Source organism: Opisthocomus hoazin, chromosome 4, assembly GCF_030867145.1.
Source record: "Opisthocomus hoazin isolate bOpiHoa1 chromosome 4, bOpiHoa1.hap1, whole genome shotgun sequence".
Lineage (NCBI taxonomy): Eukaryota > Metazoa > Chordata > Aves > Opisthocomiformes > Opisthocomidae > Opisthocomus > Opisthocomus hoazin.
The window spans coordinates 6,002,092-6,137,703 of NC_134417.1; the positions used below are offsets into that span (position 1 = coordinate 6,002,092).

At 47.9% G+C, this 135,612-nt stretch overlaps 2 protein-coding genes and 1 long non-coding RNA gene across 4 annotated transcripts; all 3 read left to right on the plus strand.

Annotated features, from left to right (window-relative positions):
• The first annotated feature begins 410 nt into the window (after positions 1-410).
• Positions 411-8,222, plus strand: AMOTL2 (angiomotin like 2). 2 transcript variants are annotated; one of them, XM_075417712.1, is made up of 10 exons: positions 411-473; positions 1,040-1,869; positions 3,283-3,517; positions 4,057-4,201; positions 4,356-4,448; positions 5,119-5,414; positions 5,505-5,797; positions 5,901-6,112; positions 6,279-6,434; positions 6,873-8,222. In XM_075417712.1, the coding sequence occupies exons 2-10, from the start codon at positions 1,127-1,129 to the stop codon at positions 6,929-6,931; spliced, it is 2,232 nt and encodes a 743-aa protein (XP_075273827.1). In that variant the 5' UTR covers positions 411-473; positions 1,040-1,126; the 3' UTR covers positions 6,932-8,222. The 2 variants fall into 2 exon arrangements, with proteins under 2 accessions (XP_075273827.1, XP_075273826.1); XM_075417711.1 differs by lacking the exon at positions 411-473 and having other exon boundaries at positions 1,045-1,869; positions 6,282-6,434.
• A 22,570-nt stretch (positions 8,223-30,792) lies between these two features.
• On the plus strand, positions 30,793-95,744 carry RYK (receptor like tyrosine kinase). The gene is made up of 15 exons (XM_075417713.1): positions 30,793-31,178; positions 49,122-49,243; positions 51,009-51,108; positions 52,291-52,425; positions 54,864-54,920; positions 56,348-56,492; positions 60,162-60,262; positions 62,787-62,921; positions 66,048-66,134; positions 80,503-80,572; positions 81,648-81,780; positions 83,518-83,627; positions 89,260-89,419; positions 93,729-93,865; positions 94,704-95,744. The coding sequence occupies exons 1-15, from the start codon at positions 30,863-30,865 to the stop codon at positions 94,813-94,815; spliced, it is 1,920 nt and encodes a 639-aa protein (XP_075273828.1). The 5' UTR covers positions 30,793-30,862; the 3' UTR covers positions 94,816-95,744.
• A 29,141-nt stretch (positions 95,745-124,885) lies between these two features.
• Positions 124,886-126,540, plus strand: LOC142361008 (uncharacterized). The gene is made up of 3 exons (XR_012763555.1): positions 124,886-125,345; positions 125,611-125,780; positions 126,329-126,540. It is a non-coding gene; the product is annotated as an uncharacterized LOC142361008 (long non-coding RNA).
• The last annotated feature ends 9,072 nt before the right edge of the window (positions 126,541-135,612 follow it).

Genomic DNA, 135,612 nt, shown 5'->3' on the forward strand with positions numbered 1-135,612 from the left:
GGGCCGGGGGGGCAGAGCAGATGGGGCCGGCGGGGTCTGGTGGGGCCGGGTCGCGTCTCTCCGAGCTGCCACCGAACGCCGAGATTTCCGCGGGCGGGCAGGGCTCGCCGGCCCCCCCACCCCGGCAGCTGCCAGCCCCCCGCACCCCACGGCTGCCTCTCCCACCGCCGGGGCCCCCCGCAGCGTCCGGGCGAGCTGCGGGGTGGTTCTGAGTGAGGGGGACAGCGGGGATTGGGGGTGCGCACCGGGGAGGGGGGGTCTGAAGCTGCCCCACGCCCCCCGTGTCCGTGCCCGCGTCCGTGTCCGTGCTCCCCCTGCCGGCAGCGGCCCCGGCGGGGCGGGGCGGGCGGGTCCGGCCCCCCGCATTCCCCGCATAGCAGCGCCCGGGCCGGCCCCCGCTGCCTGCGGGACGCCCAGAGCCGCCGCCGCGCTCCCCGGGCAGCACCGCCGCCGCCCCGCTCCGCCATGCCCCGGTAAGTGCCGCCCCGGGGGAGCTCCCCCGGGCACCGGGATCCCCCCCGGCACCGGGACACCCCCCACCCCGGCACCGGGACACCCCCCCCCCCGCGGCACCGGAACAACCCCCCCGGCACCGGGACCCCCCCCCTCCGCGGCACCGGGACACCCCGCCCGGCACCGGGACCCCCCCCCCCCCCCACGGCACCGGGACACCCCTCCCTGGCACAGGGATCCCCCCGGCACCGGGACCCTCATCGGGGCAGCGCCGGTCCCCGGAGGAGGTCCCGGGTCCGTAGGGAGCCACCACCGGAGCCAGCCGCCTTCCCCGAAACAGGCCCCGGCCCCCCCGGAGCCGGCCCTGGCCATGGGTGTGATGAGAGCGCCCGTGCTCAGCCACCGCAGCGTCCGCGCTCCCGCCCGCCACGGGCTCCTGCCCGGCCAGCACGGCCCGGCCAGCACGGCCCGGCCAGCGGGCCAGCGCGCCGAGCGGGATTCCTGGAAAACCAGCCCTTGTCGGTCAGGGTCCGTGCTGCGTCCCGCCTGCGCCTGTCCCCAGTTATCCCCTCTTTTCCCCTTGCAGGTGCCTTGGCGCGGCTGGTTGCTGCTAAGGTCCCTGGGGACGCCCTTCTCGGGTGGAAACGTGGCTTTGCCGACGGCGCGGGCGGAGATGAGGACGGCGGAGGACTCGAACGGGACGGTGCTGCACCGGCTGATCCAGGAGCAGCTGCGCTATGGGAACCTCACGGAGAACCGCACGCTGCTGGCCATCCAGCAGCAGGCCCTGCGCGGCGGCGGCGGTGCCGGCGGTGCCGGCAGCCCTCGCTCCTCCCTGGAGAGCCTCAGCCCGGAGGAGAGCCAAATGGTGCAGCAATCCACGCGGCAGGAGCCGCAGGGCCAGGAGCATCACTCCGACCACGTCTACTTGGAGAACAGCGTCTATCGGCTCGGCCAGCCCCAGCACAAGGGCGAGGAGCTCCCGACCTACGAGGAGGCCAAGGCGCATTCCCAGTACTACGCCTTGCAGCGGGGTGGGCAGCAGCCCGGAGCACCCAGCCCGGGGATTCGGGGCGAAAACGGCCTGCGTGGGGCCGAGAGCGGCGCCCGACGCCCGGATGAGGGGCTGAAGGACCTGAAGCACGGCCACGTGCGGTCGCTGAGCGAGCGGCTGATGCGGATGTCGCTGGAGAGGAACGGGGCCAAAGCGCAGAGCCCCATCAGTGCCTCCCACAGCTACCCCCAGCTCTCCCGCCACCACCAGCTCGCTGCCCTCCGAGGGCAGCGCCCCGAGGGGCCGGAGCCGCGGGGAGATCCCCCGGAGTATCCCTGTGTCATCCCATCCCAGGACGCTTACCTGGCCGAACCCCGACCCTGCTCTCGGGAAGGTCCTGGATTTCAGCATCCCGAAATCAGGTAACCCGCAGCCCCATGGCCCCGCTTTTGGGGCGCCCACTGGGTGCCTCCCAGCCGCGGTGCCCCGGGAGCGGCCGGGACGGATGCTCGGAAGACGCGGGATGTGGAGGGGGGGTCCGGGCCAGCCATTGCTGAGCCCCTTCTGCTTGTGGGGCTCAGCCCTCAGGGATCTGCGGGGAACCCTCCGGTCCTCCCCTCTCCCCAGTTTCTCCCAGCACAGTCGGGTTTTTCCAACTGGTGATGAAAATCCTGATGCCTCTGCAGACCCTTCCCCCTCCGCATGTGCTGGGAGGAATTTGGGGTTGATTTAGGAGCTGGAACCAGCTCAGGAAACGCCTAAATTTAGAACAGGCGTGGGGCAGGGTGGAAGGCAAACGCGCTCCCCGCTCCGTGGAAACCCAGCCCGGTTTGCTCCCGGTGCTGCGGGATCGCTGCCGAGCCGAGCCCGGGCTGGTGCAGGGCAGTTAGCGGAGGTGACGGGCGGCTCTGCCCTTCCCTTTGGCAGCTCGACGCCTCCGGCAAAGCCCCAGGTTGTCTCCGAGAGGCCCACGGAGAGGTCTGGGGAGCCTGGAGGTCCAGGCATCGCCTGGCATCTGGGGAAGGCTGGAAACAACTACTTCCAGTGTGGAAAACGATGGGAAGAAGGGACTTGCGGCCTCGATGGGAGGACACGTGCTGCTCCCAGCTGTGCTGACCTATCCAGGCGGAGAGCGATAGCATCTCCGGCAGGAAAACCTTCTCCTTCCAGGGAACAAAGAGGGGAAGGGGAGCCGCGAGGAAGATGCATTTATTCTTCCTCTCTCCTATATCATCCCGCAGGAATGCAGGCCCTTGGCGGGCAGCCCGCGGCGGAGCGGGGCTGGGCCGTGCATGGCCGCCCAGCTCGGGCTATCCGAGGCGGCTGCGGGATGTCGAGGAACTCGGAGCGGCCGCACTGGCCCTGCTCCTCCGCATACAGCGAGGGTGTATGAATAGTTTGGTGGCGAGGAGCCGTGCCAGGAGCCCTCGCTTTGCCCAGAAAACAAGGAAAAGGGGTGGCACTGCCGGCTTCCCAGGAGCATCCTTGGCCGAGCTGCTGTCCGTCTGCAGCACCTCCAGCATCAGGGTGGGCCTGGGGGGCTGGGAGCCCATCCCGACCCGCCGGCCAGGTCCTGGAGCTGTCAGGTCAAGGCATCCCTGCGAGAAGGGGTTGATCTCACGTTCGAGGGCGCTTGGGTGAGCACCTTTCAGAAAGCAAAGGGTTCCCAGCTCTGAAAAGCACGACAGGCACTTCCCACAGCCTCACTCCTCCGTGAGGGTGACCCAGAGGCACCGGCACCCGCTTGGCCCGCGTGTTTGGTGGGACACTGGAGATGCGGTCAGCTCTCCCGCCCGGCCAAGCCCCTTGAGCACCCCTCTCCTCCCTCCCTGCAGGGTGCTGCCCACCCACGTCCCCGCCGCTTTCCTGCCGCCGCCGGGCGCCCTGTGCCCGGGCACCCTGGGTCCCGCCGGCGTGGAGGCTCTGGTGAGCGCCCAGGCAGCCTCGGCCGGCAGCCGCCTGGCCCGGGCAGACGCAGCCCTGCGGGAGAACGAGAGGCTCCAGCGGGAGAGCGAGAAGCTGCGGCGGGAGCTGGAGAGCTGCGCCGAGAAAGCGAGCCGCATCCAGAAGGTGGGCGAGCGGCAGCAGCCCCGCGGCCACGGCATCGGGTCCCACCCGCCCCGGGGGGGGATGCTCAACCAGCTGCTGCGAAAATTCACCCCCTTCAGCGTCCTAATCCCTTCTCCCCCTCCCTCCGGCAGCTTGTTCCCCTCCGAGCAGCTGCGTTTCGGCAGCACGGCAGCCGGGACGGGGGAGAAGGAGCCCATTCTCCGGTGCCCCCCCTCCCTCCGCCTGTCCCCCCCATCCCCGGCCGCCACAGAAAGCCCTTTGTGCGGCCACGTACAAGGGGCGGCTGTTCCCCGCCGGCTGGGCTACGGCAGAGCCAAAACCTGCGGGGGGACTCTTCTGCGAGAAGAAAGGCAGAAAATACTAGTTTTCCCCCCAAAACATGCGCTGGGGGTCAGCCCGGGGGGGTCCCATGGGTGCGCTGAGCTCCTCTGGCAGCTCATGTTGGGCTGAGTGGCTCGGGTGAGCTTTGGGCAGCATCTCCCTCTCCTTTCCTCATTCCACAAATATCTAACCCCAGCCTGTCCCTTCCTCCTCCCCAGCTGGAGAGTGAGATCCAGCGCATCTCGGAGGATTACGAAAACCTCGTCAAGGCGTCTGCCAAGCGGGAAGCCTTGGAGAAAGCCATGAGGAACAAGAGAGACAGCGAGATGCGGCGGCTCCAGGACTTCAACCGGGACCTGAAAGGTGAGGGACCCTCCGTGTACCCATCCCAGCGGGTGCTCTCCGTCCCCTGGCTTTTCCAAACCAAGTGTTTCTGCCAGGAAAAAGGCTGCTACTGCTTTGCGCGGCCAAAGTTTTGTATTTAGATCTTAATTGGGTTTAATTGCCTTTGAACCAGAGCGGCTGGAATCAGCGAACAAGCAGCTGGCCAGCAAGACCCAGGAAAGCCAGGAGAGCAACCAGGGCAGCGTGGCCAAACTCCTGGCGCAGAGTAAGTCCCGGGGGATGCCCATCCTCGCCCGGCTCCCCGTGCCGTCCGAGAGCCAGGCAGCGGGGCTCGGCGCGCTGCCTTTTGGCTGGGGGAGGAGGAGGAGGGTGGCGGGCGGCAGCTCTCGCCCTTCCCCAGGGAGGATGGAGCCGCTCTTGGCGCTGGACTCGAGCCATTAATCCTGGCCGGCCGGCCGGCCGGCGGCGTGACCCGCATTCTCTGCATTCCTGCCGCCGGGCCGGCTCTTCCAGCACCGAGCCTGCTCTCCCGCCCCACGCCAGCCTGGCCCTTCTCTCCCTCCTCCCTCCTACAACTCGCAGCTGCACAGCCCGGGCTTTCCTGGAGGAAAATATACCTAAATCCATGATTTTAGCAGAGACACAGGGTGTTGGTGTTATGTGGGAAGGATCGCATCCCCTTCACTAAGGTGGCTGGATTCACGCCAGGCAGCTTTTACGTTTCACAAGCCAAAATTTGGGCTGGGATGTGGCAAATGGAGGCTTCCGTCCATCTGGCAGAGCGGCTGGGATGCCCCTGGCCCCCATATACCCTGTGTGCGGGAGGGGGGACGGCACGGCCAGGTTTCGGGGAGCAAAGAGCCCTCATCGGGCTTCGTGGCCCATCCTTAGGGCGGCGAAGCCTCCTATGCTGAGACCCGGGGTCTCCCTGGCAGGTTACGAGCACCAGCAGGAGAAGGAGAAGCTGGAGCGGGAGGTCTCGCTGCTGCGCAGCGCCAACGAGGATCAGCGGCGGCGGGCCGAGCTGCTGGAGCAGGCGCTGGGCAGCGCCCAGGCGCGGGCGGCCAAGGCGGAGGCCGAGCTGCGGAAGAAGCGTGCCTACGTGGAGAAGGTGGAGCGGCTGCAGGCAGCCCTGGGCCAGCTCCAGGCCGCCTGCGAGAAGCGGGAGCAGCTCGAGCTGCGGCTCCGCACCCGCCTGGAGCAAGAGCTGAAGATGCTGCGGGCTCAGCAGGTGGGTACCGGCGAGGTGCGGCGGTGGGTGCTGCATCCTCCCAGCATCTCCTCAACTTCTCTTGTGTTGTTATTTTTTTTGCCACCGCAGAGGCAGGCAGGCGCCGCGGGCGGGGGGACGCCGGAGCTGAGTGCCCACACGCTCTCCGAGCAGCTGAGGGAGAAGGAGGAGAAGATCCTGGCCCTGGAGGCTGACATGACCAAGTGGGAGCAGAAGTACCTGGAGGAGTGCACCATGCGGCAGTTCGCCATGGACGCCGCGGCCACGGCGGCTGCCCAGCGGGACACCACCCTCATCAGCCATTCCCCGCGGCACTCCCCCAACAGCAGCTTCAACGAGGACCTCCTCCTGGCCAGCCACAAGCACCAGGAGATGGAGAACAGGTAGGCCCACCTTGCCGACGAGCTTGCACCGTGGTCTGGCTGGGCAGTGCTCGAGTCCTCTCCCACTCCGGCTCCTCTCCCAGCTTCTCCCTCTTCTCTCCAGGTTAAAAGCCCTTCATGCCCAAATCCTGGAGAAGGACGCCGTCATCAAGGTCCTGCAGCAGCGCTCGCGGAGGGACCCCAACAAAGCCCTCCAGGGCTCCCTGCGGCCGGCCAAGTCCGTGCCCTCCATCTTCGCCGCCTCCGCCGCCCCGAGCTGGCCGGGGGCTGGCCAGAGCGACCGGCTGGCCGAGGGCAGCTCCCGGGGCAGCGCAGGTGAGACGGGGCACCTGCCTGCTCCACGCCTTCGCTCCGTGGCAGGGAGTTGCCTCCAATTTCCTCTGCGGTTTTGGAAGCAGAGAGCTTGGGGAGGGGGGATTTCTCCAGTGAGCTGCAGCGACCGGCCGGAGGAGCCGGCAGTTCCTAATGGTGTCTCCTCCAGCAGGCAAAGCCACCGCTGAAGGGGCAGCAGCGCCCACCACCCTTCCCCTGCCCTCCCACTCCAAGCATGGCAGCAAGGACGGCAGCACACAGACGGACGGGATGGCCGAGAGCAGTGGCCAGGGCGAGGGCACCGAGCGCCCGGCCGGTTTGCTGGGTGAGTCCTCCAGGGACAGCACGGGGCAGAGCCGGGGATATCTCTGGAGATATTCAAGACCCGCCTGGACAAGGTCCTGTGCAGCCTGCTCTGGGTGACCCTGCTTGGGCAGGGGGTTGGACTAGATGACCCACAGAGGTCCCTTCCAGCCCCCACCATTCTGTAATTCTGTGATTCTGTGATGCTCTGGCATCTGGGAGATGGGCTTTGCACAAGCGTGGGTGATTTTATAAGGCATTTTAAAGGCCGCAGTTGAGTCTGGTGGGTTTGAATCCCTGCAGTCACTCATTGCTTTTTTATTTTTAAGGTGCAGAGCTTTTTTCTTGAATACCTTCTGGGGAGGTTGGACCAGCGGTCCACTTGCTGCTGGCCCTTCGGTGGGGTGGGCGCTGTGCCAGTGCTCTTCACCTCTCCTCCAGCTCTGACCTTTCTCTGCAGAGAGCTCAGCTGCTGCCAGAGCCCCGGACCTGTCCGACATGGTGGAGATCCTGATTTAAGGCCGCCCAGGGCTGCACACCGGCCCTTCTGCCCTCCCTGCCTGCACCTGCCTGGGGCAGAGGAGCCTGCAGGAAGGAGGATCGAGCCTGGAGCTCTGCAGTGTCCCTGCAGCCAGTCTCGGCGGGTGGCCCTGTGCGTGGGAGGGCCACCGTCCTCGCTCGGCACCCGCACGGGTCCCCAGCTGCGCAGGGTGCGCTGGAGCCCAGGGACCCCGCAGCGGCTGCGGGAGCTTGCGACCCTTTGTAAATACACCCGGGTTTTGAATGACGGGGGCAAACGTATTTATCGTTTCAGCCTCTTCTCCTTCCCCACAGAGGGGGGGGTTTCTTCCCATCCCCTCCCTCAACAGCTCCGTCCCCACCCCGCTTCTGGGTCTTGGCCATCCGCATCCACCCAAGTGCTGGGGCTCCAACTGGAAAATCTCTCTCTGTTCGCCCAAACTGTACCCATGAGCCAGTGTCTCCGTGCGAGGACAGAGCCGGGAGAGATCCCCCGTGGGTCCCATCAGCTGCCTGGAGCCACATGGTCAAGCCGAGTGCTGGGAGCCCCAAAGCTCCATCACCTGCACCCATCACCTGCATCCTGCCTCTCTCTGTGTTTTTGGCATGGCTGCGGGCAGGCAAGGGCTTCGGGATGGGATGGCGATGAAGCAAAAGAGAAAATAACAGTCGAGGGAATGAAAGGTGGAGGAGAAATAGTCTTGAAACCAGAGGTGAAACACTCGGAGTGAACCGAGGACAGCTGATGGAGGCGGTGGGACGCGCCGCCCCTCTCGTGGCTTCATCCCACTGCCACGTCCCCCAGCTACTGGCAGCTGGCTTCTGCCCGTAGCCAGCGCTGACCTCTCGCTCCTCTGAGCTCGGACACTTCCCGTCCTTGCCCTTCGTATGTATATATATATATTTTTTTTTCTTTCCTTCTTCTTTAAATGTGTGCATTTGCTGGACAACTGCATTTTTTATTCTTCTCTCTCAGACACGTAAAAAATGCGTTCGGTTCTCGTGCATTGTTTACAAAGTGGAAAACAAACAAACAAAAATTATGAAAGAGGAACCCCCCCAACTTAATATATTTTATATTAATATTGGTATTTCTTTTTAAGTATATTTTTTTCGTGCTGTGAACTTTTTTTTTCCCCTGCCAAAGACAATGATTTCTTGTTTGTGCATTTTAAGTTATCTTAAGTATTTAAACGTAAACCTGGCTGTTTCGTTATGCCGCCCTATACCGAGATTGCTGTAGCATTCCACTTGGTATAACAATATTTTAATAAAAAAACCCAAATATTGACCCACGGCTACTCTTTTTCTCCCACGCGATGGGGTGAGACGGAGGTGCTGCCATGGGGAAGGGGCCCGGAGGTGGTGACCCACGGGGTGAAACGCTGCCCTTCCCAGCTCCCCGGGGCAGTGATTTGGGGCGCAGCTGCGTGGGAGAGGGGAAACAAATGCTCAAGAGCATCTCTGCGTTCCATGAAATCCCACTGGGATACCATTTACCCCCCAACTCAATGAGGGAAAAGGATGGAGTCACCTAGAAATGCCGGTAAGTTTCCTTCCTGTGTGTGGCACTCCAGTAACTCCATCCTGATGGGATCTTCCTCCTCTTCCTCGCAAGACCGACCCATTTCTTCTGGCCTAAGCCCCCACCACGGGGACTCCTTGATGGTCACGTCTTGAAGCACAGCTGGACCTGATCCCCAAGCTCTCCCCTGGCTTTGCCAGCTGCCTCCAAGCCCTTCCCCCTCTGCTTGCCTCCATGGTCTTCTGCAAGACCAGAAGTTCTCCTGGTGTTTGAGCCAGGGCTGCATTAGGACTTCCACAGACACATCGTGCTGCTCCCCAGCCCTTCCCCTCTGAGCTTTTTGTTTGCTGCTGTCATCTGCCTTTTATTTTTAATAGCTGTTGCATTAATGCTTCCCAGGGAGCATCCCTGAGGACTTGGCTCCGGCTGCTTGGGTGCTGGCAGCCTGGCCGGAGGAGCCATCACCAGCCAGGCTCACACTTTCACTTTTGTGCATCACTTAGCATTTATTGGCAGTGATTTTTATTTTTTTTATCCTGTTGTCCTTGCGGACAAGATCTTGTGCAAGCCTCTGCCATGGGTTTTAGGTCTGAATATGCAGAACAACAGCACAAGAAACCAGCTTTGCTGCCAGCTCCTAACTGGAAAGTGGCTTAGGGCTCCGTTGAGGATCGCCGGTCTTGGTGGGACTGCCATACTGCACACCAGCTCAGGAATATCCTTCCCACCCAGGAGCCTGGAAGGAGCATGGCTGAAAATCTGAGGCTTCCTGTGGCTGTGCGACAGGTCTTCATCCCTGCAAAAGGAGGTTAGAGAGACTCGGAGCGATGGGAAGCTCAGAGCTGGGGTCCTCCTTTCACCCATGACTTCTCCTGGGTTTTGCAAGTGGGGGAACAAGCTCCCCCCATGCACAGGGCACGTCTGAAGGGGACCCTTCTGCCCTCCCCGAAACGGGGCTGGCGATGGGGAGGACTGGCTGGGAAACTCACGGGGTGCTGCTGCTGTTGGGAATATGTTGGGGGGTCCCGGCGGCCCCCCGCCAGCGGCCATACCTGCCCTGCCTCCCCCAGCTCCTGCTGCTCGGGAGCCGCAGGCAGCCGCCCGGGAAGGCTCGCAGCATTCCTGGCATTCCGCAGCTCTCACGCCCCATGCTTTATTTACACGAATCCGGATGCAGAGCGGCCTTGCAGCAGGTCTGGCTGTTTGCAGGCAGCTTTCCGGGTCCAGAGATCAGGGGAATGGGCTCCTGTTGAGATCTTTGCCCACTGCTTGGCCATCCTCCGTCCTGCCCGTTGCCCTGTGGACCCCCGTCCCCACAGTCTCTGGGAGCCAGAAAATGGGAGAGCACAGCCCTGGATGAGTGAGGCAGCACAGAAATGTAAAAAAAGTGGGAAGGGAAAGGAAAACCCCAAGGCCCATCTGCGAATGCAGGAGTTGAGCCATGCGGAGAGGATGCCCGAGCCCGGCAGGTCGGGGCAGGAGGTCCCTGCTCCTCCTGCTACGCCCCTGAGGACGCGGCAGCAGTGCCCGGATTCGTTTGGTTTGGTAGGGTTGCTTTTCAGCCAGAGCAGCATCTTGATGGAGCTCTGTACCTTGGCACAGGGCTGGTGTGGGGATGTGTTATCACCTGCTTTACCGCTCTGTCGTCACAGGCATTTCCCTCTGCCCTTTCCGCAGCGTCTCACTGGGTTTCACCATCAGCATCGCTTGGACCCACAGTCCTTTATCCCCTGTGGTTCCTGCTCAGACCAGGATGTGTCCCTGTCACCACGGCACAGCTGAAATGCCATGTGGGAGCCAAATCTCCTGCTCCTGCTCCCATCTCTCTGTCCATGATCTCTACGTCCTTGATCCTTGTGTCCCAGCATCCCTGCATCCTTGATCCTTGCATCCCTGTGTGCCTGCATCCCTGTGTCTTTGCATCGCTGTGTCTTTGATCTCTGCATCCCTGTGTTCCTGCAACCCTGTGTCCTTGATCTCTGCTTCCCTGTGTTCCTGCATCCCCGTGTCCTCCATCTCTGCATCCCTATGTTCCTGCATCCTTGCATCCCTGTGTCCTCACAACCCTAAAACTGGGTGGTTCGAGATGTCTGCTGGCTGGGCTGGTGCCTGGATGTGGCACCTTCTGTGGGCTGCACATCTGCAGCCCTGGAGAGATGGCAAAGGGACAGCAGGCTCTGCTCCAAATGCCACTACCATCCCCTGGGTGTCTTTGAGTGAGACACCCTGTCCCGGGGCAGCAGCTCTTGCATGGCTGAAAGAGAGATGGCTCGTCTGGCCCGGGGGCTGTTTGGGGAGGGACGGTCCCTCCCATGGTCAGAGAGGGTCAGGGCAAAGCTGAGGATCTCGCTGGGGTCCTGTGGCCATCCACTAAGTCCCAGTTCCAGCCACGAGCACCTCATTCCCCTGGTGCCAAACCGCAGCAGCATCTCTGCAGCTTTGGTTCCTGCTTTTCCGCATTTCTCATTGGAGCCTGGAGGTTGGAGCTTGGTCCTTGCAGCATCCTTGGAGCTTGGCAGGTCCTTCACTGGCCCTGGTCCTTCCTTGTTCTTGTGTGTCTCCTCTCCTTTTCCACTTGTCAAATGTTAGAGCTGCACAGGGAAAGACAAGCTCATCGCAACCTCCTTATGATGGAACACGGCTCTTTGAAAAGCCAAAAAATCCCCATCAGGACTGGGAAGAAAGGGAATTTCGTTCCCCTTACAAATAATCCCTATCTTTGTGGGGGAAGTTTGGCAACGCTGCAGGCCAGCCCTGCAGCCGGCTTCCCAGCAAACCAGTCGGGCAAACCGCGGTGCTTTCTCCCGCCTCAAGCCCCGGCTTGCTCCTTGGGCCAGCAGGAATGAAGCTCTCCCCGCCGGGCCTGCTGAACCTTTCCCTTCCCCCTTCCTCCCTCCCTCACCCCGCTGCCTTCCCCGGGGATCCCCCAGACCCACAGGTGTGCCCAGGGCTTGTTGGGGGGGCTCTCCCCTGGCTTCCTTCTGCTGGGGGCCAACGCTCCCCCCCCAAAGTCCTTGCGTCGGGCTTTGCATCCCGTAGCAGTTACGAGCCACCCCCAAGATGGGATGCTCCATCCACCCAGCCATGGGGCAGCGCGAGCATCCTCCATCACCGGCAGCAACTCCTCCACGGTCCCCAGCGCCAGGTCCCTCCCGCAGCCCTTCCTCCCGGGCGTCGCGGCGGGGACGCGGGGCTCCTGCCCTCGCTGCCGGCGCAGGCAGGCTGGGAGAGCCGCCCCGCGCTTTGCTTTGCTGGGCTAAGCAGAAGCGGTTGGGCCGCGGCGCGAGCGCGGCAAATTCCTCATTCCTCTTCCCTGCGCTGTGCTGCCTGCCTGCCATCTTTGCATGCAAACAGTAAACAAGCTGTTATTATCCTGGATGCTTTGAATAACTGTGGCTATTTTTTCTCTTCCCAGTATTCTAAAAAGGCAAAAAATTCCCTGTGGTTTCTGAGTCAACTTTTTTTTTCTCGCTCTCTTTTCTTTCCTTCCCACCACCTCTGTGACCTTGAAAAACCAGGCGGACGAGCTCGCTGGCTCTCCCTGCTCGCACCCGCTCCCCAGCCATGCTCCGGCTGCCGCTCTCGCTGCTCCCTGCGGCCGGCAGCCGGCAAATTTGGGGCCAAGCCTGGTGGCGGAGCAGCCCCGGGCTGGCGGTGGTGGGCAGGATCCTGCCCATGAGGCACCTTGCCCGTCGCCTCCCCTGGCCCAGGCAGCTGGGGATGCTGAGGAGGCTGGGGATACCCCTGCAGGGAGCTGGGTAGGGCTGCAGGATGCCGCCTGTGCTCCTCGGTTTGCGTCCCCATGGGTTGGAAGACTTATGTCCGGGGACGAAGCAGGCAGCCGGGAGCTCAGGGGAGCACGAAAGCAGCCTGACCATCCCGCCCTCGCAGGCAGCAGGTATTCCCCAGTTCACCCCGCAGGTCCCTTGGCAGGGCTGGGACTCCTGCCTCCCCTTTCCTTCCTCCTCATCCTCCCGCAGGAGTGCCCCGTAGGCAGCCCTCCACCTTTGCTCTGAGGTGTGATCCCCGAAAGCCCTCCCTGGACCCGGTGTGAGGGCCTTTGGGTTGGCACATGGTGGGCAGCGGCCAGGCAGAGGACGGCTGCGGCCAAAAGCCCCTCTCCAGCCTGGCCTTCAGCACCTGCAAGTCTCCAGGAGGTCAGAGCCGGTGGCCAGAGGCACGGGGTGGGTCAGGGCTCCCGCATCCCCACCAGCTCCTCCGGCTCCTCAAACGCAAGGGTTTTCTGGTGTGTGTGGGTTGGGTTCTTCCAGGGCTTCTTTCCCTCTCCTGGCTACATTACTTCACACGAAGAACGAGTCCGAGGCGTGACGCCCGAGCGCTGGTCTGTGGGTCACGGATCCCTGCCGGCACACGGGGACGCAGGCAGCGCAGGCAGGGTGCACAGCAGGGCCAGGGCTGGCCGCAGGCAGGGGACAGCCCCACGCTCAGCTGCATCCCTGCCTGCCGGAGGAGGAGGAGGAGGAGGAGGAGGAGGAGGAGGAGGAGAAGCCTGGCGGGGAGGGCTCCAGGGTGTTTCACCTTGGTAAAATTTTTGGGATGCTTTGGATACTCCGGCAACAGTGAGCCCCACGGATGGCAGCGGGGAGGCGAGGAAGAGGTCGGTGCCAGCTGGGATGCGGAGGACAGGCAGGGTCCACGCTGTGCCTCTTGCCATCGGAGGTTTAATGCCGATACGCGACGGCGCGGCTGGATCTCTGTTCACATTTCCAGCTGGAGCTAGGGCTCGGTTTTGACAGCGGTGGCGATGACCAACGAGCAGCTGATGAATTCATCCTCATGCAGCATCTCTGGGGGAAAACCAGCTCTGGGCATTTTCAAGGGGGTCTGTCTGTGGTGGGAAGGCACCAGGGTGGGAGCTGGGGCGTGGTGGGTCCCCAGGATGGGTGGGCTCCGGACACCAGCTCTGCGATGGAGGAGCACCCACAGGGACATGTCAAGGCGAGCATAGGATAAAAGGCTTCAGGACTGACAGCTCTCTTGGGGTAACAAGAAAGTGCTGGTGAGTGGGACAGGGGCGATTCAAAATCTGGAGAGATCCAGGCGTGAGGCCTCACCTCCAGGACCGAAGGCTTCCCGGGAACACAGGAGTGGCAATAACCAGACAAGAAAGCAGGAGCAAAGGGCTCTCCCCTTGGCAAAGCTGGGTTGCAGGAACTCCCAGCATCGCTGAGGATGGCAGGGACCCCCAGAGACCCCAGACCACCTCCCCTCACCTGGAGCAAAGCCACCGCAGGAGACTCAGGACCTCGTCGAGTGGAGCTGCCATTGCCCGTGGGGATGGGGGTCCCCCAGCATCCCGGCTCACCTCACCGGCTCAGCAGAGGACTCGCAGGATGCTGGCCACAACGGCCACCACTAAATGAAAGCAGTGGGCAAGCTGATCGGAGGCACAAACAGAGACAACAGCTGAGCACACGTTAATTTTAAGCTCCTGCCTTATAGTGGGGGGGCTCGGAAATCAGCCGTGGCTTGGGGACATCTCCTACGTGCCTGTCCTCCCGCAGAGCTCACACGATGCCGTCTCTCACTGCTCATGATGCCCATTATACTACTCGTGTGTGTAAATTAAAGTATTTATGTATCTCTACATTCCCTGACAGCTGTAGGTGGGTTTTGTTATGTAGGGCAGCAATAAGTGTCCCGGACGTCACGCACATCACCTGGGATCAGCGGTTCAGTGTCAGTGAAGGGGAGAGGTGCAAGAACAATTTCTGAGTGAAATACATTTTTTTCTAGCTAAACATTATTCACGTCACCCCCGCCAGTGTTTGAATTGTCCATGGCCCAAGATGCCTTTTTATTTCTCCATTTATTTTGACCAGAAAAAAACATCCCAAAGTGTGTTTCACTGCGACATTCTGGAAGCCCGACTTCCCACCAGGCAGGGGTTGTTTTCTGAAGGTTTTCATTTTCGAATGTGCCACTGAAAATATTCAAGCAGAAATTGGAAAGAAAAGGAACTGAGCATCCTGCTGGAGCTCCTGTGGGTTTTTTTTTTTCTCTTTCCCGTTGGGTTTTGCTGCAGCAGGAAAGCTTCAGAGGTTCGTGGCAGGTCCCAGCACACCATGCCGGCAGGACCGGCACGAGCACATGGGGCTGGATCCGTCACGGAGCGAAGGGCAAGTCCCCAGGGCTGCAGGGCCAAGTCTTGCAAGGCGCTCAGGCCAAATGGCCGAAGGGAGGCAGGGATTAATTAATTGGATGGAGAAAAATTGTGGTGGTTAGAAGCTCTTTTGGAAGCAGAGGAGCTCGGAAGGGGGATGAGGCTCGCGGCCCTTCCTCGGCGGGATGGGCAAAGGACGCTCAGCCGCAGGGGATGGCGATGGTCAGAGCCATCGCTCGGGGCGGCGAAAGCCTTTAAAAACCACTGAACTTCATTTCCCAGGTCTTAACACCAGCACTGAGTCACTGCACAGCAACACTGCTCACGAAATTTCAAGTGAAACATTCTGCCACACAGAAATGGCTTGGTTTCTTTTTTTTTTTCTTTTTAAATAAAAAAAATCTGTCTTCTTCCTTCCAAGAAAAATTGGACATTTGGCCTTCCTACCCACTGGGGGGGAAAGGTTTCATCATAATTTTGCTTCTCTCTCCACTTCAGAGCTAAAACTCCTCTAAAAAGTCAAGAGTGTAAGAATTTGTGTTGGTTAACTGAAGACAAGGTGCCTATTTCTCACTGTTCTCATGCTTCGGAAAATCACAGAAATACTCAAATTTGGGGAAAGCAGTTAGCTTCAGGCCAAGGGCAAGTTTTAACTCCTGATGCTTGAAATTATACACGTACAAATCTTCCTTGAAATTTTTCACTGGGTGTGGGGGGCAGAATCACTTCCCTTGAATTTCCTAATTCTTCAGCCGAGGAAATCACAGCGTGTTTCATCTCAAACTGACCCTTCGAAGCCAAGCGCTGCTCCTTGGCGGTGCTTTTCTCCCTGGGTCACTGCACGCCCGTAGGCTGAAGTGAGGATGGGATGCCTCAGCCACCATCCGAGGGGGATGGGGGAGATGCCCGGTCCCCACGGCGGGCACAGGGTGTGACCCCCTTCCCTGTGTGCCCCCTCCCGGGGAGCCCGGCTGCCCCAGCTGCCTGCCCCGCTCGCTCCCTCCCACCCGCGCGGGCTGGAAGCTGCGGGGAGAGGGGTGAGAAAGGCGTTACAGAATCTTAAATGAAAAAAACCTGAGTTTCAGGGAGAAAAACACAAACAGCGAGAGGCAGAATGTGAATTTTGGCCTCGGTGGAAAATGACACAGGCTGGAAAATATTCCCACCCGCATTTTTACAGCCTTAAAGCGCGATCCTATTTTTTTTTTCCTCTTGCATAGGGTCCAGCATGAAGTAACACTACACTGGCGGAGCCCAGCCTTGCGATCCCATGGCATGCCCCAGGAATTCGTAAGCAACGCCGTATTTGCCAAGTAAACAGGGGTCGGTACAGAGGGTAGGTCAGGGCCACGTGTGCCCAGACCTGCCGGAGAGCAGCGCCTGCCGCTTTCGGGAAGCGAGGGCAAGACTCCGCCACCATGACTGTCCGTCCTGGAACTCCCGGCATGTCTTGGACCCACCAAAGGTTTCGGAGTGTGTTTCCACGGTAACCAAAACATTATTTTTTCCAGCTGTCCAAAAAAAAAAAAAAGTGGAATTAAAAAAAAAAAAAAAGAAACGTAACCAACGGAGGAAATTCTAAGAAAATGAAATCAGACGGAAAATTGGCAGGCGGATCCCTCTCCCCAGCCCTCCCTGACGAACGTTGGCTGGGGACGGGCAGGGAAGACGCTCGTGGTGTGAGCGAGGTCCCCTCCGCACAGGGAAGCACACCAGGGCCACGCTCGCCAGCCAGGGCTATTCCCGAGCTGCCGCCCAGGAGTGGCTCCGTCCCGGAGCACAGGTGCCACGGAGACGTTACCCCATGGCGGCTATTTCATGTTGTGTCCCTGCAGAGTTAAATGTGTCTCTGCAGCACCCGGGAGGCTCCTCTACGGGCCCAAACACAACCAGCTTCTGCCCCAAAGCCCTATATTTTCAGCTTGGTCCTCACTCCTCTTCCACTCATTTTTCTCCCCGTCTTGCTCGGCTTTGTGGCACATGTGTTTAACCAGCAGCGTTGCTTTTTCTTCAACACTTTTGGCTGGCTCCAAGGCTGAGGGGTGTGCAGAGCTGGCCTGGCTCGGGGGGACCACGGGTTGGTGGGGAAAGGCTCAGCATCACCCAGCACCCTGGCTTCCCCATGCAGATCAGCAAGACCAGGTCATGAGTCCCAGCTATTTTATTTTTGCTCTCTGCTTTCTTGTTTATTGCTGGTTGCAGGACATGATCCCTGCTGTCCTCCTCTTCTATGACAGGCATTTGCTGGCAGCGCTGCCGAGCAAGCTCCAAGCTGGCAGTGAGCCCCTGCTCTGCCACAGAGCTGCAGCCAGAAGGGTGTGAGGGAAGCCAGGCAGCTAACGCAGGAGAGCCCACATTGGCTTTGCAAGGTCCGAGAGGGCTGTAAGGGAGAAGACGACCCATGCAAGAGAGGGACTGAGCTCCAGGAGGCAGCTGGTAGCTTTTTGGGCATTGGTGCTGCAGAGGAATGGGAACGAACAATGAACGTCACCCTCAGGAACGCCGCACCATGGGCAGCAGGAGGGCTTGCTCAGGAGGCTGAGGTTGCAGAAAGCATTGCTCTGTGGTAAAGCACGTCAGACATCACATCACCCCCCTTGGCTTCTGCTTGCCTCCAGGCAGGAGAGCCAGCCCTTCCAAACCACACGCTCTTCCTGCTCCAGCAAACATCATCTCCACTCGCATGGACCAAACACCATCTCCATTCCATGGTCCATCTCGAATCCCACTGGTGCTTGGAGGCTGGTGCCCCAGCAGGTGGGACAGTACTGAAAACGACTCTGAACCTGGAGCATCTCCAGCTCCACAACCTGTCCTGGCACCGGCACTGGGGAGCCTTGGTGCTAGTACTAGGGATCCTCGGCACGACCACAGCACAGATACTTCAGAATCATGAGCATACAGCTCCTGTTGTGCTGTGGATCCCTCTTGCTGCCTCCACACACAGCCTCACATTGCACAACCGAAGCGCAGCTGTGCATCTCCCGGACTGTCAGATCTTGCTCGCGCGCCAGGGAACAAAATCCTGGGATGACAAAGCAGCAGCATGCCAGCGTGAGCTCCACCACTGTAAAACAAATACGAGGCTTAACCCTTGAAAGCCAGCATGGGCAGAGCTTTCCCAAGCATCTCCATCTGGGGCCGACTGTTCCCACCATCGGTCCAAAACAAGCTTAGTCCCTTCCTTTGCTGGAAGAAGAGGGGCAGATGGCCATAGTGGCGGGTTTGCTTTCTGGGCTTTGCTGTTCCTTGAAGGTGTCTTTTTGGGACAACGGGTCTCTCTGCCGCTCAGCCCTGCTGTCCTCCTGTGCTAGGTGGCCGGGGACATGGGCCATCTACTTCTGCGTTTCGACAGCAGGCTCTGACAACAGAAAGATGTGGGGTCCAATGTGACTGCGCTACTCATGGACACATCCAGGGCTCAGGGAGAGTCGGTGTCCCCTGCTGCAGACAAGAATTTGCCGGGTAACCCTGGACGCTCCCAAAGCTTGACTTTAAGAGCATGATGAGAAAATGCTGGCCGGCTCCAACGTGCCAAGGCAAGCACTGCCTCTTCCTTCAGGTTCTGCAACAAATCGCTGGTGCTTTTATTTTGTGCAACACCTGGAGACTTTCCAGAAGCTGGGGCAGGTAGGGGAGGTACGGGAGCCTCCTGGGAGCAGCAGGGCAGCCTGCGGTCCCGCACCGGGTGTTCGCTACCGAGCTCCATCCTGGCACAGCGGGTCAGGATGGCGTCGCCATGCTCACCTCCAACCTGGGCGCAGGACCAGGGTGGATTTTGTGATACATCATTTCATTTTATCCTATTCTCAAACCACAGTTACCCAGAGGCTGGGGATAACCCTCCTCTTGTATTCTGGTGTTGTTCAAAAATGACAATTTCACAAATTCTTTCGAAACTCCCCAACTTTCTCTGCTTCCCTGCAATCTTGGGGCTTCATCGTCCTTGAAAACCTGTGGAATGAGCAGCATTTCCCTGGTGTCATAACGCTGACGTAACAGGGTGGTGAATCAGTGGGGATCTTTCTGCCTGAGCCATGTTGTATCATTGTTATTGCTGAAGTTCTGCTATTTTAAGCCACAAAGCCCTGTACAATCCTGTCTAAGTAAATGGCGAGTCACTCTGTCGTATCTGATTTCAAACCTATGAACTGGTGAGAACTGTACTAATGCAAAACTATTCTGGTTCATGAGACCCCACTGCAAGCAAACTGGATGCCATGCAGTAATCCAAGTGGTGTGTAACATTATAAAACGTATAAATAGCCCTTGTGGGCCTTCGCCTGGGTGTGTTGGAGGGGCAGAGGGAATTATAAGCCCGTGTTTGCCTTAGAAAGATGAGCTGAAAGCTAGCAATGCGTTTAGGGCTTGAATTTACATTCAGTTCTCGTTTCTGCCACAACGTAGATGCCAAAGCAGGTCAGCTTTGCTTAGCAGAAACCCCTTGAGACCTTTAGCCTGCACTGCCTTTTCTGGGTCTTTAAGTAACACCCAGAAAACCAGGGTGCTCGGTTCCTAAATGGTGGTCCCCACTTTGCCACCTGGACGCAGCATTCCTGCCGCCAACCTGCCGAGGAGGGGTTTGCCACACGCTCCTGCCTTCTCCAGACCTAGAGCTGCCTGCTGCATTGAAATCAACCCACCCAGCAGCCTCCAGCACGCCTCATGCTCTCCCGACTTTTCCAAGAAAAAGCTGACGTATCTGCAGATTGAGGGGCAGAGGCCACGGAGCCACGGAAACAAGGAGAAGCGGTTCCCCAAATGTCCAAGCAAGATGCGGCCCATACGGGGAGACCCTCCGAGCGCCTGGAGGTGATGGGGGAGTCCATCAGCCCCTGGGGTTACTGCAGCTGAGCCCCGCTCCGATCCCGGCATCCCCCTCACCCAGGGCGAGGGGTGAATGAACTGCAGCGCTGGAGTTTGGAGCGGACACTATGTCCACATTCTTCAGCCCGGGACCGGGAATGTCAGCTCCTGTCCCAACGCCAAGGGCTCGCATTCCTCCCCGATGCTGCTCCCAAAAAATGCCAGCCCCGAACGGTGCTGGGGAGAGGGGTGCTGCTTGGTCCAGGGGGACAGGAGGAGACGTGCTAAGCCTGCAGAAAAGCCTTTATCGTGCTGGCGGACATGTGGCAGAGCCAGGCAGGGGTTAGCATGTGTGTGCTCGCGTGTGTTTACTAAACAGTGCTCCCAGCGAGAGGGAATGGCTGGAATTCACCCCATCGCTCCCCGCCAGACCCCAGGGACACGCAGGCGGACCCAGGGAATTTGCTCCTCCAGCCTGTTGCCATGGCCGCATATTTAGGAGACTCAAGCAGCAAAAAAAAAAAAAAAGAAGAAGAAAACCAAAACATTTTATTGGGAGGGAAGAAAAATAGCAGGCAGAAAAAATGCAGAAGAGTAATGAGAAGGACTAGCAAGTTCAAGAAATGTATTAGATCATCCTTAGAAACTGGTGTCTGAGGAGTTCTCCGTAGCTCAGGCTTTTCTAATATTTATTGTGTGTTATTTAAACCGTGACTCCTGGCACCAGCTGGTGCTCAACGGCACTGCTCAAAAACATCATTAAAAGCTAGTCCTGGGCTCCAGGATCTCTTGCGAGGTCCTGGAAAAAACCCATCCAGGCTGCCTGCAGAAGGCAGTCCGCTCCCAGGCGAGCTGCTGGCAGGGTGGCAGCAGGGGCGTATCTAGCAAGCGTGACGCGGGGCAGAGCTGGCAAGCAGAGTAATGTGGGATATAAACTACGAGCAAGATAAAATCCTTGGCGAGGCTAAGCGAGGACAGGCCGGTGGCTGGCTCCAGCGTGAGAACGCAGCTGAGCAGGGGCAGGACTCGCCTTCCCGTCACCGGCTGAGCGAAGGCGAGGTGCAAACCTGCAGGCAGGCCGGTATCCCTGGTGCCTCTGATCCTGAAGGGACTGGTTTTTATCGGTGCACTGGGTATTTAAAATCACTCCGTGGGCAGCTTTTTACGAGCAGGTTCCGGCACGCGGTTTATGAAGCATCGCTCCCTGTGCTATGTGCCCATGACGTGCCGGCAAAGCATCCCTTCCTTGTGGAGAGGCGATGCCCGGCATCGGGAGCCTGGTGTTCCCACTCCGGCCAAGATGGTGCAATCCTGGCTCATTTGCCTCTGTGGAATCAATGTGGGTTCGTGTGGGAGCGACAGGCGTGCCAAAACCCATCTGGTTTTAAAACCCTGCAGTGTTCCGGCACCCTTGGCTCACTACTCGTACCTCCTGGGAAGAGTCTGGCTGGGCAGCAATGTGGGATTCCCTGTCCCGGGTGTTAATTACGAGACACGGGAGTGGAACGCGGTCTCTGCCCGTCGCCGGCTGACCCACCCCATGCTGCAGACCCCCGGGGCCGGGGGCCCAGCCAGCGTGCTCCCCGGGGATGAAACGGGGGCCAAGAGGACGTCCAGTTACGGGAGAAGCCACCCTAACACAGAGCGCAGGAGGGTTCGGGGGTGTGGGGGGGGGTCCCGTGGGCCACGCCGGCGGGGACGCGCTCAGCCCGGCGGGAAGGGACGCTGCCAGGCCAGGACCCCCGGCGCGGGGGGTCTCGCAGAATGAGCGGCGGGGCCTGGCGGCAGGGCCTGCGCCGGCGCCGACGGCGGGGCCTGGGCCTGACGGTGGGGCCTGGGCCTGGCGGCGGGGCCTGGGCCTAGTGGCGGGGCCTAGGCCTGGTGGCGGGGTCTAGGCCTGGCGGCGGGGCCTAGGCTTGGCGGCGGGGCCTGGGCCGGGCCTGGCGGCGGGGCCTGGGCCTGGGCCTGCGGCGGGCAGTGCCACCTAGCGTCCCCGCTCCGCTCCGCCGCAGCAGCCCGGCTCCGTCGCAGTCCCGGTTCGGCGGCACACGCTCTGCCGAACCTGCTCTCTCTCCGCAGAAGCCCTAGGGGGACGTGGCAGCTCCAGCCGTGGCTCGCACCTGGGGACGGTGCGGAGCGGCCTCGGTGGGGACGGAGCGGCCGGTTACTGCTGAGGGTGGACCCCTCCATCACGTCCATGGGGCTTCTCCACCTGCCTGGGTGCAGCCCCAAAACCAGCTGGCTGCAGGAGACATCTTCCCCCGAGCGCTTACAAACCATTCGCCCATCTCCGGCTCACACCGCCCTCCTTGCTGCAAATATTCACCGGGTGTCGGGAGGGCTCTTACAAAAAACCCGCGTTTTGTCTACGATTTCCCGAGTCTTAGCACGGGGGTGACGGTTTCCAGCTGAGGGCTTTCTTGCACGATCCACGAAGGAGCGTTTCTCCCTGTCTGGCTGCATTCTGCGCGCAGGGACGGGTCTTTAACGCAGGCCTCGCAGCTCCCGCCTGCGCGCGCGGGACAGAGCTTAAAACTTCGGGAATTTTGCCCTCTCCAGGAGGGATTATTAACATGAGCTGCGAGATGCCAATATTACTGAAATAAAAGCAGTCTTGAAACTGAACTGCGTGACTGTAAACATTCTGCATGGCTTTCACCCCGTAAAAACGCCCGTGGACGGTATCCCAAGAACAGCCGTTAGCTTTTGGTGAAGTTCAAGAGCTGTTAAGCACTGCACCCGCAGCAGAAAGCTCGTTTCCCCCAACCCAACCCTCACCCTGACCTGCTGAGGGAAGCGCAAAGACGTCTCCCGTAGGAAACGGGAGGTAGAATTGGTTTCTGTGATCCATCATGGGATGCTGTGTCCAGTCCTCTCACCCGTAGCTCAATAAAGAAGCCAAATAAACAGAAAATGCTGAAATAAGACCTGTGGAAGCGATTCAAGGTCAGGCTTCTGCTTTACAGCGAAGGGCCAAGGAAACCGAGATGATTTCGCTGATGCAAGAGAAATGGCTGATCACAGTGATCACAAAGCAAGAAAGCTCCCCATAGCTGGTGATTTTTAAAGACAACTGAAGCTGGTGGCAGGGGAAGCTGAGGCAAAATGCTTCAGAGTGAGAGGCTGCTCTGCTCTGTCCGGGGATGGGAGAGCCCACAGCTGCCTGTCTGCTCCCTGCAGGGCACAGCCCCTTTGGGTCCCCTGCCTCTTTCTCCCTTTCTCAATATATCCCTACCCGACTATCAAGGGTGAATGCTGGGCAAGGAGTGGAACTAACCTCTGAGCCGTGCCGCTGGGGACGCCTCACAACTGGACTGAAATCCAGCCTGCAGGGAGAACGGAGGCATCCAGCCGAGAAACTGCCCCCATTTCCGCACTCCATCAGGTCGGTGACCTGCTGCTGAATCACTTCGTCTAGAAAATGTCTGGCTTGGGATTTTGGTTGCAACAGTGACAAAGTTTTAACCCTCAGAGGAACCAGATGGTGAAAATGTGTGAGGATCCTGCAGCTGTCATCCAAGACGGGATGAGACCTGGCCCAAGCAAATGCCTGCTTACAGGATCCCTCCTCGCTGACTCCGGGGCCTTAAAAGGTTTTTCAGCACTGACATCTATATGGGAATACTGGATATTTTATGAAAAGCATTTTAAAAATGTTTTGGGCTTTTTTGTTGCTGTTGGAGGAAGGAGTTGTCATTGAATTTTGGGTATACCTGACTTCACGTGGTGTGAGCCACCAGAGAACGAATGGTCTGATGGGGACTCTGAAAGCATGCAGGAGCAGTTGGATGCGAGGAGGCAGGGTTGTCTTTCCACAGACTTTTTCCTGACCCTTACCTCATTTGCAAGATGAGGATCTATGAAAACATAGCAGCCCTGAACAAGCAGAATACAGTCAAAAGCACAAGGCATTTTAATGAGGCAAAACATCCTGCTAAGTCTTTTGGTTTATTGGTGTTGAGTATGTTCCAAGACCAAAGAAAAGGACTCAGAAAGAATCTATTAAAATAGTTGGCTTGTGGGATCTGCAACATAAGCATGATTAAAATTGATCTATTTTTATCTATATGAGAATATATCAGCTATGGGAATCTGTTTTTTAGAAGTAAAATAAATTTGTCTTCAGTAAAAAGTGTCCAGTTGAGCTTGGGGTGTAACAGCATTGCCCGGGGCTGGGAAGAGAAGCAGATACCTTCGTCTGGCCGCGATACAACAGTGACTCGGATCCTGTGTGCAGCTGAGGAAGTCGTACTCTCTCCTTCATCCCCACAGGCAGGTTCTGGTGGCTTTGAACACCCTCTGCTCTGGTACAAAGGCCGCCAGAAGCCACAGGAGGATTCCTGTTGCCCACAATGAGTTCATTAGTATCACCTAGCATTCACCGGCGTCTAGTACATTTGGTTACACCAATAACTTAACCGCTGCCAAATCTGCAGGATCTAATTACAGGCACTCAGCCCGCAGACCAGAGCTGTACCTGAGGTGTCTCTCCAGTGTGTGTGCAGAGGCAAAAACCTCCCAATTATTCCTCCTGCTGAGTAGGAGTCACCTAGGAACTGCTAATTCGTGTGCAGGAGAGTTTAGGCATCTGAACTGGGATTGCAGGCAAGAGATTTCATCCATGCAGGATCCGGAGTCCAAACCACTTCGTAGCAAAAGCGTCTGTTCATCCCCTGCGTGCAAGAAGTGAGCAGGGTTTGCCCTTTCCCAGCCACTTTGTTGGCTGGTGCTGGTGACACTGAAGAATTGTAAATGCCACTTGGCCAGAAAATGGGAGACGAGTTCGCTCTCTGCAGCCTGAAGAAATTCAGGCTCACTGCTCCCCAAAACAATCTAAACCCTGAGAGGAGTGTGAGAGTCATGCTCCCTTCTGCTTCTTCCTCTGATGGGTCCAGGGGTTCCACAACCTCTTCTGTGGGATTCAGTGAACTGGGTGAGTTGGTCAGTACTTCCTTCTGGTTCTCATATGCAGTAACTTTTATCCTACTGAAAAACGGGGATTTTAATACTTTCTCAGAAAAGAAGTCAAATAAATATTTTCCACTCACTGGGCAAATGCTCCAGTTGTGCTTTTGTAAAAGAAGGATGGGATACAGTGACTCCTACAACTAATTATCTCAGTTCCTGTGTCATGTGTGGGCTCTGGAAAACCCTGGTAAACTATAAAACAGCTCAAACTGCCAGAGCGCAGGGAAAAATTTATATCAATGATCTGCAAAACATGACCAGATAAATTTATAACTGCTGTTCAGCTGATTTCCCCAGGGAAAAGAGAAAGCACAGAGAGGAATGAGCTCTCTGAGGACGGGTGTTGCATTTGGAGTCATGTGCTGAACTACAGTGCAAGGTCTGTTGTTTTGGCAAAGACCTCAGAAAGCCCCTGAAGACAAGTTTGAAGGTTCATTTGCACCGAAAGGCCAGCAAAGGCCAAACAGGAGACAGAGGCCCAGGAGCAGCAGGCTGCCCCGGAGGCAGCTCTCTGGGGTGCAGCACTGTTGAGCGGGTCTTGGGTCTCTGCCACCGAGTGATTCTCAGGACGTTTGTGCCAAGGTGATTTGAACACCGGGGGTTGGGGGTGTTCGGTGTTTGGTTTTAACACCAACAGCCCTTTGATGAGCTAGGAAGAAAACAATGTTTTTCAGTCTTGTCCGGAGCATGCTGGGTCTCACAGCTTGCGCTAGCCACAGATCCAAAGCTGTACTGAAGACAAACCCTTTGACCCAAGGTGAGACGGGGTGTTCTGTAAGATGGGAAGTGTTCCCATCAAGCTGGGGATGGCAGTATGCATTGCCAGCTCCTGAGATCCAGTGCCTGAGAGGTAGCCCCCAGTTTCACATGCCTGCCTGCCCCCTCCAGCAGACATCTTTCCAGAATGCCGCAGCTCTGTCTGCGCTGCAGGAATTACCCAGGCCAGTCAGTGCACGTCACCCATGCTCTAGATCCTGTCTGTTGTCGCGGTCCATGAAGTGACATGGGTGTCACTGCCCTTTGGCTGCAGACCTCTGCCTCTGTGAGAGCAGGGGAGCAGGCATAGGACTGGCCAACATGATGGAGGACTTTCTGGAGCAGCAGCTGGAGCCTGGGGGACACCTCAGGGCTCCTTGAGGGATGGGTGTGTGTAGGCAGCTGAATCCAGCCTTTTGGCCTGCCTCACTCCCTTTGGGAACAGCCTTAGACCAACAACAGCAGGATGATAATGCAAGACCCCGAGCACAGGACTTTCCCCTCAATTTTGTCATCAGAATGGTTTTATTCGTCATTTTCTGGCCTGTCCTGATACCAACTCTCCTGAGCATTAAGCTCTGATTCTCTGAGCACAGAACCAAATGTAACAGCGTTAACAAGCCTGACTGTGCAACCCATGCCTTAAAATGGCCCCAAATCCTGGCATCTGTTGGCAAGGAAAATGCTTCAGATGATGCACTCCCCAGCCAGCACCCCCTGGGTGTCCTGGGGAGGGAAGAGGTGAGGCGACCGGCCCCCTGAACACAAACAATTTATTTCATATTTAGCAATATAACCGCGTGCAACACTCCCCTTATAAGGCAAGCAAAGGAATGGCATGTGCCTTAAAAACCACATGCTGAAATCGTATTCTACTACTCCACTTTCCTCCAGCCTCTGCTTGTTTAATGCCATAGTAGCTCTCAGTGTAATGTTGCCAGGATGTTTTTTCCATTAAATGCTTCATTTCCATGAACTTGTATATGGCATTTCCCTCTGCTGCTGTGTGAGCAGCTTTTCCTCTCTTCATATATTCCAGCCCAAATGGTTCGACTCTGCAGTGACTGATCAGCCAGCCCTTCCTTCTCAAGGGCAGCTTTACAGACCTGCGTGCACAATTGGGAATTAAAAAAAGAAAAAGTAGAAATCTGTGGCAAAAGGGAGCAGACTGGAAGTCTGAGGCTTTTTATCTTTGCCTCAGTGCTGGGTCTCTGCTATTCCAGAAACAGCCTTCCCAGCTAGTGCCTCCTGTTTATGGCCGACGAGATGGGGTAAAAAGAGTTTGTGGGGGGCTTTTGAACTTTGAAATTTCAGCTCCTCCCTACCCTGGAACAGTCTATGGGTGACTACTGATGTGAGTGAATCCATCTGTCTATTTCTACGATTTGCTATGTAGTCCATTCCCTCGTTCTCAGTCCTCCTCCTTGGGCTGTGGGAAAAGGGACAGCAAATTTCAAGATGTGGGAGGAAAAAAGCAGTAAGACCCCAGAGGTTCCGTTCCACCCAGGCGAGAGCGGAGAACTGGAACCCCTGGGACACCGTGCTCCCTGGAAGATGGAAGTGGGGCACCCCTTGGGGAACGGCAGCAGGTGAAGCAGAGCACATGAAGGGGTTTTATCCCTACTCAGAAGCGCACGCATCTGTCCTTGCCCATGGAAAGGGATTCTTCCTGCCATTACAGAGCCCTTTAGAAGCTGCCTGAGAAGATAAATGCTAAATAGCTTAGCCTAGTGCTTACACAGGCTCAGCTGTCACATCCTCTCCTAGGTCTCCTGAAATCCCTTTTTCCCATTTCTAAGGACTGCCCATGAGCAAAGCCAAAGCTCCACAGCATTTCTGTGGAGAAGCCTAGCTGGCAGAGGACTTTGTGCAAGCAGTGACATGAAGGCTCCTGGGCCATGTAGCCAATGTGTAGTTTTGTTGGAAGCCATCCAAGCGCTGAGGTCACCTGGAATTGTAAAGAAGAGAAACCGTTTGAAGGCAAAAATGTTGGAAGACTGATTGAAAGAGGCAGAAGGACTTCATTCCTGTGTCCATGTGAAGGAGCCAGTTCTCCTCTACAGAGAGTGTTACACAGCCATTTATAGTCACAAAGGGGAGGTAGGAAAAGCCCCCCTTTATCACAGCAGTGTGTGTAAGCCAGCCTGGACATGGAGCAGTCGTTACCAAAGCCCTGTCTCCCATCTTCCAGCACCCACGTAAATATCCCTATATCGTATGTCTTCCGTGAGGTTCTAATGTATCAAATTCTCATCAGTGCCATTGTCAGCTATTTGCTTTTGCAGATTTGTTTTACATCCAGAAATGAACACCAGCTCTTCCCTGCCTCTCGGGACGCAGTGGTGGTAAACGCTGATACAATCACGCTCAGAGCACGAGCAGTGATGCATCCCACTGCCTCGCCAAGCAAAACTTTTCCGTACGAGTGCTGTGAATTCACAGCTATTGCTAGCAGCTTTCCATGGAGAGACTTTGTGTATCCTCTTGCAATATAATCTTACCCAGAATGGTTTTGAAAGACCGTGAACTCGATCCTGCCAAAAATAGTCCATGGAGCCAAAAAAAATCAACAGAAGATCTTTAGCATTTGAGCTGGCCCGTGAGCTGCATTTTTCACCTTTTTCCAACGATATGTTTCTTGACATCCATGAAACCTTCATTTGACTTCTAATACCCCCGATTATTCTTTTAAGTGTAGCAGACTGCATTTTAATTATAACTTCAGGGCTCAGCAAGCAATCAGCTTCATGGGCATAATGGAACAGACACGGCAGCGGTGACTTTAGCCCTAAAAGCATCTGTGCGCAGGCTGGCAGATGTATCCTAAGAATGTGTTTATTTGCGTTTGGTTTATGTGGTTTTGGTGACCTTTCGTTAAAATCAGCCAGTGACTTCCAGGAGGCAAGTTACACACTCACTAAAAAGAAGTGCAGTAAAATAATCTATCATGGGTCCTTCTGCTGAACATTACATTTCTGCTGACTATCACATCCCTGTGTCCAAGGCAGGGATGGCCGAGGTTAAGGTTAAAGTAACATTACTGCTGGACAAGATGGCTGTATGAATATTGCCCCCTTGTTCCTAATGAAGAATGGCAGCCCAGAAATGGGTCACGGGGACACTGGGCCCCAGTGACCACGTGGGGCTTCCTGTGGGTCCCATCACCATTACAAGCTGTTTTATAGCTGGGGAGTGCCTGCATTTTCCTGTCTCTTCTGCCAAGTCTTCAACAAGGCCACGGTAAAAAAAGAGCTGTTTGTCTCCAGCCTGGTGCCTACACCACGTTCTTCAGTCTCTCCGGGCTCACCCCACCTCCACAGCGCAGCAGCAATTTCTTGCTGTTCCTTCACTGCACCAAAAAGGCTGTGAGTCAAGCAGCGATCTCTCAAAGTGCTAAATCCATCCCTACGCTCAGGTGGCTTTGGCAGCCCCTCAGCATGTCAGCTGCCTGCTGATGCCACCAGAGAAGGCTATCAAAAGTTTTCTTGGTTGCTGGGCAAGCCTCTCCAGGGCCGCATCGTTGAAACTCAGCAGAGAGTGGCTCTGTCCGAGAAAATACCCTACGTGAAAGAGGTGACACCGTGGTAGTGATCTTTGAGTGATACACCGTTTGGATGTTAACAGCCCTCTCTTCTCACAAGTTGAAGCATGGTTAGTTACTGCTAACCTTAACTATGGTGAACAGTGTCTTTAAGAGGATGAACGAGGATTGTTGCTGAAGCAGGCTGATTCTGTATTGTTTGCATTTCTCAAAGAGAGCTTGGTGCAAATTCACGCTCATTTAGTGCATTAGTTTTGCGAATGCCTTTGCGATGATTTTTATCAGGCGGTTCAGGGATCCTAAGCCAAAGATGAGCCTCAGTTTTGGTTTTGGTGACTTCAGACATGCAAGTTGCCTGTCTGTCCACAAGTCCCTAAGTGACGTGGATTAGAAAATACCTGGAGCCTGAAATTTAGACTACGTGAGAATGGCATATGAACACACACGCCCAGACTCTGGGTTTGGAGGCTGAGGAAATGGTCTGTGGAGAACCTGTGGTACGGAGGGCTCTCTCTCGGGAACCAGCGCTGTTCAGACTGGTCTGCATCCACCCAACTAAAGACTTGCGTGTAATTTGCAACTCCATTTTCAGTTCGCCATTTTATTTTTTTACACCCCATACTGCTAAGTAAGTGATGTTTATTGCAGGGAGGCATGTGAGCAATTTCTCTTTCACCACAGTGATTGGAAGAGCAGAAATTCCTCCACACTTTCCACTCTTATGGTTATGAGCTGAAAGACTCGCTGATTAAAACCCCTCCGTGGCCAATTAGCCTGCAGCGTCCTCCTGTCATGGTGTCCTGCGTAGGTATGAAATTCCTCCTGGCAGGTCAGAAGGGAGCGTATAATTCAAAGGTATTAACTGATTTAATGGTCATAAATGAATATTGTGACACATCTGCTGAAATGCTCAATCAAGTGGGCAGCTACCAGCGATGAACTTGCTAAGGCCGAAGCTGTTGCTGCTCTTCGGGGAGTCCGGAGGAGCTGGAAAGCAGCCAGGTAGGAAGGCGGTGACGGGGACGGCTCTTCCATCATCTGCCCGGAGGGGTGAGGGACCAGGCACACGTAGGTTGGATGTCAGTTCAGAAAAACGGGAGTCGCTTGCCGAGCCGATCGCGACAGAGGTTTTGCGTTTCAGGGGAAAGGTGGACGTCTTGAAACGGGGTTTTGCGCCAAACTGCAACAGAAATAATGACCTTCGAAATTCTGCGCAGAAGAGGCTTTCGGGAAAAGGTCGGGAATGTTTGTACAGGGCATTCAAAGTCTCGTGCTGGAATTTAATACTGTTTTCGTCATTTGACTCGATTATTAGTGCATTCTTTCAAAATGTATCAGCTGTCGTGCTGCTGCTGGCATTTCATGCCGTAACAAAGCAGCAGAGACGTTTACAGATTAGATTTTACTTCAGGCTCATTACAGGCAGCAATGGCTTGGCTGGGACTGGAAGAACCCTCCTTTGTTACAGGGAAACCGAACGCTGCTGCTATTTCTTAGCTCTGAAAGGAGCGGAAGCACAAGGTAAAAGCGCAAAGCAGGTGAAAACATCGACACGGGCACATACAGTGTAAAAAAAAATACCAAAAAATGAAATTTTCTTAAAATAAAATGCTGGTGTTCCAGCGGTGGGGCCAGTTTCCGATCAGCGCCAGTTTTTTCACGGTATCTTTTTCCGGGATGTTTTGGCGAAGCCTTCCCAGCCGTGCGGAGAAGATCCTCCCCCCCCCCCCCCCCTCCCACCCCCGGGGTGCCGGCAGACGGCCGGGCCCGGCCGCGGCAGAACACCGGGCCCGGCCGCGGGGCCGGCGGCGGTAACAGCGGCGGTGACAGCGGCGGAGGAGCGCGGCGCAGGGCCGAGCGGGGGGCTGCCCGGACCGCGGTGCTCGCCCCCTCCCCGCCGCCCCTCAGGACGGGCCCGGAGCGGCCCAGGCGCCAGGCTCCGAGGCCGGGCCGCACCGCCGGGCACCTCGCCCCGGGAGGGGACGCCCGCTCGCGCCGGGGCCGGGCCGCGGCCGGGCGGGCGCCTCAGGCGCGCGTGCGCGGGGCGGGGCGGGGCGTGCGGCGCCGCGGAGGAAGCGGCGGCGGCGGGCGCGCGCAGCCATGAGCGGCGGGGCGGGGAGCGGCGGCCGCGGCGTGTGAGGGGTTCGGCGGGGCGGGGGGTCCCCTCCCCTCCCTCCGTTCCTCCGTCCGTCCCTCCCTCCCCGCGGAGCGATGGAGCCGGGGCGCCGGGGCGGGGGCCGCCAGCCCGGCGGGCGGCGGCGGGGCCGGCCCCTTGCGGCGCCGGGGGAGGCGGGCGCGGGGCGGTGGTGGCGGCGGCGGCGGCCGTCGCCGCCGTGCCGGGTGCGGGGTCCGCGCCGCCATCTCCTCCGCCTCCTGCCGCTGTTGCTGCTCCTGCCCGCCGGCGCCGAGGGCCAGGCCGGCCCCAGCTCCGGCCCGCACGCCGCCGGGCCCCCCGACTGGCCCCCCGCCGGCCCCGGGCCCAGCCTCAGCCTTTACCTGAGCGAGGAGGAGGTGCGCCAGCTGATCGGTGAGTGCGGGCCCGGGGGGAGAGCGGGGGGCTGAGGGGGTGTTGGGGGTCCGGGCGCTCAGGGCGGGCTGAGGGGAGTTCTGTGGGGCTGGGGTGGCGGTTTGGGGGTCTGGGAGAGGATGGGGGGGTCGCTGGGACTGGAGGACTGAGGGGGTGGTTGCGGGGGTCCGGACGGTGGATCTGGGGGTGCAGGGGGGGGTGGGGAGGGCTGTGAGCGGGGGTGAAGGGGCTCGGGAGAGGATGGGGGCTGTGGGACAGGGCTGGGCTGAATCTGGGGATCCGTGTGGGGTTCTGTAGGAATGGGGGAGTAGGGGTTGTGGGGAGAACGGAGGAGTCTGAGGACCCAGGGAAGAGTCGCTGTGCTGCTTCGCCTGTGTGTCTGGGGTTTTAAAGCCCAAGACCCCTTTCTTCCCTTACCCTGATGGCAAGGGGTTCCCTAGTGACTGGGGATGGTGCCCCATGGGAGCAGGGTACGCCCTGGAAGAGGTGAGTTCAGGCCCATGGTCTAATTAGCGAGGCAAGTGACATGCAGAGGGCAGAGAGGAGACCTGGTGATAATTGGGTGCGTGTGTGAAAGGAATCGTAATTTCCAGGCAGGCTGACAATTGCTGCGCAAGTACTTGGAGACAGTTCATGAAGTCCCCCATCTGGCCTGCCGCAGAAGGCTTTCGCAGTACTTTTGTGCTTGGAGAGTCTCTGGTTTAAACAAAGATTTGTTTTCTGGAGGCTTTGGCTTGCTTAGGCTCTTGTTTAGAGTTGGTGGCTGGAAACTCAAAAGAAGTATGTTGGTATCCCCAGTGATTTGTGTTTCAGCAAGTGTCCTGTATCTCTGTAAGCTGAAAAACAAGCAGTACAAGACTTTATTTGCCTCAAATGGACAAAATGAAAATATCTCCAGTTAATTTGAACTCTGTAAGCACGTAGCTGACCGAAGTCAAGGGACCTAGGGAGTGAAGAACACTGTAAACATTTTTTCCCTTATGGCTTGCTCTGGCGATTAGTGTTCTGCTGTCATCATTTTTACATTGCATGTGCTTGCTGCCAGATGCTCTGTTACAGATAGAGGATAAAAAAAGTCAGGCGTGCTGTTTAGCTGAGTGTCTAAACAAGTAGTTAATCTTGCAAATACTGAATGGTAAGGTTTGAGCTATCTAGTGCCTGAAATGTGTATTAGTTGGATTTGCTCAGACTTCCATGGTCCACTAGCATAATTACTCATCATTAAGTAGCAACTGAGGAGGGAAGATCTGCTGTTGTTAGTATTACAGAATCACAGAATGTTCGGGGTTGGAAGGGACCTCTGTGGGTCACCCAGTCCAACCCCCCTGCCGAAGCAGGGTCACCTACAGCAGGCTGCACAGGACCTTGTCCAGGCGGGTCTTGAGTATCTCCAGAGAAGGAGACTCCACAACCTCCCTGGGCAGCCTGTTCTAGTGCTCCGTCACCCTCAGAGGGAAGAAGTTCTTCCTCATGTTCAGACGGAAATTTTTATGTTAAATTTCATCCCGTAATCTCCTGGGGGTCTGTTGCTAACGTGGCTAAAGTCACTTATTACTCAAGCTGTCTGTAGCTGTTTTATATCACTCTAAGTATCTGACACTTAATAATCTGTTCTGCTTCTGCGACCCCAAAGGCTTGGATAAGCTGGAGTCTGATGTGGAGATAAACTGGCACTTTTTTCAGTTGGTGGAGTTGAGTTCACTAGAAATCTGTTGTAAACGGAACTTTCAGGATCTACCTTGTGTTTTTGGCATGGGCAGATTTAATTTTAGAGGGTATCCTATATATGTACTAGCTGTTGTAGGTGAGGTGTAGTTTAACGAGGCATCTAGACGCAGGCAGTCAAATCTCCGGTAACTGCATGTATTCCTGTGGCAGAACAAAGTCCGAATGGATGCACAGGTTTGTTCCATTTCTTCACAGTTCTGAAAACAAAACAATCTCTTTTAAAGTGTTCCATTTTGTAGTACCTGAATCGTGTTTACACACAGTCAAGTTTATGGTTTAAGTGCTCGTATTGGTGTGTATGAACTTTCAAAGCGCAGGGAGGTGATTCAGCTTCTGTGACTTCTTGGAGGAAAGCCATGGTTCAGCAGACGCAAGCATAGTCATTCACAGTGGATAGGAAAATGATGTTGCCTGTGAAGTGAGCTGTTAGGTTCTGTGAAGCTGCTAATAAAAACATAGGAGCTAGTTTCTTTCACCTTTTGTTTCTAAACAAGCTCTGTCTCTGCGACTGTCTTGCTGTGGTTGAACAGAAAACTCTTAGACTCTCTGAAGTGCTTGTAAACCCAGATGTTATGCAGAGTTACTACAGCCTGTGATGTGTTTTCATGCTTCTTAATATTGTCCCCATACTTTTTTAGATCACAAATTTGATTTGGACAAAAGCAAGCCTGCAATTGTGAATTGTTGAATTGGCCACAGGCGGTGATACGGTGCGTCCTTGGGATAAAGCTGGAGCATCCTCAGGGTCTGGTGTGAGGTCTGCGGGGCCGTACCCATGCGTGGTCTCTCTCCCAGTGAGGCTGAACCAGTTCAGCAGTGCTTCTGCTCTCCTCAAAACCGGAGTTCAGTGTCTCATGGAACTGTGGCCTGTGTTTTTAATTAGGTTGTGGCTCTTGTAAATGAGATAGTGACTTGCTTAAGATTATTTGTGGCTTCTGTTCTTTCTGTGGCGTGGAGGCAGGGCAGATGCTATGTTTTATAGTGAAAACTGCTGCTACTTTCCTGTATGCTTATGCCAGATTTCCACCATTGAGCTATGTGATTCTGACCATGTGTCTGCCTTAGGAGGAATGATTTTGAGATCTTCAGAACTTTACAGAGAAGAAAACTAGAGAAAACTGGCTTGTCTTGTTGTGTGAGATTTATTTTTATTTTGAAAATCTGCAGAGTTCTCATGGTCTGAAAGCAGGACGTGCTATATGGCGGGCAGATGGTGTCTCTGTCAGAAATACCTCTTGTCATTCCCATGGAAAGTGTTCAGAGCCATACAAACTGTAAGCGTTTGGGGAAAAAAAACCCTGTGGTTTTCACATACGTGGATGTGTCAGACTCGCACCAGGCAGGATTCAGTGGTAGATGGGATAAAGGTAGAAAGAGAGAGAGGGGTTCGTCAAGGGCACTTGGTCGAGAAGACTCCAGCGACAGCAGCATCAGGAGCCAGAGGTGTTTGAGTGAGGGCAGGGGTGAGGTATGGGGTGATGGGTAGGGGAGGAGGAAAAGAAGCATTGCTTGCTGGGGAGAGACATCCAGAGCACCACAGCTCTTTCCAAGGATGTCTGTGAACTCTCTGGGCACCGTGATCTGTCACTTTTTGGAGCTGGTTCGTAAGGATAGTCTTTTTTGGGCCTGTGTATTAACCTGAAGAAAGTTGTGTTGGTCTTGCGGAGTGGCTGACTGTGTAGGCAGGGTAACACCACCTGATCGTCTCACTTTTTAGCGACCGCCCCGTGGTTCTAAATGCGCAGGGCAGATGGTGTTAAACGAGTGATGAGTTATTCAGTGAGGGTCTGTGCTTGAATTAGTGACTTTCATTCAGATTTGCCTGTGAAATCAGAATGGGGTGTTTGCCTAACATTGAAATGTTCTGTTGGTCTGCTTTTCACAGGATCCTGTGATATAAAGGCACATGTATCCCTGCTTGGCAGGTAACAAACTAAGGTTTAGAGAATAAGGTAAAAAATACTCATGAATATTAGGCAGCTAGCTTTAACAATGAAAGATTTGATCTGGTCAATTTATTTACCGTACACAGCATTATTTAGCATTTAATGCGTTCGTAGTAGATCTCTTAGACCTTGAGCTGTGAGTTCTTGACAGTTCTGCAGCTCAGCCTCTCGGGAGACCTCGGGTTGTGCCCTCTGAGTACAAGGACCAGAATCAATAGCTGCCTGTGAGAACGGCTTAAGCTGTTTTTCCTGCATTGCAGGTGGTTATTTTACAGTGTTCATGAGACAGCACCTAATTGTTCACGGCAGCAACAAGATGCTTAAGCAGCGAGGACAATCCTTTCTGTTCTTGCAGGTGGTCTTTTGTGGTTTTTTTTTTTATTTTTTTTGTAGACTACATACCTTTCAGCTGTGGAATTGGTCTTGTGGATAGCCTTCCTCATCACATGGCTCTGGCTCTTTTTAGAGATGGGTCTAGCCTGAATGCTAAATGAAACTTTAGTCCCATGGGGGGAAAAATACCATGTTATCATGTAACTAAGAACTATGATAATACATACATACGGGGGGCAGACGGGACTAAATAAGAATTGCAGAAGAATCTTAAAGTCAGAAGTCCTACAATGTTTGTACTGAGTTTGCAAACTTAGTATTTTTTGGCCTAGTTTCTTCTAAGTAATCATATTGAATGCCGTCTTCTGTTGGTTTTATATTTGTACTTGCTTAATTACAGAGTGAAATTAATTTAACACTTATGTGACTGCTTCTTACGTGTTCTAGAATTTCATTTGAAGCCAGTGTGCAGCTTACTGAAATGAGTTGTCTGATTATAAGATGCAAAATTCATGCAAAAATTATTATAGCAGAGGGTGGGTTGTTTGTTTATTTTTTTTAAATCATACTGCTGACTCACAGAGTGGTTGAGGCTGGCAAGGACCTCTGGAGATCATCTGGTCCAACCTCCTGCTCAAGCAGGGCCACCTCGAGCTGGTTGTCCAGCGCTGTGTCTGGAAGCTTTTGAACGTCTCCAAGGATGGAGACTCCACCACCTCTGTGGGCAGCCTGTGCCAGTGCAAGGTCACCCTCACGGTAGAAGGGTTTTTCCTGATGTTCAGACAGACATGCCCATGTTTCAGTTAGTGCCTGTTGCTTCTGGTCCTGTCACTGGGCTCAAGTGAGAAGAGCCCGACTCCACTCTTTTTGCACCCACCTTCAGATATTTGTATATGTTGAAGAGATTCACCTGACTCCGCTCTTCTCCAGGCTGAACAGCCCCAGCTCTCTCAGCCTCTTCTCATAGGGGAGATGCTCTAGACCCTTTGATCATCTTTGTAGTCCTTTTTTGGACTCCATGTGGTAGCTCCATGTCTCTTGTTCTGGGGAGCCCAGCGCTGGACCCAGTACTCCACGTGTGGCCCCGCCAGGGCTGAGCAGAGCTGTGGTAAGTTATAGGCCAAATGCAGTTTTGTGGATTTTAGATGGAGACTAGACATCTCCTGCTTATTGCAGCAGTTGGTCAAGTGGTGTCTTATACTGTGGAACAGCTTTCTTAATGCCACTATTTTGGGGAGTTAGCAACAGGAGTTCACGTCAAAAGCGCTTTATGGCGCTTGCGCTGTGTTTGTAGTGACTGGAAGTCCTCTTATTCCTTTGTCTGTTGCCTGGCTAGTTGTCCCTGTTGTGTGTAAAGGAGCTGAAAATCAGTGTGCTGGGATGAGCTGGATATTCAGATTATTGAAAGGTGGAAGGATTTCTTGTGATTCTTGAAATGCTTCAGGGCCTTGTTAAAAGTTCACTTTTGCCTGTCTATGACAGCATCACTACCTAGAGCATCACCAGTAAGCTAGTGCTGTGCTCTGAGTTTTGTTAGTAGCACCCAAGGTAAATTTCCATGTGAGTTGGGTAACTTGCAGGTGCTTGTACATGGTGCCTTTTTAGGAGAGAAAATACAGCAAAGAGCCTCTGTGTAGCTGCAGGAGGATGAATGAGAGGTCCACTGAAGAGCACCCTATTTTTTCGAACCCATTTGTGTGAGAAGCCCAAGGTCCTGAAGCAAAGGTCTGTGATATGTGACCTGCAGTTCAGAACTGGTTCTGTTCTAGACATGTTCTTCAGTCTTCGTTTTCTAGCTTTTAAGTGCCTGACTCCGAGGAGCGGAAGCATTTTGCATGTCGTATGCAAAAAAAAGTATTGTGTTGCTATGGTCCACATGCCTGTCCTTGCAGAATTGCAAAAACTTCCATGTTAATGCTTCACTTCACCATTCGAAAGGGACTTAAAGATTACTGTAGGGGCCACTGCTGGATGGAAGGCAAGCTTCTAATCTTGACAGATGCCATGGACTGTAACAAAACTGAGTTGCTGGATATGGCCTGAAAATACTCTGGTACATTCCACTTAATTGGAAGTGCTGGTTTTAGGATAATTATTTTATTACCTTCCCCTGTAAAACCCTTTAGTCTAACGATAGTCCACGATTAGTGCTTATTAGATGGTCTTTTTAGTGTTGCAGGCGAATGTCACTCTGCTCTGGAGAAACGGAGGGATTAAGGCTGGCAGGGCGTTTGGGGGGTGCGTGCAGCAACATCTGGCTGCTTGCAAGCTGCAGCAGGTTGTGACAAGTTACTTGCACTGCAGAGCTGAGCAATCTGTTTTCATTTTGGAGCCTTTCCGTGTGCTTGGATGCTTGTCCGTCTGATTTACCAAGTACCACGGTTCATGTCAATGTTGTCTTGAGGTTTATGAGAACAAGCTGCATTTGGGGATCCTCTGCCCTTTTCCATTCTATTACCTCACTTTTAATTTGCAAAGTTCAAATAGCATGTGGATAGCTGTTTCTCTGGAGATGCGTGTAGTCATATAAACTCTCTGCAACATTTGTAATGCTTGCAAACCAACAGAAGAATACACTTCTGGAAGCTTGAAATCGCCTGTGGAAGGCCTTTGGGAGTGATGCCAGTGGAGGCAGCTTCTAGCCCAGGTTAGGATTGCTTTGAAATAGTTTATTCTATGTGACTGCCCTTAAGAGGGAAGTCTTTGCAATACGTGAGTCCTTGTGTGTATTGGTCTACTCGGCATTGCTGAGATTGGTGGTTGATTTCCGCGGCCTGCTTTATTGCACCAGTTTATGTGTTGGGATTTTAAAAATGCTGGGGGCTCCCGCTGAATCCTACCCTGAGAAAGCAGATTGGCCGTTCAGGGGGACTGCATGGGCAGCGGGCAGCCTGGCTTCCTTGTGTGGCTCTGCGCTCAGCCCTAGGAGGAAGCAGCCATTTCGGCTCCCGAGAGGCCAAGGTCATTCTAGTGATAAATGCTTGTGGCTCTTGTAACGTTTGTATGTCAGGGACTTGGAAGAAATCTGACCTCTGAGACTGAAGGATAGCCTGATGAGGAGGGAAGAAAAAAATCCCAAAGCTGCGTTCCTCACTGCTGTGATTTTACACCTGTGTTCTCTTTGGCAGCATCCTATTTGTCACTGTTGATTGTTTGGCCTCTTTGAATACATGCTCTCTTTCTCCCTCCAGTTCGTGGACAGAATGGGAACAAGAGAGAGGAAATGGAGGCAAAGAGCTCCCTGCATGCATGAGAAAAGACAGCAAGAAGGGTTCACGGTACTGGGAGGAAAGGCGGGGACTGAACCTGGTCCTAAGCACCACCTGGCCAGAAGGAAATACAAGAAATAGGGATCATGCTCACAGGCATGAAAAATCCCAGGGTGGCATTTTCCAGAGAGTGGGAGCTGTGGAGGCCGCTATACTGTACATTCTGCTGTGTGGGCACTTCAAAAGATCAAGTATTTGGGGAAGTCTTGTGTTTTTCTCCTCCCCTTCTGCTATTCAGAATTGTGTTTGGATACTGGGAAAACTGAATTAATGAGACAAATTCCAAATGTTTCTTGGTTCATAGTTGTTCTGAGCTCTAGTGAAACAGGAGTGCTTGATGACTAATTCCTACCTGAAACTATGCAGACTGAAATATCACTGAGGCTTCAACTTTTCGTGCAGCAGAAGGGCCTTGAGTTAGGGCCTATTCCTCTAGTAACTTCATGTGCAGTATTAAAATCGTAGTTCAGGTCTCAGCTGTGCAAGCAAGGAGTGTGTAAAGGCTGAAGTGCATTTAATGAGATGTGTCTGATGAATTGATTTTTTTCTCCCCTTTTTTCCCCCCTGAATGGCAGCAGCACCAGCCGATCCCATGTAAGAATGAATGCTAACACTCTCTGAAAATGCCTTGTGGCGGTACAAAGGGCGCGATGGTAGAGGCTTCAAATGCATTATTTCTCTTCCATCTCTGCTTTTGTCCTTCTTTCAAGCGGATAACTCGCATATTTGCACTGACTGCTTTGGAGATCTGGGAGCAGAAGCAACAGCATGAAACTAATGTGATGCTTTAGAATTTTTCTGCCACTTACTGGGTGTTGAACAGCTGTAATTAAATTAACCAGTATATTGATTTCACCATGCTGCTTGGGAAGGATAAGAGCAGTAACATAAGCTTGAAAAGCTGCAGCCACTTGGAATATGTGATGCCAGCAGTACCAACAGTGAAGCTGAGCAGGTTGATAAACTGAAGATGGTTATCTTCTCCAAACTGTTTTAGCCTTTATGAAGCTAATTGGCCTTGTAGAGTAATTCATAATAAAGGAAAAAAAGACTGAAGCTCTGTGGCTTTCCTGAGTGCTGAGATTGCCACAGAAGCAAATAGACCTGTTTTAGTTTGCAGAGCTTGGTTTTGTGTTAAACAGTGAGTGTCACTGAGATGGAAGCCGTCCAAAGCGTCTCAACAGATGTGAAGGGCGCATTATCCCTTCAGCAGTCCTGTTGGTCACAGCTCTAGAAGCGTGTGTTTTGAGGCTGCGAAGTCCGATGCATTGAAGGAGGGGTGTCCGTGTGGTTTGGTGTCTTTTTTTTTTTGTTTGTTTACACTCTGTTGGGTACTTGTTACTGAAATAGTCGTGGCCACTGGCAGAGGTGCCGCTCTGAAGGTCACTTACAGTGTTGTACCTTATCATCTTGCCTACTGGGATAACTGAATCAATATGTGGTTGCATTACTATAACTGAAAAAAAAATGGCATAACTTCTGTGGGTAGGTGACACTAAAATACTGCAAATGCACATTATTCAGGAGTCCATATGATGTCTGACATACCTTGGTTAGGTGATTGAGTTTTGGCTGGGAAGATTACAGCAGTTCAGTTCAAAAGCTTTGTGATACTATTAAGCGTTTCATCTGAAGTTATTTTATTTCAAGGTATGTGCTCTTGGGCAACTGCGGTTCATGTGGATGGGACCTTTCTTTTTGTTTCCTATTCTCAGTGTTTACTTTTATTCTAATTCAAAAGGAACATCAAGCTTCATGTTACAATAATTGTGAGACATTTGCCATTACTAATAAGCTAAGTTTTTATTTCATAAATATACATAACTACTCCGTGTGCTAAGAATAAAGTTGTTTAATTTGCTCATTAAAGTTGGCTTTATATTTTTATGTTATAGATTTCCCTTTCAGTCACCTCCAACCCTGTACCCGCACCATTTCTACTCCCATCTGTCCCATTTTCCCTTGCCTGCTGGCAGTAGGTCACTGGCACCAATTTTTCTCTGCCTTGAAGTATCCGTCTTGTGTATCTCTACTGCATCTTTCCTTTGGAATCAGCCCTTCAGGTAACTCACCTGTACCGTTCTGGCTGTTAATAGCAAGGTGACTGCTGATTTTGTTGGGACTTCTACTATTTTTTTTCTTTTCTTTTTTTTTTTTAAATGTTTCAAGTGGGCAAATTTAATTTAGAAGGTGTTCTCAGGAACAGAGCTTACTTGTGTTCTGCTCTGAGGTAAGGTATGTGATGTTGGTTTGGTGTCGTGTCCCCCCCCCCCCTCCCCGAAAGTGTCCTCTTCTAACCATTTTCACCACAGTCTTTATACCCTCCCTAACAAAAGAATGAGGATTTTTCTGTAGGTGAGGGAGAGAAGAATAAGCAGCAGGCTGTTGAAATGTAATTGTTGATACTGTTCAGAGTCAAACAAAAGGGTAAGCGGTTGGGTCCTAGGAACAATGGATTGAGTTAAATATTGCAAAGTTCCTGATGCTTTCGCTTCAGCAAGTGCCATCTCCTGGGGGAAGCTTCTTCCTCTAGAAGGAAAGAAGTCTGCTCTCTGTGACTTTCAGAAAGGCCTTTCGGTGAGAAAAATCTTGTTTGCCTGTGGTGCCGAACTTGCAAATTCTATTGAACAACATCAATAAGGTGAATTTTGGGTGATCGTCAGTGAAAATTCATGAGTATTTAATGAGAGCTCTCAGCTAGGAGTTTTGCCTCTTGTTTGCTAGATGTTGGGAAGCTTCCTGCTAGGGCGTCTTGGTTGGTTTTCAAGGATGCAATCATTGCCTTGAAGTTATGCTGAATATTTCTTCAAACTGAGTGCATTGCATATCGTATTCCTTTTCCAGCTCGTGAAAAGTTAACTCTGCCCAGGTAACAAAGCCATTGGTGTGAAGAACCACAGTCTATATGCTCTCTGCTGCCACTGAGTAGTTAGGGTGAGCTTGCAAAACAGCGGTGCTGTTCGCAACAAGGCATCAGTCTCTGGTGAAGATGAGAATGGATTTAATTCTGGTGCCTCACCAATCAGTGTGTGATGTTAACAAGCTAATGTTAGAGCAATTCCACAAAGAGTTTGCATGTTTCAGTATGGTTTGGTGATGTGTCAAGCTGTGATTTTATTTCTAGTCTGTCTTCCACGCACTCAATACTGTGTGGTTTTTTTGTTGGTCCCCACCCCGGTCTATGGCACTGGATTATAAACACTTCTTTCTGGCACAGCATAGATTGAAGATTAGAAAAGCGAGTTGGAGATCTCACCTATCTAGTGAGATAGGTGCGTGTAGGCACTGAAGAACTTCATGTAGAGGTAGGAAGTTGCCACCCAAAATGGGGGATTCTTTTGTCTTGGGTTTTTTTTTTTTTTTTTGTTTGTTTGTTTGTTTCTCTCTCAGTGTCAGGTGGGTGATGAGCAGAAGGACTATTCAACAGTCAGGGAAGAAATGTTTCTAAGCAAAGGGCAGATAGTGTTAGTGAGTATTGATGGATTTGTGCCTGCTGATTTGTCTTTCAAGCTTGACACTGAACAAGATCCTTTGACACTTTCTGGCATCTGTGTTATGAGAGTGAAAAGCTGTTTCTTCATCATCTCCATGTCGCTTAAGATTTAACTTTTTTTTCCTGTGATATTTTTCATCAGTCATCTTTTCCAGAGACTCATGGCCTGTAAGACATTTAAAAGGAAGTATTTCAGCCCAAATTCCTGACCCACAGCTATAACTGGCAGACTGTAGCATTGTGGAAAACTTAAGTAAAAATGCAAGTAGAAGGCTGATAATCTGTTACTTGTTTTATTAAAGGAAAGCTGTCTTTTATTGTTGTAAATAGTGGATATGTACAAATAGGATGTAAGTAGTTTTTTTATATATATGTACGTATATTCAGGTGCTTAGTATTACATTTCCAATAGTTTGCTATTTTCTAAATGAAATTGAGCGACGTGGATCAGTTTGTATTTGATTTCCTCATTTTTTTAACTCCGAGTTGTAGTTTCACCCCTGTGTAAGATGATTTTTAAAGTGAACTAATTAAATACATTCAGACTAAGAAGGCTTGCTCTGGGAAAGTGTTCTCTCTACCCTGGGGAAAAAAAAGATTTCAGCCGTCAAGAGCTGATTTTTAGTTCTTCAGCCATGTTTCCTTGTGCTTAAGACCAATGGTATGAAAACAGCAGATTTTTTTCCAGTCCATGTTTGCAGAACCTGTTGCAAAAGAAGGAAAGCTTAGGCTTTAAAGTCAGTGTTTCAGACTTATGGTGCACGTCTAACGAAAGGAAAATGGAAGGGGGAAAAAAATGGTATCTTTCTTCAACAGGGTAAGTTGTCCAGTGGGAGAATCATTTGTGTTTATGGGGTAGGTTGTGGAGACTTGGGAAGTGGATGGTGGTGCGGGATGTTGAAGCTTGAGACTCGTACTCTTTCATGTGGATGTTCATCGTGGAGTGGAAGCTTCTGGTCTGGCAAGAGGGCTAACCCAGATGAACTACTTAGGATTGGAGGCATCGTTCTCTGGAGCACGTAAACCTGTGAAAAAATAGAAAATTTGTATAAAGATAATGACTTGTTTAACTGTGTAACTCTTCTCAATTAATGAATTTCAGTGGCTGAGAGTCAGGAGCAGGAGTTGCTTGCTGTGTGGGGGCTTTGGTGGTTTGACATCACGCTGCAGGGATTTCTCAGCTGCTTATGAAGAAACTCTTATGAATTACAGACTAGTATATTAAGAAAACAGGCACTAATTTCAGTCATTTCTGTACACAGACAGGAATCTACCAGAGGGCTGGGTGTGCAGCTGGGGCAGCCAATTATGGTCAGCTATTGTTACCAGATTGCTCTTAATGAAATAGTACATTTTGCAATATGAATTACTAGCGCTAGTCTAATAGCAATCTCATTTTACTCTTACATTGCACATTCATTTTCTGTCTCTTGATTTTAGACAAAATCTGCCAGAATTATGTTATGATGGTTTGAAGTAATTGAGTAATGATGTGTGACCCCAGGTAACAGACTCCTAAACACTGTCATAGTCTTTTAAGACGACTGTGTTATTACTAGTGTGTGTTGTAGGATAGATTTGCTCCGTAAGAATAAAAGCTAATTTTTGCCATGCTGATAGAGGCAAGATTCTTTTGTATGTTGTGCTTAAAAAGAGGAACAAAAATCTTGAAGCTAGACTGCATTTTCACAAGGACGTTTTGAAAGAAGTGTTTTGTTAGGCTGCTAGACTGACATGATCCAATTTTGTCATGAACACAAGGGCTGCCCAGCATTGTTTGCATTTGGGAAAGAAAATTGGCCTCTCCCCTTCCTTTCTGAGCTTCTTCAGATGTTTTGTTATGTTAAACAGTGCAAAGAATGACAGACTTTCTTTGTAGTGCTGCTTAAATTTACCTTTTTGTTTGTGTTCAACTTTAATTTATTCTTTCAAGTTCGTGCCCAAAGATGTGGAAGTTAATAATGAGATTTAGGGGTTGCCTGGGTAAGAGGGTGACATTTTTGTCTTGAAATCAAAGCAAATTACTGGTCTTACTGTTTTTACCTGGGTTGGTGTAGGTTAGTCAAGTCCAAATAATGAGAAACTAGATCCTTTAGTGCTGTGCGTTGTCTGCGTATGGACTTGTTTAAGGAGGCTTGCCAAAGCAGAACTGCAGCTGATGTTTTAAAACTGTTCATTGTTGATCACCAATATACTGCTTAAAACAGTAGAAGAATTTCTGAAAACCTTGTTTTCCTCCTCTGCAGTTTATGTAAACAAACAATTTTTTGGTATTTCTTTGTAAGGTTCTCTGCCGCTTTCTTTGTTTTACTCCTTTGCCTGGGAAATGATTATTGAAGAACTGCCCGTTTTCTCTAGCTGTTTGTAAGGTATCTGTGTTTTTCTTCTAGAGCCACCTGTTTTCTCCTCTTATCATTCCATATATGACATAAAATATTACATACCAATTTGGGTTTGTTCCAGGATGATTGTGTACTTGCCCTACTTAGAGTCCAAGGTGGCGAAAGTGTTCAGCGCTTTAGGAGGAACCCGAAATGTTGCAGAGTTACATTTTTCTGTCCCCTTCCCCACCAGTCAGTAGGTTTTAGTGTGGCAGTTTACTAAGCATTGAAGTCTGAAACAACTGGGAAAACAAACCTTGTTTCTATCTTCTTTTCCTCAGCAAGCTGCTACATAGGCTGATTGCATCTTGCACTGCTACTGTGTTTGAAAGAGACTGACACATTTAAAAAAAGTAAAACATTGAGGTAACTGGTTTAGACTGTATGTTGACAGTGACATGCTTAATTTGATACTATTTTTTCAAAGCTATCTATGCCCGAAGCATGCTTTGAAAAAAAGCTTAGGCTATCTGGATAAGGTTAACAGTACTATTTTAGTGTAAGCGCCGTATAGTGCTACTGCAGTCTTGCCCTCCATATCAGGTGTTCCTGAGCATCCTCACTAATTCAGGATGTTTGACTGAGGAGTGTTCCCCCACTTTTTTTTTTTCCTCCCTGCATGTTGTCAACTTGACTCCTTGAACTTGGCTTGCTGAAGGATTAACTAAGGAACATTGCAAGACAGTTGTAAGTATGCATGTCTGAAGAAAAAAGGTGAAATGCAGAATTAAGGCAATTCTGAGTTAGACTTAAACTGTCATGGTAATAGAGCCTAAAGTGTTTTCTGCAAGCTCCTTAATCATTTTTAATGTCTACTCGCGAGAGAGTAATAGCACATAGTCTGGAAATCTAAGCAGTGAGGAAGTACAATTTCATTGTGTTTAAAAACATGTGTAGATAACAAGGAGCAAAGTATCTGATAGAACAGAGGTGCCTCACAGCCAGTACTCGGTGAACATAACCTGTTCACCAAGGCTGATTGTTGTCCTTGTAATCTGAACTTGTGGGAAGAGAGGCATTGGATGTGGTCTGCCCAGCCTGTTTGCTGTGGTATCCTCATCCTCTGACTTTGGCAGTGCAGGGCTGTTGGAGCCTGGCAGGCTATGCCATGGTTTTTCTCGGTGAGAATTCAACCTGTGCAATCCATGTGGCATTGAGAAAAGCATACCGTACCTTGGCTAAACTCTGCAAGGCTGGAGTCCACCTGCTGTGGAGCTTTTCAGCACACACTGTGGTGCAACAATACCCGGGCAGTTTCTGTGGGTATGGGGATATTTTCTCTTCCTCAAAGTGGAAGACGCACGAAGCGGAGGAAGCCTAGGAATGCAGTGAGCAAAGCGATGGCAGCCTGCATTACGAATATCAGATCACGCAACCGATGGGTGAGCTGTGGCCCTGGCTTTCACCATTGCTTGGGGCAGCGCCCTGCGCGCTTGCTTGCCTGGGTGGACCTTCCTAGTGCCCTGGCCTGCGGCTGGGATGTGGTGCAGCTTCTGTCAGCGCTGGGGGTCAGCTCCTGGGCACTTCGGCGTCGGACAGAACACACCTTCCTGCCTGGCTGCCTGCCTGGAGCGCAGCCAAGGTGCTTTCATTTTTTGGCTGGCAGGTTCAACTGCAATTTTTTGTGTGTTTTGCTGACCTGATTGAGGTAAATGATATAGACAGGGTGCTTCAGGAATGCAGGAAAAACTGGGGCTGGAAGGATGGTCTGGAAGCAAAACTGCTGTGGCGGGTTGGAGGTAGGGAGATGGGAGCTTGCTTGTGTGGTGTGTACACAGGTTCTTAGCTGCGTGTGGCAAATTGAATTTTGTCTGTAGTTTACTCATGGGAAAAGATGTGCTATGGAGGAAATGTTTTAATAATTTCCCGACTATATATCTATGGGTTTCCAGGGTGTGAGAAAAGCATTTATCCAGATTCCTAGAAGACAAAAAAAAAAACAAAACACTAGTGAGAAGCTATTGGAAGATGCTGTCTATTAGTTTAGGAAGTTTGTGATCCACAAACAACAGAAGCATAGAGGATCTGGTGGTAAAGTGTCACTGTGTATTCACTTTGGTTCTATATTCTTCCCTAGGCATTTTCTGTAGACCCCCGATAGAAACGGGGTGCTAAGCCAGGTCGTCTTCTGCCTTTTTTATGAGTTATTTTAGAGCTACACTACAAAACCTCTTAAATTATTTTTATATGCCAGTCTTTTAGTCAGAGCATAATTTTTGAAGCAATAAAACTTGACATTGGTTCTCATGCTGCTCTTACATGATGGTGTTGAAAATCATATAATGAGCATCGCCTGTTAGTGTGTGGCTTTTTGCATCAGTACAGGCATTAAAACATTAGTGATCTATATAATCAAATTACTTAGTGTTGTACCACTGTTAAATCTTAAAGATTTGATTGCTCTTCTGTAGGGTAATTTGGTTTTGTACACTGTTAGATATTATGGTGTGTCAAGGTATTTATGCTTGACATCTTCAGTTAGGATTGCCTTTTACATTACTCTTAAAAACTGGCCTTTATATAACAGGCAGTTTTATTGCTGTGTAGCCAGTTGATTTCTATGACTAGTTTCTCCAGAAAGTTTATCTTAGATCAAGGATTATTACCCTGAAGATCTCATGGTGTTACAAGTTCTGAAATGTTTCTTTGAACCTCTGATCACTGTCGTGACCATTTATCAGCAAGTGAAGGTTTCTTTCATTACAAAAGCAGTAGAGTTTCATTGTTCCAATTGTTTCACCTGGTAATCCTTTTGTCCTCCTGGTTTTTTTTAATCATTTGTACTCACTGGGTTTGATTTGAGTACTTTCTTTAATAAGTTTATGCCCACAAAGCTTCCCACCTTCTTGATTGGATCTAATGGCAAGTATCTGGTAGTTGTGAGCTCTTCTTGAGGCTCCTTCCATGTTTTCTAAATCAGAGGTAAATTTCTAGTATAAACATGTACACATGTAAAATTGTCTGGGCAGGCTGTTCTGGAAGTTTGCTGTTGCTTCATGTGTTTTCTAAGTTTTATTTTGTTTCAAGGTCTGTGTGTGTGTTTTTCCCCCTCCTCCATATTTTACTGGTGGATATGCTTTTGCATTTGCCATTTATTATTGAGTGGAAATATGAACAATGTATATATAGTGTCTCAGGCTGATTACATTCAGCACTGAAGGCATCACCTGTACCTTCTTCTGTTCAAGATCTTGTTTGAGAGCATCTCTCCTTGGGAATACTCCATCCCGTTGATTTCTTTCATACATCTAGTCTCTGGGGTTCTCCCACTCGCCACCCCCTAGTATCTGTGATTATATACTCTTGGGTTTTGATCAAGTTTTAGGATGCTAATGAGCCAGCAGGGAGTAGACATGGTGAACAGCAACAAGAATGAAGAGGAATGTCTTGGCTGCATTTCTGTATCTTGTGAAAACAAGGTGGATTAAATCATGTTCTGGAATAAGAGAACGCTTATCACTATGCACTGATCTGTGCCCGGTTTTGGCATTAAATGGGAGCAATTATTTCTCTCAAGCTAATTCTCCCTTTCTTCAAATACAGCTTGACTATGCAGTTCAATAGTTATCTTTTATTTTTTTTTTCTTTCTTAAAAAACCCACAACCTTTCATGATTCCCTAGATTCTTGGAATAACTTCAGGATGCCTTAAATGCTGTTGTCTTGGAGTCACAGCCTCTCCAGTTTTCTCGACTTTCTAGCCATAATAAAAATAGCTCTATTATTTATGTTCCCAATTGTACTGTGAATACTTTAATTGAACTTGATTCCCTCTGCACAGATCATACTTGGAGCATGCACCTGTGTCTGATTTGCCCAGTTATTCTCTTAGCATGTCGATATATGGCTGAGCCTGGGTAGCGTTTAACTGGGAGTAATGGAAGAAAAGCTGTATGAGACAAGATGAAATGGTACTTATTACAAATACCGTATGTTTTTGTCCTGACAATATGGAGCTGGGATTAATTTTATGGCTGGAGGGAAGGGGGTTAACTTGTAATGCTTACTTTACCACTAATTGTTTATGACACTCAGGGCAAGCTGTAGGGTCCTACCCTGTATTCAGTGTGACCTTGGAATGTGTGCTGCAAACGATAATGGCAGCTTCAGTGTTTTTAATATCAGAGCATGCCGCTTATTTAGGAAAATGCACCTTAGTGCTCTGTAATAAATAGTTTTGTGGGTCTTTCAGTTCTCTAGGTTTATTAAAATGTTCAGAAAGCAAAAGTTAGCCATAAAATAGTAGTATTACTTGGTGTACAAATGTCATTCCTCCTCTCACCATGTGCTTTGTGTTATGATCTAATTACCTTGACGTTAATTTTGTAGTGCTAATGTGTCTCAGGCTCGAGCTATTCCAGGAAGAGTTACCTGAAATTGGCAAGCTGATAAACCAAAGCATTTTGTTTGGAGCGTGCACAGTTGTAAAAAGGAGCAAAACTGGAGCCGTGATTCCCAGAAGCAGGCAGGGATATATTCAGGAGAGTCTGTAATGACTCTCTTGGAGGACTGTACAAAATGTGAAGTTTCCTTTAATTACATTCCAACTTTTACCTGTTTATTAGACTGCGACATCTCTCTGAAATTGTTGCTTTGTAAGAATTTGAAGCATTCTTGTGAGTGTTGAGGTGCATGAGCAGTGATCCCCAAACCTGAAACTGTATTTATTGACTCGAGGAAGTATTTGCTTAAACATTCAAATACAAATGGTACTGGTGGTAATGAGTTATTTGTTCTGGCGTGTTGCTGTAGGTCCTGTTCTTCCCTGTCTTACTCTTTTCTTTCTCATTACAGGTCTTGATGCAGAATTGTCTTACGTGAGGAATGATGTGGTTAATCACTATGCATTGTCCTTCAATCTCTTAATACCCAGTGAGACCAACAATCTTCACTTCAGCTGGCATGCTAAATCCAAGGTAAGCAGGCACAACTTCTGTGTTTGAGTACTTGATATGTGATTTGTATTGTTTAGTGAATACGAACTATTATAGTTTAGTGGCTTTTTTTCTTGGCAAAAATTAGCGTATGCTAGGTGTAAAAGAGTGAGTTATATGATTGCAGGCAGTAAATTAAGATGGTATGTGTCCAAACTGTTCCTTTCTTCTTTTAGAAAGGTGAAGCACTCCTTTTGAAGTGTTGTATACTTCCTGCATCTGGCAGGGTACGTGTGTGTATATATATACACACAAGCTAATGCTATGGAATCTTTTTCTGGTGGTGCATTGAACACACAGAAGGGACAGCCATGAACCGAAGCCTCTGGAAATCAAATGTAGAGCAGTTGTGTTTGAGATTTCTAGAAACATATGTTTGGAGACAAGAAGAACCTATAAAGTAGCATCTAGTATGTTATTACTGAGCCCTGATTAAATGGAAAGGGATTTTTATTTCACTTAATCACCATGGCTGGAGCACGCAGCAACAGCTGTCATAAAGATTGTGTATGCTCTTACATTTTGAAACATTTCCAGTTACTTAACAATTTATTCTTGTATATGAAATGATCTGTTCAGTCTCTGCCAGATGTTAATTTTTTTTTTTTAAACTTGAGCGATGGTGGTTCTTCTGTCCTGAAGTAGGAAAGACTGCTGTAGGAACATTAATATTTAACAACTCCTCTGATGCAGCTGCTGAGGATTCCTTCTGCCACTGTTTTTCCCTTTGAGGCATAACTTCTTACAAGATGTGAATTTTGGCCTGCAGCGGTGTTGGGTACAGTGCAAGCCAACTCTTCTACTCGATACCATGTGCCACCTTCACAGGCAGTTCAGTCACTTGCCATTTGAATAGGACCTTTGAAGGAGTTTCCTTGTTACAATTTCAGCTGTGAGCTACCTGTGTCCCTGTCCCTGCCCTGAGTTTCCTTGGGCCTGTCTGAATTTTGAATAGGAATTTTTGAGCTTGTGTAGCCCTTCTTCCATTACTGTGATTGCACCACTCGTCATCTTCTGTGCTAGCTTTGTCGGATGGGTGTAGTGCAGTTTATAGGAGCTCAGACACTGGGTTATGTTTCTACCCCTGGCATCTTGACTGAAAAATAAATTCATAACATAAATGCATCCTGTTATGCTCTAGAAAGGGGAAAAAAAGAAACTAATGGAACAAACGAAGTCAAACCAAATTCATTCAGTCGAGTATGGAGGGATAGGGTGAATTTCGAACAGGAGCTTATGACTTAGTTACAATAGGTCCTGTACTTTTTTGAATGAATATTTACAGAATCAGCTTCTTAAGTGGAAACAAATTCTTGACTGTAGTTGAATAAACTGTAAGCAATTTTGGCTGTGTAGCTTATAAAACTGACTAGAGGAAGGGGAATTTCTTGAATTCCTATGGCTTTAACAAACTGGCTTTTAAACAAGTAAGTTTAAAAGTATCAGGATGTGAGGTTTGTGGTGGGTATTTTTTTCATACAGCACTTCAAATTCTGTCCCAGATTATCAAGAATGATTTCAAGAGTGGCTTCTGTTTTGGCTTTCTTAATTTGAACTGTCAGAAAAGTCTGATATTTAGACTTCATGTAATAAACTGTGAACTTGGGCACCTAAAATCACCAGCCTTCTTTGAAAAGAAGGTACAGTTTTTTGATTTCAAGAAGAATTATGAAAAGGTATATAGCACTTCTTTTTACTACTGTAGAGATTTCTTAATGTGTTTTGCATCTCCCAACTATTGTTACAGGTTGAGTATAAACTGGGATTTCAGGTAGATAATCCCATGGCTATGGCTCTGCCCCAGGCCAACATTTCTTTACAAGGAGAAGTTCCTCGCACCCTTTCAGGTAAACTGCCCACCCTCTGCAAGAGCACAGCTGGTGCTGATACTAAAAATGCTTGCTGGTGGTACTTTGTTTTTTCAAAAATGTGTGTAGTTTTGTGTAAGAGCATAATTTTTCTCTGTTAAACATCATATGTTTATAGGCCTTCTGCAACAGTTATGACATTGCTAAAAGCGTTTTATAGATTGAGACTATTAGTCTGAGAGTAATATTTTTTCCCCTTGTTTAGTGGAGGATAGAGTTTTTCCTGGAAAGAAAACATGACATTTTTTACGTATATGGTCCCACACAAGGTTCCAGTTCCCTTTCAACAATAATCATTAGCAATTGCATGGATTTTAAAATCCATGCCTTTAGATTTCTCTACTCTAGAAAAGACATTTCAAGATGTGTGGGTGTTGTTTATACATTGAAGTGTTTATGGTAAATTTAAATCTGAGAACTGAGAAAACTATTTTGAGTATGTAATAGCTTCTCTCTAGAATTTATACTAGAAATAACTTTATTTGTTCCAGGAAATGTGCAAGTGGTCATCATTCCTTGGTCATTCAGCTATGGTTCCTTGTACTCTGTTCGATATTCAAAGGGCAATAAAAAATACGTTGATGTTTTGGTTTTGTACCAGTCTTTTGCGAAAGCGGATACTAGGGAATTAGGCTTGTTGTGTCTGCTCTGTTGGCATAAATAATACTGGTATATAAGCTAGAATGTAAATAATGTCATATTAGTCTAAGCTTTGATTCCAGTCGGTTGTGCAGAGACCAAAATGTTCAAGCTTAACTGTTGTGAAAAAGGCTAACCCTAATTGTGTTTGCGAAAGAGACAAGAGAAACGAAATTTTCTGGTTCTCTGTGATAACGGAGCTTTCTCTCGTGGCAGCACGTTAACTCCAGAGCTAATGGATGTCTAATGGTGATTTATACACAGATATAATTTGTTTTAGTAATCTGTAAGCTTTTAATATAATACACATAAATACATTTGAAATTTATGCCCTTTAATGCTTTAATAGTTGTCTGAAATTGCAAGGCATGAAGGCTGAAATAGTGTTTCTTAATAGCAAGTTCTTTAAAAATGTACATTAAAAATTTCGTATAGAAAGACCCTTATTTAAATATTCTTTTACCACAGTATGTACAAAATAATAGAACTTAATTGTAAGGCCTGTTTGTTCTCTGTTTGCAGTGTTTCGTGTCGAACTCTCCTGCACTGGCAGACTCGACTCTGAGGTCACAATACTAATGCAACTCAACTTGACAATAAATTCATCAAAAAACATCACAGTTTTAAATTTCAAACGAAGGAAAATGTGCTACAAAAGTAAGACATTAAGTTTCAAATATTAAAAAACTCTTAGTATTAAAGTATGATAGGAAAAAGGAGTGGGAAGGTATATGATCCAGGACGTAACAGTCCCCCAGAGTGAATGCTGAAGACAGGAAGGAACCAGGTAAAATTTTGCCTTTCAGAGATGAATGGAGACTTTTAGTAAAAGCAGAAGCTGATGGATGAACAAATTCCCCAAGTGTTCTGCTGCACTGACTGTCCTTTTTACATATATAGCAAAAAGCATTTTCTCTATTGCCCAGAGAAGTTGTGGATGCCCACTCCCTGCCAGAGTTCAAGGCCAGGTTGGATGGAGCTCTGAGCAACCTGGTCTGGTGGAAGATGTCCCTGCTTATGGCAGGGGGTTTGTAACCAGATGATCTTTAAGGTCCTTTCCAACCCTTCTCATTCTGTGATTCTATGAAATTAGTTTCCTCAGAACTGCAGTACTCTATTCAAATTGTTCTAAGATTGAGCAACTAGATCTACTTAGTTTGTAAAATGAGATAAACTTAAAATTGGCTGTATAATAAATCTAAGCAGGTGTTAGTCTTTCAGACTTACAGTTCAAAATGATCTTGGTAGATAATGCAGATGGCAGAAATCCCAAATAGACTCTGCTGCATTTTGACTTAAGAATTTGCAAACACTATTTATGCTTGGGTAGCAGCAACTGTCTCCTGTTTCTGCTTCCTAGAAGTATTTTCGTAGGCATCAGAAGACAATTATTTTGGAGGATCCCATGAACTGTACCCTCCTTACAAATGGCTGTGGTATCCTGTTCTTGGGCAGTGTTTGAGGATGGCCACCCTCCATTTACATGCGCCTCCTTGCACTGTTCAGTTTACTTGGAGCCTTTGAGGGCAGTAGTTGGCTTTTCAGAGGGAGGTTTGTCACTTCTCTTGAGTATAAATGTCTAAGGATGAACTTCTGGAAGGTGTGGGTGAAAGAGCTAGCGTGGCTTTTCAGCACATCAGGTTGTGACACTTGTGTTCCTTACATTGGTACTATAGGAAGATCATTCTTAATTTGATGTTTATCTCTCTTCCTAGTGAAAATGGAGGTCTTGCTGATAATGTTTTGAAGGAAAGACATTTTTACCTTTATTTCATGTTTTCCTAGGTACTTTTTCAAATGTTCTAAGTGAGGGAAGTCAGCACTGCTTATGCATTCATAGCTTATTGAGCTGCAGCATGTGCAGAGGAGGCTTTCATAGGCACCGCACAGTTATCTGAGCATGTGAAATAGAGCCACTTCCTAAATTACACAGAAGTGATTCTTACAAAGATCATTTTTCTGTGGGTTCATAAAAATGTCAGTGACATTTTTGATGTGTGTTGAGTTGATTGATACAGAGCATCCGGGGATTTCTGATTTAATTTAGTGTGTTAAGTTAAAAATGTGCAGGAACTTGCTAGTGGTTTTGCTCAAGGCATTGATAGTAGTTCCTTCCAAAGCTTAAAAAAAAGGGGGGGGGGAGGGGATGGGGAGAGAAGACAAATTCTCCACCTTGCCCGTATTATGTTTTCACAAGTTTAGCAGGCTGAACTGGCTTGCCAAGGAGTCTGTGATGAGGAGGAAGCAGCTCTTCACAGCTGGGAGCAGGAAGGGGAGTGTGCAAGTGAGACTATGCCTTTGCAGCCACAGAAAGCCATTATAATGCCAGCAGATCCTCAGTGAGGTTCATCTGGAGTCATGTCCCCAGTCTGCATTCCCTTGATTTGCACTGCTCCTCTTAGTGACCAGACTCATAGTAAGCTTAATGAAGATTTATCCCCTTTCTAAAAGGCTGCTTTCACACATGAACCTGACACATGTCCTTGTCACTTTTGTTCTGTATTTATGAGTATTTAAATGGGCATTACCTTTTTCATCCTTCAGATTTAAAACACTCGTGACTGTAGCATCAGCTGAGAAGGCACAGTGCCCGTAGCTGCGTCTCTAACTTTTTACTAGTTTGAGTAGCCTGGAGCCAGAATTTCTTCCAAAAGGTCAGAGTAGCATTCATTGAACATTCAAGAAATTATTTTCTATCCTGTAGTAACTGATTCTGTGAGGTCTTTGTTGTTCAGTGTCTTAGCATACACTCACGTACTCTGCACCTCCTCTTTCTGTTGTCTGCTGCTTTGGACTTTGGCGAACAAGCTGGAGGGTTTTTTGAGGTAGGTAGATTTGGTGGGCTCAAGCATGGCCTCAATGGACATGTGTTATCAGTGGTGAAATATATCTGACCTGTGTGTCTGAAGTGTGATTTTTATTATACAGTGGTTAAGTATTTAAAATGGAAATCTAGAGATAACTGTAGTCATTAAGTCAGCTCACCTGTTTGGAAAATTGGATTTGTTTTTCCATAAGCGGGGGAATTGACTTCCTGTGAAGGGCTGCAATAACAAATGCATACCAAGCTTAAGGCTTTTCTCTCATCTGTTTAGAGCTTGAACCAGAATTAAAATCTCCAACATCTGATAGAAACAGCAGCAAAGCTATCTGTAAGTAATTCTGAGTGTACAACTTCGGGTGTAAAAAATGAAAAACTTGTGATGTTCTTTGTTTCCACAGCTTTCCCTATGAAAACACTCCACAGATAGTCTGTACTACACCCAGTATTTTAAAGGGATTGTTTTGTAATTAAGTATTTTAACTGGGAATATATAGTAGTGAAAAGGAAAAAAAAAAACCCCAGTATTCTGAGTCTCCTAACAACTTTTTTTTTATCGTGTCTGAGGGGCTCTGGTTTCTGTATATGACTGACCTATATTTTGACTTTAGGACCTGTCTGGTTTGGTGCTTTAACTTGTCAGTATTGAATCAATCGAATGAGGTAGTTTCTTTTACTCACTCCTCTTCTAGCTGGAAATATCATCGACTGACTGTGTTCGTCCTCTGGAGTACCCAAAATGTAAACGTTTTTGCCAAAATACTCTTGGAAAGTAGTGGAGTGCGTTGCTCAGTTTTTTTCTTTGCCAAGAGGGCAGTTGTTCTCCATGATGTGTGACTGAAGACTGGGAATGGCGAGGGCTACTGCCTGTTCCTGCCTCCAGTCCAGCTGCCCGTGTTGCTGCTTGGCACCAGTGGCGGGCCAGAGCAGCAGACAGTCCTCTGCTGCCGAGGTCCAACTGCAAAATTTTGCCGTAAAACTCACTGCAGTTCAGATTCTTTTGAGAAAGAGGATTGACTGCCCTGTTAACACTACTGCGTTAAGGTGCAGGTCAGGGGGCCGTAATCCACCCATCATACCCTGAAGTCAGGAGGAGAAGCTGAAGTTGTGTGCTCTGGCACGCTTGGTCAGTGAGTAAGCACCACTATCGCACTGCGCCTAGGTATTGGTCTCATTTTATTTACCGTATTGGCATGTGTCCTGGCGCGCAGGTGACTCCTGTCCTTCCAGCTCCAGCTAGCAAGTCGGTGCTGCTTGCTGCGTTGAAGCTCAGCTGTACTGGAGAGTGGGTTTGTCTGTGCTTCTGCTGTTTGCAGCATGGGAGACATGGAGGTTGTGTGAGGTAGAACCAGCAGGACCAACTAGACTGTTTTGGGAGATTCCTGGCTAGCTTTTATCCTTCAGTAGGAACCCTCCTTTTGCTCCAGTAAATAAATGGAGGCATCGAGTGGCTTTCTGGGCCCTGCGCTGCTTTGCTGCAGCAGGAACTGTGGTCCCCACTCTCGTGGGGGTTACCACGGTCTGCCTCAGCTGGAGCCAGCCTGCACCCTGCTCCTGCCGAACCTGGGTGGCAGGACACTGGGGGCAAGTCTGGGGACAGCATCGCTGCCCTCCTGCCGTGCCAGCCTGCTGGGAACTAAGGAAATGTTGCTTGTTGTGGAGTTGCTTTGTGGGGGTTTTTTGTGGGTTTTTGTTTTTGTGTGGTGTTTTGTTTTTTGTTTTTGAGAAGTTCGGTAACTGTTCGCCTTTCTATTTCAGTTGATCCTGTAAATGCAGCTCCCACCACTTCTACCCGTGTGTTTTATATCAGTGTAGGCGTGTGCTGTGCTGTTATATTCCTGGTGGCAATAATATTAGCTGTCTTGCATCTCCACAGCATGAAGAGGATAGAGTTGGATGACAGGTATGTATTCAAGCTTTTCAGCTGCATTTCTGGGACACGTTTACCCAGATTTGTTGGAGTTCTGGTCTCAGAACGAGCACTCTGTAGTAGCTTGCAATTTCTGTTCTTGATGTAAAGCTGTAACAATTACTACCTGTGTGGAGTATCAGTAAGTGCTATGCTGCAGCAAGGCAGCAGTTACAGGTGCTGTGCGGTTTATGGGGTGGGAGGGTTGTGGCTGTGGGACTTTGCCAGAATAGCTGTGTGGAAGACACACAGTGGGGAAATTTGGTCAGAATCAGCTCTCCAGGGATTGAAGGAAAATTTGATAGCTATCTGGGTGCACTGAAAATACTTATTCTTTACTGACTTCTACAGGCGATTGAATTTCAGTTTTCTCTATTTTGATTGATTTGTCAGTATTCTCTTTGGCCTTAAAGTCTTGGGTTTACAACTGGTTGGTTATAAAGCTGAAAATGTGGCTCTCCAAAATGTATTTTCAATACAGAAAAAACAAATTTGTACATGGATGTGAAAAGGACTTGTAAGGAGAACCCAAGGGCAATATGATCAGCTGAGAGGGGATTAAACACCGAGGCAGAAGGGGGGCTGAAAAAGCAGGTGGACTGAGGCTGTGTGGACAAGCTGCATCAGAGGCAACTGTTCAGAAGCAGGCAGTTTTGGAACTGAATACTTTAGCAAACAGTCGAGCTGGTGGGTGGTCACCCCTGTTGTGAAAGGATTATCTTGAGCATTTCTGTTCCTGCCTGAAGTCTCTTGGAGCAGCTCTGTGTTTTCGTCTCCCTCTGTCCATTCAACTGTTTCTTTCTGTTTTTCTTTCTGGCATTTACTCCTCTGGTGTCCCCAGACCACTTGGTTTTTGGGGGATGTTGGTGTAGTAAGTAGTAATGGTTTCTCAGTGCCTGATTATCTAACCAAATTACTTTTTCCTCAATTCATTTGTGCCTAATTGTCTACTGAGTGTTTTTAATCAATAGAAGGTGTTAAAGCATGTGCAGAAAGGAAAAGCATTGCATTTACAGAGTGTGTGAGTAGTGTCATCTATGAGTTTTTGAGAGACTGTCTAAGCCTAGCAGTGTGATCTTGACTTCTAGGGAGATGCAATCTAAAAATTCATCTAATATTAATATTCTGTGGTTTGCGGGTATTAAAGAATTTCCTCTAAATCGGTGTATGGCCACCTGATAATTTCTGCGAAGTTTGCGCAGGTAGTGCGATTTAGTTCCTCAGAGCCATGTAATGACTGATTTTTTTTGAGCCCAACGGCGCCTGACTTGACAAAACCTTGGTTGGGCTCCTGGATGAGATCTGTGGTCAGCTAGTGTTGTAGCAAAGGTGTAACAGAGGCAAGATATGCCTGAAAATCAGAATCTGTGGAGTTTTGTATTCAGAATGGGCAGTGTGCGCAGGAGCCAGCAAAGAGACCTCCAGGTGCTGTTTCAGTGCTTGGCTGAGAAACTGGTTCAGTGTTACAATTTAGCCTCAATGTTATGCACTAGCGTTACTTGTGATCAGTGACTGCTTGATGTAGCAAGTTGTCAAAGAACTCATGAGAGAAGAAACAACTTTTGATTCTCTTTTGAATAACAAGCTCAAAAATATTGCTGTAAAGGGGTTCGGAATCAAAGATGATAATGCCATTAGGGTTAATGACCTCCCAGGAGCAACAGAGGCTGAAAAACCCACTGCGGTTGCTCTTAATTTCAAAAACCAGAACTAAATAAAAATGAGGAAGGTGGTTACATAGGAACTAAAGCCAGGCAGCTGAGTTTACAGGCCGCATATGGACTATTTAAGAACATTGTATTGAAAGTTCAGAGCAAATGCTTGCATACCTCCTATCAAAGGCACTTGAAATAGTGCCAAAGAAAGTTGGCATGTCTTAACAGTAGGGTAATGGAGGTTATTAAAAGCAAGAAGGCATCGTTCAGAAAGCTGATGTAGTATGCAAGTGAGAAAACTAAGAAAGCTCATAAATGTGAGCAAGTTAAACCTAGGAGGTGATCAAGTTACAAAAGGAGTTTCCAGCCATAGCAGGAAAACAAAATGTGAGTTCCGCATCAGTGTCTAATGTTGTGACCATGCGAGGACACTTCCAGGGAGCTCGCTGGAGAGTGGATCATATTGAAGCAGTTCGGACATGCAGTAGTATGAACAGTTAAAATAAGCAGCAATAAGTTGCCAGCACCAGAGAATATTAATTCAAAAACTCTAAAGGAAGTTAAAGTAGAGTAGCTAGACCACCAACAGTGGCTTTTAACTTCGTGCTAAAAACTAGGCTGGAACCCTATACCTGGAAGACAGTGAATGTGGGAGTAACTTTAAAAAAGGTTTCCAGAGGGAGACTGACGCCAGCTATAAAGCGGTAATCCTGGTGTTTGTATTGTGAGAATTAGTAGATCCTGTTCTAAAGAAAAAAATTCAGTAGGTGCATCTGTGATTATGGTATAATGGGAAAGAGTTGACCTTGCTTGCTTTTTTTTAAAGGAAGTCTTCCTTCAAAGCTGACAGTAGTCCTTGAGGGCATCACCAAGCATGTCTAAAAATCCTACTAGGATGGCTGGCACTGGTTGGTCAGTGCTCAACAGCAGCCCAAGAAGCAAATGGAATGTTGAGTATTTGGCAAGGCAGAGGGTAATACTCAAAAAAATTTCTTCTTTGCTCTCCCGATACAGTCAGAGGAAGTGGAGAAGCTTTAAAGTTTGAAAAACAAGGGGGAAGTTTGTGTGTGGGGAGGGAGGGAGATCAAAAAAAGCTGCTTTTGGCCCTGCCATCTGACCTAGTAACAGGTACTGCCTTTGCCTGCAAGCTTTCTCACCTGTTCTTAGGCTGTTACAGTTGCAACACTTTTTGTAGGATTTTGTCTGTGACAAGAAGACAGAAAACATCCCGCTGTGGTTTAAGGTGTGGTTTGCCCATCTCTTCAATACTATGTGCAGCTATAGTCCTTCTACCCAAAGAAAATATCTCAAAAACATGTTGTAGGTGGCCCTGGAAGGGGCAACAAGTATCCTTAGAGAGAGGAATGACAAAGTAGGCTAGAGCGGTTTTGTCTGGGAGCTGAGACAGGTACACTGGTGTAGGGCAAATAACTGTTTGCAACAGTGAACTAGGGAGTTCATCTTCTCAATATTTGCTCCAGCACAGGAGCTAAAGGGCAGCAGACAGAGCTAACAGGTGGCATGCCCAGAGCAAGCAAGAGATCACTCTGAAAAGCTGGTTAAGCTTTGCAGAGTGTTGTGGGTGCCTCTGTTTGGCTCGGGCTACTGCTTTCAAACTCTTGTAGTTCTTGATTCTCAGTGGGGTGTTGGTAGCATGAAACAAATGCATACAAGTCTTCTCTGGAATGTGATAGTTTTGTTGTTTCTGGTATGACAGCTTGGTTCTTGCAATAAATGTTTTGGCACCTTGGTTTTTTCATAAGTGGGGAAAAAGTACTGGAATATAGAGCAAATTATGTATAGCAAGTAGGAGGAAGTTGTTCACGCTTAAAAGGACAGGAGTGCTAAGATTTTGGAGTCACCCGAAATACATTTTAATGTATGAGAGACTTTAGAAATGCCGTTCTAGCCTAGATAATCTTCTGGTTTTAAGTTTGATACATTGATTTTGAATTTATTAATTACAGTGGCAAGTCATCATGTTCATGTCCGTTTTTTTTTTAAACAGCATTAGTGACAGCAGTAGCTCACAAGGTTTATCCCAACCCTCTACACAGACAACGCAGTACTTGCGAGCTGACACACCAAACAATGCAACGCCAGTAACCAGTAAGTGTTAATCTAATTATAGACCCTTGCAACAGACCCTCTTGGACACAGTCGGAGTATGTGGTGGTAGGGATCTCACTGATTCATCTTGTTGCTTCAACCTGTAAAGGAAATGAATGGGGAAAAATCTTGTATTTGTGATTATACATGTAAAATGTATATGTTTGTGATTTTTTTTTTTTTGTTCACCGCTTTGCTTGAAAGAACATTAAATAGTTAAAAAGAGCAGTGAATGAAAAGGGTGGCAGTGTTTTATATACTCTGTGATAGAATGATGCTAACTATCTTCTGTGTTAATTCTGTAATTACTGGAGGTATTTATTATCTGCAGAATGTTTACTCTTCCAATTATTATTTTCTGTTTTCCCTTGTGGAGGGCTATCGTGTATAGCGTCACTCCAGGGAAGGGACCTTTTAGGCTGTAGGGAAGCTGGGTGGCATGGACACACACTTGGTGTGCGGTTCCTTGGCATTTCAGTCTCATTGGACCAACCATGAGCCTTTCCCTGTGCTGGCACTTATGCTGCTAGGCTGCAAGATGATTCAGGGACCTGAGCCAGCCAAAAAGTGGCATTTTTTTGTAGGGTGATGGGTTTTTGGTTGACTCAGGTCTCTGAGCTGGCTTGCAGTCTAGCTGTGTGAGCACCAAGACTGGTGCTTAGAGGATATGGGTCTACATGACTGAGCATTGGAAGAAGGCAGGGCTTAGCCCGAACTCAGCTGGCTTAAGCTACTGCTGGAGAGTCTGCTTTAAAAGATTGAAAATGAGGTCAGGGTTTATATTACAAAGTGATAAAAATGGGGGAGCCCAGTCAGAGGAACAAACTGTCCCTCTGTCAAACTCAAATTGCTGTTTTTCTCAATAGAGTGGGAACTGCCAAGCTGAAATAGTACCCTGCCACTCCTGACCTTTTCTGAAAGTGTAAATTAAATGGCTCCTGCCACCTGTGGTTTTCTCTTCCGTAATGCTCAATAGTTTTGGGTTAATTGCCTGAAGAGACTTGTTCAACAGTCTAACGAGTAGAAATATGAATGTAGATCAGTGATTTTGAGCTTGGTAAAAATAGTGATTAATGACTTGTGGGTTTGGTGGTTTTTTTTTTTTAAAGCAACCAATAAGACCCAAAAGTCTCTCCCATTTTCTTCTGATTGCCATTAGTAGTGATACAGACCGTCGCAATTCATGAGGGACCACTGCACAAATGTCGTGGTTACTGTTCAGCCCTACTGTGTTTTCTGGTTTCCTGCCCAGATGTGGAAGCAGGTGTTTACCCAACATTGAACTCGTGCAACTTTGGGAAAGTTTTGGCTTTCTTCTGAAATGTACTGTATCTTCCAAAAAAACAAAAAGGATCTTTTTTTGTCATCTGAGTTCATCTGTCTTTTGCAAAAAACTGCCTTTAAAATTTATTTAGTAGAAGAATTAATTTTAAAATAAAAATAAATAAATACATATTAAAATATTAAATAAATTCCTTTCCACAGAGTTTGGAAGAGACCTTAGCATGCAACTGATTCTTGAGCTGGTTTTCCCTCTTGCCACCTGAAGTCCCTCCCCAGCCTTTTTATTTTCCATCTGTTATCCCAGATCACATTCTGCTGTTGTCCTGTCAGCCTCAGGTTTTTAGGTTGGCCCTCTAAGTGACGCTGTTTGGTTAATTTGAATGTGATGCCTGGAAACTCATTACTGAGCCTCTGGCAGAAGGGGAGAGGAGGACTTGTCATGAAGGTGGTCTACAAACCAAGCCCGTAGTGATGATTAAACCCTTCTCACCTTGATGAGTGTGGTAGCCGTGATGCCTAAATGGGACCGGTTTGCCGTGTCCGCTCAGTAGTGTTTCAAAATGTCTCTTACCAGTTTTGGGACACCCCAGTAGCAGAGGGAAAATGAGTATAAGAAGAAAAATGGTTGGATGCACGAGATAAACAGGAAGAGCATTCTTAGTCCTTCCACAATCATATAAACCTTACTTTCCAGTAATGTTTAAATTAAAAAATTATCAAAATAATTCTCAGTATTTTTCTCTAGTGATTCATGAACTTGTACAAAAATATTCAGACCTTTCTGACTATGTTAGAGTATCGAGATGTCTCGAAGTGCCAGAAGAGGGCACTGGTAGTTTTGGTTACACCCTGCTGGGGTAAGGCATCTTCCTCGCTCTAACAAGTCTGCTGACAGTCTCCGACCGTGGTCTTTATTTCTCTGTTATCAGGGAAGTGCAGTGTCGTGTTAATCAGCTTCAGTACGTAAGGAGGAGTTTATTTACTTGGTGTTAATAGAGAGACCTGATTGCATGTGACTATATAGAATTCTTGTGTGATTCCCCCCACCAGCGGATTATTATATTCACATGACTTCTCATTTGTTTGCTGTTTAATACTATAATCTTTTCAAGATTAATATGTAATATTTTTAAGTACATGCTGCTTGCGTGTGTTTATACCTGTAGGTGGTGCTGAGGTGAAGCAATATGCTTCTATTCTCATTATAAGGGTATTTATATTGGTTTGTTTGGCTCTGCTGGCTCCTCAGGTTATCCTACTTTACGGATAGAGAAGAATGATCTTAAAAGTGTCACTCTAATGGAAGCAAAAGCTAAAGTGAAGGACATAGCCATCTCCAGGGAGAGGATAACTCTAAAAGATGTGCTCCAAGAAGGTATTTACAGGCCTCCGACACTTGTTGACTACAACATGGTGTACATATATGTATATTTTTGTAATAGCTAGATTTTTCTGAAACTAATCATGTATGTGTGACGTTTCTGATCTTCGTAACTTTTGTGGTGGTGAAGAATGATGAATGATGTTTGCATTTGGGGTGTGAGGGTATGGGGAAAGTAGCTTCAAGAATTCTTTAGAATGGGGGAGCGACTAATTGTGCTCAGTAAGTCATTCAGCTTGTCTGTCTTAATAATTTGGTCCTTTAAATAAACGTAAGGGTTAGATGGCTAAGGAGTGAGGTAATCAGTTGGGGCTGTAAGTGGCGAAGTAACTCACTTTTGGAAGTAACTGCAGGAGAGCTTCTCTTAACAAAAAAAAAAAACAACCCACCAAACAAAAAACCCAAAGCCCACAAAAGCCTCAGTCATCTAAACTCATCTCAATTTAACAGCTTCTGAGTTGGAAATCTAATCAGCAGCTGCAACATTTGCAGCTCTGGTATGAAAAATGCAGAGATTACCTGATCTTTTGTCTTTTTTAATGTTTACTTTGGAAGTGTTCATGCACAACACTAACTGGTTCTTGTTGACGTTGAATTTGTGAAATAGACTTAAATAGTTAGGGGTTTTTGTCCTTAATCTTTACTGCTGCAACTTCAAGTCTCTGTTCCCTGAGCCTCATGAGAAGTCAAACTTTCCAAAGCTAAAGATCTGAGATACTCATCCTTTGGTGGTAGAACCGCTAAATGCTTTGCGTTACTGTCTGAAAAACAATGGGAGGATGCTAACACTCCCCATTTAATGTATGCTTCTAAATCTGTAAGGAGGTAGCTTTGTGCTTAACTCCCATGTCGGTTCTGCAAAAAGCTTCCTTCGCATGTGGGATGTGCTTTGTGTTCCTTTGTACTGTCTGTTGCCTGTAGCTGGGTGTTAGGAGTCATCCGATGACTAGAAGCGACTCAGTGCTGCAGCTACGCTTCAGATGTTCAGCACCAGAGCTGCCCTGTTCTGTGAGATGCAGCTTAAACAACTGTTAAAGGCAATGTGGACCCAATTAATACTGGGATCTTGCTTCTTGGCCTCCAGTTGATATTTAAGTCTGTCAAAACCTTCAAAAGTTAGTCAGAGGACTAGAAGACAGAGCCTGATGAACGATCATCAATTTTAGTTCACGATTATAGCAGACTTGAGCCTCTGTCATCTAAGAACAAATGAGCTTCAGAGGGGAAGAAACAGATAATAGAAATGTCTGCATAACATTTTCAAGGATTCCTAAGTGCAGCTGTTGGAACTTAAACATATTTTACAGATCTTGGCCAGAGATTCATTTATAAACTTCAAGTAGCTTCCATAACTTAACACTTTAATAATTTGGGTGATTATGGTTCCTCTGTGGTGTAACCAGCTGGAAAATGCAGAGCACCAGATCTGGGAGTGTGCAAAGGAAGAGGGATCTGTAGGGGCCTTTTGTATTGCTGGGCTCGTGCAGCACCTGATTCTGAACCTGCATCAAGCTTGTGTTGTACTAGCTGTAAGACAAATATGTAGGTGTAAGTTTCTAATGGAATAGCTACACTTTTGCAAATGGAACAGAACGTTAAGTGGATCTTTACAATTTTCAGGTGAAGTAGAGGAATGGCTTAGATATCCAGGCTGGAATACAAACAGCATAATCTGCAAAAAGCCCGGGGGAGAGTAAGGCAGAAGTAGCGTATTCACAGTGCTGTCTCTGAGTGGTATAGCATGCCAGTGACACACGATTCCTGCTAAGATACGAATATTTCAGGGTACTGTTAAAAAAAACAAAACCAAAACAACAAAGGCCCAAACAGTGGACTGTACGCGCATGCTGTGTTACAGTCTTACTATGTCTAGTTACTGGATTGCATGAAAATTATTTTCTAGTCATAAGTGCTTTTACACACCTCCCCATTCTCTTCAGCACTTGCAAACAGATAGCTTGATACCATAATGTGTTTCAGTACAAGATGCTGTCTTCCTTTTGACTTTTACATGTATTTGTATACTGGAAGTAGGTATTTAAGGTACTTTGCTGATGTCTTCAAGAACCAAGATAGGAGGGTTTTAGTTTACTGTTAAATAATTCATGCTGTATATTTATGGTTGCCTTGTAGTCTCCTTAATGTTGTTTCTTAAGGGTTTGCTTGCGGTCCCATGACAGATGATAAAAATGTTGCACTACCCTTGTTAAGTATTTAGAATAACCAGTGAGACCCACACTTCATGCTGGAAGTTGTACAATCAGACTAAGGCAATACCTATCAAAGGTCTTTCAACCTAATTGTACAGGACAAATCAGTGGGAAAGGGAGGTGACAGACGAACAGACTGCATGAAGGTGGTGCACGTGTTGGTGTCGCAGTGATAGAATGACAGAAAAGCATCGCCGACCAGAGTTGTATAAAAAGTTAATTCTGTGTTTTACCACGCTGTAGTTGTTCTTACTCCAGGTGTATCTCCTCTCCCTGCAATAGCTTTGTTAAATTTTTGTGAGTGGAAAAATGTTCAAGAGACTGAAAAAAAAAGCCCCAAACAAATGCAACACCTTCCAGCTGAGGTGAAACACTTTAAAAAACAGAATCACGTTATTCAAACTGTTATATGTGTACTGATTGGTTGAAACCAGTATTTCCCTATGAACATTTCCAAAAATATTTCATCTTTGTGAAAAATGTTTTGACTGGAGAATTCCAGAACTGCTGGATGAGAAAAGGATGGAGCTGGAGGTATTCGTGCAGACAGCTGACAAAGACTGAACTGCCATAAATAAACTTATCAGTATCGATACTTAATTTAACTGGATTCTGTTGCTATCATTAGTTCACTCGTATGCTTGTCCTCCTAAGTTTTAGTTACCTAAACTTTCAGCGTTACTGTATCTATTTCTGAATCCAGAACTGGATTCAGTGCTGGAGAGGTGATTGGGTTACATATTATTGACTTAATAGGGCATTTGGGACTTGTGCCTTAATGGTTGTTGTTTGTAACTTTCTGCTGTGGCTGATTCATTTTACGGTAGTGTTTTCTTAATAGATACTAAATTATTTTAATGTTATCAGTGTATTTTTACCACGTAATACTGATTGTATGTTCTCTTGATAGGTACATTTGGGCGCATTTTCCATGGGATTCTAATAGAAGAAAAAGACCCCAGTAAAGAGAAACAAGTTTTTGTCAAAACTGTTAAAGGTAAGTTTACATGAGGTTTTTTATGTCCCGTTGTTTGGATTGTGGTGCATGCTGAGTGCATCAGATCTGCCTTTAAAAACAAACCCCTCCTCCCCAAAATGTGCAAATGGATACTGCTTAAAAAGCAAAAGCAATTTGGATGCTGTCTCCAGCCAGAAAGAACAGAAATCTTATATGGAAGAAAAATGCGTGTGTTCTCCACCAGTGCCTTCAGTTACTGCGTCTTGAATACTTTTGCTTATTATTGTTCTAAGTAAAAAAATACTTGTTTTTCACCTAGCATGTCACTGCTCTTTCCATCCACAGCCTTTTCCCCTTCAAGTTGCTGAAAAAGGCACCTGCAGTTAGTCTTAAAATCTTTTATAAACATGCGTGGCTGTACAAAAGATAGGGCGTAGTTTCTGCCATCCCGAAACTTTGCTACTGAAGTATGAGAATTATCGTGTAGAACTAAATTTATATAAGTGCAGCATGTTTGTTCAAGAAATAGTTCTCAGAGCGATTTAAATTGATGGGTACACATAAGAAATGAAGTAAGTATAGGTGAAAACCATATTACATATCCTATTTATATATTACATATATCCCTTCCTCTACACTCATCACTGTAAGAGTTCTCAGTAGCTCACAACAGTTTTGCTGAATTCCATGTACAGTAGTTGCTTCACCAGTTATTCTTGCCATTTCTATTGGGTATATTATTACCTTGTTTTCTTCATTTTACAACTTCTTTAATTCTTTCTTAAAAAAAAAATAGGCTTCTGTAAGAATTTCAACTTGGTTTACATTTTTTTTTGCCTGGCTGGTAAGTTTTGAAGATACTGATTTTAAAGAGGAAGGTGGGAATTGGTGAAGCTGCTGAATTTTGTTCTTGTTGAATCTTTCTGCTACCCACTTATTCTGGGCCATTTTTAAGAAAAATATATTGCTTAAATAAAGCAACCTTGTTCTTGGTATGTTTCTCACACAGTCAGATGCTTCTGATAATAAAAAAAGTTTAGGTGGAAAGCCACTTAGAAAAGGATTCACACTCGCTTCAAGGGGAGGAATTTCTTAAAGTCAACCTGATTTGGAATAGAAGTGGCTGAGAAAGGGGACCCTACTTGAAACAGTCTGAAATGGCAGCTTGGGGTGGATGCTGTTGTGTTCCTTAGCTGCACTTTGTTCTTAATGTAGGCCTAGCAGGATGGTGTGCTTTGGCAGTGAAGACCGGCCAGTGCTCAATACCATACTTGCTGCTCTAACAAAATATATTGAACTTAAGAAGGTCCAACTTGTCAGTACTATGAGCTAGGTACCAGTTGTGAGTCATCAGCATAGGCACTGTGAAATTAGCCCGCTTTCCTGCCTAACAAATCCTTACCTTCTTATCAGCCTGATATGCCTGAACTGTGAGGTCCCTCTGCCTCAGTGGGATGGGTACCACCGGTGAAGTATTGCTTTGTGGGCAGCAGGAGGGTAACCTGGGAGTAAATCTGTCTCAGCATTGAGGCAGACAGTAGAGCTTGATCCGTGTCTGGGACAATTGTTTATGTTTCTGCTAATGGGATTCATGGAGGGCTGAACAGGAAGGATGTACTGGATTTACCAGACTCTGTTCAGTGGTGCCCAGTGACAGGACAAGGGGCAACGGGCACAAACTGAAGCAGAGGAAGTTCTGTCTGAACATGAGGGTGACGGAGCCCTGGAACAGGCTGCCCAGGGAGGTTGTGGATTCTCCTCTGGGATACTCAAGACCTGCCTGGACAAGGTCCTCTGCAGCCTGCTGTAGGTGACCCTGCTTCTGCAGGGGGGTTGGACTAGATGACCCACAGAGGGCCCTTCCAACCCCGAACATTCTGTGATTGATTTGTTGCTGTCCTTACTCTTTCCTATTGCATGTCCTCACGGGCCTTCCTCGGTTCAGAGTGACAGGCACTCTCATAGTCACAAGATACTTCGGTTATTTCTTCAGGAGTGCCTCTAAGATGGTACACTTTCATTCTGTAGCACTTCTCTCTGGACTCAACAGGGAGGAAGACTTCTGAAAAGTAGGTATGGTGCCCCTTTGGAAGATGCTGGTAGCTACCATTTAGCATGACGGTGGTAGCTAGAACTGTGGCTGCTGAAGTAGTCATAGTTTTAACGAAAGTAATGGTCCTCTTATAAGGGCAAGTATTTTGGTGTAGTGGCTTCTAGCAAGAAGCAAAAGAGTGTTCTCTATTAGATAAGTGTGCTTCTTTCCAGTATTTTGGGAACTTTTCCTGTTGCCCCTCCCTGCCAAACAGTTCTGACTGTCATTTTGCTTTTATTTGATATAGTTTCCAGAAGTCTTGCTCCATATCACGTGAGCCTGGTGTGCCTCTGTGTTTGGTGAGGTGGTCTAACTTCGGACATCAATCCGGTGTTACCTCAACTTGTGATCCCCTCTGCTGTGTTACTTGGTGCTTCTCTGCCCTGATTCAGAGTCAACAAATGTTGCGGCTCTTGTGAGCCCCAAAATTCTTGTGAGCTGGGCAGTTTGATGTCTGTGCAGCGCTGCCCATGCATGTTTACTTTTTATAGCATTGGATTAAATGGCAAGACAACATTTGTGAGAACAGATCTTACTTTAGCTGCCTCCCATCACCACTTGTCTAATTGCTTTACCAAAATGGGCCTTCCAATCCACTCTTAAAGCCACATTTCTCCCTTGCAGTGCCTTGCATCTTTGACACAGCACACATCCTGATTTCTCTAGCCCTTCCCTTTGCAGTGAAAGATTTGCTGGCTGCAGTGAGCTGGAGCATGGTCTTCAGGGAGTAATGGTATTCACATAATTGTCTGTAGAGAGTTTCTCAGCTTTAAAAAGAATCTTTATGGACAAAGTTTATAATAGATTTTGCTGATACTTGTCTGTGAAATAATACTGATTTGGGCAGCAGAACGTTGCTAGGAAAATAACTATAAACATCCCTGCTGCTCCTTACAGCAGTTCATTTGCAGTGCTGATATTAAGCAGCTTTGTCTTCATACTCTGGCTGTGATAGCTGTGTGTGCAGCTGGGTCATGTAATAAATTGGAAATTTGATCTGCTTGGAAAAAAAAACCTGCATAAATTCTCTCTTAACTAGACTTTTTCCTTGATCTCGTTCTTTCTATGACCACACACGCACTGCTGTTTTGGCACAAACACAGGAGTAGGGCAGGACTGCAAAAGTGAGATGGGTATGAGAACTGTTAAACTGACTTAAGTTTCTGTGTTGCTGAAGGCAAGAAAGGAGCCTGAGGGTAATGAAGAAGAAACAAGGGAAAAAGGCTTTGTCTGTGTAGCTAAGTTGCCTCCCCAAAAAAGTACGGGCTGCTCCAGAACTGTCTTGTTTTACCCAGTGGTACACTCTGGTAAAATAACGTCAAGTGGTATCCTGAATAACAGAATATAATGGGGAGGGGGCATGGGGTGTTCCAGATCTTCTGCAAGATGTGAACTGAAATTGTTTCAGCAGGTGCTGTGCAGAAAAATAACCATCTTGAGAGGAAAACCATCTCTTCTCAGCAGGATCAGAACTTGGGAAACTTAAGACATTGCATTGGCAGTTTCGATATTAGGGTAGTTGCTATGACTTTAAATTTGGAATTGCCAATAGAAGAAACCCTTTCGAAGGAGAACACCTGGACATGGCGAATACGATCAGTACACTTCTGCCCAAACTAGAATTTCATATTAGAATCATAGAATCATAATCGTTTAGGTTGGAAGGGACCTTTAAAGACCATATAGTCCAACCCCGCTGACATGGGCCGGGACATCTTTCACTGACCACGTTGCTCAAAGCCCTGTCCAACCTGACTTTGAACACTTCCAGTGATGGGCATCCACAGCTTCTCTGTGCAACCTGTCCCAGTGTCTCACCACCCTCACTGGAAAAAGAAAAAATTTAAAAAAAAATAAAAATCTTCCTTATGTCTAATCTAAACCCTCCCTTTTTCAGTTTAAAACTGTTGCCCCTTGCCCTGTCACTACAGCCCATGATAAAAAAAAATAAATCTCCATCTTTCTTATAAACCCCCTGTAAGTATTGGAAGGCCACAGTAAGGTCTTCCTGGAGTGTTTTCTTCTCCAGGCTGAACAACCTCAACTCTTCCATCCTTTCTCCATACCAGAGATGTTCCAGCCCTCGGATCATTTTCATGGCTCTTCTCTGGACCCATTCTAACGGGTCCATGGTTTTCTTGTGCTGGGGACCTCAGAGCTGGACGCAGTACTCCAAGTGAGGTCTCACCAGAGTGAAGTACAGGTGGAGAATGACCCCCCACAGCCTGGGAACTTTGTCTACACATGACCTTGGCGCAGTTATCTGCTGCGTCACTGGATATGGGCCTGCACTCCTGCAGAATGACACCAGAGTACTGGCATACAAATGGTTTTGTGTTGGGTGTTACTGTTGCAAGCTATATTGATGCTGACAAATGTACATTGTGCAGAGTGGTAAAGCTAGTGGATTAAGTGATTATCTGCTAGACATGCCCAGGAAAGCACAAGTAGTATACGTGGGACTGGAAGGCAGTTGTGTATGGTAATGGATCTCTTCTTTCTTGCATTCCTCCTTTAGTTGTTAGTGTATTGTAGGATTCATAACCGTTCAAGATGGGTTATTTCTAATAATGTGGACAGAGGAGAATGTGCTGTCAGTTTTCTCATTTCATATCCCAGAGAAGATGAATGCTGTGGCTGACATGGTCATCAGACAATAGATCTGTGAGCATTTCTTGCTCTGAGGGGAGTGTGTCTGCAGCCGTGTCGATTTGCCTCTTCTCTATCTTCTTATCTCTCTCCAGCATTGATCCTTTTTCCCAAAGGATGAAAAGCAAAGATAGTTGACTGCTTATAGCATTAACTGCAGCAGCCCTTCCCACTTCCCTTCCCTAATGTTTTCTAGCCCTCTGGTGAGGTGTTGAGCATTACTGTAAACTAGAAGAGTGCTAACTGAAATCAAGAAGCCTTGATTTTTCTGAGCTTGGTACTTGTTCTCCCTGCTAAAGTGATCTGCTCTTAAAAGAATTGGTAATACATAAAAACTGAGAAAGCCTGGACCTGTTTCCTTTGTCTTGAGAAACTCTAAGTGAAAGAGGCCATTCAGAGAGCGTGTGAGACGAGTTTACAGGAATGTATTGTATTCCCCATTTTCTCAAGCTAGGATTGACCTATTAGGTCAGACTCTCAAAGGGCAAGTTTGACCCTAATAAAGCAACATCAATACAGGAGGCAAATAGATTCGAGTTTGCTTGTTTAGCATTATTTGACTAGTTTCTCCTATGCCACAGAATTTGTCTGGGGTCTTTATTCTGAACCATTCAGTAAGTCATTGAAGTGATTTTCAACCAATTCAGTGATTACTTGTTCCGTAGCTTGTAAATTGATCTGACTGAAAACTGGAGACAATTCTGTTGAAATCTGAATGCCACATCTTTTATAGAGTCTGAAGGCAGAATTCATTCTTGAGTGCCAGAAGTTCACTCCAGATCCCTTAGAGAGGCTTTTCTTTCACCTAACTGTAGTGCACTCTGGAGAAAAGTTGTAACATGCCCTGGGTAGTGCCAAAGCTTCTACCTGCATGTTCATGAAACACATTAATTTATAATGTTTTTTTTAATGCTATATCATCCAACACTAGAGTGTGTCTGGATGCCTGAGTCTTCCATTATGAAAGAAAAAATGGGTATCAGCTGGCAAAATTAGAGCTTACAGAAAGCTACATCTAGTAACTTTGGGAGTACAAAGATCACAAGCCCTGGGCAAAAGGTGTCCCTTGTTTATACTATCTCTAGATAAATCATGTTGGCCATCCAGTTGTTCTTTTCTATTTGCAGTTTACAGTTTCACTGAGTATTAGTTTGCTAGTCATTATCTGAAAGTTTTAGCTGCTTTGACATTTCGGCTTTTCTATGGATAATTCACCTTCGTTCTTTCTTTAAATGGAGATTCATGAAGATTAAGGATGTGTGTCTCATTAGCAGTAAGAACAAGAGTATGCTGTCTGAACTATATTTAGGATATTGGAATCTGTGGATCAACACAACCAGAGTTATTTGTGAGAAGGATGAGTGACTTAGCTGGCATTTGCTTTCTTCATCGTGTTTTTTGCTCCACAGTACAGTTGCTTTCTGAGGTTGTAATGCTTCACTTTCCGACAGGTTTCCAACCATTCTCAACTTTGGGAAGTGTCTCGCTTGGCATGTGTCTCAAAGCTGGCATAGCATCTGTTGCCAGTGATTGACAGATCTCTTCTGCCTTTATATGGCGTGAAACAGACTTTCTTGTGAATCTTTTAGATCGTCTTACGTCAGAAGAGGAAGAAAACACACAGTTTTCACCTTTGATTTAAAGAACATATTGTTTAATGGTGCTTTTCCTGTGAAGGAGAGAATTCTTTGCAGAACAAATGGAATTGTATTATTCCAGGAACATACACAGTGAGTTTGAGTTGTGCGGAGCCCTGACTCATTTAGTACGTTCTGGCCAAGGTACATTTTTGTTAAAAACAACCGATCGTGCTGTTTAAGATAACCTGACTGCTTCCATTTAATTTTCTAACCACTTAAGTTTTTTCTTATGTACAAGAAAGGAGTGTTTGAAAACAAACCACCCATGAAAAGCACTGGAAACAAAGATATAGTGTGAGTGAGTATTAACTCTTAAGACTTTACTGTTTTACCAACTTTAACAAAGCTTTAAGTTTTGGCCATGTCGTCATAGGTCAGTAAAGGACTCTTTCAGCATTCATCAGGACAAGGGGCAATGGGCACAAACTGAGGCACAGGAAGTTCCGTCTGAACATGAGGAAGAACTTCTTCCCTCTGAGGGTGACGGAGCACTGGAACAGGCTGCCCAGGGAGGTTGTGGAGTCTCCTTCTCTGGAGATATTCCAGACCTGCCTGGACAAGGTCCTGTGCAGCCTGCTGTAGGTGACCCTGCTTCGGCAGGGGGGTTGGACTAGATGACCCACAGAGGTCCCTTCCAACCCCTACTATTCTGTGATTCTGTGATTCTTGGCTACTTCTAACATACTTTTTAGAAGTTTTATTTGTTATTAATCTAGTTAAGAGCGGATGCTCAAAATGGGCGTATTTGGACAGTATGGATCATGATGCTGTAATGGAAGCCTTGGACCTTGCCATGAATTAATCGGGTACATCTCAGGACTGCAGCTGCCTTCAGAGTGTTTGTAGTACACAGGACTTTCCTAGTGTGAGTCAAAACATGCACTTTGCGGTGCAAGTTTGTGCTGAGTTGTAGATGTGAGGAAACCTATTAGGTGTTACAAGTTGTGTGTTGAAACAAGTGGAACTTAACTGTCTGTTGTGTGCAGACCTGTTACTACCTTCACTCATGTGATGTCTGTTTTGGCCTGCTTACAACCTAGCTGAGTGCAAGTTGGTGACCCGTTAGGACTTCTTCAGTACAGTTACGAGGTGTAGGAGTAGAAATCCTGAGAACTTAGGCTATGCAAAGCAGGGGAAAGCAGTAGGTGTACTTAGGTGACTGAAGTGTGTATAATAAGCTTTGTGTTAACTAAGTTGAAGGGTTTCTTGTCTTTTAGACATACAGTATACCACAACCTGGAGCATACACAGTTGCTCCCAAGGTACCATTTTTAAATTGCATTGAATTTACTGTTTTGGGCAGTTCATTCTTAAAAGCATTGCCTTGTGAAAATATTTATAATTTTAAGTTCATGCCTTAAATGTGTAGTGTTGAAGTTAATTGTTAAAAGTATTTAACCTCCCAAAATCAGAGTACAGGATCCTGTTTCTGTAGAAGAAAATTTATGACAAAAAGAAAAGAGCTGCTTCTAGTCCGAGCTAAATTCTTAAATGTCTTCAAAGGCAGATACTTGAATATAAAGAATTGGGGGAAAGTAGCAAATATCTGAATATCAGCTTAAAAATGCACTATATTTGTCATTCAATCCTAGTTCTTTAAGAAAGTATGCTGAGACACCTGGAATAGTACAATATACATTTAAAAAATACTGAGTAGCAGCTCTGAGAGGTTGATGACCAAAGTACTGTACTTCTTAATTTAAAGATTTCCTACTCCATAGGCTTCGGGGGGGGGGGGGGGGGGGGGATCATAATCTACAGTACACTTTCATTTACATACAGTTCAAATCATTGCTTGTATTTGAATTTTGCTGGCTGCTGCACTTTAGCAGTTGATAGACTTTGAAATATTAAACAAATTATGTGTCTTCCCCAGTTTCACTTCCCATTTATTTCCACTTTCAGCTTCATTTTAAGTTAAATGGATTACTGAGCAAAGAGCCTTGTTGCTATTTGCTGCTGCTACTTGGATTGTAGTATCGTTGTTATGCAGGGAAGTAGCACTATCCCCAACTCATACTTCTCTCTGCCCTTTTCTATAGTTTAAAACTGCGTGTGCATTCATAATGTAGGAAAACTAGAACAGCGTTCCCTGTTTATCAGTGTCATGTTGAATCACTTCCAGAGTGTATTAGAATGAGGCTTGAATTTGAAAATGAACTGTGTTGCTTTGGAAAATAAACTCCTGCAGTTATGGTGTGGAAACAAACATTTCAATATGAATAGCCTTGATATTAAGATTGGAGGAGAAATCCTGCTGTGCTGAAATTTTTACAAGACTGAGCGTAGTGTCCTATGTTGTAACCTCCTTATGTTGTCATTTGTGTATGTATGTCTTAACATACAGAAGATTTGATTTCTGTAGGATGCGTGGTTGCCTTATAAAGCAGATAGATGTTGATTTGTGAAAGCTTAGCCGTTACCTGAATGCCTCTGTAGATACCTAGACTTGCACGTGCAGTAGAGCTGCCAGACAGGAGGAAGGTGTTTTTCCTTCCCTTCTGTGGTAGGCAGAAAGTGGTCAGGTGTGCTGCTGGCTTTCACGGTAACTTGTCACTGTCTGACTCTTAGGGCCTCTTGAAGCTTTAGAGTATAAATATTTTTCTGTATGTACTTCCCCTTCTACTTATTAAAAAGCAGATTGGATCATGACTACCTGCATTCCTTGAGCAGTTCATCCTTCTCTTAAAGGAAAGTTCTGAAAATGTCTGCTAGCAGCATTAACAATGTCATGTACAACAGACATCAACTTAGGATAATCTTTGAGTGTTGCATTTCTTCCAAAAAAACCAGACTTCTGTAGAAAGGTTAAAGCGGTATTCAGGCACATATTCCCTTTGAACTGGGGTTGAATTCTGCCTTGGGAGAAATTTTACCTAATGAATTGCTCTGCAGAAGCAGCAGTAATTAAAAAGGATGTGTTGATACTAGGAGCGTTTCTTACCTGAAGCTAAACGTTTAGGGTAGTTCTAGTACTATGCTCTCAGTTCCTGTGGGCACAGAGTCTGTGACCATTGTGCCTGCCTGTATGCTTTTCAGTCTTCAAGAGTTTGAGCTTGTGGACTTTGTCACGGTATATTTCGCAAAGCCCACAAGTTTGAGAGATAATAAGGGCAATACAAGCTTTGTGAGAATAGGTAACCATATAGAATATGGGTTGTGTAAGTGTTCTGATGTTGGGGAATATTAGCTTGCAATATGAGATGGAAGGAATTTTGCACAGGAACAAGACATTACAAATGGTCCAAAGGTCAGAAAATCCTCTGGTGAAACATCTTTTTAAATATTACTGTCAGAAAAAAAAAGTTTATCAGAAGCCTTAGACCTCCTAGCTAACCTTTGGCTATATTGCTTTAAAGATTCTGCTTTGTCTTCTGTCTCAAGAAGCAGATTTCAGTGACTCTGCTACAGTCTCAAGTCTTTTAAGTTGTAATGCTGCGCTTCGCTATTTTGAGATTCTAGGAGGTCTGACTTAAAATGTTATTCTTGAAAGCCATCCATCTAATCGGGTAACCCACTGCAATATCCAGGTAATTGCTGCTTTTCATCTCTGGTAAGTAATTTGAGGTGTGGAAGTGACTCTTTTCCAATGTACTACCACCTAAAGAATGTGGAGCCTGATGCTCTGCCGTTGTTACGAGTGCCCAGTCTTGGAGCAAGCAGATTGCTGCAGTGGTGGTGTCATCACAGACTTCCAGAGATTTTTTTCATGTGAGTGTTAGTGATTCATGTGACAGATGAGTGATGATGAACAAAGATTTTAAAATGCAGTTTTGCAGATGGACTTGAAGAATTGGTAAAAGTCAAGGAGGTGCACTTTCTCCCCATGAACCAGGAAGGGCCTCAGTACATATCACACTTGCCAGAATTGTATAGAGAGATTAGCCTCTTATATAAAAATAGTAGTGCCAAGAGCTGAATTGTGCCTGGCTATATACAAATAATGTAATATCGTGAGATAAACTTGCAGCCGTATCAAAGCTTCTTGAAATCCTAGCTTGTTCTTGCTCTGTGCCTTAGGGTAGACTTTCACAGCCAGGCTCTTGGCACAGAGAGAGTAAAACCAGTGCTTTAATCTTTAATCTTGCTAGTTCTGGAATTCATTTACATCTATCTCAAACAGTCTTGCTTTTAAGCGCCTTCTGAAAGTTGGACCTTTTTGGTCCTGATAGAACATCTAGAATTACTACTGTGTATTAAATCTTTTTCTTCACTCGTGTGACCTGATGTCCTTGCTGTTCAGTTACTCCACTGGTGGTGCGTGATAGCCTTGTGCAAATAGATGATGCTCTTTCAGGGCTGAGAAGCTCTGACCTGGCTACACCTCACGATCATCAGGCTGCAACTGCATGAATTGTTGAGCACTGACGTATTCTTAATCACAGATAGCATTAATATCTCAGAGGGAAGTTTAGCCTTTTTTAGGGCTTTGAGGAAGTTGTGCAACAAGCCCTTGTTGCCTTGCCCTGGAGTGTTTGACTTAAACTCGGGGCTGCTTCCTGATGCACAACTTTAATATATGGGAGACTATGGCCTCGACTGACGTGGCTCTAAGTTGCTATTCTGATGTAAGAGGTTTCTGGCTCTGTGAGAGGCCTTCTCTGCCATTCCTTCCTCTTCAGCTCTGTGTGAGGCTGTGTTCATATCAAGTGACTTCACAGATCCAGTACAGAAAAAACGAGCCACAAAAGCGTGTGGGCATGCTTCTGTGTTTGACAAGATTGTTCCCCAGCTCTCGTTTTGTGTGGCTACATGAACAGTTCTGCAAAGAAAATGCCCACGTGTGTGTGCTTACATGTTATATTTAGAGATTTGATATATGGTTTTAGTATGGGACTACATTTTGGCCCAGGCAGGAAAATGAAATCTACAGGATTCATCTTAGTATGTCTTACCAAGCCAGAATTACTGGGTCACGGCTGTCGCTGCCTTGCTCTGGTACTGTGTCTTTCTCGTATCAAAGCCAGAAATGCTGTGGATTTTCTGGATTGATTTTAAGGGTTTTCGGTGCAGGATGGTCAGATTCACCAGGTTCTCTACAACAAAATGTTTTATTACCAAAATCACCTTCTTTGTAATATATGAAGACCTGTCTGTTGGATGCTCGAAGGTGGTTATAATCTACTAAATGGGACTGAGAGTTTGTTTAAATGTACTTCTTGTTGTATAACTAAAGAAAATGACGATAAAAGGAAGTCTGAATTGCAATGGAGACTGTTGCAGTAGCATTATTTTTTACCCCCTTTTGACTGGAATCACTCAAAAGCGGTGGTGATGTATATTCTGTTTTGAATGATATCTAGTACAGAACCACAATAATCAAATTGTGTGGTGGTTCTGAATTGGCACCGGTCTAAGCTAGAGGAGGATTAGCCTTGTAGTGCTATTGTTTGTTCTGAGCATGTTGAATTTGTTGATGTTGTGGGAGTGTTTTTCCATGCAGAAAACAAGGAAATAATATTGATAAGAAAACACAATATGGATGCTAGGACTGTTTCACAAGATAAGATTTAGATTTCTGTATATACTTGAATAGGAGTCAGTTGTCCTTTTGGGTGCTCAACGACTCTAGCATGGTGTCTCCGAGCTGAAAGAAAACAATGAAACATAACAGTGACCTGCTGAAAAACGCCCTACGTGATGGAAAGGGAAAGGCATTGGCAGAAGTGTGTTGTCTCTTACAGTGTTAGCGTGAAGAGATCAATAGGTGCATTGTCCAAACCAGATTAACTCGTTCTGTAGATTCTAAAGCCAGTCTTAAATAATCTCTTGATTTAGAGCTTCAAATTATTGCATGGCGACTCTTATAATTAAAACCAAACCAGTTAAGCAAGCACAGGGCCAAGGAGCATATAAGCGAGTTAAACAGCTTAAACTCACACCTAGCAATCTCTTCCGTCCCTTTGTCGTATGCTGGGTTGAAGAGGTTGTGATCTTAGAGTTCTAGTAATTACTGCATTTAAACTTGAAGCTGTGTACTAGTAGCCTGCTGGCAGTTCCTCTAACGTCTTGTAATATGCTGTTACACCTGTATTTTTAATGCTTCTTACACTTTGTAACAGCTGGATGATTCGGCCATTCATGCCTACATAACTTCATTTTAATGTAGTATCTTGGTTTTTCTGACTTGTTTACAAACCTTTTGAAGGCTGTTTCCTATGTATCAAATTCATTGCATATAAAGCACTTGAGTGTTGTTGCTGCACAGTAGGTAGGACCTTCTCTTTCTCTTGCCTTTGTGTGTTGGAGTGCAAACCAGGGGCTTCAGCTGACCATTACTTAAATGTCTTCTGCACTGTAAGAAGCTGTTCATGCCCTCTGCCCATATGTACTTGTTATCAAACACAAGGAAGTGCACCATTTTGATGCATCCCATAATATACCGCAGCCATAATGGTCACTGATCTAATGTCACCCTCTGTGTCTGGACTTCTCTAGAGCATTGTGTTTTGGCCTTTGGTGGTCTTGGTCCTTCCAGCCCGTGCAGGGTCTAGGCAGTGATGCTCCTTAGGGGTTTCCAAGCATGCTCAGGGTTCAGTGCCTCTGGCTGGGACCTGTACCTGCATCTATAACCTCCGTTTCCTGATCTGTCCCGGTTTAGTGCCTGGATGCTTTTGGGAAGGCTTGCCTCGTTTTTAATCTCTCCAGAGCTGGGATGGTAAGCAGCCTTTGAAGTAGTTTGCCTTGGGATATCATTCTTGTCCCTGGCTTAGGAGAACTTTCTCAATCCAGCTGACGTTTTTTGGCTCGCGGGTTCTTGAGTTGCACGATTTGTCTTTTGATTAACTCTTCTTAGGCAGGAGCTGCATTGTGCCTGAAGCTGTCTCCACTTCCAGCAGATCTGGCAAGCTAAATGCCGATTTAGCTTGCCATTGCTGTGAGAGGAGGCCATGCTCTGCCTCTGGGATCGGTGCTTTCTTTCCCTACCTTGTGCTCATCTGCACTGATGATGTTCACCACTGTTAATTCAGTCAAAAGTCGTGTTTTCTTTTGCAGGGTTAAAGTTTAATTGGGAAAGGGCATCAGAGCTGGTACAGGGAAGAGGGTAAGACCATGAAGAAGGGAAAAAGAGCACACAAGTTCTCTCCTCTTCTTCCTCCCGGGGCATTAAAATGTTGGTTTGACTGATCTGTAATATGTAAATTCATCCTAATGCAGGAAGGAAAACTGATTGGCCTTTGCTGGGCTCTCTCCTGTGCTAGCTTGCTGCCTGTACTAGTTCTAGCACGAAGGAGGGACAGAAAATGCACCCAGGTATGAGGAGGGTGGGATTGTGAGAGCACTGATCTACATCACAGGAAGCTTCCCTGTTGCTGCTTGCCACCACGTGGGGAGGAGGAGGGAAACAAACACAAAAATATTTGTGGGAATGGATTACAGTCAACACTTCTGCTTCTGCCCAGTAGATGTTCTGATTGCTGTGCGTTAGTGGAGTTATCACAGATGCTTGTATTTTAGCTGGCAGCAGTGGCTTTTTTTATTTGAAAGGTGGGGAAGAGCAAGCATTTCTAAGGTTACCAGGAGTCAAGTGTTTGAAGTAGAGAGCAGTAAATAAGTAAATCTTGAACTAAATGCTTTCCATCAGTGTGGAAGTAATCTGCAGAAGCCCATACTGGTAATTCAACAGCGAACCAGTGTCTTCTGAGCACTTCTGTGATTCTGGGCAACGCATGGCATGCTCCCCTGCTTCTGGCCCTGTGTGCAGGATGTGACCCGCGCTGCCTGCTGCAGGCAGTTCATGCCTGCCCAGAAGCTGTCAGGAAGTGGCAAAAGTACAGTCTGTCAGCACTTGGAGTGTGCTTTATTTCCTTTTTCGGCTTCACCCCGTTTGTTTAAGCAGAAATACGTCCTAGGACTTGGCTTGCTTGTTTGGGGTTTTTAAGCTCCATTTTTAAAAATTAGGCAAACAAGTTCTGTTTGTGCTCAAATGACCTCAACTGACTTGCAAATCTGGACCAGACTTTAATATCTTGGCTTGTTTCCAAAGTTATATCTGTGGTTCCTTTTTTCTTTTTTTAATTATTAGATCAAGCCTCAGAGGTACAGGTGACAATGATGCTGACTGAAAGCTGTAAACTCCGAGGACTTCATCACAGGTAAGCTAAGCAGTGTTTATGAGCAAAACTATAGCTGTGCCAGCTGAAAATATTTGTGCTTAAAGCTTCCTAGGGGGATAGGAAACAATTTTTTTCAGAATTCAGCAACATTTTGTATGTTTGAAGAGGTGTTTTTTTTTTAAGCCGCAAGGAGCTGAAACTAGTTTTGTGTCATTTTAAAATACAGAATTATAGACATACTTCTTATAGCAAAGAGTGCTTGTAAGCTTTTTTCCCAGCTGCACAGTCAGTAAAATCAAATAATAGCAGCATGTGGGCAAAATGGGGAAAGTCTTTGGTTTGGTGTTCCAAGCCTCACAGTGAAATATGGGCAGCTATTCCTTTTATATATTCTTAGTTATTCCAGAAAAAGGTGCTGCAGGCTTCTGCAAGTAAGAACAGGAAATTTCGAAGTTCCCTTTTAAAAAGCATAACAAGTCACTGAAGACTTCCTAATATGTTTTCAATAGGAGATAACAGTTTTTTAAAAATTGAAACTGTGCAGTTTGTTTTAAGTTTCTAAATATGAATATGTTGATGGTGTATGAAGATGTTCAAGCAATGCAGCATGGGGGTTATCTGAGCCATAAGGAGGAGTAAGAATCCTGAGATACTTCTGCATTTAGAATGAAATTTAGTGTTTAGTTGATCTAAAACTAAAAATTTCTGTTGTGTCATTTTGAAGTGGATCAAACCCAATGTTTTGACTTTTTTTGATACTCTGTAATGGAGCTAGGCATTTTAGATCTGTAGTTGCATTTAGAATTATACACTTCCAAGTTGAGGATAAATCGCTTCTTAAAATAAATGATAACCTCTATTCACAGAAGTTTTTCAGCTGTTTTGGACCAAGTGAAAAAAATTTGGAGGGTTCTTCCCAATGGGAAAGTACTCAAATATCTTTTAAAAGGTCTAGGGCTTCACTTATTGGGAGACTTTGCTCTGTGATTCGTAATGCAAGATTAATGCTTTTCTTTGATGTTGAGTTACTTTCACTTAATGTGTTTAGGGATCGAGAAGAATTTAATAAAATTTTAGTTTCATAAAATTAGGAATTTCTCTCCCTGTCATCCAGGAATCTGCTACCTATCACTCATGTCTGTATAGAAGAGGGAGAGAAACCAATGGTGCTGCTGCCGTACATGAACTGGGGGAACCTTAAACTATTCTTGCGACAGTGCAAGCTTGTAGAGGCCAACAATCCTCAGGTACAATCAGAAATCTGGGACTTCTTGCCCATTAAACTTAGACTTGGCTTGTCATCTGTGTATGTGCCTTAAAAGAAATAGTTGTGGTATTCACCTGCTCTGTTGTGACAATGAAAGAACTGGCAAGCAGGTGTCCTAGCAAGTGTTTGTCTTGATTCATACAAGGAAAACATTGTTGGCTGTGTTATCACAGATGGTCAGAGGGCATGAAACAGACTTAAATTCTGATTGGGGTAGTAGCTGGTACATTAACAAATCTTAAAAATTATTTCAAAAAATAGAGAAAATGGTATATGATTGTGAATTTGTTAGATTACACAGGGGAAAACTGTGTATGCAGAAATTTCAGATTTACTGATTTTTTTGTATAATTAGTAATTCCTTTAATTACTATAGCTAATTATTTTATAGTAAGCATAAAGCACTTCTGTTAAACTTTTATGGTGCTGGTGTAGATTTGCTATTAAGTAAAATAACTGGATTTATTTAACCTTAGGTACTAAAGGAAGTGATCTCTTTTTTTTTAAACCATGTTTCAATGGAACTTGTTGCATATAGATCATGAGAAGTGAGAAGGCAAGATATGTTCTCATCTAGGAATATTTTCTTAGTTTTTTGAAATGTGAATAAGTGTTTAGTGATGGATACGTATATGTATTGAAACTGTCCCTTTTGTTAGGATTACCTTGTCTTTTGTTTTCTTCAACTTTCACTTTGGTTTGACTTTTGTGCTTGACTGTTAAAAATAGAATTGAAATCTTGTTTCCTGAGGTCAGCATTTGTCCCTGTTATGTACCAGATTTCAAACTAGCAAGGGCCACTTACCTCCGTTAATTTAGAAGTTGTGATAAGCTGCTAGGATCTTTCAGCTTTGATTTTACTTGTTTTGCTGCTTAATCTGAGTTATATTGGTGTGTTGCATAGGGATTTATCCCTTTTCAAGAATTTAAGCAGAAATGGTACTTATGATGTGTATTATGTCAAACAGCAGTTGCCTCATAGTAACTAGGTGTGACTGTACTTAACTGTCAAAAAATGGGATGTGTGATGTCCTAGATACTTACTTTAAGATGGAACTTTTCTACATATACCTAAAGAAAATCATGAGTTTTCTGAAATAATACATGGCTATTGTTCTTAATAACAACCAGTTAACAAAGAAACCAGTTTATTGTTGTTGTAATTTAGTATTTGGTCTATTTTAACTCCAGTCTTCTGACTTCAGTGTGTCCACCTGCATACTGAGGTTTCTGAGACACTGTAGAAGTGGAAGAGCGAACACGGTGTATAAATATCTACAAGGGTTTAATTTGTATAGGACTGTAAAGTTTTAAAAGTAGATGGAGCAACAGCCTTTGGTACTAGTTTTCAAGAGTAGATAGCAACAAGAATTTATACTGCTGTTTGTGCTCTGCTGCCTGAAAATGAGTTGATTTCAAGAGAAGCAAAGTGAAAAAAGTGTGGTAAGAAGGGTAAAATTGACTATTTTTGCCTATATTCACCGCTAATCAAAGGAAAAGCTGTGTAGCACTGATGCTGCTGCAAATTGGAAACATTTGCCCCTGGCATGTCAAAAAAAAAAAAAAGTTAAGATTTAGAATAAGGAGTCTTCATAGCCACTAGAAAGCATCAGGCACTAAAGGGGAGGGGAGGGGGCACTAGAATGCGATGAAAATACTAACCTAGCAGCCCCTGGGCTTGCAGTTTTGCAACGATTGTTCTTCTGTGCTCTTGCAGGCAATTTCTCAGCAGGATCTTGTACATATGGCTATCCAGATTGCCTGTGGAATGAGTTATTTGGCCAGACGGGAGGTCATTCACAAAGACCTGGCTGCTAGAAACTGTGTGTAAGTACTCAGTGGGGTAGAGCCATCGTGCAGGCAATGTTATATCAGTACAAGGGCTAGGGTGAGCTTTCTCCAATTGACCTGATCTCTACTTCAAAATATACCACTGTTTGGTGTTTTTTTTCCCAATTTTGGGTGAATAGTCTTGTCAGTGACGTTGTTTATCTCAAAACATAAGGTGAACCAGAAAGCATGGTTTTCAAGAAAGCAGAATATCCTCATCTTAAATACTTTTGCTAGGTTTTGTCTATTCTTACTTTTTCAGAGGCTTGAAGCCTTCCTTAAACTTTAATAAAAACTTGGCATATCTTTGACTGTTTACCAGTGGATAGATTTTTGTATGAAGCTGGCTTTCTTAATTTTTTTTTTTTTTTAACAAAAATAGCCTAATGACTTTGGTCACTGCTAGACTTCTTAGTTGTCAAATGATAAATATGAATGTCCTCTGTAAATGGTGGGAATGCCGAAATAGGGTTTGATACCATCTTCTGACTGGAATATACCCTCAAAATACAGAGATCGTTTGAGGTGTTTGATGGCTTTCTATAAACTAAATCACACAGAGACCACCAACTGTGATTGTACTCCATCTGCTTTCATACTAATAAGAGGAAATGTAGAAAATGCAGGGTTTGGCAAATGTAACATCTGAAAATACCCGAAGAGGAGTTAGTCCATGAGCTTAGTCTTATGATATTTTCAAAGAACGTCGTAACTAAAGTAACACAGTTACTTTTCAGAATTTAAGACAGAATCACAAAATGGTAGGGGTTGGAAGGGACCTCTGTGGGTCATCTAGTCCAACCCTCCTGCCGAAGCAGGGTCACGTACAGTAGGTTGTAGAGGACCTTGTCCAGGCGGGTCTTGAATATCTCCAGAGAAGGAGACTCCACAACCTCCTTGGGCAGCCTGTTCCAGTGCTCCGTCACCCTCAGAGGGAAGAAGTTCTTCCTCATGTTCAGACGGAACTTCCTGTGCTTCAGTTAGTGCCCATTGCCCCTTGTCCTGTCGCTGGGCACCACTGAAAAGAGCTTGGCCCCATCCTCCTGACAGCCACCCTTCAGATATTTGTAGGCATTTATAAGGTCCCCTCTCAGCCTTCTCTTCTCCAGGCTGAACAGGCCCAGCTCCCTGAACCTCTCCTTGTAGGAGAGATGTTCCAGTCCCCTCATCATCCTCGTAGCCCTCCGCTGGACGCTCTCCAGTAGCTCTTCATCTTTCTTGAACTGGGGAGCCCAGAAATGGACAGAGTACTCCAGATGAGGCCTCACTAGGGCACTCCCTTGACCTGCTGGCCACACTCCTCCTAATGCACCCCAGGATCCCATTGGCTTTCTTGGCAGCCAGGGCACACTGCTGGCTCATGGTTAACCTGTCGTCCACCAGGACACCCAGGTCCCTCTCTGCACAGCTGCTCTCCAGCAGGTCCACCCCAAGCCTGTACTGATGCATGAGGTTGTTCCTCCCCATGTGCAGGACCCTGCATTTGCCTTTGTTGAACCTCATCAGGTTCCTCTCTGCCCAACTTTCCAGCCTGTCGAGGTCACGCTGTTTGAAGCCTTGAATTCAAGTTCTTGATTTTGAGAGGCGCTTCTTTTTGCCTCCCTTCCCCCCCCACCCCCCCCCCCCCCCCGCCCCCAAAGGGCATGTACTGGTATATTAATGAACTTGCAATGAAAGAAAAGGAGAAAGAAGCAGCCTCTGGGTTATGCCCAAGAGCTGTGTACAGATTGTCAGTCAACGAAGTAAGTTCTAATGAACTATTAATGAATATAAAGTCTTTAACCTGAAATTTGCTATTAGAACTGATTTTGAGGTTTGAGCTCTAGTTTATCATAAATAATTTCATTTATGAAACAGTACATCATCATTGAGTCACTTGGGATGAATGCACATCTTGAAGCGTTGTAACTAAAGGAATGCATTTATTTTTGGAAGGAAATAAAATGCCTCATGGTCTAGTCATTGCTTCATTGTTCTTGTGTCTGTTTTATGAAAATATTATTGATAAACTAGTTAGTTTCTGAGAATTGCTGCCCATATTGTCTTGATGACCTTGGGGCATGCATCACTTCCTGGATGAAAGGACACAGTGTACCCTCAGCAAGTTTGCTGATGACACAAAACTGGGAGTAGTGGTGGATACACCAGAAGGCTGTGTTGCCATTCAGCGAGACCTGGACAGGCTGGAGAGTTGGGCGCAGAGGAACCTGATGAAGTTCAACAAGGGCAAGTGCAGGGTACTCCACCTGGGGAGGAATAACCCTGTGCACCAGTACAGACTTAGGGCTGACCTGCTGGAGAGCAGCTCTGTGGAGAGGAACCTGGGTGTCCTGATGGATGACAGGTTGACCATGAGCCATCAGTATGCCCTTGTTGCCATGAAGGCCAGTGCTCTCCGCGAGTGCGGTAAGAGGAGTGTGGCCAGCAGGTCGAGGGAGGTTCTCCTCTCCCTGTACTCTGCCCTAGTGAGCCTCCATCTGGAGTACTCTGTCCAGTTCTGGGCTCCCCAGTTCAAGAAAGATGAGGAACTACTGGAGAGAGTCTAGTGGAGGGCTACGAAGATGATGAGGGGACTGGAGCATCTCTCCTACAAGGAAAGGCTGAGGGAGCTGGGCTTGTTTAGCCTGGAGAAGAGAAGGCTGAGGAGGGACCTTATAAATGCCTACAAATATCTTAAGGGTGGGTGTCAAGAGAACGGGGCCAGACTCTTTTCAGTGGTGCCCAGTGACAGGACAAGGGGCAATGGGCACAAACTGAAGCACAGGAAGTTCCGTCTGAATATGAGGAAGAACTTCTTCCCTCTGAGGGTGACGGAGCACTGGAACAGGCTGCCCAGGGAGGTTGTGGAGTCTCCTTCTCTGGAGATACTCAAAACCCACCTGGACAAGGTCCTTTGCAACCTGCTCTAGGTGACCCTGCTTTAGCAGGGGGCTTGGACTTAGATGATCCCCAGAGGTCCCTTCCAACCCCTGCCATTCTGTGATTCTGTGATCACATGTAATCTGGGAGGTTTTTTGCCTTAGCAATGCCTGCAGGGTTTTCTCAGGCCCTGTCTTCTGTCAGTGCAAGGGTGTAAAGACTGGAGCACGCTCTTGAATATTCAGGTTTCTGAGTTGCCCAGGCAGGAGGAGTGACTGGGTTACTGTCTCAGTTCCTGTTCTTCCATCTCCTTCAACTTTTTGCCACCTTTGTGTTTTTCCTTATTTGCTGACATGTTTTCTCGTGTACCCTTGGAAATGCCTCCAAGGATGCTTCAAGGCACGGTTGTTGAACCACAGTGTCGTACCCATTTTTGATTTGGGGTTTGCTTTGATTGTTCCCACATAGTCCTTGAAGTAGAAGCCCAGTTCCTGTCTTTGCACTGTTCATGGACAGCATACTGTTCTGTGTATGGTCTGCCTTGGGGCCATGCCACTGGTGTCCATTAGAGAGCTCTGAACATCTGGCGCAGCAATTAGTAGTAAAATATGGGTCACATTTCTAATATCAGGATAGGTCCTGCTCCTGAAATTTGGACTGACTGCGCTGCCTGGCCCGTCAGGGTTGTGGGTTGTCAGGGGTCACTAGTGCTACAACTTTTGTCCTTTGTGCTTCTGTCCACAAAACCACTTGGTCCTCTGAGGTGCTGTCTCTTGCCCAGTTCTTCAAACATCGCAACTGGAGCCAACAGAGCTTCTGACACTGCATCCCAGGGGCTGAGAGAAAAAGCTGGGAGACACTGAAGCACTCATGCTTGTCCTGGGATATTCTTTTGTCTAATCACCTGTTGTACTGGCACCGCTGGCATCAGGCACTGTTGGTGTAGCGAATGCTGGGGCAGAGGGAGCAGTGAGATCCACCGTGAAGCCGTCCCTCGTGCTTTTGAACTGGTGCCATCAAGCTGGTCCAGCAGAATGTTTTCTGGCTCTTGTGCTACGTAAGGACGCTCGGTTTGATACAGTTCCTTAGAGACTCTGCTTGCTTTTCTTCTCTGGTGAGCATGTTGAAGAAGAAGTGTTACCACAGGAGACAAAGATCATAAAGAATGTGCCAGGGAAATTACCTTGTGACAACCTCTCATTTCTGTGCAGTGAATTAATTGTCTCGTGTCCTTGCTGTGTGAAGGGTTGGCAGTCCAGCCTGCTTGACTCCTTGCCCTCCTGGGGCAAAGTCCAGCTTCACGTTAGCTGCCATACGTGTGATGTGGAGTGCTGGCAATACAAATCAATTCACAGGGGACCTGGCACTTCTTGTCCGTGGGAAATGGAGGCGGGAGCTGAGCATCTCCTGATCTGTGCTGCAGTTCAAGAAATCCTGGGCTAAGCCTAGAGAGGAAAAGAGGATGCCAGTAGCCAGGATTCTTTGAAGGGCTTTGTTTGTCTGCCAATCCTTTGTTCCCTGGGTCTGTTCCTGTAGAGTGAAAGACTGGGAGGAGCTGGTGTGAAGTGTATCAGACCTATGTGCCTGTGCCCTAGTTTTGGGAAGGGGGCCAGGATCGCAGTGGTCTTGGCAGGTTTGTTAAAGGGGGAAATGCTTCTGGTCTCAAATGCCCATGGCACAGTTGGGCCCAGTTACAGGGGACATATGGATTACACAAGTCAGAGCTCTCTAGTCACTGGAAAATTACCCTTTGTATTGTATTTGTTAATAGACAGGTCTTCTAGGAATTTCTCTAAGCTCATAAGAGTGATTAGATATGCAAATTTCCTGGTCTGTAAATTTTTGAGGGCAATGAATTGACCTGAAAGTGGATAGAAGTGGGGAAAAATACGATACTTCAGATAGTGAAGCAGGAAACACACAAATTGAGCATTTCTATTTAATTTTTCTCATTTAAAAAAAAATTGACAAGATCAAAAGACAGCAAACACTTTCATTACAGTCCCCCTAACCCAATGTTCTTTCTATATTTTTGTCGTAAGATGTTAAAGCTAACATCCGACCCATATTCTGAAGTCAGCTGTTTATGAGAACACTGAACTCTATTATACACTTTTTTTAAGTTCAAAAGAATGTGAATTAACATCCCCATGGGGGGGTGGGAATCAGTAGGCTCCTTGTGCTTTTTTTGAGTCATCTTTTGTTGATTAAAAATAAGTTTCCCTTAGCCAGCATGCTTTTTCTGACAACAGTCAGAATGAGTATCTCTTGTTTAGGGGAATAAATATCTTACCACATTACTTGATTAGAGACGAGCTTTTAGGCCATGAACAATATGGGTTGCTTTAACAAGATATTACTAGATGTGGCTTTGCTTAAATCTTTGGCTCATTATTGCTACAGAGGTACTATAGCTAAAATTTCTTTAATTGATCTGACAGGGGATCTCCAAGGGAGGAGGAATAACTGAAGGGAGGAGTTTGTTTTAACTATTTTTTGCACTTGTAAATTTTTGATTTTATTTAATCTAGGACTCCTGATTTTTCTAGTGCTTATCTGTTAATGCAAAATAAGTATGTTCTTTGATAATATTTGATAATCACAGAATAAGTGTGTCTTGATCTAGAAGACTGCTAGTCCTTTGAAGTGTTGATAGTGCAATTAATTTCTTCAATTAAATATTGAGTCTGAAACTCAAGGTTGAGCACAAATATTTTCTGTAAACTTGTGATGCCAGGTTTGCTAAATACTTCTATTTTTTTTAAATTAGCATTGACGATGCACTTCAGGTTAAGATTACAGACAATGCGCTGTCTCGAGACCTATTTCCTATGGACTACCATTGCCTGGGAGATAATGAAAACAGACCAGTTCGATGGATGGCTCTTGAAAGCCTGGTTAACAATGAATTTTCCAGTGCTAGCGATGTGGTAAGTTGTTGTTTTTTTCTTTTCTCTTACATTTTGTAAATGTATTTTGTTGACATTTTTCCCTTTTTTCACCCTTTGGAGAATCATGGCACTGAAGAGATAACGCTGGTTTGTCCAGAACAGCATCTATACGCTTGCTTCCTGCACTTGCTGCTCGTGGCAGATAGTTCAAAGGTCAAGCAGGCCCTTCTTGCATGGCAAAATTGTCCATTGCGTGCTGTTCTCCTTGGTAGCATTAGCAGAAAAGGCAATTAAATTCAGTGAGCAATCTGTATTGGAATGTGTCTGCTATTTGAATGAACATGACCCAGAGTCCACAACCGAGTATTTCAGTTGCAGCCTCACAGATAGAGAAAAGAGGGGAGGAATTGCTTCCCTTGACCTGCTGGCCACACTTATGCTAACACAGTGCAGAATGCAGCCGGCTTCTTTTGCTTCAAGGGCATGCTGCTGATGCATTCAGATTGTTCACCAGGACCCCCAGGTCCTTTTCTGCTAAGCCGCTTTCTAGGTGGTCAGCCCCAGCCAGTCCTGGTGCGTGGAGCTGTGCTCTCCCAGATGCAGGCCTTTGCATTTGCTTTCCTTGAACTTTAAAGTTCCTGTCAGCCCATTTCTCCAGCTTCTTGAGGTACTTCTGCAGAATTCTGTCCTTCAGCCTGTCAGCCACTCTGCTCGGATTGGTATCATTCATGAACTTCCTGAGAGTCCAGGTTGTTACTGAAGATACAACAGTATGAATTCCTGAGCAATGCCACTAGTAACCAGCTGCTAGTTGGACTACTACTGCTGGTAACAGCAATTTGAGTCCAGCCATACAGCCACTTTCATGTCAACATCTCACTAGTGTGGTATAAGGATGCTGTGGAAGATAATGTCAGAGGCCTTGCTGAAGTCAAGGCGGACATCCATTGCTCACCCTGTGTCCACTAACACTGCCTTCTCAGCAAAGAACTAATCAGCTTAGTCAGGAACAGTTTGCCCTCGATAAATCCACGTTGGCTGTTCCCAGACACCTTTATGCTTCAGACACATGGAAGTGACTTCCAGGATCACATGCTCCCCAACATTAGCAGAAGCTGATGTTAGAGTACCTGGCCATACTTCACCAAATCCCACTTCTTCAAGAGGATGCCTTTTTCCCAGGTGTCAGCAACCTCTCCCAGTTGTGGTGGCCTTTCAGAGATGGTGAGAGCGGTATTGCAATGAGTTCAGCCTGCTCCTTTGGCACTCTTGGATGCATCCTGTCTGGTACAGTGGTCTGGTGTGTACACATTTGGCTTCAGTGCAGCCTAGATGTTTCCCTCTGTGGACATTTCTTGTTAGTTTTACTCTGCTGAGCTTTGGTTTTCCAAACTCCATCCCTGCATCCTGATTTATTCTCACTGTATTCCTTAAGTAGCTTTCTCCTGCTTCCACCCTCTCTTTCCTTCCTTAGTGTCTGAGCTTAGTCAGTGCATCCGTGGTGGCCTTCTACCATGCTTGCTCAGCTTCCTGCACATCAAAATGGACTGTTCTTGTGCTTACAGGAGCTTGTCCTTGAAGGTCGACCTCTGGTAATTAAACTGCTAATTAATGGTAAACCATTAGCCCTTATGATCTGTGTCTGTCTGCTAAGGGGGTATTTTCTTCGGTAGTGATGCTTTCCTTAACATGGCTACATCCAGAGATTGTAATCTGCATCTTAAAATGTGCTAGTTTAGAAAACTTCTGAAAAGTTCTGCTTGTTTCTTTTTTTTCCCCCTCATTGCCATGGTCTCTGTACTAGTGCTCAAGCCACAGGAAAAAAAAAGGAAGGGAAGGAGAGTCAGCTCTGCTCCAGAAATACTTCCCTACTCACTGGAAAATGTGTGGGGTTTTGTGTTACACCAAACTTGAAGACAGAGCAGGAAATAGAAGTTGCCTCTAAAAGCATGTTTTTATAATAATAAATGGGATCAATTAAATGTTGATTTCTTACTCTCTTTTTTTTTTTCAATCTGGAACATGAGAGCGTTCACTGTTAGTGAAGACTGGACTTGGAAATAAAAGCTTGTGTAACACTGGCAGTGAAATTTGGAGTTTTATTAGGATGAAGGCACCTCAGTATGATAACCACTTCAGAGAACTCTAGTGCAGTTCAGCATATTGTCCACACTACTTTAGCACAGAACTCCTTTTTGCATTATACAGGGATAAATGCAACTCAGCTGCTAATACATAGTTCTTAACTGTGCATACGTAACTGTCTGAGTTTGGCAGTACTCAAAAATGGACAGTTTTTCTGGGTGTAGAAAATACTATCTGTCCTAAATACCATCTTTTTTATTTACGTGGATGCTTTTCACCAATGTGGTGGTGTATGTTTTTGTCTGCTTGCTAGGACAAATCTGGTCATCAATGGCATGTAGCTTATAATCGCTGATGAAATCTGTTACAAACAATTTAGGTGATGTCTGGCAAGATGCAATTGGCATGTGTTCTAGGATTGCTTTTTGGATGCATTTCTTTAAAATTGTTTTGCTGGCTTGAAACATTGCTAATGCGTTCCTCCTCTGCCAACAGTTATATTAGTCAGCATAGAAAAACAAAACACGATTCCTGTTGAATTTTAATTCTTTGGTTTTTTTCCCCTCTGTTGGACGTGAAGCTCTGCATCTTTCTAGGCCATTTTTATGCAGGAACTTAGGGAGTTAGAAATAGCTATATTCTCAAAGTAGTTTTGCTTGAATTGCCCTTTATTCTCATGTTCTAGGTGCACCACCACTTGTCCCTTGACATTTTTCATAACTGCAAATAAAAAGTATGTCCTCTCCTGCCTTCCCTCTCCTCTCGGAGCCGGGGCCGCATCTGTGCCCCCGCCATTCTCCAGCTCTGTGCTTCCCATCAGCGTCCACTGACAGCATCCCTTAGTTAAGGCTTTGGCCAAGAGGGCAGCAGGGTTTCTTTTGATTAAAAACCAACAATCTTTCGAGGCTTGCAGATTTCTGCCCCTTTTTAATAAGTCATGATGTTTGCAGTGCTTGTAACTTCAGCAGTGACTCATCAGTGTGCAGTATCAGCACCATCTATGTCCTGTCTCTTGGTTCTCTTGATACCAGGTAGTAAATCATTTTACAGAATCACAGAATAGTAGGGGTTGGAAGGGACCTCTGTGGGTCATCTAGTCCAACCCCCCTGCCGAAGCAGGGTCACCTACAGCAGGCTGCACAGGACCTTGTCCAGGCGGGTCTTGAATATCTCCAGAGAAGGAGACTCCACAACCTCCCTGGGCAGCCTGTTCCAGTGCTCCGTCACCCTCAGAGGAAAGAAGTTCTTCCTCATGTTCAGATGGAACTTCCTGTGCCTCAGTTTGTGCCCGTTGCCCCTTGTCCTGTCACTGGGCACCACTGAAAAGAGCTTGGCCCCATCCTCCTGACACCCACCCTTCAGATATTTGTAGGCATTTATAAGGTCCCCTCTCAGCCTTCTCTTCTTCAGGCTGAACAAGCCCAGTTCCCTCAACCTCTCCTCGTAGGGGAGATGCTCCAGTCCCCTCACCATCCTCGTAGCCCTCCGCTGGACTCTCTCCAGTAGCTCTTCATCTTTCTTGAACTGGGGAGTCCATTTTACTTCTAGTGCGCTTGCCCGTGAATTGACTGCTTGATTTTTTTTCATCACCTTAAGCTCTTTTTGGCAAGTATTTTCGGCTGAATGATGTGTTGTATGCTGATCAGCTGTCAGGTTTACTTAGGCGAAATCTTCATTTTTCTCATGCGTCCTACTTCTGAGCATATACTCAAAATATACAGATGACTGATTTTAAAAAACGATGGTTTCATTCAGTTTGCTTTGCTGAACCTTTGAATTTCAGAGACCTTTTCTGAGGAATTTGTGTACTGTTTTGAATAGATAAAATGTAGTATAAAATTGTTAATTTTTTCAAAACAATAAGTTAAGTGTTTAATATTCTTTAGATTTATTAAGTGTTTTAAAATGTCATACTGGAAAAATGCAGTAAATACATGAATTTTTAGCGCTTAAATCTTAGTGCACTAAGACTTCCATTTTAGTTCAACCTAACACCTGTTCTGTGATTCTTAATTGTCCCTATTCAAGACAAAGTATTGTCATGTTGAACTTGGAGATATATATATATAGATAGATATGGAGAGATATATATATAGATAGATATAGATATATATAGATATAGATAAATATAGATATATACATAGCATTCATGTAAAGCTTTCTTACTCTATATAGTCTTACTCATGACTGATTTTGTGGAACATCTGAAGGAACTCTCAAAATTCGGCATGCTCTGTCAATGCTGTATGCGATTTCTTTTTAGTGGGCCTTTGGAGTAACACTGTGGGAGCTGATGACTTTAGGACAGACTCCGTATGTGGATATCGACCCCTTTGAGATGGCTGCTTATTTAAAGGATGGCTATCGAATAGCTCAGCCAATCAACTGCCCTGATGAACTGTAAGTGCATGTTTTTGGAGAGAGGGTGAAATGTCTATTTTGTAACCAGCACATTAAGCCAGTGTTATCAATGAAGGAGCCAAGTATGCCTTCCCCTGCCTGTTTACTCTGCCTTTTAGGCTGAGCCTCGTGTAAGTATTCTTGTGGCTTTAGTGACCTATGTCAAGGAACTCAGGCTAAAATTAAATGCTTTTTTGTTGTTGTTGTTGAGTTTCACTTAATCCCGACCCAACTCCTTTCCATATTCTGACACATGGGAGAAGTGGGGTTGATCATCAGGATGGGAGGAGGGAGGCAAAGGGGCCAGGAGCCATTAGTGTTTGTGGGACTGCAGTGTAGGAAGCCACTAGGTTTCTAGGTAGAGGAAGCGACCATTCTCTCAGCAAGACTATGGAGAAGTGCTGCGTGTGATGAGCTTAATGGCAGTGCTTGAGGTCTTTATTCATAATTCTAATGATATAGGAGAATGCAAGAGCACAGGCACTACCTCTGCCTCACATGTTCTTCTAAATCCCCTTCCTGTAAGCCTACCACCTTGAACTATACTTTTATAATAGTTGAGCAATTTCTGACAAATTATGTATTGCTTCCTCTTGGATTGCCTCTGGCTTGTATCTTAAATCAAACTGGCACTTTTGGTCACAGCACATTTATTGATCATTTTGGGTGTCTGTCTTTTGAAGGAGTTGTTCAGCATCGTGCATCAGAAGATACAGGGTTTCTTTTCTTTCTCTGATCAGCAGGTTTTTGAGTGGCAAATGCTGTTTTTCGTTCTCAGGTTGGGACTGTGGTCACCTGGCTTATGTTCTCATGTCTTCCATCTGTCTTTGTCTTGCAGGTTTGCTGTGATGGCCTGCTGTTGGGCCCTAGATCCTGAAGAAAGACCTAAGTTTCAGCAGCTGGTGCAATGTCTAACTGAATTTCATGCAGCATTGGGAGCCTATGTCTGAAACTGCAGAAGAAGATTCAATTCGCTGATTGGGAGAAGGCATGGCACACATCTGCAGCTCCATGCGTCACTCGGACTCACACACGTGATGTGTATAAAGCAACACTAAAGGGAGGAAGCACTTCTTCCAAAACACTGTGCCTTAGAATGCTTTAGTAGTCTGAAGTTTTTTGTAAGACCTCTTGATGTTGAATATTTTCTAGATATCACTTTTGCTAAGTTAAATTGAGACCTTTTTATTTGCCATCAGGATTTTTAAAGTGTAGTGATAGTGAACTTAAACACGAGATTTGGATGGACTTTGCACTCTTACAACAGACACGTGATTCTGGTGGGTTTTTTTTTTGAAGGGTATATGGAACTGGTAGAAAAATGAGGATAGGGGAAGTGAATGCAAAAGCCCCACTTCAGAAAACTTTCCCTGCTTTTTAAAAATGTTGAAAGTGTATCTTTCTGACCAGCTCTAGTGTTTGTACTTGTATGTATCTGGAATAGCTTTTTAGTATCAACTTCTTCTATTCTGAGACAACAGCACATTGTGGTTGGATCCACAAGCGGCATCTTACTTTTTAACTCATTCATGAATGTTTTTTGGAAAAGCTGGTCTTCAGGATACAATATCCCCCTTTTAAAGCAGTAAGTGATTATGTAAAAGTGATTCCAGTTTACCTCATACAGAAAGTAGTAAAGATGGGGTAAAAACGGTACCCCTCCTTGCAGATAAAAGGCTGATGTGATTTTTTAAGATGGTTTTATGTGCTAAATAGAGGCCTTCAGAGAAGAGCCAAAGCAGCCCTTGTGTGGGAGTCTTTCACCTCAGACTTCTGGATTGCAGTTTCTCTTGTTCAAAAAGGTACTGGTTGTTTTTTTATGGGCTTTTATGGCCTGAAATGGGCTTAAATATATAAATATATATTTGTAAAGACACTTGCAGAGTAAAGAATGTTTTTCTATTACATCTAATGTGAAAGCTTGGTCCCTCACATTGCCCTGTGTGTTGAACGTGCAGGCTGATGGTTGTCATTGGGCTGGAGTTGGTATGGAAACGAGGTGGATTGCCTGCCTCCCTCCCTGCAGAACTAGTGCCTGAGACTTAATATATTGTCCTGCTGCCGCCTGTAACCCAAATATCCATTGCACCCCAAGTTGTTTTGAATTGAATGTTACTTAAGAGGACTGAACAAGTTATTTCAGGACAACGTGCGGTAATTCAACCTCAGTAACTTTCATATTCTATATATAAAGAAGTTATTTGTAGAATAACTTCCAATTCTCCCAGTGCCATAGATTGCATCCTCTTCATGGTGGCACCATGAGGCAGGCTGCACTTTAGCACAATGTGAAACATGAAAAATTGCCCTTAGTCTTGCACTGTCTTTAGAGTAGAGCACCCGTAACCTCGAGTGTTTGCGCAACTGCATGGTTGGGAGCATTGCCCTGACAGGCTCCATAGTGATCGTGGCACTTTAGGAGACTCTGGTCTGCAAGTATGAGCAGCTGGATTTGGCTGTGTCTTGCAGATGTGTAGCTTTTGTTCTTTCTGGAGTTCTAAACCTTGCTGAAGAAAATTAATACTTTTTAATTAGTATCATGTGAGACAGAACTTTGTGTGGTCTGTTCTCAGTCTTGCAGACTGTGCCTTTGCGTTGCTGAGCTAAGATGGAGTGTCCCTTTAAATGTAAGACCTTTTCTACCTGTGCTTTGATGTTAGTTATCTGTGGCTAGCAAACCAAGTCGTGCTTTATACGAGACGGAGATTTTGCTGCTGGCTCAGGCTGTGTTTGCTTGAATGAACTGAAACTGGTTTCATTTGGTTGGCTTTGGAGTCACTGAGTTTGGAGATAGCAGTTAACATTTTGGTTGTGTGGACTTCTGTGGTCTCTTTCCTTTCTGATCCAGGAGAACTACCCAGTGTCAGTACTTGTTTACGACTACTTGGTTGTTAAAGCTATCAGTGGCAGAGCTATTCGTCTCTAGATCTGTGTTCTGATGGGATCTGCAGAGGTCATAGCTGTAAGATTTGAGATTGGAAATCAGCCCAGGGTGAAAATGATATGCATATTGTATGTGCTTCACTGAGTGCACTGTAGTAGTTGCATACAAGATGTACATCTTGCAGGATCTGTTCATATCTGATATGTATCTGAAGTGATGTCTAACCGCTGTGGCCTTCAGGTGGGTTAGGGATGTGCTGCACTTCAGGCTGCTCTGCTGAATCAGCACGAGCTGTGGGAATGGTAAACTACGTCAGCTTTTCCATTGATAGGCTGTTTCTTATCTACTCCCAGATGAGTGAAAAGTAGTTTAGTGTGGCGTTAAGGTATAGATGTAACTTACCAGTTTTGGAAATTCGACTTTCGTTTAAACATGCTTCACCTACAGGGGTTAAAGCTAAGATAGGCATTTTGCTGATATAGCTAACTCAAGTAGATGCCTTGCAGGAATTTATTGTACCTAAGATTGCGAATAGCTTTCATGCTGGCGTTTTTCTTTGCTGCTGCATGTGATATATCTTGGCTTCATGGCCTTTTAGGAAAGCTCTTGAGGAGCAGGTTAGTTGGGTAGAAGATTAAAAATACAGACTTGCTGGAAGGAGAATATTATTAGTAGCTTCTGCTTTAAAGTACACATAAAAGTGTGTAAACACCTGTTAACCTGAACAGAAATATACAGCCTCTTAGCAAGGTCCAGTATGGCACCATGTTTCATGCTGGAGAGGCACCAAGAGCATGCTGATGATAGTCCTCAGGCTTACAAGCTCCAGTAGCCAACTAGGATGGAGGCGTATTTTGTGTTGACAAGAAGAGGATGAAAGAGGAGTGGCTGTTTTGGCCACACTAAACATATGAAATAATCTTTCTTCGATCTTTTTTCCATTTGTCTCACTTTGAACAGGAGCTAACAAGGTCTGTCAGAGGTACAACCTGTGGACTTGACTTACAGAAAAGATGTTTTGTATGTGGGAGGTGATAGGAGCTAAAGGAGAAGGAAACAGCTGAGAAAGCCCTAATCAGATTTCTGGGGAAAATAGCAGGGTGGGGGTAGACCAGTCCTCTCTGCTCCCACCCCTCTGGAGCATGATGGCTCCTTGCTGTGGGGTCTCTGTAAAATAATGTTGCTGGAGACATCCACAAGAGCTGTTTTAGTTGGAGTGCTGGTGTTGAAGCTGTATGGGAGGTGTTGTGGTGAGGGCTGGGGAAAGCAGCTGTCAGTAGCTCTCTTGGTGGGATTGGAGACAAAGATGAGCAACCCACGTGGGATGAGGCGGGTTTTGGAAATTATAGTGTTCCTGTATTAAGGAAAAGCCAGGGGAGAGCAGTAAAGGAAACAGCATGAGAGTGACCCTTGCGAGAGCTAGATGGAGCATGACTGGTAGGTAAGTCAAGGAGACAAAAGAACAGAAAGCTGTGGTTACAGGAGAGAGAGAAAACAGGGAAGACAGTGGCTTCCAGTTTTTTTTTCTTGGGAAGGTGATGCTGGGAGAATAAAGTAGGCAAGAAGAGGCAAAAGGCAAGAGGTGCTGAGCATTAAGTTGGGTGGCTTAGCTGAGAAGATGGGTGAAGTGCGGGATGTCGTGGGACTCCTGTTGAAAGCAGAGGTCAGGGTTGGTTGGGAGGACTTCTGATAGAGTAGGGCTCCAGAGTGAAGAAGGGGATCAAATCACAGAGAGAAAAAAATGGTGAGAGAGGAGAAGGCTGAGAGCAGACAGTACATCAACAGTGATGCGTTGAGAGCTGTGGAGGTGCTGAATAAGGGATATGAAGAGTACCTGGAAAGTAATGCTGAGAGAATGGCTGCTCCATGGACAGTTTTTCCATGCATCAAGAGATGCTTTGTGGAGGATCGAAGCTCTCTTCTTGACTGTCTTGGCCAGCCGTCATGTTCAAGTTGTCCTCTGTTTCCCACTGTAACTGTCTGCAGGTTTTCAGTGAAGAGTGAGGCTGGCATGGCAAAAGGAGGTGCACATGGAGATGGTATCATTTGTTTCTACTAAAAGTGACTTTGTTTTACTGAAGTTTATTTTTTTGCTGGAGTTTGGCACTAAGCATCACCACCCCACCCCAAAGTGTTTTTCTGACAGCATTTGTGCTAGGATTTGTGAGACTGTTTTCAACTATTTGCTCTGGAAAGACATGTGTGGTGTCTTCTGAACTATGTGCGTGGAAGGGGCTTGAGTCAGCTGGTGCTTTTCAGAAGAAAGCGGAAATATTGCTGAGACTGTGGAATTTGTCTAAGGGTATTGAGTTTTGAGCATTTTTGTGGTAGCTGATGGATATGAATCATTTTGATGAAAAGGATTTTTAAAAAAAAAAAGGAATACAAAAGTCCTCCATGAAAAGAGTGGTATGAGTGCATCAGCCTCGTGTTGCACTAGTACGTTCTTCACAGGTAAGTGTGTGTACGTGGGGCAGGTATAAATTTGGCTGTCTTCTGCTGTTCAGTCCCAAACTCCCATGGTGCCAGGTCCGAAATGCTTGCCTTTGAAAGTAGTCAAATACACACACCACACACAAATACAAATGCCAGTGTTAAAAAAATCTCCCTTGGCACGAGTGAAAGGAAACGTGCATGAAGGGTGTTCATGCAAGCCTTGCTGTAGTGTTCTGGGAAGCAGCCCTTCGTGTGTTTTCTAGCTAACACATGGTGTATGTTTTCAACACAGCATGTGACTTGTAGTGCAAATGATCTGTCACCCAAGGATTGTGCATGTTCAAGGCTGCGTTAGCTTAAGAAATCTGTCAGGTGAACTGCTCTTGGTGTTGGTGGGTTGTTATTGCAGGATGCGGGGTGAGTGGAGCCATAGTCTTTGATCTCAGCACAGGAACTTTAGGGAGAAGCCATTGGAAGAAATAAAAGAAATCTGATTAAAATAAGAAAAAGGGCAGGTGGTCTCCTGAGGCTAATAGCCTGCTGAGAACTGATGTGAGTGAGGTTTTATCCAAACAGCTTACCGGAGCCACACACTGCCCGATAAGGAGCCGATCTGGCAGCTGAAATCTGCAGTGCTTCTGCTGGGGGAGTGAGGCTTTTACACCCTTGCACATCCAGGTTCTTACAAACAGATGAGGGCATCCCTGCAAGCATTCGTGCCCTCCATGTGGTGATGGTCTTGGTAGTTGCTGCATCCTCCCTGGTAAGGACGTGGAGAAGGTATCTCCTCTCTGGAGTGCCACCTTGCAATTACCAGGTTGAAATGGCATTACGAGGAGGGAATATTTTGCAGGTGGAGGGAACATGCTTTATTTCTGGTGGCTCATCCTGTTCCTGTAAGGAGCAGAGCTTGCCTTTCCTGACCTCTAACTGTATCTTGCCTTGGAATAACATCTCGTGTATAGTGCTGCCAAGCACTTGCTAAGTATTGCCTATTTGGTAAAAAGAGGAGGCTTGTATTTACTGTGCAGTAGCTCTGTAGCGGAAGCCAAGGTCTGACTGTGAGATTTAGTGGGCTTTGGTGTCAGTTCGTGGCCTGACTGAGGCCGAGTTGTATACTAGGGTTAGGACTCGGGCGGGTTTGGTATGCGTTCTCACGTGCTGACTTACATTGGTGTCCTGCAACCCTGCCAGAACTGCACCAGCCGAATGCTCCTCTGATTGCACTGTCTCGCGTTCGAGCCATCTGCTGTCACGCTGCCCTTGGCTGGAAAAGGCAGTAATGTTAGTTCTGTCTCCTTCCTTTCATGGCACAGAAACTGTTCTGAGACGCATAAACAAGTGTGGCTCACTAACTCAAGGACCAGCTCTCACTCCAAATCTCATGCTCCAGATAGCAGATCCCCTTTTCAGGGCTGCACGGCAGCTGAAGCAGCCAGACATGTCAGCTTTACAAAAGCTTCAAATCAAAACATTTTTCCACTAAGAAACCCAAGAAATATGCAAAGTTAAACAAAATAACTACCCCAAGTGTCTTTCTGATTCATCCATTGGCTTCTGTGCATTCCTCGGGTGGGAGAGGCTGGATGCATCAAATAACCTCGTCTCCTCCTCTCCTTCTCTCCTGCCCCCCAGCACCTTCTTCAGCTCTGTCTCTTCAGTAGGCTCAGCTTCCACCTTGTTTTCTCCTATGCAAATGAGCTGCACTTCATTTTAGTTTATTCTAGCTCTTTCTTGCTTAGTAAGTTTTAGATCAGCTTCTTGTGTTGTCTATTGTTGTGTTACCATCCCTTGAGCTTTTGACCTGATGAGCTGGGTTATCTCTGGGAGGAACCCTCCAGGATCCAAGAACTCTTCCTGTGCCTTGCATCCATGCGGAGCCAGAACATTTTGCAAGCAACCAGAAACGCTGGCACTGGCTGCAAGCAATTCCCCAGCCCGAGAACTTGGGCTCATTAGTGAGAAGAGATTCATCTTGCTGAAACTGTAGTTTCTAAGAGAAGGACCTATGTGGCACAGTTCATTTCATCCTGTAGACAACAATGAATATGGGTTGGACCTATGTCCTGATGTATGTGTACACCTACGTCCAGAGACCTACTGCAGCTGTGGTGGGGATATGTATGGATTCCCTATCACCTTGCATGATGGAAGTCATTTGGTCTGCAGCCATGCACCCTACATCCCATCCTGTCCTCCATCAGGAGAGCTTGCTTCTGATGGAATCCTTCTTGCTTGTGGACACAAGAATGGCTCCTCTTCCTCCTCTGATACCCTCTGCAGACTGTGGCATAAGCCCCCTTACATTTTTGTGGCCCCTTGGCACACAGGTCAGGGGTTCCCTCTGATCCGGCAGGCTGAGAACTGCAGAAGTATGGTGGTTGGCAGCTGGTTTGGGAGAGACCTGCCATAGAGTCTAGTTGCTCGGGGATCATCTCCTGGAACTGTCTTGACATGTTTAAAAGAAGTATTTTCAGTATTTTTTCTTTTTCAACCAAGTTCTGTGCAGGTCCCAGGGTTGCTTGCCCAACAAAAGCTGATGACTCTCTGAGGGTTAGGGATGAAGGTTAGGGAAAGTGGCTCCAACGTGTTGGTGATGCTTCAGCCTCTGGAATAGGCTTGGAGAAGGCTGGAAGCTGAAGCCCTGGTTGCTGAGTGCATTTCTGCTGTGAAGCTCGGGTGAAAGCAAGTAGGATTCTCTTCTGGATGCGCCTGAGATGCGATACCCGGTGCAGAATGCAAGTCAAGTGCTGTAGATAACATGTAAAAGCTGTCTTCAAGCTTACCCAGTCCTAGAGGTCCTGCTTAGGGCTGCTCAGCCACCTGCCCAGACCCTCTGTGTCCCACACCTCTGTCCAGCCAGCCGCAGTCTAACGCTGCTGTGAGCACTTCAAGCCGCCTTGCCCGCAGAGAAGCGGGCTGTCCCTCAGCAATGGCCTTCCCCTTGAGTGAGATGGAGCTGAGCTGGTGAGGCTTTAAACAAAACTGTCCTCCAAGCTTTGTTTTTGAGCTAAGAGAAACCCACAGAGGTGGAGAGCACTGTGCTGCGAATGATCCGTTCCCTAGGAGAAAAAATAAATGAGTTCTCTGCCTTCAGGGATGCAGAGGGGACACACTTTGGCAGCACGTCCCTAGGAAATCCTGAAGAACACACTGAATAATACTGTTTGATTTAAGTGGGGCTTGAAGGAATAGGGAAGAGGACTGACTAAACTTGTCTTTTCAGAAATGTCAGAAGTCTTCAGAGCAAGCTGGCTTTGAATGAGAGTGTTGATACGGTGGGCATGAGAGAAGGGTGATAGGTGAGCAGTGAGATAGTCAAGTAACAGCTGAGAACGGGTACGTTGACCTGACAGGAGGCTTCAGTCTTTTGTGCTGGCTAAACATCATGTTTGGACTTTCTTTTTTGGATGCACAAATGGCTGCTTTCATGGAGCAGCTGGACAGGACAGCCCCCAGAAAGAAACCAGTTCAGCTTGGTCCTGATGACGCATGGGACCAGCCGTAAAATTGCTGGAGAGCTGCTCTGTACCAACGACCAAACTGTGTTTGGATCTGCAGTCCTCACTGGTGCAGTAAACGCAAGAGAGCAAAGGGCTGGGGGGGGGGGGGGAGGTGCCAAACTAAACCGGCATTTAATTTTGAAAAGGAGAACTGTGTAAAAACAAAAGCAGTTTAAGGAAAAAAGAAAAGGCTGTCAAAAGGGTAACATGCTCTGAGGTTCTGCTTGCAGGACTTCATTCCTGGTTGGAATGCTGCCCAGAGGGCTAAAATCCAAGCTTTAAATGCCCTCTTTAGCTGGCAGAGATTTACCTGTCAACAGGTAAAAGCACATATGAGAGATTTCTGAAGTTTGGGTGCAGCAGATCGCACTACTGTGCGGATATTAGTGCTGCAGTGCCATCAGAAGTCTTCCATGGCTTTGTGCCGTGCTGTTGAGGCCGTAGCGGTGTGGAGGGAGGGAAGAGCGCAGGCGGAGGGCACCAAGAAGCAGCAGAGCACAGGACAGTCTGCAGGCAGGAGGTGGGGGGAGGCAGGACGGCTCCTGCCTGGGAGGAGAGTGCAGCACAGCTCTGATGAGCAGCAGCCCTTTTTTCTTTTTTTTTTTCCTTTTTTCCACCACTCTTCTTGTAAAGCTTGTTTTGTTTGTGCGCTTCATGCTCAGACTGGTGATGCCAGTTTTGTAAGGCCAAAGGGAGGGTTTCAGGCAGATAAAATACTTTTACTTTCACTTGCTTTAAAACTCCAGTTTTCTTTGAAGAGGAGGAGGATTTTGAGAAGGAACAAAGTGCCGGCAGCTGATGGACAAGCCGTTCCCTGTGTTGCAATATTCAGGCTCCCAAAGAAGCAGCAGTCACTAAGGATAAGGTTGTGGTGTAAATCTGTGGTTTTTTTGTTTTGTTTTTTTTTTTAACGTGATAAAGAAGACAGAAAGAAATGTGTGGCTGAGGGTGCCTCTTGCTGACGGAGTTGTAGGAGCCGGGAGGAGTGGGGCAGCAAGGCAGCCCGGGCCATGCAGCCAAAGTCTAAGGGGTAACACAGAGCAGAGCTGACATAGCAAAGTGCATCAGCAATAAAATTGCTACTCAGGGAGGGGTAAGACTTGAAATCTCCACGTCTGCTATAGGCAAAAGGGCAGAGGGGAATAAAATCAGCTGACCTGTGCTTTAGAGACCTAGATTAATCTAGCTGCTCTGCTCCACAATTCTCCTGCCACATTAAATAGCTCGCTTAAGCTCTTGAGACTTTGTTTTCCCCTGTAGACAGCACTGGCCTGTGTCGCAGGGCTGTTGTGCAGAGGAAAAAAGAAAGAAAACTGGTAGTTGCTCCCAATTTGTAATCAGGTAGAGTTGTCACTTAGTTGGTATAGCACAGGGGAAATAAAACCTGTGAAGAGGGAATTGCTGACAGCTGCTCTGGGAGTAGTGGGAGGGGGAATACCTGTACTGCATCTCCAGGTGGCCTTTCCTTAGGTTGCCATCATAAATTAACTACCAAATTTTGCCCCCGAAACAAAGGAGTGGGTTATTAAAGGGACCGAGGAGACAGACCATTGGCCTTGAACTCTTAGAGCAACACTCTGGGATGATGAAAACGCGTTGAAAATTTTGCTAGTGAAACTATTTTCATCCAAGTTAGTCCTCTCTCCATGCAGGATGATGCTGGCAGCTGAGTTATGGGTCCAGCTGGTCTCAGAAAATGCCATTTGTGGCCTGTATGAGATGGCAGCAGCTTGGGTGTGTGTTGAGGCCATCTCCATCAAAAAAGGCGCTTGTAGTGCCACTATGTTCAAAAGAAATGCCATCTGCTTGTAGCTGTTGTTCTTGGGGACAAGTTAAACTTCAGGCTACTTCAGGTCAGTCACCTTTCCTCCTGGAGTGTTATTTTAAATGGAGATATCTTGGTCCTATCCACGGAGACTGTTCCTAGCTTTGTTTTGGCAATGTTGGCATAGAACACAGAATGTGGGTTCTGGGAAAAGCTGTGAATTCCAGCTCTGCTCAGCATTTGGGGAAAACAATATTGCAGTACGTCAGAGCCAGTTTTGGGTTTCTGCAGGGAGTTCTTGTGCCTCGGGGAATCTGTAGTGGTGTGTGCTTGACTCCCCTGTACCGATGCAGCTTGGGATGATGTTGGCTGCTACCCAGTGTCTCGGCGATGCCAGCTCTGCAGAACGGCTAACTCCGCAACTCCGGTCCTGGCTTTTCGGTTGCAGTCTCCAAAGACTCTTAGCCAGAAAGGCGTACTTGGGAGCAATGTGAATAGTGCTTCCTAGAAACAAGAAGACTTCCCTGGGTCAGGACAAACTGCTCTCGCATTGACAGGACATCTTCAGACGTGTGTTCACTTAGGGTAGGACAATGTCTGTAGCTGACTTCTCCATCCAGTTGTGCCAGTAGCCCTCCCAGTGTGATTCAGGGACCCGCAGAAGAGGTGCTCGGTGCTGTATCTTCTGCACAAATTTCGATTTTAATTCAGCAGTGGTGCTGGTGGGGCTGCATGTTTTCCACTCTGCCAGTGGGGGTTATGCCAGCTCACCTTTTCAGGTGCTTTGATGCTTTCCCTGGAAAATCTTCCCTTTGTTGTTTGGCTTTAGTGAGACAATTGTGTCAACCTTACCAGGATATGCAAGGAGTCTTGGCAAAAGAGTGAGCAAATTCTTTTAGGAGAACTCAGTGATAAAAATTCACCTTTCCACTCTGACCTGTTACAGATGCTATATTTGTCTTGGGCGAATGTTGAAGTTAAGGCTGTTGTTGTTCTGCTCCTTGTAGTAACTTAACTTACCAAATACAATCCCATTCCCTTGTATGTTAAAAATGACTGCCCAAGTTAAAGATGTTGGAATGTTTCAGCCATACTGTGGCAGATCAAGGCTTGTGGTCTTCTCCCCAGCCCTGGTCAAAGCAGATGCATGGAGAGGAGGAAGAGCAGGGCAGGCTTGTGCAGCACATCCTTTTGAGTCCTCTGGCAGCCTCCAGCCCTTTCCAGCTTGGATGATTTTCCAGGCCAAATGATGCTTCTGACTAAGACATGAATTTATCTTGTCCTGTCTTCCCTTGAAGCCCTGTGGGTGTTTAACATCCACAGCATCCTGCAGCAAGGAGCTCTTGAATGAGAAGCCATCTCTTTTTTTGTTCTTTTTTTGCTCTAAATGTGCCTTCTCATCTGCTTTGATGCACTGGGGGAGCTGTGTTGGAGGAGGCTGTGAACACAGTCCCCTCTCGAGTGTGAGGAGATCTGGGCATCCCCTGTAGGTCACCCATTTTATAAGGACAAGGGGGCCATAAATGTGCATACGATTCCTGGTGTGGGTAGACTGGATTTACCTAGCAGTGTAATGAAATTTAGCTTGTTTTTTCCTTCCTCTGATGCTTTCTGCACAACACCTCACACTCCGTTTCCTGCGGAGGAGCGAGCTGACGTTTTCGCAGAGCGTTGGAAGTACACTGAGTCTTTGGGGATAAATTAAAGTGCTGTTTCTAACACCTGGTTGCAGAGCTGCGTTAGGATTGCCCTTTTTCCTTGTGTAACGCTCATGTAATGAGGAGCGCGTCTCATTGTGAACAATTAGCTATACTGGAAACTTGAAGTATGACTCCCAAACAAGTTTAAAATAAAACCTCACTTTTAAAAACAGTAATAATGAAAAGCTTGATGACCTTGGTTATACATGCAGAGCTCTAAGTTTTTCTGCAAGAAGGGACTTGTGGATATTGTCTCTGAGTCTGTAGAAACACAGAACTCTTCCAAAGCTCTTTTGTTCCTTTGGATAGCAAGAGCCATTCTGGGTGTGTTTCTCTAATCTCGAAATCTGTGGGCTTTAATGAAAAAAATTAAGTTAATTAAAACAATTTTTACATGTATTCTTATGCGGTGCTTCTGAGTGTGGTACCAGACTACATGGCTGGCTACAGAATCCCCAATTTCTGTCCTTAAGTGGTGATCACTAAAAAAGCAGAAATCTTTTACCATTTCCTCCTCCTTAAATCTCTGCTTGATTTGGACCAGAGCAGTCTGAAACTCGTGTTTAGCTTTTAGTGGATTAATATCCTATTTCCCAGCATGTGTGCTCAATAGAGGCTGAATCCCAGCGGGGAAATTTGGAGCCATAGGAAGGAGAGGTGGGTGGGAGAGCGCATTAAGCAGTCATCCCTCCCACGAATATATTTCCTCTTTGCAAGTTGTTGATGAGATGCCGCGTAGTCGCAGGAAGCTTGAGTGCTGCCACTTCTTTTTTATCTTGTTCCTGTGTCCTGGCAAAGTTCATCTGACATTAATTGGCGTCAGGCTTGCGTTTTCCTCCAGCTCCCTGGAGCAGAAACTGTTCCTCCCCTTGCTCTGCCTGCGTCGGTGAAGTTGCGTCTCCAGCTGACTGGGGTGCAATGGAGCCTTTTAGGTTGGTCCCCCGTAGCTTAGCGATGGTGTGGAGCAGCTGTACGCTTTGTGCTGTGCCCGGTGCAGACCTCAGGCTCCCCAGCTGTGCTGGCCAAAGGTCCATGGATGGACCATGCCCAAAGCTGATACTTGGCTGGTATGTGCAGACCACCTCTTCCGTGTTCATCCTGGCTGTGCTGGCCTGGGCAGAAACCTACTGCCCTTTCCTGAGCCAGGAGCAACATCTCCTTTTACTGCTTTAAAAGTCAATTGGCGCCTCTTTCATCTGACACTGGTGCCTGGCAGGTCTCTGTGGCTCAGAAACCTGAGGGTTTCCTGCCTCTCCTGTCCCTGTGTGGTCAGGTCGCGCCAGGGACGGAGCCCAGATTTGGTGAGCACGTGTTACTGCCTCGGACAGCCCACCACAGCGTCGACGTGAGCTCTGCAAAGAGCAGCAGGGAAGCTACAAAGCATAAAACTGCCAAGTTATGCTTTTTAGCATTTTTTTTTTTTTAAATCTGCTTTCTTAAAAAGCCTGAGCTTTAGAGTCCCATCAAGGTACTACAGCAAGTTTCTAGCCCTGCAGAACCAAAAACTGGAAAGCAAATGGTCTGTACTAGTGGAGATGTCTTAATTTCACCCTGATGTAAGAAGCCTTCAATTCATCTTTTTCCATGTGGGAAAAGGATTATTCCTCTCCTTTTGGAGGAAAAGTGTTTTCAGTCACACATGGGGTAGATACCGGTAACACGTAAATCCTTTAGCAGCGCCCTGGTTGCTGGGACAGTGCGAGCACAGGAAATTAGGAAATTGTTGCTGCTTAGTGTTTGACTGCAAAAATACTGTAATCTTTTGATACCATTTGGTGGAGGAAGTAGTTTTAAGTGTTGATTAATTGCTTGGACTTTTTTTTTTTTTTTTTTTTCGGTCTTGAACATTCGGTTTCCTAATCTCAGGCTTTCATTCTTTCCCCATACAAGTCGCTTGCTCGGGTCACTCACTTTGTTCAGCTGGTGTGTCTGTCTGTCTTTGCAAAACACCACAGCCTTGCCAGGAGCTGTGAGGTGCAACTCAAAAGCTGCAGGAGGAGCATCTGTTGCAGCAGACAACGCATGTCCTCGGGGGGTTGTGGGTCCTGGGAGGGGGGTGGCTTGTCCTGGGGCTCTCTCCTCAGAGGATTTCTGCTGTCAGGACAGGCTTGGAGCTGCTCTGAGAGCTGCTCCTTTGTGAAATCCATCCATTGTGAATCTAGGATGCTTCAGGCTTGCTGTGCCACTACCAGCTGAGCACATGCCATGGGAAAGGGGTGCCCCGCGGCAGCTCGCTTTGTCCCTTGGGGAAAGCAAAGCCCTTGTTCCCCAGCTGTGCCTGGGGCTGTGGGCAGGTGATGCTCCAAGTGCTCCCTCGAGGTAAATGAGGGGGCAAAGGGCTGGGCAGGGCTTCCCTTTCGCCCACTCCGCTGTGAAAGTGTGTTGCCCAGCAAGGGGCACAGTGAGGAGCTGGCACGCATGGCCCCCGCGTGTGAATCCTGCTGGGCTGGTGGGAGGTGGTGCAAAGCAATGTCTCTTCTCCCTGACCCTGTGAATGCTCTGCAAGATTTGGCGGTGGGCATCCCACCCACTTCAGCATTTGCTTCATCGGGGATCTTTAGGGTGAATTATTTGTAACTGAGCCATGCAAAGCTGTCAGATGAGCTGTAAACACTTTTGGGTTGTGTGGGCCATTGGTACCCCCCTGCCCTAAAGAAATCCAAAATTTTCCACGTCCTTTGGCTGCATTTTGGGGGGGGGCAGCAGGCAGGAGCAGGGGATGCCCAAGTCCTTGTGTATCTTGTGCTCCCCTGGGGCCACACAGGGCGCTTTGGCCCTGCTGGGCTGCGTCCTGGTCCTGCTGCTGGGGGTTTAATGCCACCGAAGGCATATGAACTTGCTTGATGTCTTCCAAATTTGCTTCCCCAGGCAGCCGTCCCTTTGGGTGGCATGTGCCAGCCTGGCAGGCTCCAGCCCTGCAGAGCCTCATTGCCTCACTTGTTTAAACAAAGGCAGGTGGCTAATGCGGTCGGTGAAGGAAGTGTTAGCAGTGCTCAGAGGGCAGCCGAAAGAACGTCAAGGGATGGGAGCTGTAACCTTTATGGTGAGGGCCTGCAGAAGCAGAACAGTTTGCTCACTTGGGCAGATCCTGGAGAGAGGTCGGAGGAGCACCTCCAGCAACCCATGGGGCAGTTCCCCCACACACCGAGGATGGTGCCACGTGCCCTGGCCTATGTGGCAGCATCAAGAGGGCTTGCAAGCTGTAGGCACCGAAGTTCTCTGCTCCCAGGAATGTCACGAACAGTAGCAAAGCTTGTCTTGCATTGTCCTCTGTCTGCCCCCAGATGTCAACTGCATCGCCGGTGCGGGCCCCGGGGTCCTCCCTGGTGTGTCATGGCAGCGTGATCCTGTGGAGGTGGGCAGCAAGCAAGATGCGGTGCTCTCTTGGCATCACCGTGGGAGGGACACGGGGCTCACGAGAGCGGGATAGTTTCACTCTGTGCTCAGAGGTAAGGGAGAGCTGCAGAACACCCTCCCCATTAAATTGTTTGGCGACTGTTTCTTTTATTTGCTGACGAAGAGAAGTCGAGTGTGAGCTCACCAGCGTGGAGACATTGCTGTGCGCGTGGGGTTTCTGCAGCTACGCAGAGGACATCAGGCTGTTGCGCAGCTCCGGGTGAATGAAAACAAACTGTGTTCCTTCCTCTTTCCTTCATCCCTGTCTGTACCATTTAGCGGAAACGCTCAGGTTTTTAATTTATTTTTTGTTTGGCCAAAGTCAGTGTTACCACAGACTTTTGGTTAAGCTTTTTCCTGGAAAGCTGTGCCCTTGGAAGAGGAGGAGTGCCCAGTGAAGGCTTGGGCTCTGCACAGGTGCTTCAGAGGAGGTAGCGGTGGTATGTACTGACTAGGGCTGAAACAGGTCCATCTCCTGGGGCCAGTAGGAATATTTGAGCCTGAAGGATGGAGGAGAACTTAGATGAGCACAAAACACTTGTAGATGTGTTTTTTTCAAAGACAGCAAACCCAGTGGGGAACACGCGAGGAAAGCGTGGACTTGGACCCGAGGGAAATTCCGATAGCCCAGAACACGGGTGGGGAGGGCTGGGGAGCCGCAGACATCTGACCCGAGCATTGTGGCGCCAGGGTTTCGGTGGCTGTCTGCCACCTGTCTGCACCGCGCCCTGGGATGGAGCCTGGTGTTTACTGAGCTGCTGTGTCAGGGTGGGTCACCTGCTCCCTCCCTGTACTGTCTATACAGGGAGGGACCTCCATCCAGGGAGCCACGTGGCCACGAAAAGCCCTCTCGGCTGCAGTGGTGATGGTGGAAGATGGTCTCCTGGGGTGCTGAGGACCTTGCGATGACCAGCCAGGAGGACAGAGCTGGGCTTTGTGTGGTGGCTCTGTGGGCACAGTGGGTCTTGCCTGCAGCTCTGCCTTGGCAATGGCTTGGTGTGTTGACTGCATCTTTCTTTGAAAGGTCTCGCCCTGGGCTTTTGGTGGCAGCTGCTGCTCTTCCCTGCACTAGAGGTGTCACGGTCTGCAGGCTTGGTGGTTCTACAGCTTTTTTTGCTGTTACGTGTCTGTTATTGGGGCCCCTACTTAGGACTCTGAGTTTTCTCACTTGTTATGACCAATTCTGGCATCTGCACATCTTGCTGTGCTTTTGGTGGTGATGTCGTTACTGTGCATCTCATTGGTTGGCATATGCTACTGGTGGACTAGCACCCCAGAAGATGCATGGTGCTCCTTTGCACTACTTTTGTGGCTGGAGGAGGAGCTGGCACCTATAGCTGCGTTAGCAACTCTGCTCCTCTGCTGCTGTCCTGCCCCCCACCCCTGGCCTTGGTGGTGGCCGGCAGCCCTGGTGACGCTCCTGCAGAGAGGAGGACCTGGAGGGAACCTGATGAGACAGATCAGCTCTGACGCAGTAATGTTGGTGGGACTGAGGGCCCCAGGAGAGAAGCAACAGAGCACCAAGTGGCTAAAGAAGATGGGGCTGGACATTTCAAGTTGGTTGTCTCAGCAAAGCCCTCAGGATGTTCCTGGCACAGGTTGGAAACATGTTGGCTGAGAATCACAGGACAAAACACCATGCTGTCAAAACTGTCACGTTAATGATCTGCAGAACAATCTTGTCGGAGCCCTTTCTGCAGGGAGGGTGGTGACAGCCACGGTGGGGGACCGGAGCTGGCAGAGGTTTGGCCATCTACCTGCTTCTGCGTGCTGAGATGCCACAGGCTGCCACGTGTGGGGGTGACAAAGGCAGCTTGAGATGGTGCACGCCAAGCCCGACGTGTCTGTGGAGCGACAGCTTTTGGCAAGGCTACCCCGTGTGTGAGTCACTCCAGCATGGTCTCCACTGAACTTCGACACCTGCACAATTCCTGATGAGGTGTCTGCCAGGTTGGGTTGCAGAAGACAAATGCAGGGTGTTGGGTTTTTGTGGTTTTGTTTGTTTGTTTTTTTTTTTTCCTCTGCTTGGTGGGAGTGATGTGAAACATTTAAGGTGTCTCATTAGCCATGGGCAGATGGGTTAGATGTGGTCATGGTTGTTTGGACTTGGGATTGATTGTTCCATCTGAGCCTTTCTTGGTCAGACCTTTCTCCATGAGAGGTTGCCTTCAGCACAGCCCCCTCCTAACTTGAGTTGTGCTGGATGCCCTTGCTTGATGAAAATAGAACAATGACATCAAGAGTTTTCCTTTGAGAGTGTCTTGAGGGAGAACAAATGGGAAGGACTTGAACAGGCCATCTGCTCCCCTCCCATCCGGCTGTGCTGGGCCAGGCCCTGTGATAAGGTTGGACGAAGGGCAAAGGGTGCCAGGAGCTTTGGCTTGAAGGGCGTGAGAAGGTGCAGCGTTCATCGTAGGGGCCTCTTGAGTCCCACCAGACCAGGGGGCAGAAGTCAACGGAGCCCATGAGAAACTGCTGTCCCTCCCAGCCTGCTTCCCCCGGAGCAGCTCCTGCCCTGGGCACCTCTGCCTTCTGGTCTTGGTGGACCTCCTGAAGCCCACCCTGACTGGGCTAGGCTGTAGGGCAGGGACTGTAGCAAATGTGACCACTTTGGATTGGGCCTGACCTCTCTCCATAATTGTCCTGGACCCTGGAGCTGGGGAAGGCAAGCTTGTGAGGTGGGTGCATCTCCCGAGACCCACAGATCAGCTGAGCCAACTTGTGGAAAGCAGCGAGCCGCTGACTGATGGCTCCTCCAAGCTCTGTGTCTCATTAAACCCCAGGGCCTGAGGGCATGGTGGTGTTCAGGGCTGCTCCTTTGGAAGGATGTGCCCTTCTCACTCAGACCTTGGGGGCTCTTTGGGGAAGGATGCTCTGGGTTTGGTCCAGCTGAGAGCTGCTCTGGGTCCTGCCCTGCCTCAAGGAAGCGTGGGCCAGCCTGCGTCACTCTGCGATGTCACCATCATTAGCAGCAGGACCTCATCAAAGGGTGTTCCCGTGGGTAGCATGAGTTACCGGAGCCCTGCCTGGCGCAAGTGAGGAGACGCGAAAGCCTGGCTCTCCTGCTGATGCCCCAGGGCCTGGGGGTTCCCAACCAGGCGCAGAGGGAAGGGGCAGGACCCAGACACTGGCTGCCCATGTCCATGGCCATGCTGTGCTCTTGTCCCCAGGCAGTGATGTCTGTCTCGCCTGGGTGAGCCGGGTGCTTTCCTCGTGCGTCTGCCGCTGGAGTGGGCTCACCTTCTGTGCTGCAGACACACCAAGCCACGAGATCTTCCCAGCAAGCAGGGCACGAGCCCAGCAGGATTTGCGGTTCGTGCTGGAACTGTCAAACCCTCGTGTGTTCGTATCTCTGGGCGTTGTAGATCGTGTTACTTTAACCTCAGGTGCCCTCCTTGGTTTGCTTGTTTGGTTAGGAGTTAAGGTTGGGAGGAAGGTTCTCTGCTTTTTGGTTTAGGTTCAGCTTTGGTTACAGGGACGTATGTGCCTGTCCTTTGTCCCAGCCACCGAGGTCTCCCAGCCAGGCCCAGGTCAAGCCCAGCCTGGGAGCTGGGTGGTGGGGAAAGGAGTCACCATAGGCAGCACCGGGTGACCTCTGTGTTTGCCGTTCTCCCGCCTTTGTTTCAGCAAAAGTCAGGTCCCGGCAGCCCTGCAGGCAGTGGGGCAACTTGTGCTGGTGGCAGGAATGGGAGTGTTAGCAGGCGAAGCAGGACCATGGGACGGTCAAGCATGATGGCGAGGAGCAGCTCCCATCCTGTTTTCATGGCTCTGGCTGCTCCCCAAAGCCGGTGCCAGCCCGGCCACATCCCCCGCCTTCCCTGCTGCCCAGGCTCTCGCTGCGGGTCGGGGCTGCGGGTCCTGCAGACATCCCTCTGCCCCGGGAGAAGCCCTGATCCAGAGCCCGGGGGCTGAACCTCTTGAGGTCTGGGTGGAGCAAGGACTTGGCTTGAGCTGAGCCGCACCTCTGCAAGAGGCGGCATGTCGTCGCCTCTGTCCCTGCGCTGGGCAGAACAGGGAGGGATCGCGCCCCGGGCCTGTTCCCGGCACTGTGCGTCTCCTGGCACGCAGGCTAACGTCTTACATGGGCTGGAGCCACGAGCAGCCAGCGCCAGGGCTCTGCCTCTTCCCAGCCCCGCGCAGGGCAGGGGTGCCCTCGCCCCCAGGGGGTCCTGCTGGGTGTGCACAGAGGGACCGCCGAGCCCTGTGGGCTGCCTGGGCATGACTTGGCCCCTGCTGGGGATCAGGTTAGGTCTTGTGTCCAGGTGCAGGCAGCCCGGTTGATGCAATGCGCCTGTTCCTGCTCGACGGGGAATGTTGCTCACCTGGACGGGGAGGCAGACGCGCTCGTGTGGCTTGGCACTGCCTGCCAAGCCTTAATCTCCATTGTTTGACAGCTGGCGCTCTGCTGACGTCAATGCCATGGCTCAGGGGGCTTTTTGGAGAGGAATGGGCAAGTCTCCGCATAGGCGTGCTTGCAGGCTTAGCAGAAAAACATCATGCTGAAACCACAGAGGGAGAGGGGGGAGAAGAAGAAGAAAGGAAGAGGGGGGCACAGCTCCGAGGGACGCCGCTCCTCTGCGGCATGCCCCAGCCTCGGGAGCTGCTGCCTGACTCACACCTGGGTCTACCTGGTCAGGCAGCATCCCTGATGGGGGGAAAAAATGCCACCTTACGCATCTAGCTGGCTGGGAGGTGTTGCTTCCTTCCATTCCCCTGCCCATGCTGAGGGTCCTTGTGTGCCCCGTAAGCATCTCACCTGCCTTTTGGATCCCTCTCCTGATCCCCTCCAGCCAGCTGAGACTGCTGACGTGGGCAGCTGGATGTCGTCTCTACTGCTGGGTGACTGCTGCTCTCCTCTCATTCTTGTCTCAAGGCCTAGGGTAGAGGTGCATTTTTGTCCCTACCTTTATTATATGTCATCAAAGCAGCTGTTCAGCCCTGTCTGGATTGCACCAGCTCTGGACATCCCTGCCCTGCCTCAAGGGACCATTTCGGGATGCTCCCTGGAAGCCGTGCCCAGGTCACTTTTGGCATTAGCCATCTCATGCTCAGCTCTGCTCCTTTTCTCCCAGAGAATAAATTACGGGAGCAACACCCTAGGTCTCCTGTGGACTGATCCCTCCTCCACGCATCAGCAGATGTAAAGGGTGTGATCCGCACTGCGCTTACTGCTCCGGGGAAAACTGATCATCCGTTGCTGCTGCTTGCAGGAGTGGTCCAAGTCCAGCTCCTCTGTGTCGGTCTTGCAAAGCCTCACTTAGCTTTGGAGCCTGGAAAGGGCGCTCTGGGGAGTCTTGGCATGGAGACCACAGCTTGCAGGCTGAGCCGCTGGCGCTTCTGCTTCCACTTGTGACCTTAACGACACATCCTGGTGGCAATTGTTCTCCGAGCTGGAAATCCTGTCCGTTCTGCTGCAGGACTTGTGCTCCCAAGAAACTTGAGGCCTTCAGTCAATGCAGTCAACCCTTCCCGCAAGGGAAGTGACTCTCGCCCTGCTGCTCGGCGGCAGCCACCTCTCTGACACAAGCTGCTCCGCTTGCTGGGCTTGGCTGCTCGGCAAGACTAGCTTTAATGTCCTTAAATATTTTTCATTAAAAAAAAATAATAAAAGCAAACTGGGGAGTGAGGAGACAAAAGAAGAGGAACTCAGGAGTTACCATAAGCAGCTTTGAGGGGATTTTTTTTTCTTTCCTGGCTTAGAAATCAACTTCGTGGAAACTATCCTGAAGTTCAACCTGGGTCATACCTGGGAAGTGGAAACCCTGAAAGCCATTTTGTGTCCGTGCATAGAGCTGAAAGCCCATGGCCAGGAGGGTCAAAGGACTTTGTAAATCTGTTGCTTTGAGTTCTCAAGCAAAGTTGTTTTCTTTTGCCCTCCACCCCTGGATAGTGCGAAAGCATGTAAGTGAGTATTGGAGCAAATTACTTAATGCCTTGACTTAGGTTGCTTTTTAGTTGTGTTTGAACCACTGGCATTGGTCTATGTTCCTTCCTGACCACATATTTTTGAGGCCTTGGAAACTGAAAATTGGATGATATCCACCAGGCAAGAGTTTTAGCAAAGCATTTGAGTTTTCAGATCTCTGGGGAAATATATTGACTATTTCTTGGTCCAGAGCGAGGGAAATAACAGAGGTTGTGCCATGGTGAGTTTTTCTGGAGAAAGCTGGATTCCTTGGTGTGATTAGTCAAATACTATGATTCAATCCTCCCCCAACAAATGAGGCATCCAGAAGTACGCAGGGAGTTTTTTCCTTGAAATTCTGATCCGGAGCGTATGTTTAGGCTGTGTAGTTCAAGTTTTGCTTCGTAGACATAAAAACTGTGTTCGAGCACCAAAAAAACTCTTCTGATCACTTTTCTTAAAACAGGGAGACATTAAGAAAAATAGCATGCAAATTCATAGCCCTAGGAAAGATGCCACCAGCCCACAGCATCCTCTTGTGTATCACGTTACCTTCTTCCCCAACCCCTGTGCATCATCTGGTACCCCGGGGTCCGTGGCAAGACCAGTATTTTCTGGCTAATATTCTAGCAATATTTTCTAGCTAGTATTCGAGCCGAGGTGTCATACGTGCACATTTCTGTAGCCGAGGGATGAATGCTGGATGTAGGACATGCTCCAGCTGCCCAGCCGAGGCTTTGGAGGTCCATGACCAGCTGTGACCATTGAGAAAGCAGTTTGAGTATCTTGGCATAATGAACAAATTGGAGTAAGTTACTGTAAGAATGCCAGAACCTTGTCCAGAAACTAAACTGGGAAGACTTATGGGAAGTTATGTGCACACCTTTAGCAAGACAGGGCTTAAGGGAAGAGAAGACATGATGTTTTGTTTCAAAATATTAATAAAAGATGTTGCTTTTTTTCTAACAGACCTGACCTCACTGCTCTAATGACACCAGTGTTGGTAAGTGCTGTAATTTTATCTGTGACTTATAAAATTTGCACTCACCCGAAGCTTCAGGGAAGCTGATGTGGGGAACGGAGCGATCATGTTGAAAAGATGCAGCCAACCTCATGGCACAGGAGTGAGAATGGGATCAAATAGGTGTTTCTAAAAACACACGAGTAAGCGATTAATTGGTCTGGCTGTTTGTAACATCCTTTCTCCTGGATTTTAGGGGCAAGGTTGTGGTATTTGTGTACTTGGTCTTGGCACAGCAACGACAGCTGGCTCCTCTTTTCCCGCCTGCAACCTCATGAGACCACCACACTACCCACAGGGGAACTGTAGGAGGTCAGCCCAGGTCCTCCTGCCTGTCCCACCTTGTCCCATGCTCTCTTCCAAGATGCTGCTCTTCAGAGACAACCAGGGGCCATGGTGCTCTTTCCCAGCTCTAACACTGCTGCGATTGCCTCTTCCTCTGTGAACTTTTATGGCCTTCTCTTGAATCCCTGTGAGCCCTGTTGTGGGATCTGTGCTTCGGGTTTTCTTTCTGGCTTGTTGTTTGAAAACCCCTTGAACGTTGCAGAGGGTAAGTTGCTGCTGGTGCAGCCAAGTTTGAAGAGGCTGAGGGGATCCTGGACTGTTCCTTCTCCAAAACACCCCCCAAGCCTAGGTTTGAGCTGAGCCTGCACGTTCCCCGGGAGGGCTGCCAGTCTTGGCTTGATGATCGCACAGAAGGGAGAATCAATCACTTCCACGTTGAATAGTGGGGCCTTACCAGGATCTGGCTTTCTCTCTGAGTCACAGTGGCAGATGCCATCTCCCTGGTGGCCAAGGACTGGTGGTCCCAAATCCCTCTGGAACGCTGGCTGCCCAAAAGCTCTCTGAGGTGCCCTCAGCTCCACTTGCAAAGGAGCTCCCATCGCTTCACCGGCCCCAGGAGTAAGGGACTGTCTGGCTCAGTGGGTGGCTGCAATTCAGGGCACCAGCATGGAAGGTGCTTGCTAGGGCAGGCAAGCTGCTGGGACCTGCAACACGTGGTGGCTGGCCAAGCCCTAGCTGCCTTGGAAGAAGCCTCCTTAGTGGGTCTGCAACTGGTGCTCAGCAGAGCAGCTGATGGAGGACCCACAGCGAGGAGCTGGTTCACATGGCTCGGGAGAGGTGTGCTGAGAGTGCAGGGAGGAGCTGGGTCCCTGTTTGTAAATCCAGTCCTGTTTGGGAGGGCTTGTTCCTAACATCTGAGGTGTGCTGGAAAAATGATGTTCTGCTTTTCCAGCCACTAACAAATGCCTGGTTGCCCATGGAGGCCACGACTTACAGATTTACCGGGTACCTGGGGCAGATCTCCACTGAGAATAAGATGCTGATCTTACTAAAGGTCTTTTTATATCCCAGTGGTGGGCTGAGACAATGGATGGAGCCCGAGAGGAGGTTTGGCTTGGCCATTCCCTCAAGACCTCCCTTGCCTTTGAAGGATACAGCAGCCAGTCTGGAAAAGGGACTGAAAGCCTTTGACTGCCAGATGGAAGTTGTTGGGTTTAGTAATAGAGTTAGAAACATGATTGTTTTTTGTTATTTTCACCCAATTTTAACAGGCCTTTGTCAGAAGCAAGCCAGCATGAAAATCTTGCAGAAACTCATCCAGCAGTCAATAAGCGCAGATATCAACGAGTCAGACAGTTGAAAGCCCTTGGAGCACTAATGGGGGGAGCAACCAGAGGAGGGAAGAGGGGACGTGCTGAGCTGGAGCATTGTCTCCTTCCCTCTGCAGGCACACTTTGTTTTCCTGCTCCAAGCAATGGTCAAGGAAGACGAGGCTTGGCATGTGCGTGGCTGTTGTGAAGCCTCTGGGAACAGGCAAGGAGGAAACCGCAGGAAATCAGAAATGGTTTGCATGGTTCCTATGGCCCAGAGAGGGGATTTGTGCCTGTGGTGAGATCAGATGGGCAGGAGGAGGCTGTGGCTGCAAGCACAGAGGTATGGGGTGCAGGTGGCCTTGGAGGGAAGGGGGCTGGTGTGACTGGAGAACTCTGGAGAGGGTGGCTGCAGCAAGTCCTGCCCTAAACCAGCCATGGGTGTTGGAGCGGTGGCAATTTGGGGCTACTTTCAATTAAAAATTGTATGCTTTCCATGGAAGGTGGATTGTGAGAAGCCTGAGATCTGATAATCTGTGGGTTTCGGCTCCGCTGCTGCTCACCCTGGTCCCAGGGGTCTCACTGGGCAATGCTTGTCTGTGACCGCGTTGCTCTCCAGTGTGCTGTGCCCACGCGCTCCAGCGGTTTTGCAACATGCAATTCCTTTTTCTTGTTATTTCAGCTCTGGGAAGAGCATGGCTGGGGCCGAGAACCCAGTGCAGCCTTTCTGCTCGTGGCTTCCTCTGCTTTGGGCAGCCCTGGAGCGTGCACAAGCGGTTTTCCCTCTGCTCTGCCTGAGCTGCCATGCTTGCCAGCACCGACCCTGCCACACAACACTTCCCATCTGGAACATGGGATATGGTTGTCAAGTGATCCCCTTGACTGAGTTGCAGAGGGCTCAGGGATAATTCAGCTCCCCAAAACCTCCCGAGCAGAGGGAAGAGATGCAGAAGCATCCCAAGGAGAGAGAGGTGAGGAGGATCTCCCCATCTTTTGCTGCCTGGACCACCAAGCATTGCCGGTCGCATGCTGGCATGTCCCTGCTGCTGAGACGGGAGTTGCAGGGAAACGGCGGCAGAGCTGCGGGATAGCAGAGGAGGAAAGCAATGTATATAAACACAGATTCACTGGAAAGCAGGCTTCTTAATCTTCCTAAGAACTCGGTTATTAATAGCTCGGATGAGCACCGAGCTCATCCATTTCTCCAAACCAGCGGCTGGCGGCTCCCTGGCTGTTTGCTTCTGAGAAATGGCCTTCCCTGTAAATTGAGATGATCTGATGAAACTTACTGATGTAGTCAAAATGACTCCATTGCAGCTTGTTGCTTGCGTGCCTGCATGGTTTTGGAGTGGTTCTAGCAGAGAATATGTCTTAGGAGGAATTGACTCATTCTAAAAATACTCCCCTTCACCCCAAATCCAGCAGCTTTCAGGGAAAAACCAAAAGGTGGTGATGAAGCTGCACCCCTTGCTCTACCCACCTCCCTGCATATTTCCTAAGCCCGTGAAACTGTGATCCCAGAAGATTAAAGAATCGGGTTAGTTGTGCAGACTCCTTGCCAGTCTGATTTCTGTGAGTGGAAGGTGTGTGAAAGGCCTTGATGAGAAGCTCTAGCCACCAGACTAACCAGCATGAAAACCCACTTCTGGAAAAAGTACTTTCTTCCTGCCTTTTAATAGCCAGCTGTAGGGTGTTCCTGGTGGAGCACAAATATTTTCAACAGGCTAAATAATTATGTTTAATTAGTTTTCATTAAGGTGATGCTAATCCACCCCTCTATTTGGAAACTCGCTTAATTTCTGAAAAGGCTTGAAAACAATGAAGAAGGGAGAATATCCTACTCACACCTCGGTCATTTCCATCCGCCATGGAAAAGAGAGGGACCACCAGACTCCTTGGGCTATGCAGTGACTTTCCAGACTTGGCAAGAGAGGTTGGAGTGAGTTTAAAATAGTCTGTCTCCGCGATGTTTTCCCTTTCCCTCCCAAAGCGAAAAATTAACGCTGGGATTGCTTCCAGTCCTTCACTTCCCAGAGGCGGCAGCATCGCAGCCCCGGTCCTTCGGGGATGTCTTCTCTTGGGCCAAGTACCCGTGGTGGCCCGTGGCCGTTGGGGCAGAGGCGAGCCCAGAGCAGCAGCAGGGGAGTCTGCATCTCCTCCCCTGCAGGCGTGCAGGCGTTTCTTATCGCATCCCTGCGCGTCTTCCCAGCCCTGACCTGTTCAGTAAGCCAGGGACGGATGGGGAGGTGATCTGCCCACGGTCTGCGAGGAGTGCCAGCACAGATAACAGCCTGGTATTAGCGGGTTTGCTGTTCTGGCAGGCGAAGCTCAAGACGTACGTGAAACGAGCATTTTCAGCGGCGGGGTGTAATTGCTCGGTGCGCAATGCTTAACCGAAAACGCAGTGACATCCCTATCGCTCCATCTCTACGTCAGGAGCGCACGCCCTTGTGCATCCCCTGCGCGTTCCCCGCTTACCTGGGGTCGGACCAGCTGGGTAGGATACAGGCAGGATCAGGTTGGACCACATCCAGGGTCACGTTTCTGGATGGGGCCACCTCCAACCGACACTGGGAGGCAGGACCAGAAAGTGCTGGAGCCACACGGCAGGTCAGGTAGGCATGGAAGGTGCCCGCCCTGGTCTTGGAAAGCCATCAGATGTCCTGCTTGGGGACAGAGGGGATTTCTCCTCTGGTATCTGTGTTACGCTGTCTGCGCTGTCAAGCTGGCACAAACACGGCTGTGGTGGTAGATCCTCAATCCTCACTTGCTCTGCTACCGGGTTATTGGTTTCCATTTCCACCCCACCTTGCATCTGTGGTGCTTGTTTCCAAATTGTGTTCTCACATTGGTTTCTTTAAGTTCTGCCTCCTTTTTGTTTTTTTTTCTCATTTCTGCTATTGTCATTGCGCAGGAGCCCAGCACAGTCCCATTTAATCGGGCAGTTAAACTGGGGGTGACAAAACGATGCCTCTTTGGACCTGCTTTTACCTGGGTGCACCCTTGGTTTGGGTATCTCACTACTGCAATCACTGATTTTTGTCCCATGTGCTGAATCCTTACCGAGGAGCACCCTTCTCACGAGTGTTTATTGCACAGTGGTATTGGTGGGAGAAAATACAACCCAACACCCAGCAGATGTGTACCTCCAGTCATGTTAACCAGCCTGGCAGCGTACAGCCACCTCTTTGTCTGGTCCCAGTCCAAACCCTGTCAGCGATAAGGGGAAATTCCCCAGTCAGACAAAGAGAGGAAACCATACCAGCATTCCAGTCATCCTTTCCAAAATATTTTTTGATGAGGGGCACTCCCTCTGTGTGAGCCTGACAAGTGTCCTGTTTACCTTTCTTCTTGGACTCCGCAGGCTGCAGGAGAAGGTGGGAGATGTCCTGGCATCGCCTGGCCCGAGGAAAAAGGTAATTATTCTGGGAGGGCCTGAAGTAAGACCCTGTCCTGGCACTGACTCCTGGCTGAGTTGAGAAGATGCCAGCAGCACAGGTGAGGCTTTCTGGGATGGGGGTTGTGAAAGAGGGCGAGAAACATCTGAGACTTGGCACTGTGTGGTGGGGAAGGCTCTGCTGTGATGAACTACAGCTCTCCTTTCCCTCTTCTCACCGTGTATATGTCGGGTTTACTCCGTGTCACAAGATGCTGCTTCTGTGAATAGTAGTGTTGTCAAGTAAGTGGAAAGGGACTCCATGCTGCAAAGGCAAATGTTGGCATGGGGAAGCTGTCGGAGATACATTGTGCTACTGGGCAGTATGGCAGGAGCAGGAGAGGGGCTGGATTTGCCAGGGTACTTTGTTGTGCAACGAAATGAGAAATTGCTTGTAAAAGGACCTTATCATGTACGAATACTGAGTATGCTAAATCAAACCACACATAAGACTCCAGGTCTTATGTCTGTGCTGTCCATGTGTGATACCCAGCAGCACCTGCAAGGTCAAGCTAGCAACCAATGCACAGTGTCCTGTGCGCCCCTTAATCTGTCTGCACAACCCCAGGAAGCTGTAGCTGGACCAAACTCTCCTTTTTAAGCATCTTCAGACCGTCACGAAGGTGGTTGGAACAGCGCACGCTCCAGTGCGACCCCAGCCCAGCACCACTTGTCCAACAAGGTTGTCCTTTCCCTACAGGAGAGCCCAGCCATGCCCAGGAGCACCCAGGGACGTGGCCATGGGCTCCTGGAGAGGAACGACCCACACGGGTGTAGGTGGGAGAAGCGCAGCCCCAGCTCTCGCAGATGGTGCCCAGGAGATGTCCTCCTCACCATAGACACAATGAGGGGCACATCGCGCTGCCCTCTGCAAGGGATTTGGGTGCTGAAGATGGGGTTCCCATGGCTGTTCCCTGCAGTGCATGGCAAGTGGCTTAGCCTCTTATCTCTGGCAATGGAGGGCTGCGCCGCAGAACGAGGAATTCCGGGCCAGCTTCCAGCTGGGGATGCAAACAGCAGGCTGTTTACAGAACGATTTCTCCCCTTCTGGGGTTGCCGGGCTCTCTTGTGAAATGTCCTGGCTGAACCAAGCCTGTGCTGGTACGAGGAGGGCTGGCTCCAGGGGTGCAGGCTGGAGGAGGCAGGGAAAGGCTGTGGGCTTGTTGCCCAGGGAGCAAAGTCCTCTGCAAGAAGGGGAAGACAGCCTGACCCCCTTCCTTTTCAACACCTCTTGTGTTTATGACCTGTGAGGAGGATGCCCAGTTTCTTATATCAGGGATATAATACTTATTTTCCCAAACGTCTGTCTCTGGACCATTACATGGCAGACCAGGGCATACCACTGCCCTGTGACCACAGGAAAACCCAGCTGCTTTATCCATCTGGACGGCACTATCTGCAGTGCAGGGAACCTGCTGCCTGTACCCTTCGCAGATGCTCATTCAATGGGTTGTGTTTGCACCAGACTGTAACCTTCTCCCTCTTTCTTCCAGATATAGAGAATTGTTAAATCCTCTCTAGTTTCTACTTATCCTCAGCTTTCTGTTGTACCCTTGGTGCCTCATAGAATGGTTTGGTTTGGAAGGGACCTCTAGAGGCCATCTAGCCCAACCCCTCTGCAGTGAGCAGGGACATCTTCAACTGGATCAGGTTGCTCAGAGCCCCGTCCAACCTGGCCTTGAATGTTTCCAGGGATGGGGCCTCCACTGCCTCTCTGGGCAACCCGTTCCAGTGTTTCACCACCCTCATGGTAAAAAATTTCTTCTTATATCTAGTCTAAATCTACCCCTCCCTTAGTTTAAAGCCATTACTCCTTGTCCTGTCACTACAGGCCCCGCTGAAAAGATTTTCCTGATCTTTCACTATATGTGCCATTCAGGTACTGGCAGGCTGCTATAAGGTCTCCCCAGAGCCTTCTCTTCTCCAGGCTGAACAGCCCCAACTCTCTCCTCTGAGAGTTTTCCTGGCTGGCAGGACAAGTCAATAACTAGACTGGTTGATGTGCCTGTCTTTGGGTCTTCCCCCACCTCTTGGAGGAGGAGCAGCATTTAAGGCAGGGCATTGAATCCTAACCAACGACCATGCCTCTCAGCCTGGTTCAGGCTTTGGATGACAATCCTTTCATGTCCCACAGCTCTTCACAGGGTGGTATCTGCACCTGCCTCTGCTCCGGATCTCCACCAGTCCTGAAGGCCATTGCTCTTCTGCTGAGTGGGATCAGGATCTCATGTTGAACATTAGAGGGATGGAGGCAGGCACAGAGGACCAGGTGTGCACTCATCTGAAAGGCATGGGGTTTTGCAGCAGCCCAGGGGTGAGTCAGGATTAGTGCTGACCACCTGGCTCCATCACTGCCGTGAAAAATCAGGGAGAGCCTTTGACAGGTGGTGGGGATGATGGAGGATGGAGAGGAGCTGCTGGTTTTTTATTGGCGTTATGTGTTCTGGCCCTGAGCTTGCCTGCATGGCCCTGCTCTCCTTCGCGGGCAGGACTGGTGAAGTGGGTGCTTGGGACCTAGCTGGAGCTCACCACACACCAGTGGGATGGGACCGTGCGTGTGGTGGCCAGCTGATGCTCTGCCGACCAGAAACAGCAGACTTCTCTTTCAGCAGGGACATTGATCTGAGAGTGTGCTCCCCACCAGCAGCCAGTGCCAGCAACCTCTGCAGGAGTTAATTTTTCTTAGTTTGGGTGAGTTAGGAACCCGCCTCCCACTGCTTGGATGGACCGAGCAAGATATGTACTGCTGTTCATGGAAGCAGAGGGCAACTGGCTTAGTCTTAATTCCTCATAGCATCTTCCCCTCCCAATAACTGCTGCTTCATTTGTGCCCAGGCTGAGTTTGTGTCAGCATTGTTCATCTGAGAGGAAATCTCCTGGTGGGACTGGAAAAGCGAGATAGGTCTCCTGGTGCCTTTGGCCTTCTGTTGGCATCGGGAGCCATCAAAGAGGGCAGTTTGGGTCCCTGGAAGACCCCAAATGCAAGGGCCTCTGGGGATGGGAGGAGGTAGCCTTACAGCCTGAGTCATGCGAGAGAGGAACTGTTACTGGGCTCCACCTATTCCAGCTATGTTACAGCCCCTGCCTTGCTTGGTCTAGCAGAGGAGACGGCTCAAACCCAGAGATACCGCCTATAAGCGATGAGTCAGTCATTGTCTGGAGAGTCTCCATGGGACAGACATCATAATATCTTCTTTCCTCAGCTATCTTCTCAGCAACTGTATCCTACAGCTGGCCTGGCTTCTCCTGTTTTGTTTGCTTCCTCCTGGCTGTGGAGTGCTGTTGCTGGAAGAGGAAGTGTCAGTGGTGCCTCTCAGTCTATTCTACCTAAATTTAAACCACTATTTTTGTCTTTGCAGTCTTGTTGTGTCCTGTTTTAAATTAGGAACAAAAAGTCTTTTCATGTGAGAAAAGGTGTTGTCCAATGTTTGATGCTGAGACAAGCCATTGCGTGCTGAAGACCTCGTGCCAGAACAGCCCCATCCCACCATCGGTCATCCTCTCTGCGAGGGACAGGTTTTTGTTTCTTACAGCGGTTCCCCAAAGGAGTAGCAGGGAGGAGCCAGGAGCAGGATGGGATGATCCGTTTCTCGTCCCATTTGAACGTTTCCAGTCAAGAGGCTCTTTCAGGAGCGTGTTGGTGCACAGATAAGAGGGATGCATTTCAGGAAGCAGTTCCCAGAACCAGCTTGACATTTCTCATTGGTGTGACCTGGACCAACGGCTGTCCTCGCAAAAGGAAGAAAAGCAAAGCCAGGGGTCAAACAACAGGAACAGGCATTGAGGAAATGATCCCTCATTGAAATTAATGAACTTGCAAGGATAACATGCCGTTTGGTGTGAGTCAGAGCTTTTCCTTTTGCGGTGCTAAGGGGAGCACAAGGGTGTGGGGTTTCTGGTGTCTCTTGGGCATCATGGAGAAGGGGGTCTGGGCTGAATGAGATGAGGACTTCAGTGGTTCCTCACCAGCTAAAGGACAGCACTCAGGAAGGGTTGGCTTGACAACCCTGACTGACATCGTCCCAAAGGTGGTTTGTGGAGGGCTGAACAGCTGAACCCTAAAAGTGCGTTAGTGTCCATGCAGATTTCCATCGTTCTTACCAGGCATTGACCAATCCTGAGAGATGAAGCTACTCCTTCTTAACACCAGCTCCATGAGGAAATTTGAAGAAAGAAGGGAACTGCAGGACTGTGCAATCCTAAGTGGCCTCTTGTGCAGGTCTTGGCCTTTGCCATCCCATCCATATGGCGGTGGTGCATGGTCCTCCCTTCAGGTGAGGAGGTCAAGCAAGTTTCTTCTCTAAAGAACAGCATCTCCTGTAGGTCGTCTTTTGCTCAGGGTGCAGGGAAACTATTTAAAATGCCACTTCCAACAGAAAAACAGGTAGCTTGCTCCCTGAGTTATCTCACTCTTGAAATGACTGACTTTGAGTGGTCTTCAGTGAAGCACCATTGACCACAGCTTTTTTATTTCCTCAAGTCCCAGCTCTGTGTTGAGATGTCAGAGAGCGCCAGAACGGGGTCTCTGTGCACCAAGTATGGCTTCTCTTGGTGAGATCTCAACCATGCTTTTTGCTCTGGGATTCTAACCTGGTGGCAGGTCATTTACCTAATGTTCAGCCACAGCTGTCAGATACAGACTAAGAACACAATGTTCCTGATTCAAAACAATTAATTTCTAAGGTGAGAAAATTCAGCCCCGTCAGGAACACTGTATCTGTCTTGACCAAAGGATTTCTTTTAGGTAGGAGTGGTCCATCATGGCTGTCAGAACAATTTACTGATTTCCTTGTAAAAAATAAATATTTGTCTCATTCTTTAGGGTGACATTAAGCAGCCATGGCGGATGCATACCTGGCGAAGAAGTCAATTGGTCAGCCCATGGGATGGCTCTGAAGTAAGCACCAGTGAAGTGTAAAGGCATGCTGCAAGGATCATCAGAGCTGACATCTCTTCACCAGATGTGTTTATTTCTTAATGCTCTGCTTCCTTGTTTGTGTGTCAATCAATGATCGTTACTCTTGTCAAAGTAGCTATAAATAGTCAGGTTTCTCCACTGACGTTAAACCTAAGGTTGTCTGGTAGTGCTGAAACCCATGAGGTAGAGGACTGTGTTGGCTGGACTTGGTCTGAGGATGCGGTGGGTGAGTCACTCCCTCTGCCAGCCCCACCACAGCAGAGATAGTGGTCCATGAGGCACAAGATGGTCCAGGAGCAAAAGCATTTTCTCCATTAGGCTCTGCTTGGAGGGATGTAAGAGCGTGACTGCACTCACTGCAGCTGGTGTGGTTTTCATGGAAGACTCGGGGCAGCTTCTGCTCAGAGGTACCGAGAACTTCAGATGCTGGCCAAAACCTTGGTCACGCAGCTAGAAAAGGAAGATGAAAGCAGGAAAAGAAACCATGCTGTGTCTTAAATTTCTGGTTCTTCACAAGCGCACTGAGAACAGCAGTGCACCAAGGCTTGAATCCACTGCTCCTGCAAACCCCAGCTCTGATCTTCTCTCCGTGGCATTCACACTATGCTCAGAGAACTGTCATGCCATCAATGTTCACTTAGAGCATCCCGCTCAAGAGAAGCAGTTGCGAAAAGGAGAGAAGCGCTGGCTGTGTGAACAGGCTGGTGCTGAACCTGTAGCAATCGACCCCAATCGTCTCCCCAGCTTGGGAACTCCTTGGTTTGCCCTCACAAAATAAAGTAGAACAGGAAAGAAAGGATCCTGTTTCCAACCTGTTTGACTATGAAAGGCTTTTTTCCTCTTGTATAAAAAAAAAATAGAAAAAAAAAAGGCACAGTTTGTTCCAAACCCAAAACTTCTCATGTTCATTTAGAATGTAGGGGAAAAAAAAACAGTTTCAGAATCATCAACTAATTTTTGAAAGGAAACAGCAGCAGATTACTTTGCTCCGAAATGATTGTTTAGGAATGCAAGCTAATCCAATAGTACTAAAAAAGCCATAATCTAAAGGAAATGTTTTGAGATTCTGAAAGGGAAATGTTGCAGCCAACCTGAGCTTGAAACTTTCCTCTGTTGATGAAGCTTTTCAAGAACAGGGCTTTTTGTCTGGATTTGGGATGGGAGTGGTTGGAGGTTTCTCAAGCTCTCCAGGTACGAGAAAGCTGAGACTACAGCAAAGCAGGACACAGATTTCAAAATTACTGTCTTTTACTCCCCCCTGCCCCACGCTTGACTCCTCCACCAGCCCATGGAGGATACGCAAAGAGGTAGTGTCCTCCTGTCAGGTAGAAGTCAAGAGCTTTAAAAACTATTCCCAGGTCTGCTGTTTACCTATTTTATGAAATGAGAGGTCTTGCCACATTTTAGTACCTATTTTTTTCTTGCTTGGAGCCCATTTATTACAGGGGGATTATTTACTTGTTCACCTTCCCTCAAGGTCTTATGGCTCCTCTCTTAATTTGCTCACACAAACTAAAATGAATCTCACCGGATGTCTTGCCCTTCCATTTTCTCCATTAAAAAAGGTGTTTTCATGAGCTGTGCCTGTGGTGACTACTTAGATTGTTCCCTGTCACCCTGGATGTGATGGTTGGAGGACTGTCCATCCCTCTTGGTCCGTGACACGTGTGTTTGGGTCCCTCTTGCTGAAGTGGGAGTGGCTAGAGGAGGATGGAAAGTCTGATGGGACAATTCCCATGTGCATCAGCAGAAACAAAATGTCATTTCCATTGGAAACTATTTCAAGGTGTTTCAGCCTTTCAAGATGAGACGAAATCTTTCCTTGCAAAATGTCAGTTCCAGCCATTGTTCCAGTTCCACTTGCCTGTTCCAAGGAAAACAAATACATTTTGACTTGAAATGGCTAATGCTGATACCAGCTCAAAGTCAGCCCTTCCCTACCGCACGTTCAGAGTTAGGAGAGGATCTTGTGATCAAAAACTTTCTTGCTGTTTTTATTCCAGCTTCTCTAAACAGAAAGTTTCCATCACTTTTTGTACGAAGGATATCACAGCTTCGCCATCCTGCCCTAGGTGATGCCCAGGTCCTCTTCTTGGGCTGCAGCCTGAGATGGAGCCAGAGCTGCCAGCAGCAAGGTATGGCCAAGCCGTCACCTTAATTTTGGGCTTCTAGCTGCTAAATTTCAATGCTGGAGTGAACCCCATGGCAAGAGGCACCCTGCAAAGGTATGTTGCATGGAGACTTAAAGACTATGGGGCAGCACCTCTCCTGGAATAGCCTCTCTGGAGGAACAGGGAAATGAGGATATCTGAACTGCTTTGGGCACACAGAAATGGTTCTGTCAAAACCAATTTCCTGTAGAGCTCTACAAAACATGTGTCAGTGGGGGTTGGTGGCTGCCAGATCTCGGCATCTTGCTCACAGCCGCCTCTGCCTCGCATCCAGTGCGAGGAGAACAGGTTTTATTGGTTTGTTTTTGGTTTGCTGCTTATTGAAATTCAAGCTTTTTTATTTAGTGGGTTGACCCTTACACAGTGACAGCCAAACCACATGTGCGCACGCTCACAGTATCAGGGAAATTTGGAAGATTTCATACCAAACAAGGAGTTTTTATGAAACTTCTAAGTAGTTAGAAAAAAGAAATAAAATTAGACAATTATGCAACTTTGTTGGCACTCTTGTTGCCCTCGTCATTAAATAAGTCAATATATAATATAACAAAAATATTTTGCTGCATGTTAGTGGAGACTGAACCATTTTCATTGCAAACACATAACTCTCATTCCATATTTAACGGTGCCCAGAGCTTCAGGACTTGCAGTGGTATGAGTACAGTCTTGTGGAATGAGATGTGCTGAATTCACTCTCTTATCCTCTTTTTATTGAGTTTAAGCTTTTTTCCAGAGGGAAGCAGACAAGCATCCAAACTTGATGGTTTAACTGTCCGTACCACAACTTCAGCAGGGGTCGGTTTGGAGCCATGGTCACCATGCAATATTTGGACTAGCTCCTTTCATGCAATCACAGAATGTTAGGGGTTGGAAGGGACCTCTGTGGGTCATCTAGTTCAACCCCCCTGCAGAAGCAGGGTCACCTACAGCAGGCTGCACAGGACCTTGTCCAGGCAGGTCTTGAATATCTCCAGAGAAGGAGAATCCACAACCTCCCTGGGCAGCCTGTTCCAGGGCTCTGTCACCCTCAGAGGGAAGAAGTTCTTCCTCATGTTCAGATGGAACTTCCTCTGCTTCAGTTTGTGCCCATTGCCCCTTGTCCTGTCACTGGACACCACTGAAAAGAGTCTGGCCCCGTCCTCCTGACACCCACCCTTGAGACTTTTGTAAGCATTTATAAGGTCCCCTCTCAGCCTTCTCTTCTTCAGGCTGAACAAGCCCAGCTCCCTCAGCCTTTCCTCATAGGAAATGCAGTAATATTCATTAAAGCTTTTGTCTACTTAATTTTTTTTTTCAATTTCCATTCAAATGGGGCTGCCAGAGAACTCTGAGGTCTTTTAGAGGTGACAGAGCAGCTAAATAAAATAATTTCCAAGATTAAAGGTTAATATATCCAACAAGCATCAGCTCTTCGAGGAGGTGAAGATTTCCAGTGGGACGTGACAGATGTGGGCACATGGGTCTTCCTGTCTCCAAAACCATGAAGACTATCTCAGCACTTCTGCCGCTTTGCGTGGCTTTTGTGGGGATTCTAATCATGTCACTCTCTTGTCTATAAGAGAGCAGAGACTCATTGCTAGGAGTGAATAAGACAAGAGGGTGCCGCATTGCTTGTGGTGCTGCATCTCACACATCGCCTGCCAGACCTTTGCAACAGGAGGAGGAGGCTGGAACGTGAGCTCTCAATCAGCTCTTTTCCTGGAGAGGCCAGTGTTTCTGGATTGCACCCGACAGAGCAGTTGCTGAGGTAGGTGATGCTGAGATGCCACCTCTTTCCCTGTGCTGGGATGTGTCACCTGGTAGCAGCCAGGGTGTGGGATATCGTTCTGGATAGCAGCCTCCTTCAGCTGCTCAAGGTCTGATTCGGTCACACCTCTTCCCCTCACCCCTTAGGATGGCATCTCTCTAGACCTGCTACTATGGGTTTAACAACATACCTATGTGCAGCAGCAGGTTTTGGTGCTGCTGGTTGCAGTTGTTTTGGTGTGAAATAACAGAATTGCCCTGCAACCGATTTCAAGGCACAGGAGAGCCTGGAAAAGTCTGTCTCTCCTGGGTATGTAGGTCTGTGGAGGAATCAGGGTTAAGGAATTTCACAAAAATACTTGAGACTCTACCTTTCTAGGCTGCAGACATCTTGCTTAGGGGCACTGCTCTTGAAATATTTACCAACTGTAAAGTTTATTGGCAGAGTTAAATTAGACTGTCTCATCATGATCACTTGAAGCAATTTCAAGGAAATGCAATCCTGCTTTGAATGGCACAGTCAGATCCTTGTCTGCTTCATTTAATTGCTTTTACTACAGGATGCTGATGCTTTAGATTGCAAATCCTTCGAGGCAAGGACTGTCTCTTTGTTCTGGGTTTGCAGAACACATCCTGCAGCAAAGGCCAGGGCTCTGGCCTGACTACAAACATCGGGTTATTCTGAATGTTGTACTTAGAGAGTGCCAGGAGGGCTTTGTGGTTGTGGCTGGAGGGTGTGAAGGTCACAGGGTCCTCACTGGCACAGCCCTGCTGGGTGCTGACCCGATATTCACAGCACCCCCATGGCTCTGAGTGATGCACATCACCTTCCATCCCTGCGATGGCTCTTGCTTATGGTGGGGCAGCATTTATGGTGCATGCAAATGTCATGCAAATGACAGTAGCTGGGGTGTGTGTGGAATAAATCATCTTAATTTCAATCTCTTACCTCCTCCTCTTACCAACCTTCAGGGTTTCTTGTCTGGAACGTGCTGAGCAAAAGGCCCCGAATTGCACCTGGGGGCTGGCACCCCCAAAAGCCGTTACAGAGAAAAGAGAAGGCAGAAGGGGTGGCTGGCCCAGCAGGAACCCACCACAATAATCCACACATCAGGTCATCTCCAGTTTAACTGAGGAGCCTCTGGTGTATTACAGCAGGGATTCAAATGATGGTGAAACTCAAGTGGCGTCATTATAAACAAGGCTTACTCTGAACCAGAAAAGGCAGAGGAAAAGAAAGTGGCTGTTGAGATGTGACATCAGGCACCACCAGGGCTCATTTAAAAACATTTCCTCCACTCCCCTGTTCACTTACAGCGCTTTCAAAAGTGGAGGAGATCTCTGCTTCCCTCTCTGCTCTTCTTAAAGACTCAACCTGCCAAAATCACAGCCTCCTAGTTTCCAGGCTCTGCAATCACCCTCACGGTGCAATCGCAGCCCTGCAAAGCTCTCCTTCCCTTTTATTCCTCCAGAATGCACCTTTCTCCTGCCATTGCCCTGCAATGAGGCTTGTCTGATCGACTGGGTTTGCACATGGGATGGAGAGCACAACAGAGTTGCTTAACGTATGAGTTAGTCACCAGTACAGACAAATACCCTCTGCTTCAGGTTAGCTGGTTGCGGGCAGCCAACCACGGGAAGGATGCTTTAGTGCTGACGCGCACCTCTTCCATCATCTTCAGTATAAATTAGCTGCTCTCCCATCCTGACTTGACCTCAGTCCTAATCTTTGGGCATGGCTGGCTTCTCTGTGGGACTGGCAGTGGCCTCGGATGGAGGGTAAGCAGCATCGCGTCCCGCTCTGGGACTCAGCTGCTGCTTGTCCCAAAAGCTTCTCTGTAAGTGCCTCTCCACTGTGGGGACCGTTGTGCCCCCTCCCAAAGGGGTGGACTGCCTTCTCAGGTGCTGGTAAACCACCTTTCCCTTCACTCTCCATCCCCAGGAGCAGGTTGGGCTGAGAATCAGCCAAGCCTGTTCTTCAGGTATGGCTGTGTACCTCCCTCTGACCAGTATTTCTGCTCCAGATCAAATATGTGTCGCTGGCAAATTAAACCCAGCCTTGTCACGGTCTGTAATTTCCATTGCAGCCACAGGCACTGGCAGCAACAGCTGGTGCACGCTGCCCGCCCCGTCCCCTTTGGTCCCTGTCCCCCAGTGCGCTGCACCACCAGCTCTGGAGAATAAATGGGATTTCCAGGGGATGGGTTTGGCGTGCTGGTCTGCAACTGCAGGGACTGGCCCTGGTAGCGCAGGGGCTTGTTTTTAATCCACATTCCCAGAGCAATGTTTGTACTTGCAGGTCTGAAACCCTCCAGGAGCCTGGGGGCTTCATGTTTGCTTCTGCAGAGGCTTGTGCTGTCCTGGTGCTTGCGTACAGCACGTAAACTGGGGGTCAAGCGGCTCCAGGAAGTTTGTTTTTAAGCTGTGTGAGGTTCCTGAGTAAATACAGCGATCACCTTTCGCTCCCTTCCTAACCCTGCTTGCAACAGCAAAGCAGGAGACCCAGCACATGTCGGGTGATGATAACCTCTAGGGCTGCTCATTATATGAGCTGTATCTAGGGCTCTGATCCTGCTTTTGTTCCTTCCTCTCTCTTGCAGAGCCTCCCCGGGTCTTCCCAACACGATATGTGTCTCTGAGTCTCTGTCCACCGTCACATCATCCTCACAACTCCTCCCATGGCTGAGGATGTGGTAGGATCTTTATCACCGCTATGTCTGAAAAGACAGAAGTTCACTTGGATCTCATCTAACTCCCTTACTGTGCTGAGCCAGGGGGTCCTGAGGTCCAGGCCCTTTTCCAGCCTCTGATTTTATCCAATGACAGAGAATTTTCCAGGCTGGGGTATGTGTGCAGCCTTGCTATGGGCTTCCCTGTTATTGCTGGATCACATGAAGCCACCAAAGAGTTTGGAAGGCAGCTCAGTCTTCTGGGTCCACACCTTTGGATCTGGGGAAATAACTTCTGACCTAGCAGGAACCAGGTTCCTTGGGATGTCTGACCACACAGCTCACATTTTGCCAGCTCCAGAATAGGGAAATGAGTTCCTTGGCCCATTGTTCCCTTGGGGCTGGGGCCATCTGGCTCCAGACCATGGATGGTGCTTCAAGAAAGTCTGTACAAAATGAAATACTGACTGCAGAAGTCCAAGTCTCAGTCTTAAGTCACTGATAGGGCAGCTGCTGGGAAAGAAACACTTTCTTTTAAGAAGGATCTGTTGGTCTAGCTTTGAACGTAGCAGGGACTGTCCTACTGTGCATGCATAGCACAGCAGGAAGTCATCTTCCATGCTAGGATGCAGTTTCTCTTCATCTAAGGGGGCAGGAAGATCTCCTAGTTGGACTCAATGATCCTTATAGGTCCCTTCCCACTCGAGGTATTCTATGATTCAGTGTTGGTGGGTACACATCACCTTTTAAAGCCCAGTGGGCAAATGATCATTGAGAATAATAGGTTGGGGATACCATGGAGGAAAACTGAGATGCTTCGGTCCCTGCCAGAGTGAAAGCTGGTGGTAAAGCAGAGCTAGTCTGGTCCTCACCCCATGAAATCTTCAACCCACTGCTTAACAGAAAAAAGTAAAGAGGATGATGTGGGGAAAGAGAAGAGCTATGCTCACGTTAAAAGACTTTGACCTAATCTCTTTCCCAGCAGATGAGAAGTGGCTTTTGAGGGTTCTGATGTTCTGTGAACGAGGTGATCATCCCCTGGCAGCAGAGAGGAACCTGCCTCAGTTTCTGCATAGGTACACTGATATAAGTTTGGTCTGCCCATGGGAAACATGCCTCATGGGCAGGTTTCAGCTGATGGCTTGTTTTGGATGAGGAGAGATGGCGTGGCAGAAGATGAACTGGTGGTCTACATGAAGGGCTGTGGGCCTGATTCAGCTTTCCTGGTTGAAACTGCTGGTTCCCACTCAGCAGCAGTGACCTCTTCTCCTTCCAGCTGATGTCTTGGCCAAGGGAGCATGAGTGCTGCAGGAGGAACTCATTTCAAAGGCTGAGAAAGAAGTGCAGCCCCAAGGGCTGTGTGAAACAAACCAAACCCTGTCGATGTGTGATCTTTCCTGCCAGGCACTTAACATCAACCATATCACCCTAACAAAGCATGATGAGAAGAATTTGAAACCAGACTCTCCTCCCCTTGTCAGCACTGCTGTAAATCACTTTCCTCCTGTGCACTCGTTTGCAGGCCGAAATGTTCCTTGCCAAGGCTGTAGCCCTGCAGGAATGAAAATGCAGTGCAGAATCCTCAAAAAAAGGCAAAAGTCCTACTTTCTCATGTGCATATCATTTTTTTTTACTCCTGTTGCACAATCTGTTGTCTAAGATCCATAATTTAAAAGCAATGTGGGCATAAGAAAGCTCTAGCTGGTATCTACAGGAGCTGAATTTGTGCCCAAGGAATGGAATTTCTCTTCTGGTGGGATATAGGCTTGGGAGATGTCAGTAGTGCTCTCTGATGGTCCCATCTAGGAGGACAGAGCATGCTCAGGATAGCTCTTTGCTTTTTGCTGCAAGACAAAGCATCTGCGCTGGCCGTGGGGAACCTCATGGAGCTGCTGCAGCACACCAAGTACTGGATGCGTCCTTAAATTATGCCTGCCTTTAATAGCTGAAACCACCGCGACCGGACTTTTAAATTTAGATTTGTCAGCTTTCATTGTACTATTCACTACAGCTAGATAAGCTGCCAAGGCTTTGGTAATGCTCTTTCCTTAGGAAAAATAGTTGCTGGAGTTTATTCATGGGAGAGTAGACCAAGGCACTGTGTGGCGTGGGTAAGCAAGGTGTGCAGCCCCACGGGGAGGTCTCCAGCGCTGTAAGTGGCTCGCAGCTGGGTGTGAAGCAGGTGTCTTCTTGCCTTACCTATTGCAAGAGCTGCAGGCTGAGAAATACAATGGCAGCATGGATTGCCAGCACGATTTCTTCCTGTCCTCCAGCAAATCAGCCCTGCTGGGGCTTCCCTCCGTGTCCGAGATCTAGCAGGGTCTTGCTGTGGTGTGGCCAGACCTGGGGAGCACAGTGCTGCCTGGGGACCCAGGTCCTTTGGTTCAGAGCATGTCGGAGGCTGCCCCAGCCTCCGTCCCTTCCTTGGCCAGCCGGGATGTGTGGTTGGTTCCTACCAAGGACCCGCATCCCCGTGGGGCAGCAACGTCCATCCCACAGGGGTGTTTACTACCAGCTGCATGCAGAGAGCCCCGATTCCCTTTTGCTTCCCCTTGCAGGGGTTAATTAAACCCATTGGCACGGGGTTCCCAACCCCATCCAT

Bases quoted from the DNA above. Each gene is read 5' to 3' on its own strand.
- AMOTL2 (XM_075417712.1), top strand. From the start codon at position 1,127: ATGAGGACGGCGGAGGACTCGAACGGGACGGTGCTGCACCGGCTGATC. The intron at 4,202-4,355 runs GTGAGGGACCCT...CCTTTGAACCAG, and splicing joins CTTCAACCGGGACCTGAAAG to AGCGGCTGGAATCAGCGAAC. The intron at 5,415-5,504 runs GTGGGTACCGGC...TTGCCACCGCAG, and splicing joins AGATGCTGCGGGCTCAGCAG to AGGCAGGCAGGCGCCGCGGG.
- RYK (XM_075417713.1), top strand. From the start codon at position 30,863: ATGGAGCCGGGGCGCCGGGGCGGGGGCCGCCAGCCCGGCGGGCGGCGG. The intron at 60,263-62,786 runs GTAAGTGTTAAT...TTGGCTCTGCTG, and splicing joins CAATGCAACGCCAGTAACCA to GCTCCTCAGGTTATCCTACT. The intron at 62,922-66,047 runs GTATTTACAGGC...TTCTCTTGATAG, and splicing joins AAAAGATGTGCTCCAAGAAG to GTACATTTGGGCGCATTTTC.